The sequence below is a fragment of the Tachysurus vachellii genome, chromosome 8, assembly GCF_030014155.1.
Source record: "Tachysurus vachellii isolate PV-2020 chromosome 8, HZAU_Pvac_v1, whole genome shotgun sequence".
In the NCBI taxonomy this organism is placed as follows: domain Eukaryota; kingdom Metazoa; phylum Chordata; class Actinopteri; order Siluriformes; family Bagridae; genus Tachysurus; species Tachysurus vachellii.
Window position 1 is genome coordinate 16,492,074 of NC_083467.1, and position 114,215 is coordinate 16,606,288.

General features: G+C 37.7%; 6 protein-coding genes across 22 annotated transcripts; 2 read left to right on the forward strand and 4 right to left on the reverse strand.

The window, feature by feature from the left end:
* The first annotated feature begins 3,491 nt into the window (after positions 1-3,491).
* rbm45 (RNA binding motif protein 45) lies at positions 3,492-9,845 on the forward strand. Of its 3 annotated transcripts, XM_060876577.1 has the most exons (10): positions 3,492-3,977; positions 4,172-4,294; positions 5,042-5,168; positions 5,286-5,405; positions 5,766-5,942; positions 6,665-6,794; positions 6,915-7,011; positions 7,556-7,719; positions 8,584-8,799; positions 9,548-9,845. In XM_060876577.1, the coding sequence occupies exons 1-9, from the start codon at positions 3,708-3,710 to the stop codon at positions 8,774-8,776; spliced, it is 1,401 nt and encodes a 466-aa protein (XP_060732560.1). In that variant the 5' UTR covers positions 3,492-3,707; the 3' UTR covers positions 8,777-8,799; positions 9,548-9,845. The 3 variants fall into 3 exon arrangements, with proteins under 3 accessions (XP_060732560.1, XP_060732559.1, XP_060732561.1); XM_060876576.1 differs by having other exon boundaries at positions 8,584-9,845; XM_060876578.1 differs by lacking the exons at positions 8,584-8,799; positions 9,548-9,845 and adding an exon at positions 7,939-8,271.
* A 1,682-nt stretch (positions 9,846-11,527) lies between these two features.
* osbpl6 (oxysterol binding protein-like 6) lies at positions 11,528-54,321 on the forward strand. 6 transcript variants are annotated; one of them, XM_060876579.1, is made up of 23 exons: positions 11,528-11,792; positions 26,044-26,306; positions 33,025-33,147; positions 34,498-34,551; positions 34,639-34,752; positions 34,889-35,059; positions 35,834-35,972; positions 36,465-36,568; positions 38,002-38,094; positions 40,708-40,876; positions 41,101-41,231; positions 41,688-41,795; positions 41,981-42,112; positions 42,841-42,928; positions 44,123-44,376; positions 45,421-45,558; positions 46,320-46,383; positions 46,853-46,931; positions 47,132-47,276; positions 47,394-47,538; positions 47,634-47,760; positions 49,712-49,834; positions 51,575-54,321. In XM_060876579.1, the coding sequence occupies exons 2-23, from the start codon at positions 26,166-26,168 to the stop codon at positions 51,681-51,683; spliced, it is 2,751 nt and encodes a 916-aa protein (XP_060732562.1). In that variant the 5' UTR covers positions 11,528-11,792; positions 26,044-26,165; the 3' UTR covers positions 51,684-54,321. The 6 variants fall into 6 exon arrangements, with proteins under 6 accessions (XP_060732562.1, XP_060732566.1, XP_060732564.1 ...); XM_060876583.1 differs by having other exon boundaries at positions 35,837-35,972; XM_060876581.1 differs by having other exon boundaries at positions 26,047-26,306.
* On the reverse strand, positions 41,909-63,020 carry prkra (protein kinase, interferon-inducible double stranded RNA dependent activator). 3 transcript variants are annotated; one of them, XM_060876588.1, is made up of 8 exons: positions 62,892-63,020; positions 61,535-61,707; positions 60,898-60,979; positions 59,572-59,650; positions 59,229-59,346; positions 58,792-58,886; positions 58,521-58,683; positions 41,909-42,101 (listed from the first exon to the last, which is right to left on the reverse strand). In XM_060876588.1, exons 1-8 carry the CDS (start codon positions 62,903-62,905, stop codon positions 42,073-42,075), a joined length of 753 nt encoding a protein of 250 aa, XP_060732571.1. In that variant the 5' UTR covers positions 62,906-63,020; the 3' UTR covers positions 41,909-42,072. The 3 variants fall into 3 exon arrangements, with proteins under 3 accessions (XP_060732571.1, XP_060732570.1, XP_060732569.1); XM_060876587.1 differs by lacking the exon at positions 41,909-42,101 and adding an exon at positions 49,390-49,746; XM_060876586.1 differs by lacking the exon at positions 41,909-42,101 and adding an exon at positions 57,497-57,901.
* Positions 63,021-67,517: 4,497 nt separating this feature from the next.
* Positions 67,518-75,794, reverse strand: casp10 (caspase 10, apoptosis-related cysteine peptidase). 3 transcript variants are annotated; one of them, XM_060876592.1, is made up of 12 exons: positions 75,621-75,794; positions 73,113-73,390; positions 72,810-72,915; positions 72,332-72,467; positions 71,156-71,235; positions 70,999-71,032; positions 70,860-70,921; positions 70,687-70,714; positions 70,455-70,564; positions 70,246-70,357; positions 69,128-69,644; positions 67,518-68,592 (listed from the first exon to the last, which is right to left on the reverse strand). In XM_060876592.1, exons 1-12 carry the CDS (start codon positions 75,630-75,632, stop codon positions 68,439-68,441), a joined length of 1,629 nt encoding a protein of 542 aa, XP_060732575.1. In that variant the 5' UTR covers positions 75,633-75,794; the 3' UTR covers positions 67,518-68,438. The 3 variants fall into 3 exon arrangements, with proteins under 3 accessions (XP_060732575.1, XP_060732574.1, XP_060732572.1); XM_060876591.1 differs by having other exon boundaries at positions 71,156-71,232; positions 73,113-73,393; XM_060876589.1 differs by having other exon boundaries at positions 73,113-73,393.
* A 2,849-nt stretch (positions 75,795-78,643) lies between these two features.
* On the reverse strand, positions 78,644-80,266 carry LOC132850684 (protein FAM237A-like). Its single transcript, XM_060877344.1, has 2 exons — positions 79,491-80,266; positions 78,644-78,794 (listed from the first exon to the last, which is right to left on the reverse strand). The coding sequence occupies exons 1-2, from the start codon at positions 79,864-79,866 to the stop codon at positions 78,688-78,690; spliced, it is 483 nt and encodes a 160-aa protein (XP_060733327.1). The 5' UTR covers positions 79,867-80,266; the 3' UTR covers positions 78,644-78,687.
* Positions 80,267-82,369: 2,103 nt separating this feature from the next.
* LOC132850244 (disintegrin and metalloproteinase domain-containing protein 23) lies at positions 82,370-107,761 on the reverse strand. 6 transcript variants are annotated; one of them, XM_060876595.1, is made up of 27 exons: positions 107,498-107,761; positions 106,610-106,815; positions 106,169-106,245; positions 101,172-101,235; positions 99,146-99,228; positions 98,966-99,023; positions 98,214-98,286; positions 97,557-97,612; positions 96,616-96,681; positions 95,226-95,294; positions 93,870-94,036; positions 92,855-92,939; positions 92,579-92,669; positions 92,405-92,456; positions 91,882-91,981; positions 90,688-90,759; positions 90,407-90,493; positions 90,131-90,211; positions 89,812-89,862; positions 89,615-89,678; positions 89,221-89,326; positions 88,564-88,683; positions 88,309-88,477; positions 87,617-87,728; positions 85,555-85,645; positions 84,299-84,359; positions 82,370-84,049 (listed from the first exon to the last, which is right to left on the reverse strand). In XM_060876595.1, exons 1-26 carry the CDS (start codon positions 107,577-107,579, stop codon positions 84,314-84,316), a joined length of 2,328 nt encoding a protein of 775 aa, XP_060732578.1. In that variant the 5' UTR covers positions 107,580-107,761; the 3' UTR covers positions 82,370-84,049; positions 84,299-84,313. The 6 variants fall into 6 exon arrangements, with proteins under 6 accessions (XP_060732578.1, XP_060732579.1, XP_060732580.1 ...); XM_060876596.1 differs by lacking the exon at positions 85,555-85,645 and adding an exon at positions 87,260-87,350; XM_060876597.1 differs by lacking the exon at positions 85,555-85,645.
* Between the last annotated feature and the right edge of the window lie 6,454 nt (positions 107,762-114,215).

Here is a 114,215-nt window from a genome sequence, read left to right on the forward strand (position 1 = left end):
GGACCCAGAACAGGACATTTCAAGCTGTGCATCTAGATCTAGATATATTATTCTAAGGACCGAAAGAACAATTCTGAAATCAGATTGTTCTTTCCTGTCTACCTGTGATTTCAATAACTAGTGCTAATGGAGATGGTGATGAAACTACTTAGGTTCAAGAAAATCCATTAGCCACAACGAGTGTCTCTTAGATGGATAGTTTATAGACACTTGTAAGACACTGTCTTATTGTGAATTATTATATGACCCTGTTATTATAAAGGCAATCCTTAGAAAACAAATAATGGCTATACCGAGTTTCAAAAAAATTGCGGCCTCCAGTGGCTGTGGCACGTATTGCAGTTTAGTTATAGGCTAAATGAGTGGATCACGACTACATGTCTATGCGACTGTACATCACTTTAACCAAAGACATCAGAGAATTTGTGAACAGAATTTGAACAGAGAACAAAATCGCTGTTCACCATTTGTCTCCGTCGAATTTAACAGATCTTGAGCAATTTTGTCAGGAATTATGGGCAGAAGACTTGCAGCCATAAATGGTTTTGTATGTGAAGCCATAAATGGTTAAGTATGAATACCAGATTTCTGTAAAACAGCAAGGACACAAAATGTGCTTTTGCTAAAACCCTGGGTTTGACATCAATATTAAATGAGATGATGGATCCGAATTGCAGCTTTCACTTCCTGATCATGATGCATGATGAAGCTCTTCCCAATTAGATTGGATGCATTTCTCAGTAATCTGGTAGACGATGTTTCTGTAGACTTCTGAATTCATTCTGCTGCCTTCATGAGTTACATCACTGACAAAGATTACTCAGATTCCTCCAGAAGCAGCCATGCAAGCCTAAGCCCTGAACACTGCCTTCACTGTGCCCTGGATCTTGGATCGTGAGCTCAATCTCATTAACAATAATGGAACAAGCCAAATACTTTTTATACTATAAGTAGGATATGAAAAGTTTGGCTTTGGAAGACTAAATTCATGCTGATACAGTTAGCACATTACACACATAAAATAGACATGTATTACTCCATGTAGCAACTTGGAATTACAGCACACAGAAATCCACTTAAATTGAAAGCAATCGAAAAGGCTGTTTTATGCATCCAGGGTATCTTATATATGTAACTCTCCCTGAGGTCTGAGCTTATATTATGTGACAGCTATCCAAAGAATCCCAAAGCATGATACTTGGTGGCCACCAGAATCTTTGTTAACTTGCAAAATGTGAGATACTGTATATAGAATCCAATTTTCAGTAATTAAATGTAGTGGAGTTAGAAATTTATCTTCTTACTGTCCAATATACTAGGAACACTTGAAAATTGGTGCATTTATTGAGTTCTCTTACCAGCTAATTATGTGGCAGCAGAGCAGTGGCGCGCAAAATAGAAACAAAAACAAACAAACAATCTCTGTAGCAAGGTTGTTGATACCAGACCGGCATGAGTTGTGGTACCAGAATAGTATTTTACCAAAAAACTAAAAATCAAAAACACAAATGACACCAGCTTCCACACCACATCAGGTTCTATTTCTGTCAGCCAAGAAAAGGAATCTGATGCTATCATGGGCACAGGCTCACCCAAACTAGACAATATAAAATTGAAGATACAGTAGTATGAAAAAGGTGTTTGCCCCTTCCTGATTTTTTTTGCATGTTTGTCACACTTGTTTCAGATTAAACAAATTTAAATTAGTCAAAGTAACAGCATTCAGTTTTTAAATGAAGGTTTTTATTGAGGGAAAACAAAATCCAAACCTACTGTACATGGCCCTGTGTGAAAAAGTGCTTGCCCCTAAACCTAATTACTGGTTCGGCCACCCTTAGCAGCAAGAACTGCAATCAAGCATTTGCGATAACTTGCAAGGAGTCTGTTACAGCATTGTGGAGGAATTTTAGTCCACTCATCTTTGCAGAATTGTTGTAATTCAGCCACATTGGAGGGTTTTCAAGCATGAACTGCCTTTTTAAGGTCATGCCACAGCATCTCAATAGGATTCAGGTCAGGACTTTGACTAGGCCACTCTAAAGTCTTCATTTTGCTTTTCTTCAGCCAGTCAGAGGTGGACTTGCTGGTATGTTTTGGATCATTGTCCTGCTGCAGAACCCAAGTTCGCTTCAGCTTGAAGTCACAAACAGATGGACACACATTGTCCTTCAGAATTTTTTTGGTAGACAGCAGAATTCATGGTTCCATTTATCACAGCAAGTCTTTCAGGTCCTGAAGCAGCAAAACAGCCCCAGACCATCACACTATCTCCAACATATTTTACTGTTGATATGTTCTTTTTTTGCAAGTGCAACTTTTACACCAGATGTAATAGGACACACCTTACAAAAAGTTAAACTTTAGTCCACAGACTATTTTCCCAAATGTCTTGGGGATCATCAAGATGTCAAATCTTTTTGTTTCTGGCAAATCTGAGACGAATCTTTACAGTATGTTCTTTTTGCTCAGCAGTGTTTTTTGTCTTGGAACTCTACCATGCAGGCCATTTTGCCCAGTCTCTTTCTTATGGTGGAGTCATGAACACTGACCTTAACTGAGGCAAGTGAGACCTGCAGTTCTTTGGATGTTGTTGTGGGTCTTTTGTGACATCTTGGATGAGTCGTCGCTGCGCTCTTGGGGTAGTTTTGGTCAGCCGGCCACTCCTGGGAAGGTTTACCATTGTTCCATGTTTTTTGCCATTTGTGGATAATGGCTCTCACTGTGGTTCGCTAGAGTCCCAAACTTTTAGAAACTGTCTTATAACCTTTTCCAGACTGATAGATTGCAATTACTTTCTCATGTATTCCTTAATTTCTTTGGATCTCAGCATGATGTGTAACTTTTGATGATGGGGCGGGGGCAAAGACTTTTTCACACAGGGCCATTTGGGTTTGGATTTTGTTTTCCCTTAATAATAAAAAAAAACCTTCAGTTAAAAACTGCATGTTGTGTTTACTTGTGCTATCTTTGACTAATATTAAAATTTGTTTGATGATCTGCAACATTAAAGTGTGACAAACATGCAAAAAAATAAAAAATCAGAAAGGGGGCCAACAATTTTTCACACCACTGTAGGTAATTAAATAAAGAGATAAATAGATAAATATTAGAATTAGCATTAGCAAGTAGTGGACTACCTGTTGTGCCTGATAAGTATTTTTTTTTATTAGAAAAACAAACAAAAAATAAAAAAAACCTTCTTAATAGTACAAGCCATGGTAACCAATTGTTCAATTAATCCGACTGATTTTTACACTTTAAAACATTTTAGAAGTCACACATATAATAGCTGGTTATATCCTTTAAACAAATCAATGAATTATGTTATTACTAGTAATTCAAATTGTACATTTTTATGGGGTAAAAAAATGCTTGTAAGAAATTAATTTTTATTTCATACTAATAAAGTCTTTATGAAGTTTCAAATAAGTTATTTCTTTTATTATTTAGACCTTTAAGCAGCACGACTCTTATTTTGAAGTCTTAGATTTGAAGACAAACAGTGTTTGGATTGAAGCTAGTGCGTTAGGCTTTCTCTTCGTTTGCACTTTTCAAGTGGATCAGAAGTCGAATATTTCGGTGAAACAGTTTTATTTTTGTTGCTTTGCGTTTTTAGGTGTTTTATTTACATTTCGTCCAGTTAAAGTAACTCGCTAGCTACTTTAAAAGCGTGTTAGTTAGCAAGGTTTGCCACAAGTGCGCTGAAAATGGAGGACTACAACAGGCCTTCGTCTTATCTCGATGACCCCCCGAACAGTCGACTGTTTCTGGTCACCAGCAAATCGATCACCGAGGACACTATTCGGGAGCGTTTTGCCCCTTTCGGTGAAGTCCAAGACATTTGGGTTGTAAAAGACAAACAGACAAAAGAGTCTAAAGGAGTTTCTTTTGTGAAATTCGCTAAATCCTCACAGGCGTGTAACGCCATGGAGGAAATGCACGGCAAGTGTCTGGTGGAAGGAACCAAACCCATTAAGGTGTTTGCTCATTACACTGTTTGTTTAAATCTCATGTTGCATTATTTATTTTTTTGTTTCATTAGACGACTTTGCAGACCTTTTAAAGACCTCTAAAGGAAGTGTATTTCCTTGTACTCGCACTCACTCTCACACACTCACTCTCTCTCACACACACACACTTATTGTTTATTGTGCTCTTTTCCCTTGGACAGGTGTTTATCGCCCAGTCCAGATCTTCTGGGAGTCACAGAGACGTGGAGGATGAGGAACTGACCAGAATCTTTGTCATGATTCCCAAAACATTTACTGAAGAAGACCTGAAGGAGACCTTCAAGGTGTCCCACTAACGTCATTATGATGTCAAGACGATACTTTATCTTTAAGAGAGATTTCTTATTCTAGATCGAACACAGTTTGACAGCTTACCTTTGCACTCAAAAACACATCGATTATAATAATTTATCAGATTACTATTTTATATATATATATATATATAATTTATTTATTTATTTATTTTTAAAGCGTTGATTTTAGAGTGCACCAGTGTCTTAAAATAAACCTGTTTTGATTGTACAAGAATAAAATATGTATATTACAGGTCCTTAAAAGCGAACAGTGTAAGTTAAGATAAGTTTGCTGTATAATTGTTAGAAAGGCAAAGGAAGAGAACACGGCGTTATTGGTGCAGGTAAAAGACCACATCGTCTGTGTTGCCAAGTCATATAGAACTTTCACATAATAAGTCACATATTTATACATCTTCTCTCCGTTACAACCACTCGATGAACGACGTATATCTTAATTAACATTAATTCATTCATTACTACTTTATCTTGGTCAGTGATGCACTTCTATACAGCATTCATTTAAATGTACTGTAACTGTTGTTTCTTTCAATCTCTGGTTTAGAAAGGCGGCGATTTCACACTCATTGACAGTATATCAAGCCTAGACAAAATTACATAAATTGTGAAGTAAATTGTTCATACACCATAGATAATTAGTAATATTGCTTGATTTTGACAACTAACTTTCTGTCTTTCATTCTTCCACTTGTCCTCTCATACTTTCACTAATAACAGACCTATGGAGATATAGAGTATGCCATTGTCATAAAAAATAAATCTACAGGTGAGAGTAAGGGTTTGGGCTATGTCCGATTTCACAAACCCTCTCAGGCTGCCAAGGCTATAGAGAACTGTGACAAAAGTAAGTGGCATGACTGTGCTGTTTCTGTGTACGTTAGTGTTAATTTCAAACCGTAGTGAGAAATTTGAGCATGTGTTAGGCATTTCTATCCTTTATACCCTCTGTTTGTCTGACCAGCTTTCAGAGCTATTCTTGCTGAACCAAGGACAAAAAACTCCTCAGCTGACAACGACTATTTCAGCAATCAAAGATCTGATCATGTAGGAAATGAGCCAGGCTTAAGTGCCTACCCATTTGGTGTGTATTATACCTTTTGTATTATAAGTATTCCAGTTTTAGTATTTATAGATGGGTAACACTAACAGATCCAAAAAAATATCTATTTTGTTTGTAGTCTCTTCCTGTAAAAAGTTGCTGCCTTTTTGTGTGATTTATAGAAACTCCTGACTAGTCAGTATTGCAGTTCAACAGTGCTGTGGTATAATCTGTGTTCTACATCAGTTACTTCCAGTCCACTAATTTGGTTAGTTAATTTGGAATAGGACATTTGAACAACGCTGATATTTCGTATAACAAAATTAGGTTTCTTTCTCTGTAACTGTTAGTATTGTATAAATTGTATAAAGTTAGTACTAAAGTGTGCATGGTGTGCTGCAGGTGCAGAATCTAGTAGTTACGCTGCTGGAGATGGCTGGAACTCGGACATGATAACTAGGTGTCTGATGGTGTCGTCGCGTGTGCCTGTTGCACAGGAGCAGATTTACAGCCTGTTTGATCTGATCCCAGGAATGGAATACTGTGAGATGCAGAGAGACCAATATGGTTTCAGTAAAGGTAGTGTAGACCACCTTATTTATAACACTTTAATTCACCCTCAGACTGATCTGGATCTCTGTGCAGTTCATATTGAAATCTCAGTTCAAATATTTTTGCATCTTTGCGTTTGTACTTGTAATTACTGTGTAATATGAAATAACAGCGTAGAGTAACAGCGCTGCCTTGGAATGTAGTTAATCCCTTCTTATAAATTAGATATTTTTTAGGACTTATTTATTTACAGACAGCCCTAGGATTATTGGCACTATTGGAAAAGATAAGTAGGTTTTTGTGTTTAATTAGTTAACCATCGTGGTGAAATATGACAGAATAAAGACCTAAATTAAACTAATTAGGTTACATTTTTTAAATTAAATTTTTTTTACTCATGTTTCTAGTGGTGCCAGTAATTCTGTGCTCCATGCCAACAAAAAGTTCATTATGCCCAAAAAAGCCCCTCTCATCTAACAACAGATACACACACCATGACTTTAGAACCGGGTTCTGAAGTCAGATGGGCAAAATCTTTTGTCCCATCTGACTCTAGTCCCCGATTTTAAAGTCACAGTAGCATCTCGTGAGCTCTAAGTGCGAGCACCTGTTGTTAGATGAGAAGGGATTTTCTTTTTCTTTTTGAGAACGATAATTTATTTGTTGGCATTGAGCTGTCAGTAATTTTCTACTCTACTTTATTTTGAAACATTGTTTTAGGGTGTCTTAATGATATTTGTTGTTTACAGGCCAGGCTATGATTCGCTACAGTAATTTGGGATCTGCTGTGTATGCTAAAGAAAAACTGAATGGCTTTGAGTATCCACCTGGAAACCGACTTTCTGTGGCTTTCATTGATGATGGAGAGGACAGGACCAGGTAGAGGCCAGCTTTGAGCTGTTATTATTCATTATTCAGTCTTTAATATAGTTTTCACCTCTTGTTTGACACATCTTCACAGCATTAACACCAATATAATGGGTTTTCTTTTCTTGATAGCCCAGTAGGAAAGATGGCCATGCAGTTGGTTGCAGCTCAGATGATGTCTATGGTGTGGAACGGCCCCTCTGGAGCTCAACTAATGAAGACCACTGCAGTAAGCAGCACTCTTTACGCACCACAGTGGGAGATGTTTAGCATGATGCACCAAACAGTATGAGAGTATAATGGAAATAACTATGTAATCAAACCTGAGTTCAATTAAGGAATCCCACTTAGGGGTTCACATAATGGTTTTCACTTAATAGTTGTTGTTGTTTGCCTTTGGCTGCTCCCTGTATGGGTTTGCTGCAGTGGATCATCTGAGCTGCGTATCTGATTTGGCATGGTTATTATGCCGGATACCCTTCCTGACGCAACCCTTCCGTTTTATCCAGGCTTTGGACCAGCACAGAGTGTCAACTCCCCAGGGAATGGGTTTGTTCCCTGCCTGGGAATGATGGGAGTGTGGGATGGTTTTCACCTAAAAATCAGTACTTTCCCAATTAAATATAATACTACATAAAGGGCATTGTAGTACTGGGTTGGCTGAGGCACAATGTTATCACTTTTAAATTAGGGCTAAATAACTGGTTTAGTCTTAATAGCAGCATTTTGTGCTGACCTCCTCTAACTAGCTGAATAATACAATTTGTCTGCAGGGTTATGCAGCTTCATCGTTGCCCCAGAAACCTCGTGTACAGACGGATGTTGTCCTCCCCTCTCATAAGAAACTGGCTGCTCCTGACAGTGTGGTCAAAGAGAGGCTTTTTGTCATCTTCAACCCCTCCCCATTGCCAGTGGACATACTTGAAGATGTGTTTTGGTGAGTGCCACACTTCACACACACAGCATTTCTGAAAGGATGTCCATAAATACTGAAATACAGAGATGATTTGAACATGATCCATGAGCACTCCAGCCCAGTGATGTGTACGATTAGTGTTTAATGCTTCTGTAATAGTGGTTTATTGCAAGTGCATTGAGCGATAGAGAAGTGCAATGCAGAAAAGGTTTACTTAAATGCAAAATGATTCACCTTCAGGTCTTATTCAGCATCATCCATTGGCAGTTTGCGATGTGCTTCTAGAACAGTTGATTCAAGAGCAGCACAGAGCGCATCATGTTCTGGAGCCTTCGCACAAGGGTGTAATAAGACAGTGTGAAATTCAATTGCAAACAGGTTATCAAATAAGAAATTACAGCTTACAGAGTAACAACCCGGTAAGCAGCTGTGATGTTTATACAATTTACAGTTTCTCCTTTATGGAGCTTTGTGTTTATTTACCCAAAATGCCATTTTGTGTATAAAAGAGGCCCAAAAAACCAACTTTTTCCTAAAATGTGTACTTGCAGTCATGGCTCTGAATCCAATGCATAATGCACTGTGAGTGTGTTCCTGTGCAGTCAGCAGCGAATATCTGCATATATACTAGACATCTCAAATCTCCTCACATTTCATTAATTAGATCATACTTTAATTAGAGATTTTCTTTTACGGCCATTTTGATCCTGATTGGTGAATCCAAGTGTCTTTTATGTTGCATGACTGCTCTGCCCTGAGACGTAGATGCTGCTGATTTATGATTTGAAAGACGCGTTTAATTACAGATGAGTCTTATTAGATTAGCACAGTCCTTTTGTTTTCCAGTAACCATGTATGAACATGTAGGTTTATATTTTCTTGCAGTCGTTTCGGCTCTTTAGTGGAGGTGTACCTGGTACCAGGCCGGAATGTGGGCTACATTAAATATGCGGACCGAAAACATGCGAACGATGCCATGGCAGCACTTCATGGCAAAGTGGTAAACGGTGTGAAAATGAAGGTCATGCTTGCTGATCCACCTAAAGAGGAGTCCCACAAGAGGCAGAGAACTTACTGATGCAGCTTCCACATTGGCATAAGGTAGGTCACAACTTCTGGTAAGGCATCACCTTTAGTTCCATCTCATTGTCTGGCTAACAGTTATCTCATGCAGGTGTTTGTTAATATTAAGTTACATTGAGATGAGACAAAGTTACACTAAATCAGAAACACACAAACCAACACCATGATGTCATGTTTCATTAAAGCTATTTACCGGGTAAAAAAATGTATGGACAATTTTAATCATTCCTTAGATTTTTTTTAATTAGACTTTTTTGACTCTAAATTAAATTTTAACTTATTCTCATTGTACATTCTCTTTAAATTTCTGTGTGCTTGTAATCAAGTAACATTCTCTTTCACTGATGTCTTGTCTCTGCCTGAGACCAGGCATAAAGAAAACCTATTTATCTTTTGCAGGTCAGATAAACAGTCTACTTCAATACTGTGCTAATGATTATTTACTTTTTTATTACCAATTACTGAATGAAAGATGAAATTAGATTAAAATATCATGCTTAAAAAGAACAATGATTATCATGTGGGTGATTCCATAATCTGATGTATTTGCTTATTTGTTTGAGATTTTCACTTTTAAATGACCAATCTGCGTTCTTTCGTTTTTCTAGTGATATTCACTAACCTTTTTAGGCCCTTAAGGCACGATTCTGCTCGGTGGATAAAGCCTGACAAACACAAGTGCATGTCTATATCCATTCACACACAGGAAGCAGGTCTCACAGCAGGGTGTGCTTGTATAACTGGTTTGCTGTCTTTGTTCCTACAGAGTTTAAGTGACATGACGCATGACTTCGACATGACTGGACGGATTTTTACGATGACACGACCTCATAGCTACGGACAGTGACTACTGTACATATGCTGTTTGATGTTTTGCTATGCGGATGATTGCTATGTCTCCTTTAATACTGTATTCTTTTTTTCGTATATGTAATTGTGAAATACACCTATAAGCGGTGTACATTTAAAGACTGTGAAGACAAAGACAGAACAGACACCAGACATTGCTGTTTGCGTTTTCATGTAAATGATCTTACTACTAATAAAAAAAAAATAATAATCCAGATGAATTGCTTTGTGTTTTTTTTTTTTATAATGTTAACATTAGGAATTATAGCATTAGGAATTGTAAAGTTCTTTGTTACATTGTAGTAGCGAGTGATACATATCCTTTCCTTTACATTTGTTACTAACTTGTTGTTTTATTCATTATTTTCTAAACTAACAAGAAAACTGCAATATAGCCGTAAAGTGCAACATAAAATTTGTTTAAGGTTAATATTGTTTTATTTGGGATATTTCTTTGCCAAATAGCCTGAACTGAGTCTGTAACAGATATGGCTGTCATGACGAACCTTGTGTTTTCAATCTGTACACTAATAGTATCTAATTTATTATGTTAATACTCCAGAGCGACCTGCATTAAGATCTCATATGATGAATAGGATCACAGTAAATGTTCTGCTCGATCGTAAGTACACAGTTGGACCTGTTGCACTCCACCAGGTGGCAGATACTTTACGCTGAGCATAATTAAAGCTGCCATGTCATGTTTGACAGATGTGATGTTTGTGCAGCTGTAATGAGGGACAGTATGCCAACTGACACCTATCAAATTATCCATGATGAGTTTTCATTCATCTAACGTAATACGATATTTTAACGATCATTATTTAGCTGATATTTTTTGTAGAGGAGTTTGAGGTTAATCACCGTAATTAGCATAGTAAATGTGAATGGGGATGATGCATTAATTTCTCTAATTTAATCCTGAGCAAGACTGGGGGGAAAAGTGTGTACCTGAAAATGATTTGCTCTGATTTGCTGAATTTATGAATACATATCTTGAAGATTGTGGACCTCCACTGACACGAGGCTGACTCTGTTAGGATCCTGAGGCATCTAGAGATTTTACCAGCTTGAGTTAGACTCTGCTATACTAAAGAGGAGATGCCAACTCTATGTGACAACAACCTCCTCATCAATACAACATTTGTCAGACTGTATATTTATAATCACACCCTCCAGTGTCACCTGCATGAGGATGAGGTTCCCCTTTGACTCTGGTTCCTCTCAAGGTTTCTTCCTTTACCATCTAAGGGAGTTTTTCCTCCCCACAGTCACCTGAGTCACCTCAGACTTGCTCATTGGGGATCAATACATACACATTTAAATATATCTAATATTCATCTTGAATTTTTGTATTATTTTAATCTTTATATTAACCATTTGTTTTATGTTTATGTTCTGTAAAGCTGCTTTGAGAATGTTAATTGTAAAAAGTGAACAAATACAAATAAAATAGAATTGAATTGAATTTCTAGACAAAAAACGTTCAGAGGAAGATTGCAGAAGGAATACAGATCTCCCAGAGTTTGAATAGGTTTTCAGTGCAAGCCCGGTTTTTAATGCAGAACCATGTTTTTGTTTGCTTCAGTAGGCTGTTTATTAAATGTGTTGCTCAGACTTCATACGCAATAACGAGCCGCTCCGGCTTTTGCGCAGAGCCAGCTGTGTAATCCAGCTCCTGGTCTTCCAAATCCCACCTCCTGTGCTAGGATTGGTCAATGCAATGCTACTTCTCTACGATTGGCTAGTAAATGAATGAACGTATTAAGGGATAGCTCGAAATGAAAAAAAATTAAGCCAATCCCAGCTCAGGGGGCGGGATTTGTCAAAATACGGATGGGAAAAAAACAAAACAGATCCAGTCCTGCTCTTAGTTTAAGCTCGGGCTCTGAAGTCATCTTCTTTACTGCAGGGAGGAGCGTGAAATAGCATCTATCTCTAGTGCGTTCAAATTCAACTACACACAGCACTTTGCTCACTTTAACCAGGTTATTTATGGCTAAAAACGTTTATAATTTTAGCCGATTAACGATGCACCTCAGAGGAGATAAGCAAGGAGACACTGATAGCTGCTGATGGAGGAATAAACCATCAGTCTCTGTGATTACAGCATCCGGAACCATCAGGTTTATGCGCCAAGAAGATGGTCAATAAAGCTAACGGTTAGTATGCAGCTCCTTTACCATGTCTTCTTCCTCCTAGTCCTCCTCCTCTTACATCTGCTTTATTTTTTGTAAACCAGCTCCAGTCTGTGACATTGTGTATGACTCTCTATCCAGTGTATTGTTTATATTGATCATCATCATCACATTGTTTATAGTGACATCACGAAAAAAACACTGTAGTTCTTAGAAACTGTTAATAAATCAGTGCAATCGATGTACTTTCCTGACCAGGAATTTGCAGTGCTTTGTGATGCTCATGTCCTGCACCTGGTAACATATGATGAGGACATTAATAGTGACCTGCATCCTGATACCTGTCCATCTGTTCCTCATCTAATCCCTGTCTAATACATGAAGACTCCTGTGTTGTGACATGTTTATAGCTTTATATATTGACCTTTTCATTTTGATTCAGACACTCAGAAAGTTTACACAACGTGTCCTGATTCATCACAGCTGCACATCTTCGTCTTAAGAGCTGGAGAACTGGACATCTTACATGTTTAGGCAGCAAGGTCAAGCTGTGACATTGCAGACATTGTATCTGATATTGACTCCATGCTTCCTTTAACACAACACTTCAAATACACTGGACTGAGAAGTGAAGGCTTTAATCTTTAAGATTTTAAGAAAGTTGTCAGGAAAGGGGAAAAAATAAAAGGGAAGCATAAATCCTCTTAAATGTGTTGCCAGGTCATAGGAAAAGCAAAACTGTTTTATTTTATTACTGATAATAATAATAATAATAATAATAATAACATAGAGAGCTTTTTATTTCTGCTTGTGTGCTGAGACAGAACTGTGTATGATTTTTTTTCCTTTACACTTAAAGACATGTCCTTATCTGACCTATTTTAAGAATCGTCTCATTTGTATTAAATAGCAAACTAAAGGGTGTCGGAAAAGTCAATAGCCAGTGTGCTCTTACCCTGACTTCCTAACGTTGGGATATTTGCAGGAAAAAATCTATGCTGTAAAGTAAGATATAACAATGAGAATATGTCGAGCAAAATTTGCAATAATACGTCTTAAATAAATAAATAGATACGGTGGCTGAGTGCGTAGAGTACGTAGAGTATAAGGGTACACATATAGAGCATATGATGTATAGTCATAATATGTTGTAGTTGTACTGTCATTTGTTCCTGACCTTTCAGACACCTTGTAGTTCCTGCTTTGCACTGGGTACTTTTTTAAACTTACCAAGCGTATTAAAAGCTAAGCTCATTACTCCTATGAAAGGTGTTTCTTATTAAAAAGCATAGTGGCCTCCACATGACACCAGGTACAGGAATGATACCTTGTTCTAGAGTTGCACTCACTTTATTGTAAACTCAACCAGACCACTGAGAGTGACGGTCAGAGTCTCTTTTAATTATGCAGTAGTTAGGACACTAATGCTGTCACCATGGACACACTTTACCTGTCCAATCACATTGCAGGTGGACAAAGTCAGCAGCACCTCTAATGCTTTACTCAACAAAGAGGTTTGTGTAAATTCTCCATGTGTACTGCTTCTGTGTGTTGTACACGTGTACATGCATTTTGTTCTGTTTCTAGAAGACCTAGAGTATTTCTTGGAGCTCTGTGTGTCCAGTGGGATTGGTTTGTTTATGTTTAAATAGCACCTTTTGTTATGTATAGATTTGTATAGAGGAACTATGCTTCTGTTGCCAAAATGCTTTGGAAAGCATTAGGCTGTGGTAGTTCAGTGTTATTGTGAAAGCCTTGACTCATTCGGCTGGGTGTATAAGCTGCTTATTGCTCTTAGTCACTACTGTACTATTTTTTTTTTTGAGCCAATCAGACCCTTTTCTTTCAACACTGTGACATTGTCATTCACTTTAAATCAGAAATTTCCATATCAAGCAATAAATGTTGCTGTTCATGACTCCTCTCACCATTAGCAAGCTGAAATTCTTGTAACACAAACTGTATAATTATAATAATAATTTAATTATTATTTAATTAATAATAAGTTAATATAACTAATAATTTGTCTCACACTGTGTAAATGTTTGCGTAAGCCAAACCAAACACCAGAATTTGCAGCATATTTACAAAAGTTTTGGAAAAGATGTTATTCTTTGTTATTGTGTGTTTATGTTAAATGCCTAAAGATGCTCAAATATTTTTCCCGACACATATCGTTTGCACTTAGTGACATCCACACAACTCCATAAAAGTTCAAGCGCACAGACATCAGGGAGCATGAAATGACTACTAAACATAAAGATAAATCAGAAGTTGAAGTTATTTCAGCTTTGTATGGGAATAAAATCTTTAACTGGTAGGTGAGAATTAAGTGAGTGGAGCGACATTAACAATAAACCAAGCACACAGAGAAACTATTTTTAAATGTACATTTTAATTGTCTTAGTTGTAGTGCAGGATCCAGAGTGTTGCACAGCATGTAAAATAGATGACGTGGCAAACGGAACTGATTTATAAGCCATCTTTCCGTCTGACGTGTGCTAAATCTTTTGTCAGCTGATGTATTTGTTCACAGCTTATGACTACATGCAGATAAACCAGCCTGTCCTCCGTTTATACAAAGGCATTCGTCATAATTGAACGAAGTATTGTTTGTATTAATTTATGGGTTTGTTTTGCCTAGCTTTCTTTATTTTTTATATTCTTTCATTTTAATTCAATTTTCTCAATGCTATTCTTAGTCCCTGAACTTAACATTATAATCCATATGTAAAAGTATAGTAACCTATGCAGATTATGTTATTTGTCAGTCAGTCAATGTTTAGTTTTAGTTCATTAGTTATTCTTGTTATGCTGAAACCTTCTCACACTAGAGACAGTAAGTAGGAACCAAACATGTTTCTGAAATTTTGGGCTTTTTAGGAACAAAAGTATTATTTTTTTGTCTAAATGGCAAACGGTTTACAAACAAATCCATTCACATGCAGCCTGATAAATGAAGCCCACTGTTTCCTTTGCAGGTCAAAATGCACACAGACTCTCACACTTACTCACATCTGTAAGTTACAATTTAAGATAAAATTCAGCTGTGGTACAGCATTAGTCTGTTATTCATGCAGTGTAATGTGACATATGACATGTTAGCAAATCCTGTCTTACTTTAAGCGTACTATTGTACTATCATCTTATTGATCAGAAAGGTAATAACTGACATTTAATTGACATAAAGGGCTTGTTTTCTTAGGTTTTGCTTCATTAAATGGAATCCTGGAATTACTGCAGTCTATTTATTATTTATCATTGTACTCTGGGGTTCTCTGGTTTCCTCTCTCAGTCCAAAAACATGCGTTGTATGTTGTATGTCGCATCTCAAAATTGTCTGTGGCGTCTGTGTGCATTTGTGCCCTGCGATTGTTTGCCACTCTGTTCACCCCGTGTCCCCTGGGATTAACTCCAGGCTATAGATCTCCAGGTTTAAAAACCTCCTCAATGAACACTGTACCCTATAATCATCATGTCAGTTTAAACTAATGATGCTATATTTTTTATCAAATCTCATGAGCATGTTAAATTACATGAACAAATAGGTAAATACTACTAAGACTATCAACAGTAACTTCTTTGACTTGCAATTCATTGCAATTTCAGCTAAGCTGTTACTTTGCAACACATATTTGAGCCCTCCTGATAATGATGGTCTATGTATACCAGGTCACGTGTAAAAATCCAGGTTTTTGAGTACTGAACGGATTATAGTGCATTCAGGTCCCATCATTGCCAAGATATCAGTACTGGGCTCTTCAGCAAGGTCTTTAACCATCACCTGCTCAGTTGTATAAAAGAGATAAATGCAAAACGTAAGTTTCATTTCTGTAAGTCGTTCTAGATGCAGATGTCTGCAAATGCTATAAATCTAAATCTGGTGCAATTTATTATATATATATATATATATATTTTATAATTTTCCTTGAACACATTTACCAGGAACTTATTATCATACACCATTCTCAGTATACTATAGCAGTGAAACTGTAGTTTATGTTTTAATTTGTTCATGTTTTCCAGTTCTGCCATACGTTTATGGTTTAAGTGTTCTGAGAGATGGACAATTGTTTTGCTTAACTGTTCAGTTTAAAAACTAAATACCAACATGGATTATTTGTAGCTTTGGTTTCCCCATATCAGCAATTGCCCACATTTGCTTATTAAATGTACTAAAACTAAAGTTTATCAAGCATTCATGATATTTGGAATACCTGAGGCAACAGTGGACACACACTTACTGGACACTTAAAGTCCACTTTAAGACCAAGTGATACTTTTCTGCTCTTTGTGGTTGTAAAGAGTTACTGTAGGTTTGTGGTCATTTTACTCTGACCAACTGCCCTTCTCCTCATCCTCTTCCTCCTCCTCCTCTCTGTGTGAAATATCCTGAAACCAGGCACAAGCATCTGGGGTCACTGGGATCACATTTTTACTTCATTCTGGTGTCAATGTGAACATTAACTGAACATCGCAGCAGAAAAAAGAAGTCAAAGAAAACGTAACACTCGAAGATGTAAAAGCTTGTGGAAAATGCTTGCGTTTTTATTTTGAGAATTCCATTGAGTTTCAGAATATCTATGCTGAAAAAATTTTAGTTGAAAGAGCTGTAATCCAAAGTCAAGGACAGAGCTATGTACCCTATGCTATGTTTTATGTTTGTTAAATATACTAATATCTGCTTTTGAGGTCTTAGCATGCAGGTTTGCAGTCTAGCAGCTAAATGTCATGTCACTAGACAGAAATGGATCTGACCGTAGGATTATTGGCAAATGTTTAATAACTTCTACTCTATTAACTACCTCTTAAACACAGTATGAAATTCAGTGTTATTGTCATTTTTCTAATTAACCTGGTTTGCCGGAAGAGTGAAGCCTCTTGACACCCGATTAAGAAAGATACAGTTAAAAAAGCTTGAAATACAACATGGCAGCTAAAAAAAGCACAGGCATGACTGTGTAGACAAACTGTCCCTATGGTATATATCCTCAAAATCTGGTCATGGGCTCTGTTTATATAAAAAAGAGCTGTAAAACGAATGAAACCAACTGCAGCAGCGGACAGAGAACAGCTCTGAGTTTTTAAAGTCTTGTAGGCAAACACACATGTAAATGATTATGGCCATAGTCACTAGTTTACTTGTCTTAACCACGGTTTGTCCTGTATTTGTATAGGTATAATAGACTCCAGCATTGTCCCTGCTGTGGGAGGACAGCCACGTAGACTGTTTCTAACACACAGCACAGTGTCTTTTTTAAACATGTAGGATGGATATGTGACTGGTGATTTAAACCGTTTTCATTTTTTTTAAATCCCTTAACAAACATGTGTACAAAAGCTTCCTGGCTAGCAGGATCACGTGACCTGATTGTGTTGTATTGCTGAAGTGGCTAAAGCAGATGCACTAACTTGAATCAATAAAAGCACAAATTTCTAATAACCATAAATAAATCTTTTAGTTATTAGAAATTTGTGCATTGTGAAAAACCCTTCGATATAAAAAGGCACTTTTCAGAATTCTGAAGGATGAGTATGTACTCATCCCATGACAGTTTTGCTGTCTGTAGAGGTATATATTTATAAGACATTACATACCATAAGCTATATTGTTGTTTGTTGTGGTGAGTATCTGCTTTCCATGTTGTATCTCTGCCTTGTCTTAACTGACCACTGTTACTTAAAAGGAATAAATGGATAAATGAAATTCTTTTTGTTCATCTTACACAATAACTAAATATAGAGCTGCTGCAGTGTAAGCGCCTAAGTAAGTGCCTTTTTTATGCAAGTTTAAAAACAAAATATTTAGACATTATTTGAATGATGCTATGATAAATTCAGATAATAATTCTATGAGAGGTTCCTATTAGCCTGAATGGTTAAAGTTATGTGCTATGCTTTTACCTGATGACATCTATAACATTGACTTTTCTTGATTCTGTCTGTTCAGTGTATCACATTGCCTGCACATTCATGCAGTTATCTTATCTATCAGCCAATCGTGTAGCAGCGGCAGATGCACAATGCAAAAGATGCATCAGGGAAATACAGATCAAGAGCTATGGGTAACATTCACATCAAATGACAGAACGAAGAAAAATGGTTGTAGGTATCAGATGAAAAAAATGCTGGTTTTGAGTATTTCAGAAATCTCTGATCTCCTGTTTTTTTCACACACAGTTTCTATACTGTAGTTTACACAGAATGGTGTGAAAAACAAAAAACATCCTGTAAGCGGAGGGTCTGCAGGCGGAAACACCTTAATGGTGAGAAAGATCCGAGGAGAATAACCAGACTTCTTTGATTTGACAGGAAGTCTATAGTAACTCAAACAACACTCTTTACACCTGTGGTGAGCATGCTATGGTTATGGTCATTCTGATGTTTGATGGGAACATTAACTGAAGCTTTTGTGATGTAGCTGCATAATTATTATTTTTTCTTTCCAGCTGCCACACGATTGAAGGATTGAATAACTGCATAAATGAGATGTTTACATGTTCCTATTAAAGTGAATGGTGAATGTATTTTATGAGTCAATAACTGTCCTTCAGAACATTACATCTTAAAGCTGAAGAGAGAAAATAAACAAGCTGCTCAGACCAGATGTGAACTCATGCTGAAAGATGCTTTTCAGTGGATTTGTGCATTTACAGTTTAGGGCTGTGTAGGTGGAAGTGCTGACCTTTTATGTGAAGAGGTGGGATCAGGCTTCCTGTGAACAGGAGCTTCGAGCAAGCTGGGAGAGGCTTTTCCTGTTACTCCAGAGCAAGCCTTGATGTAGGCATTGTGGATTCTGCTGAGTCATGGGAAAGGGTTATTGTTTCTGTCATTAGTTCCAGTGAAAGGGATCCCCGTTGCTCATTGTGCAAACTGAAGACGACTTTCAATATTTAGGCTAAAATGGCAGATATTTTTGGACACTTATTTAAGAGTAAAGACTTTAACAAAAAAGGGCCTAACTGAGGTCATTATGCAGCTCCCGCATTTATTCTACACACACAGCTGAAGCAGCTGTTACCGTGAAGGTTAGAATGCACTGTGTGTAAAGGACACATAGTCACATGACACACGCATACAAAACTACAAACAGTGCCAGTAGGTGTGCAAAAGTATAAAGAAAAATCTATGAAACACTCTAAGGGAGTTCAATTTTCTTTGCACTGGAGACAAGTTTATTTTTGTGCACACACGTTTATCATATGTTGTTTTAAGACTAACCCAACCTTGACAGCCCTGCTGGTGTCAGTCTCAAGAGGGAAATGTCTAAAGCACAGGGCACTGTATTTCACATACTGCTGTTAGTGAGCGAACGTCACACAGCGTTCTGTAGCTGTAGCGTGTTCTAATACTGAAAATGAACTTCCCTGTCACCACAGTGATTTCTTTAACCCACTGAATCAGCCTCATTGTATGTGTGTGTGGGTGTGTGTGTGCGTGCGTGTGTGTGTGTGTGCATGTCCTGGCTCATGGAAAACCTAGTATATTATGCGGTCTGTTGACTGTAATGTTTTATAGGCAGAGGTATTGTATCTGATAGAACCTTATATCAGATGATACGCTACTCTGTGTCATTACAGCTTTAATTGCCAGCCTTTTATTACACTGTTGTTATAAGCTAAAAGAGCACAAGCCTGCAAGGAAAGGTGGCGCACACAGACAAAAAAAAAACAGTGTGCTGCACTGTTTATCCAAAAAAAATTGAATTAAATAATACATTCACATTTTAAAAAAATCACAGAGATTCTCCTGTGACATCATCGGCAACTGTGAAAATGTGAGACTTATAACAACATTTAACTGTAATAAGAGGAAGCCCGTTTAAACATGAAATGATACTGAGATATGATCATTTATAGGAACTGTATTTGTGTGTGTGTGTGTAGGTAGTTTTAGGTTTAACTATACTCTGTCTTGAAAGCTAAATTTAGACTGAATAATTTTCTCTCACAGTAACTACCACGTCTTATGTACTATGTCTCCTACGTCTGTGTGTGTGTTTGTGTGGGGATGCTCTTGGAAAAGAATAGTAGTATTGATTTCATGCTTTTGGGCTCAGTTACAGAGAACAGTGTGTACCATTCAGGAATCCTTCCATTCTTGGTTACCAGACAAACTGCCCAGTTTTAAACCATTTGTCAGTCATTTATCTTAGAGGAGGTAAAACTCTTTTGACATCTGTGTGCTGATCAGAGCATTTGTGCCACTGAATCCGTCAAATATAGGAGCATTGATTAATGAATTGCCCCAGGATTAAACCCCAGATTCTATAAATACTCATTTAGGATCAGTTTGCAGCCATGTAAGAACCTGCTGATTCAGGCTGACACACATTTTGACAACAGGATACATCTGTGCTGGGTTTACCCAGAGGAAACCTGCTCTCTAAGCATGCTTGGGCAAACAAATGCTAAGGCCAGCTCATCACTAACACAACATACACATATATTATGTATAGGCAACCCACAATGTCTCACAGCACTGAGCCAATATGCAGTCAGAGGAGAACACACTGGAGCACCAGTGGCATCTTCTCTACAGAAACAACATGGAAGAAATTAAATGCTGTCTATGTTGGGTTATTGAGTCCTCTGTAGAACAAGTGTTTCTTTTATAACATCAAGTAAAATGCATTCGTAAGAATGAAAAGTCTGTCTGGTTTGATTGATCACATATTAATTAGGGTGTGAATGGGATGTGACAGGCAGGACTGCCCCTGTCTGGACATCGCTAATGAGCTCTGAGCCAGTTGTTATTCTCACTACTGATAGCTCCACAACACCTACACACCCAAGGACAAACATGGAAAGTCATCAGGGAACGTTGTGAGAATAATAAAGGAATAAATATACAGGCAAAACTGAAATTCAAGATCAAACCACAGAAATCTGTAAAGAATGATCTTACATGCTTTACCGTACATGAGAAAAATCAACCACATCTAAAGCTGTGTTAATAACAGTGTCAGATTCAACAGAGCCAAGTGGCAGGGACAAGCCAGTGACAGTGATAAATCTGTAATCCATCACCACTGGGAAAACCAACAAAAATTCAGGTAAAATTCAGTTATTCATTCATTCATTCATTTTCTACCGCTTTATCCGAACTACCTCGGGTCACAGGGAGCCTGAGGCGGCAAAATTCAGTTAAAAATACAGTAATACCTCAAGATTATTTTTATTATACCTTTATTTAACCAGGGATAAAATCACATTGAGATAAATATCTCATTTACAAGTGAGCCCTGGCTAAGGTAGCAGCACACAATATACAACATAAAAGCAAATTAAGTACATAGAACAATAATCACAACACACACATTTCCAACAATAAAACAAGATTAAAACAAGATTAAGAACAAGTGCAGACAGTTTGGAATGTTCGGTTGAGATACAGCTTAAACTCATTCATTGAGATAAGTACACTCAATTTCAATGATCTTTGAATCTCATTCCAAGCAGTTGATGCACTATAAGTAAAAGCAGTTTTTCCAAACTCTGTCTTCATTAAGGGAACATTTAAAAGAATATATCTACTTGAACGCAGATTATGCCCTTGACTACTGACAGTTAGTAGACTATTCATATAAAGAGGAAGCTGGCCAATTATGGCCTTGTACACTAATATAAGCCAATGCTTGTATCTTCTTAAGTGAAGCGAAGGCCAACCTACCATTTCATACAGTGCACAGTGATGAGTATAATGAATGGTATTAGTTATAAATCTTAAAGCAGAGTGATAAACAGAGTCCAATGATTGTAAAAAACATCTCCATAATCTAAGACAGGTAAGAAGGTAGCTTCCACCAACTTTTTCTTTGTTGACTGTGAAAAACAAGCACTATTTCGAAAATAAAACCCCAGTTGTAACCTTAGCTTAGGCAACAAATGTTTAACGTGTAACTTAAATGATAAGTCCTCTTCCAACACAAAACCTAGATATTTATAGGAGGAAACTAGCTCTATAGAATTACCCTGTAGAGTGTAAAGCAACGGAAGAGAAGATATACACTTATATTTCCTTGAGAAGATCATATATTTTGTTTTCTTATCATTCAGAACTAATTTTAAAGAGATAAGGTTATGCTGAACTATTGCAAATGCTTCCTGCAACTTTAAGATGCAGCTATTAATGGAGGGTGCAAAGCAATAAATGATGGTGTCGTCAGCATATAAATGAATGCTTGCATCTAATAAATTATCACCAAGATCGTTTATATATAATGTAAATAGCAGGGGACCCAAAATGGTCCCCTGTGGCACACCAGATTCAATACTAAGCTTGTCAGAGAGAAACCCCTTAATTTGCACCCTTTGACACCTGTTCTTTAAGTAGTTCCTAATCCAACCTAATGCGGTTTCAGAAAGACCAATACTATGTAGACGCGATAGAAGAATACCATGATTGACAGTGTCAAAAGCTTTAGCCAAATCAATAAACACTGCAGCACATGATCTTCCACTATCTATGGCACAAGTAATGTCATTTAGAACTTTCATAGTACGAGTATAGAGATACAAGTTTAATTCGTTCCGTGACCTTGCTCGTATCTCAAATTGCTCGTATCTCAAAGCAATTTTCCCCATTTAAATTAATTTAAATCCCATTAATCCGTTCCAGCTCGCAAAATTCCACTCCAGTTGTTTTGTTTATGTTTTGAATATGAAAAATGTACAGTACCTGTATTTATAAATGACAAATATTGTATAAAAACATACAGTAATAAAAGAGAATGTTAAAAAAATAAACTGGTTTTACTTTACGGAAGATGCGCACGGAGGTTGAGGGAGGAGTAAACAGGCGGAGGAGTTACATTAAGTTGATTAACAGCTGATGCACGCTTGACGACGTGGCCTGCCAGATCTAACACAATGCTTGATTTCTCTTAACTTAACTGAACTTAATTGCTACAATTTCTGTTTTCTTTACATTAATTTTGCTTAATTTTCTTCATCGCTTTTCTCTTCACTTGTTTTTGCTTTTTTTGTCACTCTTTCCTCACTAACATCTGCCGGTCGTTTTAATAAAAACCTGTCCGGTCGGCTGTAGATGCGGTGTAGTCGCACAATTTAAAATTTTTAAAACGGATCCCGAAAATTACGGATCCGCAGATGGTCGGCACCTCACGCAGCGCCTTTGAGACTCTCCATAGGAAGTGAATGACTTCCTGTTTATCGGCCGTCATTTGTCGTGTGCAGTGGAAAGGCGGCTTTAACCAAGTGAGACGCGGGAAGCTGAGCCGGGGAAACAGAGCACACGTGGTTGTTGGGGATCTTTGTTTCGGCGGCGGCGGCTCGGATGCTCGTATCTCAAAAATTTGCTCGTATCTCAAGGCAAAAAATATGGTCGAATCACAGCTCGTATCTCAAAATCTCGTATCTCGTGTGTCAAAGCACTTGTATCTCGAGGTATCACTGTATCTAAATATATGAATAGTATATTAAGTAGTAGTCTGGGCTTAATACATGATTGATATTTTTGGTGAAAAGGGGGACTGAAAACAAGGCAGGAATCACTGATACTTATGGAGGGAATCACTGACTCTTTTGGTGGGAGTCATTGACACTTTTGATGGAAATCACTGACTCTTCTGGTGGGTGTCACTGATTCTTCTTGTTTCTTTAGTCCCACTAGCCCTGCTCTCAGTGGGTAGTTGAATGGCATTATGGATAATGTCAGGGGTCATTACATCATGTTACCTGTGATAATGAGAGAAACCAAAATGCAAATCAAGTTCAAGTTTTGCTTTATTGTCAAATCTTCCACATGTACAGTACATACATACAGAGACTTGAAATTGCATTACTCTCAGTCCCAAGGTGCATACAGATAATACTAACAAATAGAAATTAAATAAAGCAGTGCAAGGCACAGGGCAGATAAAGTGCAAATGAGCAGACCAATGCTGCACAAATCAGCTGTGAAAAAGTGTAGTGAAGGTGCTTTTTCTGGGCCAGGTCCAGCTCTTCCACTTCTGCTCAAGCAATCAACACAGGAAGGAATAAAGGGTATGTTACGGTCAAGATTTCAAGATTTAAAGTTGCCTTTTTCCTGAAATGGCCATTCTGGAATCTTAACACATAAACGGTATGCAGGAATAGTGTCCAGGATTGAAAATTATTGAAATCCTGTGATCTTAACTGAAAAGAAAAGTCTACATGAATAAATATAAAAATATAAAGAGCTCCTTTATTGGATGAGGCTCAGTGCTATTATTTGACCAAATATTAATTATGTAGGTATTTGTATGCTGAATAATTTGTATTGGTATGTGTAGTGCAGAAGAATGTAGTTAATGCCCCTTCATTCATTCAGGATTATTGTTGGATATTTTAATTGTCTTGACTGCATATTCAAAATTAACAAGCCAAACTATTATAATTCCAATGGGCTTGAGAATGCTGTATAGAGTATTGAAATGTAATAGTAACAGTGACAGTAACTGAAACCCACAAAATGAACAGTAACATTTATCAATGAAGATCAGTAGCTTTATTCTTACTAAGCCTCCACAATAACATCATAAAGAGAAGAGAAGAGCAGAGGTTTAGGGAACCATTTAATGACAGGGGAAATAATCTAGTGGTGGTTTGTTATGAATCTTTACAGGGAGAGAAAATCCCCTAAGATGAAAAACCTAAAATAGTTTTGGGTGGAGTTTTTTAATGAGCTTGTAGGAAATGTGTAAGCTGTGTGGAATCTCCTCCGGGAGTAATTAATTCTGGACAGGATTTTGCTTCTTGCTGAACGTCTAATCAATACAGACACAGCAGCACTATGAAATAATGTCTCTTTCATTCACACACTCTCTTACTGCACCGTTACGCACTTCTGTCTGTCAGTTATTTTACAGTAGGTTCTCATTTATAGCCCTGGCTGTTCAATTGCTTCTTCCGTTACACTGATTATAAGCTCTGGAAACTACTACCAGCATGTTTGAAGCATGTAAGCACTGTTGCCATGTGTAACATTTTCATAGAGGCTACTTCAGCTCCAGTGATTTGATTATGGTGCCTTCATCTTTTGCATTACAATAATAAGAACGAGAGATTTCTTGGGAAATCACTATGGTTACTGGATCCTACATTGGTGAAAAGTAGCTTGTGTGTGTGTGTGTGTGAGTGAGTGTGTGTGTGTGGTTGCCTGGGTAGGGATGAGAATCTCCCTCATTACAGGTCAGTAACTTGATGAAGGAGTGCTAGAGAGAAAATGTGGACATGCAGGTGTGTTATGATTCATGCAAAGAATTGGCTGGTGATTTTTTCCCCTGTTGCTTCTGCAGTAAGGAAATTCTACAGAGGTTCATATTAATTAGAAACAATAGGGCACTAAAGTGTATAAAGATCCCACAGACCATTAGGGCCATTAGGAGGATTTTCTGTAATTGTGGTTGTCATTTGCTTTCAGTTACTCGTCTTCACCTAATGAAACACTTGAAGGCCTGTGTTTGGGTCAGCTTAAGATTAGAAGAATATCATCAGTAGTAAGAAGAAATATGTAATTGTATGGACTTTTGAAATGGTACAGTGATACAGCAGATAGAATGCTGTCTCAGAGCTGCAGGGTTTGACCATAAGCTCAGGTTACTGTCTGTGCAGAGATTCCCTACCCTGTGCCTATAGGTTTTTATCTAGGTTCTCCAGCTTTTTTCTTCTTGTCATCTATTCCTGTGTCATGCCTATTGTTTTGAGGACAGTCTTTAACTGCTTTATCCTGGTTAGGGATACAGTAAATCTACTCAAGATAAATTATTTATGATTAATTAATAAACTAAGACGACCTTACAGTATATTTTGCAAATAAGACGGTTTATTTGTATTTTTTATGCAAGTGTCATGTTGATAAAACAGTTACATTTATCGTATATCTGTGTGAAATTTGAAGTGAAGTTGTTTTGAGGACACAGAGCACACAGGTGCTTTGCAAAGTGACTCATTTGAGGAATTGTAGAGTTTGCATAAAGGTATTTGATTGTGACTTCACTTCTGCTTTCTCTGAGACGCAAAGTCCAAACACTGGCAGGCTTGAAGAGAGTTTATTAAATGTTACAATCAGATTTGATTTATGCAGCCGATTATATACACCTGATATTTTTTTTATCTTACTTCATACCGTGGTTTTATGTATTTGTTATTTTAGTAGTGATAGGCAAATGAGGATTCTGTTTGACTAACCACTTAGTTGTGGTTACATCCAGACATTGTGCATACATCCAGAAAATTCTATCTTTTTATTGAAGACTAACTTTTGCATGTATCTTTTTTTTATCTTTCAGCAGAGAGGCTGTGAGTCACCTTTGAGACAGCTTTCTCTGGTCATGTTGTTGGCCAGTGGTGAGAGCAGAACGTGAGGAAGACAGAGAGAGAGCGAGAGAGAACGAGGGCTGCTTTTGTCATCATGTCACACCACCATTCGCGAGGTCACCAGGGTCGTGCTGCCAGTATGGAGGAGAGGATCGCCACGCCTATCCATAAGAGCTCCACCCCTACACACAAGAGCGCCTCCTCTTCCTCCTCCTCACAGAGAGACAGCAGACAGGTGAGACGGAGCTGAATCACAGAAACAGAAATCCTGAGATCTGACAACCAACTGTTTGACAGTGGCTTTATTCCATTATAATTAGATCATGATAGCAGGCTGTGACTACTGTACATATGCTTATTTTAATAAGTAAACCTGCATTTAGATATTTTGTAAATAAATACCCAATAATTTCAGGAGATTGGGGAGAAATGCTGAAACCCAAACCCTTAAAAACGAGAGTCTTAAAACAAGTAGAATTTATATCTTAACAACTGTTTTTACGATTAAAACTGTAGTAAATTGAATCAATCAGATGTGGCTTGTGTGGTGTCTAGAATTTGCTCCTGTACTGAAAGCTGGAAAGCTAATATAGATCATAACTGTGCTGAGTTGGTAAGTCATTTTAATTTACATTATTATGTGGCTTCTGCACAACACACTATTCATTATAAAAATGGACAAGTTCTAAACACAGCTATAATCACTTTGTTTCACTCTTTGTAAGCATCAGACTCAATGGTAATGTTTACTTTAACAAAGCGCCCACAGTACAGCTGCTACCTAAAGTTTGGAGATGAAATTTAACATTAGAATATCTAATAACAGTTGAAATCTGATGTTGTATGAAGCAAAAGGTGAGACTTTTTAAAACTATCAATTTTGAGACAAAACATACTTTACAATTCTAATTAATGGAAATAATTGATATTCAGTGATTAAGAGATAATACTGACATTCCTATAATCTTTCCTTATTTTTAGATCAGCCTCATAGCTTTAGTGTAAAAACTAAAGAAGCAGATGTCAGACCAAAGATTGTAATGAAGCATGTCAAAGGTGATCAACTACATTTGGTGGAAATGTTATTTCGTTCCTCTAGTAAAAAATCGGAAATATTATCATTTGTATTTGAGTCTAGAGTCATGGGCAATTGTAGATATTAGAATGCGTCTTATATTTTATTGTCAGCATGTCATCACTATCATCTTATGTTTTCAGAATGACTGTAAATTACTCAGATTTATTATGACCTAACCAAAGAAAATGAGCTTTGGGTTGCTCTGTTTAAGCGTGAGATAAATGAATAGCCTCGCCTCATATATTTCCTACATACTGTACAGTATATGCAGTATGTTCTGTATAATGAAGAGCTCTGTTAAGATATTTCTCAGATCCTTCAGCATTCAGACTCTCTATCTTTAGCAAAATAGCTACGCACACTGTAATGTGTAGCAAAGCTAGCATAGACTTCCCACCAATCACCTATAGCACACATATAGATATTTAAAGATACAGATATCTAAACTCATACAAATGCTTGACTCCCCTTAGTGAAGTTTACCTGCCAACGTGGTGTTTTACATATGTGTGGCATCCTGGGAAAAGCCTGGTGCTTCCCTGAACTGAAATTTGTTTATTATTTGCATATATTTCAATCACACATAACAATTTAGCATTTTAAACATCAAAAGTGAAAAACACACCACTAAAACACACCTACACACAGAGCCACTGCAAGTTGCTGTTTATTTGGATGGATATGGCACATATTGACTTGACAATATTTTACTTCTTTTTCTTGCAAAAACATTCTGGGTTTAAATTGTAAGAGCATCTCATCTCCTTGGCACAGCCCACTTCAGGTCACTTTACAGATTTTTAGTTGGATTCAGGTCTGCGCTTTGGCTAGCATTCAAAAACTTTGATCTTCTTAGGGGGGGCACGGTGGCTTAGTGGTTAGCATGTTTGCCTCACACCTTCAGGGTTGGGGGTTCGATTCCCGCCTCCACCTTGTGTGTGTGGAGTTTGCATGTTCTCCCCGTGCCTCAGGGGTTTCCTCCGGGTACTCCGGTTTCCTCCCCCGGTCCAAACACATGCATGGTAGGTTGATTGGCATCTCTGGAAAAAAAATTGTCCGTAGTGTGTGGTTGCGTGAGTGAATGAGAGTGTGTGTGTGTGTGTGCCCTGCGATGGGTTGGCACTCCGTCCAGGGTGTATCCTGCCTTGATGCCCGATGACGCCTGAGATAGGCACAGGCTCCCCGTGACCCGAGGTAGTTCGGATAAGCGGTAGAAAATAAATGAATGAATGAATGATCTTCTTAGGTTAAGTCATTCCTTTGCTGATTTGGATGTAGTCTTTGACTCATTGTTGTGCTGAAAGCTGAAATTCCTTTTCATCTTTAGCTTGCTAGCAGACTCTTGAAGGTTTTGCACTAAAGTGACTGGTATTTGTAGTTATCCCTGATTCTTTCCACCTTGAAAAAAGGCCCAGTTCTGGTGATGCTGCCATCACCATCCTGCACTGTGGGTATGTGCTATTTTGCACCACACAATTTTGGAAGCTTCTATCCAGCCACCATAAAATGACAGCTGGTACTTAAACCATATACACTGAATTTATTAGGTTTACATCCATTTCACTATGGGATGTTTCAACTTGATAAAAATATGACAACCACTGCATGAGAGATCACTCTTCAGACTATTTTCAGGCAGACCGATGTGTTACTTGCAGAAAAGTTCAACACGTCTGAGGTTTTCTTAAATTAGAAAGTCTTTAAAATATGTTGTTAAGCAGATAAATCTGCAGCTACATCATACAGGTTTTCTCAGACCACCACATATTACTGGAATTCACCCATGTTTTTTTTTTTTTTAGATTAGCATCCAGTGTGTTTGTGGAGAGTCATGACGGCATCTGAAATCTTGTTTTCACATGGACACTAAATCATTTAAGGCTCCTGTGGTCACTTGCTCTGTCTGTGTACTCTGTGTCTTTCATGCCAAACTCACTCCACTTAACGGCAACTAGAGATGGTTGTGGAATGTCTGACCTCATTGCTTTCTGATGTGAACATGTGAAAAATGCATGAGAAAAAGAGTGAGGCTAAAAGTGTTAGTATGGATGTGTCTCTGTCCTGCTCATGCCCTTGCTTTTGGCTGTGGAGCCCTCAGCCTCATTTGTATAGTGGAGGAACGCTTTGATGGACCTGAGAGAGCTGCAGATAGAGAGTGTAACTCTTTGCAGCCCAGACAGAAAGAACATTTTCCAATGTAAGAGCTTGACTTTGGCACGCTGAACTGATGAAGCAACTTGAAACAGATTATGCAGATAAATACTAATACTATCATAGTATGTAACATTTCTCTCCCAGTGGAAGTGATTTCCTTTAGGATGATTAAATTATAACACCTATGAGAGATTCTGGATCAATAAACAGTAAAAGATAGCGTTCTCATTAAAACCTCAATCAGCTCATTGCTAAGATGCTTTATCTTGATTTCTTCCTTTGTCACCCAACTAATTTGTTTAAATTAAAAGTCTATATTCTAAGTGTATTGTGTCTGTGTGTGTGTGTCTAATGTGTGCTGAGAACTCCTCATTATATCAGAGCACTAGCACTGTAACACAGTGAGTTCCCTGACTCCCTGGTAGAAGGGAAGCCCTCATTATTTCATTCTGTCTTTGAAATGGCATCACACAGCTGCTGCCTCACAGTCAGAGAGGAAATCCTTCACACAAGCTTTAACTTCGAGAAAAAAGAATGCACTGAGCTTGTTCATTAAAAACAGGAAAATGGTGGCAGTTTAAATTTCTGGAAACACGTCTGTGCCTCCATTCTGTGTAGTGAAACATATGGTCACTGATTTCTTGATTGCTGTCATATTGCTGTCTCTGAAGTGTGTGATTCCATTAGGAGAAAGAGTGAAAAGAAAAACATTTTTAACCGAGTATCAATCATTAAACTGTATGCCAGAGGTGGTACACATATTTGTGTGTTAGATGTGATAGACTAGTGGTTAAGGTGTTTGCCAAGCTACCAATCGGTGGGGTGTGAGTTCAACGTCCACCAAGTTGCCACCGCTGGGCCACTTAAAATGGCCCTTAAACCTCAGGTGCTCAGTTGCATTAAAAATAAAATATAAGAAGCTTCAGGTTCCCCACAACCCTGTATATGTGTAAACTGCTGCAGAATGTGGAAATTAAAATGTCATTAGGATAATTATCTTTATATCGTCACAAGCAAGCAAGTAACTGTCAGTATATATTTGTGCACAGTATATTTTTAGAAACTAGGGAATGGAATGCAAATGGATTTTCCTCATGAAAAAGTTATTTGTTTAGTTACCCTGTACACACTGTATTACCTTACACGTGTTACAGTCACATGATTCATCACAACAGATTGTACAGCAGATGAAAAATAGGGCAGGGGAGATGTAGTGTGCAAATTAGAAGGTTAAATGTTAGTGTGTTTCATTGTACATTAGGATGCAGCCAAGACAATTAAAGTGCATTTCAAAAGAAAAACATCAGGCAAATGTTCTGGACTGACAGGGTGTGTGGGTGTGGGTGTGTGGGTGTGGGTGTTTATATGAGAGAGATAGCGACCGAGTGATAAGCCTCCAGACTGACCCAACTCAGTATGGTGAAATGCTGTAAGACGATTCCTAGCATCCGTTGTATGATGAATTTTTTATTCTGCAACCTGCCATTCTCTGGTTGCATAAATGACAGCAGTTGTCACTCATAACATAGTGTTTCACAGTTCAATGCTTCACTCATAACTGACATAACTGCCACAAATAAGTTAGTGTTGAGGCAAGCCCACACAGCCAATCATAATTTACTGTTAGACAGTCACATGCTGCCAATTAATAACTAATTTTAGGCTGACAAAGGCTGTTAATATGGCATTTAATGTTTGAATATATTTACCCATTTATCAAGTAAAATAAACTCACATAGCCACATGCATAATGTGGGTCAGTTCATGCTGTTGAACTGGGTTTAGTTCAGGGTAAATTCAGATCATATTCCAGTAAGTGTTATAGGTGTATACATTCTGGACATGTATTTATAAACTCTATTTTCTCTTGAGGAGTCCCCTAGGAGCAATTGTCCTTTCTTTGTACATGCACCTGCAATGGTGTGTGTGCGTGTGTTTGTGCTTGTGTTTGTGCATGTGCACGTGTGTGTGTGTGTGTGTGCATGTGCCAGTAATGAATCCCAAATGATCTGTATGTTCCTTGTTGCCTGTTGCTGAAACAGCATGGCAAACAGGTCTAGAATGTTCTTGACTATGTGACGTCAATCCCAGATCTCAACAAAGTATTCCCAAATAAAACATTTGCCTTAATATTATAGCACTGTGAATACTCATTCAAGAACCGCTATCCTTTCAAAACCTAACACAGAAGTTCTCAATAACAAAATACAAAAATCAAAGCTGATTGTCTTAGAAGAAGGAACCCACATTAGTGCTTTAAACTCTGAATAATATAATAAGAAATTCTGTATTCTTATTAAATTCTTGTGTGCAGGTCTGCGTCTGCTCCTGCATCTTTCTCTGTCAATATACTGTTAATTAGCTCTGGCTGACTGTTTTGAGACACTTTGGTCTCTTGGCCGGGAGGACGCTGATCTGAGAAATGTGATCTGATCGGTTTTGGCTACTGTTACTAATGCTAATAGCTTGTAATTTAGATGTAGTATGTGTTACATAATAGCAGGCCAGATCCCATTGCAGTAAACAAGTTATAAACCTTTACATTCTGCCCTCCAGTTTTAATTAGTACAGATGCAAATGTTTCTTTTCATCAGGATTTTGGACTAGTACTGAGAGCATATAGAAGGATTTTCAATGTCAGTCCTTTGTAAATTTAAAATACGTAAAGCTTTAATTTTGGGTTTTCAAACACTACTAAGGGAATAACTGTTTAGAAAAGCAATAATGTAAGTATTGTTAGTGATGATGAATGGAAAATGTTCACCATAAGAGGAATAAACACTTCAGGGCATGCTGAATCAACTTCAATATAATAACAGCATACCACTAACATATCATCTATATCAACACTGTCATTGATTATAATTCAATACCAGCTATATTGAGTGTATAACTGTTCAGCACTCCAAGTCAAGAACAGGAGAAATATACAGGCCATATCAAGTTCAAGTTCAAGTTAGCATTATTGTCATTACATGTTAAGACATGGGGGAAGTATCAACACTTGGGTTTGCATGAACAGGCTCGCTGTTGTTAACTGATGTGACTCATGATTTTAGCAGAAAGTCAGAAAAATTTTGTCTGCCAATTTACAGAGAAATGCATCTGATGTAATTAGAGACAGAAGAGAGAAACTTCCCAAAACAAACAACTGAAGGAAGCTGCAGTACAAGCCTAAAAAGTATTACAAAAGAAGAGCGCAACAGTCTGGTGATATTAGTGGGTTAATGGCTTGATGCATTTATTGCAAGCAAGGAAAATGCAACCAAAAATGCAGGGTTATTTGCTATAATCTGCTTAATTAAAGACTGATTTGTTTGCATAATCTAAATAGTATTTCAGCCTTTTGATGACTGCCATTGCAGATTGCTGTGTGGTTTTACTGTGTGTGAGTTGGGAATAGATAGAAAAAGTTGTTTGGCTTTATGTAGGTTATATTTAGGTTAAATAATTAACGAAATTCAATTATTCCCAATTACCTCTTCTGTCTGGAAGTGTAACGCACCAAGAGCTAATGATGTAGAAAATGCATTGCCGACAGATCTGAAGCTGCTGAAACAGAATAAATGACCAGTGTTTAATTTATTCACACTTATGATTTCTCTTTCTCTCACTGTCTTGGCACCTAGGATTTTTTTTGATTCAGTGCATTCATGGACTATAACTTTCATATGGATTATATATTTGTATTTACTTAATATGTATTCTTTTGTTTGTTTAGGAGGCAGACAGTTGGGAGATCATCGAGGGGTTGAAGATTGGTCAGACGAATGTTCAAAGACCTGATAAACACGAGGGTTTTATGCTAAAGAAGAGGAAATGGCCATTAAAAGGCTGGCACAAGGTCAGAGACGTCTTCGCTCACACTATATTATATCCACTCACTCATTTAACAAATTTGTATGTGTCAATCAATAAAGAAACATATGAGCTATATAAAAGATCAGTAAGTGATGCTTTTGTGTTTTGTTTGTCAGTCACTTGTTAGCAGTTTTAACATGATGTCATTATGGCTCACAACAGAATCAGATAAAATATGCTACGTTCAAGAAGAGCTTCATCCCAGTTCACAGAGGGCTCTTTGCTTACTCGTCACAATATAAGATTACACAGAGTGCTGCAAAATCCTTATTAACTCTCAGAAATCATTGTGGGCTGCATTCAGAGTTTATATGAGCTCACATTGGGGAGAAGTTAATACCAGCACTCACAGAACGACCCATAAACTCACATAGCTCGAATGCAATTTGAGAGCATTATTAAATGCATAACAATGACATGATGAAGTAAATAAAAGTTGTGTATACTTGCTACAAATCCCAACCGCAACCGCTATGTACTTCACCCCTCTCTAAGCTTCACAAAGCTCGAGATAGGAGCATAATAGCAAAACAGACATTATGTCTAATCAGTTCAGTTCTTAATCATTACTGTAAACATAAATGTCACATTTTTTATTTTTCATGTTTTTCCATAATCGAATTAGCTCACAATTAGTAGGAGAGGTGTGTGTTTATTCAGGCTTACTACAGCTGTTATGACATGTTAAACTGCCAATATTGTCATTGAGGACTCAATAGTTCATAATGTCATTTGACATAAGATTTTTTAAATAGAATAGAGCAAAATTACAAGAATAAATGTTTAATACTATTCAACATGGAATGACTGCTGGATAAGTGAGACTACTGAACAGACTGTTGATCTGTTTATTATGAATAAAGACATAGGTATTTTTACTGGCTCTGTTTATAATTCATTAGTCTTATATTATCTATTAAATGAATATCAAATTTTAAAAGTAAAGTCAGGAAAAAATCTTTAGATGCAACTTTAAAATATATATGCAAAAGAAAGTCATGATTTTGGAAATATTTATAAAAGATAATATATTTTGGAAATATTTAGGAAAGTTTTGTCATGTGAAGTCTTTTCCCAGGCCACCAAACATTTATCAATGCTTTTTTTTCTTGCAGTTAAATGTCTGCCTAATCAACTCCAAATGTATGCAAGGTCTCACATTTCATTAGAACAGTGTTTTATAGAGAGATTGTGTGCTGTATTCAGATTAAGTACAGTTTCTCTTGTGTGTGGAGCAGAAAGTACCGAGTGTGGCACATTTTGTTTTGTTATTGTTTTAATCTTCTATAATTTGCCACGTCAAGCTTGTTTCCTTTGCTGTTTTTAAATACAGAGATTCTTTGTTCTGGATAATGGGATCTTGAAGTACTCCAAGTCTCCCATAGATGTAAGTACAATGACAAATGGAGTGTAAAAGGGCACATTGTATTTGTTCTGCTTTTTTTTTAAGTGTTTTTCTGCATGTCTGTGACAGATTCAGAAAGGAAAGCTGCATGGCAGTATAGACGTCGGCCTGTCTGTCATGTCCATAAAGAAAAGAGCCCGACGCATAGACCTGGATACAGAGGAGCACATTTACCATCTCAAGGTGAGAGACTGAGAGGGAGAAATTAATGCCATTATATTGTCCGTTTGCAGTAACCCAAATTAGCAGCAATCCAGACAGACAGATGCTGAAGGCATGTGCTGTCTGTCTCGTCACTGTCCTCTGTGTGTGTGTATAGGTGAAGTCTCCGGATGTGTTTGATGCCTGGGTGTGTAAGCTGCGTCACCATCGTCTGTACAGACAGAATGAGATTGTGCGTTCGCCTCGTGATACCAGCTTGCGCACCTTCCCTCCTCCTGCCAGCATAGACTCACCCCAGACAAACCCTGCTTCTGCTCATGAACCGAAGGTGAAATCTCTCAAACATCCTCTAAATTTGTGTATCTGTAGTTAGACACATAAACTGTCCTCTAGCAGTGGTCTTTGTGTCACACTCTGTGTAACTCAGTAATGACTCATCACACCAGCCTTACATTTCTCCTGTACTGCCTGTACTTTCACTGAGGAGATAAACCTAGAACAGGAAGATATTGTACCATAGATGAGCTCTGTAATATAGCGTATTTTTTTTGTTTTTTGTTTTTCTCATATTCTTGAGCCACACTGTGAGTAGGTGTGACTTTTATTATTTAAACTATTGTGAGGTGACATAACAGTTCTGCACTATTTTCTTCCATACTTGCTTTTTCTAACAATATAGTATAATTAATAATGCATTTTTCAATACATTTTCAGCCTAGGAAACTGCTAAAGATTGTAAAAGTGAACTAAACGTTATAAAAAATATTAAAAAAATAAAAAATGAAATGATTTATAAACATGAATCTGCATGAATTTCAAGAAAGTCTCAGTGATTAATGGAAAATATTTGACCATACTGCAAATTATTTATTTGGAATCAGCAGTAGAAGTGGGTTTTGTGTCATGCTGCAAGCACATGTAATTAAATTGAGTTAGTTAAATGCACTCGATTTGGAGAACCATGGCTCTCTCCATGCCTTTTGTGGCAACTCCTCGATCCTTTTGCAAATGAATTAAAAATAAGAACATGGGCTAAGTGTGTGTGTGTGTGTGTGTGTGTGTGTGTGTGTGTGTGTGTGTGTGTGTGCGTGCATGTTCTCAGCAGCAGGCAAAGCCCAACTCTCTGCCTTGGCAGCCATCTGTGCCCTGCACCACCAGCCTCCCTCCGTCCTACAGCAATGGCCAAAGCAAAGTGGCAGCATGGCTACAGGACTCAGAGGAGATGGATAAATGTTCTGAGGGTAAAACACCCCCACCCACACCCCACACACACTCTGTACCTAGTGAGCAGAAGGTTTGTTTTGCTTAAAGGGATGCAAATCTAAGATCTAAAATGGGTATAAATCTAAGACTCTTGCACCAGTTGAGCATAAACTAATTTTTACCAACACAGGTGAATTCTAGCTTCTGTGATAACTAATTTAAACAGTTTCTTGTTCATTTGCGTGTACACTTTTTATCTGTGTATTTTTTCTTCCTTTTTTTTAACACCTTAGTTATTCAGTTCAGATCAATTCAATTCGAATTTATTTGTATAGCACTTTTAACAATGGTCTCAAAGAAGCGTTACAGAGAATAAGAAACATAATACAAGAAAGTGTAATATTATATGAAGATTAATCTAATACAAAAATTAAAGTGTTTGTATTTATTCTTAATATGCAATCCTGAGGTGACTGAGGTGATAGGTATGACCTGAGTAAGTAACAACAGTGTGTTGGTGTGTGTTTAAGAGCTTGCCCATTGTCAGTCCAGTTTGATGGAGCTGAGTCGGTTACTGCAAAGTTTGGAGATCTTACAGAGAACACAGTCTGCTCCGAGCTTCACAGATATGCAGGTAATTCATATACATAAGCAAAACGCACACAAACACAAAGCTAAAGTGTTGCAGGATTGGCGGTCAATGCAAACAGATATTTCCAGGTGAAATTACGGGTCAATGTGAGCATTTGAATGTAAGTGTGTGTGAGAGTGTGATTTTTTTTTTTTAAAAAACACCACTTAGCCTAATGCCTCCATTTTTAAACTTAGAAAATGTACTGTAACTTAATGCTTTCATTACAGTTCATTAAAATGCATTTTAATTAAGAACACACAAAGCACAATCATGCTTAGGCCCTCTTTTTATTCCCTCCATGCCCCATCATATGGATCAGTCATCGGTTTATATACATTCAGTGGCTCTCCATGCTTTATCATAAACACACCTCTGGTCTCATTGGCTACCTTATTATTATTTATTTATAACTTACTAGTGTATTATGCTGTATTTAAAAAGGAAATGGGTTATAACTGCATTTTAAAGTGATACTGTACTTGATCTTGCACTATGTTTGGTGACAATGAAGATTTTGTTTATAAGATACTACAGGTACTTTTCCTTTCCCCAGCATTCACTATAGCAAGTGACCAAGGGTGTAGGGCTATTATTATTATTATTATTATTATTATTATTATTATTATTATTATTATTATTATTAGCAGTGTTTGTGCATGATCAATGGTAGTAGCCAAATCATAAACAGACTACTTTATGTAAACATTTTTGCATACAGTATCACTGAGTTACTTTTGTGTAAAATGTGTTTTAATATTGTAGAAATACCAAGCAACAGATACATGTTTTTTCATGATTGCATGTCACACACACTTAAATGGGAATTCACTACAGACTGGACATTGTGACAGAAGAGACGTGGAGCAGAAAACAAAACTGTAGGTTTAGTCTGAGGAATTTATTTCAACCAATCATTTGGATTTACTGCTTTACTACATAACATGCTATCTATAACATCACTTGTCGCCAGTTTGCTTGTCACTAATTCTCAAATTGTAGCTCCATGCCTCAAGCTCATCTGTTGCCTTGTCGCTTGCTAATGTGGATGCAGGGTTCTTGTTTTCCTTCTGTTTTACTTACACTGCAGCTCAGCAGAAAACACACAATCAGCGCTGCATACAAATATGTTGTTTTTGTTCATATATGTTTTTGATATCAGTTCATAACTTTCAGATGTGAAACAGTACGGTATCATTTTATTGCCTGACCCAAATGGTTCCATTACACTGAAAACCTCAATCTAGACTTGTATATTATATATGCATTTTAATTTTTCATTTGCGTGCCATTATATCAGCTAACAGCTGTTGTGCATAATAAAAATCTCATTTGCTTTTCAGTTCTTAAGATGCTACATTTATGTGCTATTAACTCACTCCCATCTGTGTGTTTGTGTGTGTGTGTGCGTGGTTGAATTCCTGTGTGTAACTTAGAGTAATTGTGTAGATTTATCAAAGAAAGACAAGCGAGTCAGCAGAAGATGGAGAACAAAAAGTGTCAGCAAAGATACAAAAGTGCAACTGCAGGTACATTGCTCTAATTGCTCTAATTCCCAATGAATTACTTGGTTTACTGTTTATTTTCTATTCAGTTATTTTCTATTAAATCTATTCAGCTGCTTTTCACCACAAGTCACTTACAGTTGGCATACTTTTAATCATGGCTTCATTAAGTGATAACCTCCATTACTGCTGTTTACTGGTGTGGTAAAGAAAGACATTTTAATCACCTTGTGCTAGAACTCTCTCCTTCTCTCACCCACACTCAAGCAGAGAGAGGACCAACATGGAATAATATTTAAAAGGTTTTGCATTCTCAGTCAATGCATCTACCTAAAAGCCTCTGATCTGTTTTCACTCCACACTGAGATGAAAAATGCAGGTTCACTGCTGGACTGCAGCCGTGGACTCATGACTCATGTATGTGACATGATGACTATCACGATCATGTTGTTTTAACAAAGTGGAGTCCCACACATTACTGCTGCCAGAGCAGCACACAATCTGAGAGTTTACTGTTGGTCTAGTCCAGGGGTCGGCAACCCGAGGCTCCGGAGCCGCAAGTGGCTCTTTCATCCCTCTGCTGCGGCTCCCTGTAGATTTGGAAAATAAATATTTAATTTAAATGTATTTTATTTTAGTTAATTAGTTTTTAAAAAAAAATGTAATTCTAAATTCTAAGATTATGATGCTCTTGTAACATTAAAATAAACCGTGTTTAATTTTTTTGTCGCTCAAAATATGCGTCATAACAGCCGACTTGCGAAATCCGACACAGAAGCAGACGCATTTTTGGTTTGCTGCAGCCGGCAAGTTCAAATTTTGATGTCATGCAGGCTGTCAAGTGTCACGCATTGAGAGTGACAGTCACGTATTTCGGTCTTTTGTCACGCTCTCCCGCCACACATCGTATTTCTCACGCAGAAAAACCTTTATTTACCTTATTTATCATATATTTAATAAGCCGCAGCGCTCAAAATGTATTATAACCTTTTTTGTTAAGGTTAGTTCAAACTGTTCAAAATATTTTTGTTTGCCTGCAGAAATAAAATTTCGTTTACTCGGTAGCAGTTCATTGATTTCATAAATGCAACGCACTACAGTTTTTTCTATACGTTCCATAAAGGTAAAAAATTATATATGCAGTGTTATCTTTATTTTCGATGTCAAATGGGTTTTGTGGCTCCCTGTGTTTTTTTTTTTTTCTGTGGGAAACGGGTCCAAATGGCTCTTTGAGTGTTTAAGGTTGCTGACCCCTGGTCTAGTTGATACAGAATATGTCAATATGTTATAAGTTGAGTGATCTTAAAAATTCATTCATTCATTCATTCATCTTCCGTCAGCGCTTTATCCTGGTCAGGGATACATGGAAACTCTAACCCAAGCTCAGGATCGACCCTGGGGCTGTGATTGTAATGTCTTAAAAGTACCTGTCAGAAAATAACAATACTTTAAAAGACATAGTTTGGTGTTCAGCTTGATCGTGTATGTACAGTAGGCAGGATGGTGATACTTGCAGCTCTCCAGCACTGATGTCATCTGAAGGCACCAATCAGGTGAACTTGAAGTTCATGGCTGTTTGCTTACTTTATACAGCATGAGGTTCATATTATATTCTATTTAAATGCTAATGAGGACAATATTTATCCATATTTATCTGAGCTGTTTGCATTCACGTTTACCAAAACTGACTTCCTCTTGAGATTCGTTTCTTTGGAGTTCTGGTCTTTTGCTTCTTCCCATTTGGACTAAGTGGTTAATTGCTGAACAGAACTAAAGGGGAAGCAGTTCCAAATTAGCTATACCTTGTGAAATTAATCATTTGTTTACAGAGGGATGAATAAGACACTGTCATTACTGAATGCCAATCGTAGATACTTTTAATGTTTAACCATTAAGTATTAATACTTTAAATAGAATCGTTTGAAATTATTTTGTTTTAAACCTTGAAAACACACTTTCCTGGACTATTGTCTCTAGCTCAGTAGCCTGTGTCTGGATTGATGAGCTGCCATCAGCTAAATAATTTACTTCAGATGCATGTGATTAGATAAAGCTAAGGATCTGCTGAGCATAGGACCTGCTTCAGATGCCTCAATAGTTCATATTTACAAAAATAAAGTTTTTTAAATATTTATTTATTTATTTCCACATTGCTTGGTTATGCTATAGTGTTCTCCACACATTTTATTGTATTGAATAATTTTTCTGGGCCATGATCTCGACACCAGCCTACAAGGTGACCCCTGTTTTGTTTTTTGTTTTTTTTTTGAAAAAAAAAAAAGAAAATATAAGATCCTACTTCAACTGAGTATCATCATTAACTTCAATTTTACACTGTACTCAAGGCTTACCCAGAGAAATCTGTGCCTTATTTGGACTATAATGTATGATACCTAATGCAGGCCTTTGTGAAATCCCTATGTATTGGTATTGGAGTGAGGGGTTTGTCTCAGGGTGTGTAAAACTCTTAATCTATACCCGGTTTAAGTGTTAAATACAGTTTAAGTACATCACATACTCATAGATTGGAGGTTTCAGATTGAAGCTTTTGTCATGCATGATTCTGGGATTTTTTTCCTCTTCTTATATTTGGTAAAGAATACATGACTTAGTTTCTCCTAATGTGTGTGATTCCAGGTACCACTGAGCACAAGTATGTCACCAATGCGTCTTCATGCCTCAAACCCAAATCTGTGCGCAGAGCTGGTTGAGTTCCAAACCCCAGTCACCCGTCTGACTGATAGCATTGAATGTGCCAGTGATTACATCAAACTACAAGAGGACTTCTGCATCATAGCTCAGAAAGGTAAAATCACTTAAGTTCCAAAACACTAGTAGCTCCCAATTGTGGGCTTCTTATTTCAGGTTACGGTTGATTCACTATTAGGATATATCTTTTGGGAAAGTGACAAATCATTTTAACAACTTGACATACTGTACTTCTGTCTGTATGTAATTGATTGAGATGCACCAGTAAATTATGCAACAGGATATTGCTTTTGTAAAGGAACGACTGTTTTTGTGTTGTAGTGCACTCACTGCTGAAGTCTGCCTTTAACACGGTTGCCATTGAGAAGGAGAAGATCAAGCAGGTGCTGTCAGAGCAGGAGCTCTCGAGCCAGTCATCTCAGATCATGACCCTAAGACACTCTCTATCACAGGCCAGTCCTCATTTCCTCATAATACTTATATGGATATTATCTTTAATGTAGCCATGCATAACAAAATAAGTTAATAAGCCTGGAATTGACATTTATATAAAATTAAATAGACATAGCAGGGATTAATTTCCTTTGTGTGTTTTTTTTTTTTTTTACTGTAATTGGATTTAATTATAATTATATGATATTTAAGATATACTTGAGACAACTAAAAGCTGTTGCAGTCTGTTTGGTTGTATACTGGTTTCAGAGGCATATGGTTGGATGATGGTTGGATGCTGACCTCAGGGATTTTAGCAAAAGTTGTTTTTTTTTAAGAGAGAAAGGCCACAGAAATATCAAAACTGAATATATTGAAACTGTATATCCTTCAAAATGTACTTTGTTTAAGCTTGTGGATCATCTTTCACATAAGAATTTGTATTTCTGTTTGGTTTACACTGTGGTATTGTTTAGGCACTGTCCCAGAACGCAGAGCTAAAGACTCGGCTGAATCGTATCCACTCAGAGTCTGTGCTGTCAGAGCAGGTGGTCAGTGTTAACATCATCAGCAGTCCTGATGAGGTACAAACACTCTGCTCTCAACTCATCACCATAAACTTCAGTTCACTGAACATTAACCTGAGCCTTAATTGACTTCAGATTAAATCATCTGTTAACGCTGTTATATTTTTTTTGGATATTTATTTGGCAATAATTTTAGGCCTCTGTGAATATATGTGTATTTCATGTGAATTTGTGTCTAACAGGCAAGTGAACATGTTGGGATACCTCTCACTCAGCAGGCCTCCAATGAAAGCAGACTCTCCATGTCTGAATCTGTCTCTGAGTTCTTTGATGCTCAGGAAGTGCTGCTTTCAGCCAGCTCATCTGAGAACGAGGTACAGTAAGAGGGGATGGGGTAGAGTATGTGAATTGATAGGTTGGAGGAGGTGATAGTGAGAGGATTGGTTGAAAAGGAAAGGACAAATTTGTTAAGGGTAGAGAATGGTTTAGATTAAACAAAGGCTTGGTGTGAGAAGGGTATGGATGAGTATAGATGGGATGAGGTAAGAGGATGGATAAGATTAGGCAAGAGTATGGATGGGATGAGGTAAGAGTCTGGATGGGATGAGGATGGGTGGTATACGAGGATGGGTTTTAACTATTTTTTTTTTTTTTTTTTTTGAAAGCTAAAATAGGCAGAGTATTTCTTTTGGTTAACTACAGTAATGTTTGCCGGAAGGTCCTCACAAAGATAGTAAATCCAACCTGTGTGTGTGTCTGTGAGAAGAGAGAAAACGTGAGAGAGATGCAGTAGTGAGGTGCACAGTGCTCTTTAAGTGCTCTGGATTTATTGATTAGGTCACTATCAGGAGTTTAAAAATGCTGCATTGAGTTACTCAGTACTGTAGAGTGCCAGTACAGCAGACTTGGTACAGTACATGCGCGTGCGCACACACACACACACATACACACACACACACACATACACACACACACACACACACACACACAGAAAAAGCTCAATTAGTCAGCACTATATAGAGAATGAGTCAGTATGCCGTGATAACTGAATAACTTAAACCAGTCCCTCCCTTGTTTCTTGCTCTCTTTCCCTTTCCCACAGGGCTCTGATGATGAGTCTTACGTCAGTGATGTGAGTGATAACATTTCAGAGGACAATGCCAGCGTTACAGATAACATTTCCCGACAAAGTAAGCTCTAACCCCTGCCTGGTCTCCCCCCTTTTCCCCTCTCTGTCTCTTATCCTTGACCCAAAGCACTCATGTCCATTAGAGAAAGTGGCTAATACGATCTAAGGGCACTCATTTGTACTGCCTTCTAACACACACCCAGATCTTCATGTATATTTAATTCAAGAAGCTTTTTTGTTCTAGCTTGGTTCTTATGCAGTGAATGCTGTGATGTTGACTGTGAGCAGTGTTACTATGTTAGAAAGTCAATCCAGTCTAGAAACACTGATTAATCATTTATCATTTAATTCTAATCTTATTATGTATCTGTTATTAGACCTTTGCCATCTAGAGTCTGTCCAGTAAAGCAACATAAAAAGGGGACCTTCACTCTATTCATTTTTATTAAAAGATGTTTTTCTAGAGGAGTATTGTGGAATTTTCTTCACCTGTGATGGGAAAATGATAGGAAAACCAATGGGAAAGATTATGATATCATATGGTGTATGCCTCAGTTCTGCTGTTCCTCAAGCATGACAGTATAATCTCTGCCTATCTGGAAGAGATTATACATGGAGAGGTTGTGAATCCAATCTCAGGCCGCAGTGCCCATTTGGTTGAGAAAGATCAGAGCCTGAAGAAGGGAAAGAGTCTGAAACCATTGGCTTTGAGGTGTAACGCCATATCTTCTACTTATTTGTTACCTCCAATAATCGTTCTGTTAGGAAGCAATCTAACAGCCTTCTATCTGAGCTGAATGAAATTATAAGCTATATTTATATAGTGTCCTCTTATTCTGTAGATTTATATTTGTTATTTGTGATATTTATAATATTTTCATTAGAGTGTAGACCCCATTATCATATTACAAAGATCTATATCTGGATATCAGTGTTTACAAAAGATCTGGTGTTTATATCTATCGTTTTTTTCTGCCTGAAAGTCACTATTTGGACTTATTTTATTTTAATTGCTTGTTATTTGCCATGGAAAGGGTTGTGTTTCAGAGTCATTTACAATGTTTGGTGGAAGGAATAGCTTGATTCTGTCATACATAGTGTTGTGCTGTAGGGGATCTGGTTACGTTCTGATTACAAGATAATCCTTAAGTGTCTGTACCTGTAGTTTATCTTGTTTAGACAAATAAAAACGATGTTTAGGTATAAATTAGCCATTACTGTTATATCCATGACACCCTATACTTCATCCCCACAGTGCCGAACGGAGATGTGGCTGGGGGCGTGTTTCAAAACGGGAGGCGTTCATGTCTGCCTGCTCCGTCTCCCGACACCTCCAATATTAATTTGTGGAATATCCTGAGGAACAACATTGGCAAAGACCTGTCTAAGGTGGCCATGCCTGTGGAGCTGAATGAGCCTCTTAATGCTCTGCAGCACATGTGTGAGGAGCTGGAGTACACCGAGCTGCTAGACAAAGCAGCTGAGACTGAAGACCCCTACGAACGCATGGTGAGTTTTAGAAATCATTCACCAAATTGAGATACTTAAATCATAATATGTGCATTGTAATATTTAAATACATTTATTACGCTCTTTGGAGTTTTAGAATAAATGAATTGTGCTTCACTTGATTTCTTTAAAGGAACCAGGCTCATGCAGTGAAGAAGCAGTCATCTGTTTAATGCCCGTTTTAAGTAGGCCTAGATGGCCTTTTTTATTTTGTCATACTTTATCATGTAACATATCAGATAGGGCTCTCGACTTAGTACTGCTTCTCTGAAATGGTTTTAAATAACATTCAGAATTGTACGTAACTGATACTTGGCTCTGTTTTCTGCAGACTGTGCCCTGTGTGTGTAACTGTTTGAATAGAGCATAAGCACATGTGCAGTTTTATTACCGACTCCTCATTACACTTGCTTGACTATACTTAGTACTTAGACCCTAAAGGTGGACAATTTGATAGAATTGGTCATTTACAACAGCAAACTATCTCACAAATACAAATTGTATAGAGTCTTTCAACCTAGCATAAAGTAAGGCCAAGGAAAAGCTGTGCACTTTCTACAGCACTAGGAAGCTGTAGAAGTGTGATGAGACTGAGTGGAGACTAAATCTCTCCCACATACTCACATACACACAACAGAGCGATGTCACCTATGGAGGAATGAATATTGCCCACAGCTAGTCAGATCGTGTGTGTGTGCGTTCTTAGCCTCATTAAGGTTTCTCAGCTTCATTTTATCCTCAATTCAGCCTCTGTGGCCCTCATACATACACACACACACACACACTTAATCACTTTACATGTTGTGTCCTTTAAGGTGACATTTCAGTTAAGGCTTTAGATTCATGTCAGAATTCCACCAGCTTCATGATCCTCCTCAGAGATCTCACTATGATCTGGAGCTCATTTGATTTCTTAAGTGGGTTTTTCTTTCCTTGAACCTTTCTATAGTCATTCAGTCAAGCATGCTTGTCAGCACTAATTTGCTGACACTAATGATTTGCTTAGCTGTGTCTGGTGTGTATATCCTGCTAATGTGTGTGTAGGCGCTGGTAGCTGCGTTTGCTGTCTCAGCGTACTCCTCCACATACTATCGTGCAGGCAGCAAGCCCTTTAACCCCATCCTGGGAGAGACATACGAATGTATTCGAGAAGACAAGGGTTTCTGCTTCTTTTCTGAACAGGTAAGTACAATCTTCAACTTGCGTGTTTTTTACTCCTTTCTCAGTTTATACAGTCCACATTAACACAGCTGACATACGTGCAAGCAGCAAATCACGGTGATGTAAATAAAGTAGGATGTTTAGAACCAGTGTCAAATTCACTGAGAGAAATGTGTTATTGTAACGGCTCTACCGTTATTATGTAACGTCTCTTAGTGTAGCTGTGTGGTTTTGTGAACACACACGCGCACACACTTGTGCATGTCCATAAAAAGCTCCTGTCCTCTGGTAGTGAATCTCCTCTGCATAATTGTAGAGGACCTGTGTCAGCAGACTTCAGCCCTCTGACTCTGACCCTGTGTGTGAGTGTGTATGTAAACTCGCCATCCATGTTATTGCACATTCGTGCTGTCATTGTGATAACCAGCCAATTATGTGGCAGTAACACAACACAGAAAACACAGATGACACATGATGAGGTTTGGGCAGCCAGGAGTGATACAGAAAGTAAACATAAATCAAATTCACCGGTATATTTATTTTGTCTTCTCACACAAAGTTGGAACAGATTTATTTATTAATTGTAAATGCGTTAGTTTTACAATTACTTTTTTATTATTATTAAAGACCAGAATTTGTTAGATAGGTTTAGTTCTCTCTAACAGATATAACAATCGTTTTTTTTGACTTAATGTAAAATGTTCATAAGGATGTTATAAAAGGCTTTAAGCAGAACATCTAAATGTTAATTACTCTGATTTGTGTAATTGTTCTGTGTTCAGGTGAGCCACCACCCCCCAGTCTCTGCCTGCCACTGTGAGTCTAAAAACTTCACCTTCTGGCAAGGTAAGACTGAATTATTCATTTGCCTTCTTAGGCTGTTCATTGGCCAGATAGTTTTCTCTTGTTTTTTATTCATTTTTGCCTTTCTTTGATTATATCTAAACTGGACATTGAATAATTGTCTGTGCTCAGAGTAAAGTCGTACAGTAATCCTCAAAAGCAAATGGGTTCTGTTCTGTGTGGACATGTTTTTAAATCTTGTAGGAAATCAAATGTCCCCCACAAGGATAGGAATGTCGTACACTTTTGACCTTGTTGAGAAACTTAGCAAGTCCCCAAGAGGCCCCCATTGTTTTATTTTGTTTATTTGTTTGTTTTTTAACAAGAATTGCTTTTATTTAAAAATAAAAATAATTTTTAAGCACTTTTCCAGCACAGATACTGACATTTGGTTAGAGTTATGTTAAGGTGTAGGCATAATATTAATTATTAAGGATAATAAGGCAAATGTGTGTTTCTAATAATGCATTAGATGTCAGATGGAAGAATAAGTTCTGGGGTAAGTCTATGGAAATCCTCCCCATTGGCACTGTCAACGTCATGCTTCCCAGGTACGAAAAACCACATTTGTGTATTAAAGATACACATTAATACACATTTGTGTATTAAAGATAAACAGTGATAATGAAGTCATTTCCTTGCAGCAATTATTTTCTGTTTTAAGAAGAATACATGCTTTGAGGTTAATTGTCCTTACAGGCATTGATATAAGTTTTACTGAGCCTTAGATTAATTGGTATGCTTTGTGCAGCCGTGGTGACCATTATGAGTGGAATAAAGTGACCACATGTGTGCACAACATTCTGAGTGGTAGAAGGTGGATCGAGCACTATGGAGAGATCACAATCCGAAACACCAAGAGAGGTGCCTGCATCTGCAAACTCACCTTCATCAAGGTATTCAGCCACCTCATACATACCTTCTCACTTCTGTCTCCCTTCTGTCTATCTCTTGATTTCCCTGTCTTGTCTATTTTTTCTTGCTTCCTTATACATGTCTGTTTGTGCACATAGGGTAACTACTGGAGCTCCAATGTGAATGAGGTGCAGGGTTTTGTGATGGACCAGGAGGGGAAGGTGGTCCACAGGCTCTTTGGGAAATGGCATGAAGGTCTTTACTGTGGTGTTCCACCCTCCGCCAAGTGTATCTGGAGACCAGGTATTTTGAATCCAATTTACTTTATACATTGGTGTATTGCTTGATTTGATGTTTTTGCAGTGCAGATAACTGGAATGTTAAATGTGCATTTCCAGGCTCGATGCCTACAGACTACGAGCTCTACTACGGCTTTACCAGGTTTGCTATTGAGCTGAATGAGCTTTGTCTGGAGATGAGGGAGCTGCTGCCACCTACAGATGCTCGTTTCCGACCAGACCAGAGGTACACTCACACTCACACACTCACACACACTCACACTCACACTCACACACACACACACACACACACACACACACACACACACACACACACACACACACACACACACTCACACTCACACTCATGCATACATGCATACAGACATGGGTACTTACCTCTTAACAGACCAAAGACACACACACTGGGCCTTGTTCAAATAATATTTAGTGTCGTGATATTTATATTTTTAAAGACAATACCCCACATTTAATCCTGAGCTTACCACAGATGCAACACAAAGTTACAAAGTTGTGGTGGAGATCATTCCTTTTCAGTGTGAGCTAGTAAGCTACAGGTGAAGGGACTATTAGCAATGCAAAGCTGATAGGGAGAAGGTTGTTAAAAAAAGTGATTTCCAGGTCCATCCTACACGTTTCCCAGACTGTCACACATACACATACACATTGGAGTCCAAAAGTCCAGAGCACTAGTAAGAGTAAAAGATCTTCTATTTTGCTTTCTTTTCTAATTGACAACAGTTTTTTATTACAAATTATATAATTGACAACAACATGTATGAACAAATCTCTGGAAAATTGTCCCTAGTGTGTGATTGCGTGAGTGAATGAGTGTGTGTGTGCCATGCGATGGGTTGGCACTCCGTCCAGGGTGCATCCTGCCTTGATGCCCAATGACGCCTGAGATAGGCACAGGCTCCCCGTGACCCGAGGTAGTTTGGATAAGCGGTAGAAGATGAATGAATGATGAATGAATGTATGAACAACTAGAATATTTGAAATATGCACATACGTTATTATTTACATTTACATTATTTACTGTCCAATGTCACCCAAATGAGGATGGATTCCCTTCTGAGCCTGGTTCCTTTCAAGATTTCTTCTTCATATCATTTCAGGGAGTTTTTCCTTGCCGCCATCTCCTCTGGCTTGATAGGGATAGATTTATGGTATTTTAAATTTTAATTTAATTTTAAAATAAACTTTAATTGTATATATTCTATTTTTATCCGTATTTTTTTCTTCTTATTATTATATATTTATTTATGAAACAAAAGGAATTGTTAAAAGCGCTATACAAATAAATTGAATTTGAAAAAAAAAAAAACAAATTGAAAAAAGTTTCTAAGTTTCTTACTATTTAGTAGGTTCCGCTTTAGCTTTAATGACCGTGTACGCTCAAGCTTGCATGGACTCCACGAGTTTGTGTAAAATCTTATGTTCCATTTCAGGTCAAATTCCTCAGAGTTGTCTGACTTGACGCTTCAACAGAAGAGATTAGGAAAAGATGACCTTCTGTAAAAAGCAGCTAACATGATCAATATCAAACCCACTTATGTTTATATTTCCAATTTCAAATGAAAATCAGTCATATAGTTGTGTTCTCACACATTGTGTATTCTGTAGCAAGCCTGTAGGAAGATCATCTTTTGCCTGGATAATACACTACCAGTGACTCTGTCAACAAGTGGTTGTAATTTGGTTGGCCTAAATATACATACGTACACGTGCGTGCACACACACACACATACATACACACACACAATTTGGATCTGATCATAACATACACAGACACAATCCTTAATCTCTGTGGATATACAAATCAACCCTGTTACACACAAACTCATACACATAGGGTCTCCGTTCTCATGACTCATTACTCTGCAGTCAAAGATGCACTGTCATTGTCAAAATGCTACTGCCATCTTCTGGAGGAATCAAGCATCATATTACAAATGTCTGTTTTTATCAGATTGGCTTCCTAAATATTTGCCTTCTGGAAGATTATGTTGTTAACGATATGATGGGGCTTCTGGCTTTCTGGCCTTTCTCAGGACTTGTTAGAGGCAGTTTAATATAGTAATGTCACACCTCGCTGGAAAGACCACAGGGCCTCATTACTGTGAGTATGCTGTCACTGGCTGAGCTGTAGCACACCACCTTATCCTCTTGAACAGGTATCTGGAGGAGGGGAAGCTGGAGTTAGCTGCAGCTGAGAAACAGAGGATTGAGGAGCTTCAGCGGGCGAGGAGGAAGTGGCACGAAGAAAACAACACCAAACATCAGCCACGCTTTTTTAAGTGAGTGTAGTATCATATCTCATGTTTTAAACACACATTACAATAAATGGATAAATTAAATTAAAAGGGGAAAATCCAATGGATAATCTTCAGTCACTGTGTAATCGGATGTAATCGTTCATAAAAACACAAGTATATAGTGTATACTGGAGTTAGTATTGAACATATGACAGAAAAATATGATTGCACTGTAAGTTACACTATATTGCACTGTAAGTTCTATGTAAGAGTTTGACTCAAATTTAGCTTGTTGTATGCCATTATGTCAGTTTAATAGGGTACGGTGTGGATGTAAAGTTTACGTACCCCTTGCTGAATCTGCAAAATGTTTATTTATTTTCTTTTTCAATTAAGGTTGATCTTAATAATTGGATTTTGTTATTTATTTAGTGCTGCTCTGAATAGTCCACAAGGTACAATGCTAACTGAATTGAATTGAAACAAATCTAAACACAATTTCTTTAAAAATCTTATTTTCTCATTTAGTACTGTGTTTCAGAAGCTACCCACTATATTTACATGTTTCCCAGAATGCAAAATATGAACAGTTTGATCATCCCGTACAAAAGCTTGCACCCTCTGACTTGTCTTGAGCACCAGTGAATGTTTGCATGTTTTTGTAATAGTTGTGTACAAGTCCCTCCATTGGGAAAGTGTAGAAAGATGGATCGCAACATACAGCCACTGTTGGAAAGGGGTCAGAAGATATGCAGAAGATGCTGAAAAGCAAAAATGTGCAGGATATTTTGCAGAACAGTAGGCAGTTTAACTCATCTGGACAAAGAAGAGACTCACTATCACAAATCATAAAAACAGTCACTGATCATCTGGGTAACAAAACCACATTAGTGTAAGTTCAGTTATTATTGTGTCTTGTGGACTATATATATAAGCATTGGTTGTTACATAGCTTATTTAGGGCAGATCTAAATAAAAAATAAATTAAATGCAATTTTATTATCCCTCTTATTATCTATTTGGCATATGTATGGATATGCATATACATAATATGGATATTGTGCATAATGCATATGTATAGATTATGTGTAAGTGTATATAGGATTTTTGGGGTTTTTACAGTTTGCATATTCATTTTTTGCCTGTGCCCTTGTCTGTTGTAAGACACAGTTCCACAGTTTCTCTGTGGAACCGCAATGTCAATGGCCTCCTTGCCTGACGTCAGTGCCTGACCTCACTAATGTTCTTGTGGCTGAATGAGCACAAATCCCCACAGCCATGCTCCAAAATCCTTCCCAGAAGATTTGAGGTTATTATAGCAATGAAGGGGAGATTAAATCTGGAAGGGGATGTTTAAGTAGCACATATGGGTATGATGGTCAGGTGTCCACAAATATCTGGCTATATAGTGTTTATAGTATAGTATAATATAGCTATATAGTATAGTGTTTATTCAATACAGAGGACAGAAATCAGATTATCACTATAGGCTTCAGGTTATTTTTAAATTGCAAGCCACTCCAGACATATTTAGATAACTATTACGGAATGCTGTACAAATTGAATGGTTAATTTTGAGGAGGTGGTGGTTGGGTAACACATGAGGTCATAGGGTCATAAAAAAGGTCTTGAAGGACACTAATAACTACTGTATTCTGTTATTCTTAGCATGTTGGTGTTGTTCCTACAGAATAGACGATATCGGAGCATTGAACATATTTGTGCCATAGCTGCTTAATGATGTCCTTTACTTCATCAATTTTCAATCTGATTTATTCACAGAAAAATAGTAGACTCAAACCAGAGAGAGAGATGGGTGTCCAATAACACATACTGGGAGCTACGTAAGGATCCTGGCTTCAGTAAGCTGGAAAACCTTCAACTGTGGTAGCATCTAAAAAGCTTGTATAAAACATATCACCATTGCTACAGACTTCAGAAGCTTTACCTATGCACAGTACGGCTTACATTGAAGCGCAGCGGCACGGGACTTTACTGACGGCAATCACGCAGCTCCCGAGGGACAGATAAGGACAGATTCTGCACACGCTGCCCCGATTCTACCTATCCACAGTTTCTCTTACTGTAGTGACATACAGAGACAGGGTTGTTGTCATAACAACGGTTTGGGAGTTGTAGATCTGTCCTGTTGAAGCCCGTCAGGGTTCCCGTCACGCCCTTGCCTTAACAAGCCGCTTCATAATAATCCAATTTTATGCTTTTAGTGAAATCTCTTTTATTTCTTCAAATTTAGACCGGCAGTGTGAATTTTATCTCTTGGTTACATAGACAGTATCTACAGAATATCCTGCATGTTTAGATGGCAGCTTTCATTGGCATATGCTATACCGACTTTGTTGACATATCATTTGTAGTTTTGAAATGTAATGGTATTTTTGTAAGCTGTCAGAGCTGAGAACCTCATTGCCAGCGCAGGGACTATACATTTGTCCCAAAAGCAGGGCACATATAGACCAGCCAGTTCTTTTCTTTTCATTTAGCACAATCTGCTATCTTTCAGCTATATAGCTACTCTAATGTAGAATTTCTTAAGTGACACTGGTTTAGGAAAAATTAGAGCATTCTGATCCAACTGAGAATCTGCAGCCTAAATGTGTAAAAGACCCCAGAGACATGCGGGCACTGTGCAGTAAACCTGTCAGCATCCCTGTTTATAGCATCTCTTTCATTAGACCCAGACAGAAGACATTTAGCAGGTTGTATACATCAAACACTAATCACAATAAAGGTCAGATGCCCATCACTCCCTAGGCACATGTTCTCAGCATATCCTTTTAAAAAAGCTCATGTGGTCTAAAGGTTTTAAATGTTTCACATTTGAAGGATTGTACAAAAAAATATATATATATGTGGAATGTGAATGTAAATTGTTCTTCCATATTGCTGGGTGTGTGTACCAGGTTCAGGTTGCTCACAGTAACAGCTGTTACTACATCAGTGCCACCCCTGACATGAGGAGACTTTAAAACTAATAAGAATATAGATTTAAGGTTTGACCTTTTGTCTTACTCACTGAAGTCATAAAGTAGTAAAGAGGTTACTGTAAATTTGTTCTAACTCTAAAAATCTCCTCAAACCCTTGTTTAAGAAGTCTGCTTAAGCAGATGGCTTATTGCTGATTTCACGTTGTGGGCAGTGTTTCGAATCCATCTCTGCTTCCAACCAAAGACGAGTTTTTATTTTTGAATTCCGTGCAAATTTCCCAGTGTTTATTTTGTTGTGTGAATGTTTCTGTTTTGAAATCCTGTACCCACCAAAGCATATTGTAGGTCTTAGCAATGATCCATTGATTTTTAGCATTGCTTTATTGTTTTATTTAATATTTTACAATGTACAAATTTCAACACACTGATCACAAAATGTATTTCCTTTAAGAAATTGTTATTGTGTTTTTCATGCCCGGCTCATCGGGTGTTTGCCTGTGCCCAGTGGCTGCACTGGATTTACATGCAGTTCTTTCTGTTAAACAAGAGCCACAGGAGATAAAGACAGGTGTTCATTTTAACAAGTTTATATAGATTATAGGCAGAAAAAAATCCTCTTTAGAATATTTGGTAATTTCACTGGATTACCAAAACTGTCACATAAATGTAGAGTTACATATCTCTAAACAGAAACTCTCACTAACAATATCAGTGTATCAGTCCTACTTGCTGTGCCTTATTGCATCTATATAAAACTAACACAGTACTGCACTATAATTATAATGCGTGTTAAGTACTGAACACACACTGTATACTATATACCAATGCACCTTTTCCCTGATCCAGCGCTGCTGTCTGTATCAGCATTCAACATTTTATTTCTGCATAATCTAATTCCTAAACCTGAGAAAAAAACAGGCATCAGTCCTTTAACAGGCGCTGAGTCAAAGCAAAGGCAAACACCACACATTCTTATGTGCAATATATATGCAATCAGTGCATAGTGGTTTTACTGAATCTGTCAGGCAACCTGAGGGACATATTCACTGTAGCATACAGTGCAGTTCAACGTTATAATTTTTTCCTATTCACAGTCACCAGCATGAGGGACTGGATATTCAACCAGGAGTCTAATCATTTTTTAATAACTAAAACATCAATTCTAGTAACAAATAATCCCAGGTACAAATATTTCAGTTTGATATTCTAGTCAAATGTACATAAACATGAAAAATAAAATACAGCAACAGCACAGAAAGAGACTGTATCTCATTCATCCTTTATCATTGTTTTCTACATGCATGTGTACATGACATAGCCTGCCAATGGACGTCGCTGATGCCTTATAAAGCTGTTTTATTTCAGTAGCAGTTAGTTTTACAGATTTATTTATTGATTTTCATTATATCCAGTCCGGCAGACGACACACTGCTGTAAGTGGCGTGTTCTAGCTGAATAAATCCATTTTACAACGGGTCTCATCTGACAAAGTGCAATTGTATAAATGCATATTTCTCTTTCCATGATCACTGTACACCGCTGCTACCTAGTGCTTGTTCCAATATACCTAACTGCTGGAAATCACTGTGGCTCAGTTTTATTCTTTATAACACACACACAAACAATATTTTCATGTACATTGTATGAAAACATTCGAATAATTTTGTCTTTTCCTGATGTCAAACTGCAGTGCCTAGAAGCAATTAAGCTAGGCAGAAAGGAACAGTATAGTCTGTAATATAGAACAGCATTTTATATTTAGGCCCATCTCACTGTCATACACTCAAAAAAGCCCTTAGGGAACGTTTGCTTAATTTGCGTACTAAGCAAAGAATTTCTAGACCGTTCATCCATATCTATAGACTCTGCTGAGTCAGTAAGGTACAGCTGATGGGCTGTGAAAACCAGTGTGAACCAACCAACTAAACATTGTATCCAGTATTGACAAAATAAACTATATACGTGGTGTGATTTGACACTTAGTTGAACAATTGATCAGCCAATCAAGCGAAACAAAATATTAACTAAAAAAAAAGATCTCTCTCCAGTTTTCAGTTTCACAACGAACAAAATCCGAGTGGTTTATCATTATCTATGCTTTGTATTATTCTACTGGTATTGCTTCAGAAATGGATATCTTAAAATTAAAAATTGTGTCATTTCTATTTGTTTTTAAATAGGAACATTTTAACACCCTGCCTGTTATGACGAGAATGAGGACTCGGAACGCAAATTTGAAAGAAAGCATGGATCTTCACAGTGTAAATAAATATTTCACACACACACAAGAGCAGCAAGACCTGGTCAGTTGAAGTCTTTCTGCTCTGTACCACTGGCTCTTACAGCTTAACAAAAACAAACAAATAAATAAAAATAATAATAATAAGAAAAATAATCTTCACTGAGAGATGTTTTTTTTAAAGCATATATTTACTTTCATTCATTAAATTACCCACTTCTTCTCCAAGACTCCTCTTTCTTTTCACAAGCTGCATTCCTCCCACCACACGTCTATTTAGACTAGAATTTAATTGTAACTTGCTTTTTATTTAATGCAAAATGAAATTAGACACATAAATTGGAACACACCTTTACACCATCAGTGAAGACAGCAGTTCAGCAGGGAGCTTTCAGTTCAAACTTTCACACAACTCCTAGAGTGCTTAAGATTAAATATGTCAACATAAATATCATTACATTTCAATATTAAGGGAAACAATATATTCAATATTAAGGGTTTATTTGATGTGTGACAGCCAACAAGAAGTATAAATAGGTTTAATTCTGAATTATGTGTAATAAAAATGAGTGAAGGATTTACAAGTAAATACAAATAAAACAAAGATTTAAATATTATATATACAGTTGAGGCCAAAATTATTAGCCCCCCAGGAATTTTGGAACATTTTCCTAAAGATCTTTCCAATTTTTGTAGCATTGATAAAACTTGATATAATCAAACATTCACCAGTGCTATTTAGTAGCTTTTGGTACATTTTGAAATATAAAATACATGTATAGGCTTGTTTTATAATCAAATATAGTGAAAATGGGGTGGTCAAAAATATTAGCCCCTTGTGAATATTTGCTTTCAAAACACACCCAATTAATCAATCAGCTTTCAAAACACACCAAATTAATCAATCAGTTTTCAAACCACACCTGTGCAGTCAACTGGCTTCCTAACAATACCTGGGCATTCAATCAGCATTAAAGGACTCCAAGGAACAGGGCACTTGAACACATTATTGGGAGAGACTATTTTTACTCACCATGCCAAAGACAAAGGAAATCAGTCTTGAGCTCAGAAAGAAGATAGTGGAGGCTCATGATAAGGGGGAAGGTTATACTGCCATTTCCAAGCGTTTCACAGTGTCTACAACCGCCGTACGTTGCATCATTGCCAAGTACAAGGAGACAAATTCTGTAAGAAACAAACCTGGGCGTGGTCGTAAGCGCAAGATTTCAAGAACCCTGGAGAGGAAAATAGTCAGAGATATCAGCAAGATGCCCCGGACATCTGCCAAGATGATTGTTGCTGACCTGGCCTCTTCTGGAGTTGATGTTTCAAGGAACACAGTTGTGAGGGCTCTTCATCGTGGTGGGCTTCAGGGCCATCGTCCCAGAAGAACCCCTTTACTCAAACAGCGGCACATCACAGCTAGACTGAGGTTTGCCCGTGAACATTTGAAAGGTAAAGATGAGTTTTGGGAGTCTGTGCTTTGGTCTGATGAGACTAAACTGGAACTGTTTGGGCACATGGATGTTGCTTATGTTTGGTGAAGAAAGGGCGAGGCCTTCAACTCTAAGAACACAGTTCCCACTGTTAAACATGGTGGTGGCAGCATCATGCTGTGGGGCTGTTTTGCAGCTTCAGGCACAGGGAGCCTTGTTCGGGTGCATGGCATCATGAAAAAAGAAAATTATGTTGACATTTTGAGGGATAATATGCAGAAATCTGCTCGTAGTCTAGCCTTAGGTCAACGCTGGGTCTTCCAACAAGACAATGACCCAAAGCATACATCGAAATTGGTCCAACAGTTCCTGAAGGATACCAAAACCAAGGTCCTGGAGTGGCCCGCACAGAGCCCAGACCTCAATCCTATTGAGAATTTGTGGTGAGTGCTCAAAGTCAATGTCCATGCTCGGAAGCCATGTAATTTGGACCAGCTGGAGCAATTTGCAATGGAAGAATGGGCTAAAATCCCTCAGGAAACCTGTGCCAACCTAGTAAAGAACTACTCTAAGAGGTTGTTGTCAGTTGTGGCTCAGAAAGGGTTCACTATTGACTATTAATGACCGGGGGCTAATAATTTTGGACATTTCATTTTTGCCCTTTCTTGTTTCAACTCACTATTTCAATTAAATATCCTAATCAAACTTAATGGAGATTTTGTCTTTGTTATTTTGGAAACAAATACACTATAAAACACTTGTTGTTAATGGTCATTTCCATGGAGAAATCAAGAGTTTTGTCTAATTTCATAAGGGGGCTAATAATTTTGGCCTCAACTGTATATATTCTTGTACAATATTTGACATGTTTTATTTTCACATAAAAATATAAACCCTTCAGGATCAGCATACTTTATAAAATAGTTCTTCACTCCAAATTTCCTGATGTTTGCCCCCGAGCTCGTTATATCAGATAAAGCCTGGTTGACGTTCTATAGACTGTGAAAGCCTATAAAGAAACCAGATGATGTTCATGTAGTGGTATGGTTCTAAAATGTGAGCAAGTGTTCAAGAAAATGTCTGGCTTGAGGCTTTGATGAGGGAAAATTACATACAACACTCAGAACTCTCTCTCGCACTCTCTCTTTCACACACACACACACACACACCCCACTCCTGGACAGCATTCCATGATGCCTAGACATCACACGCCATTCAGAAAGAAAATAAATATATAAATTAATTAATTTCTCACAGTAGGTCAGAGCACACATATAGACTTGAATCAAATTTGTTTCAAATCGATGCTTCACTTAAAGCTTAGCAGGTGATTATTTGCTGCTGGCCATAATCTTAATGTACTGCAGGGCATTATGAGCTGCATCATTGTGTGCATTACTGCAGGAGATTCCTGTACCATGACATACGGTAACTGGCACAGTGGACAGCTCAGCCAAACACTGGTACTGCCCATTTACTGTAAGTTCACCTGCAAAACACACACACGTGTAAATCAGAACTCAACAAATATATATCTACACATCTTGTTCCTATCTTTTTATCTTTCTTCCCTGACCAGACACTTTTTTACATTTTTAAATTCTAATAAGTAATTTACAAGTTAAGTTTCAGTGGTAATAGCTGCACCTGAACTGAAGATTAACACTTCAGGCTTCTTCCATAAATGTTAAATAAATGTTTTTGTACAGACAGCTTCAACACAGCAATAACTACATGTTGTTCTTTTTTAATTACTATATACCCCTTCAACATTATGTGAGCATTTGCCATGCAAGTGCCAGTGAATTAATCCATATGAAAATGCTGATAAACTGTGTTGAAGTACTAGTTAACATTTAGGATTTAGCTCCAATTTGTCAAATCAGCTATTTTATTTTCTGCAAAATTTGTTGCTATGACTGATTTTTTTCAGTGATTTTCTACAAATCTGTGATTCTCTAATTGCAGTCTTATTATCATAAGAAGAAGCTTTTATTTGTCACATATACATTAAAGCACAGTCAGATTCTTTCCTTTGCATATCCCAGCTTGTTAGGGGGATGGGGTCAGGACACAGAGAAGGAAAGTATGTGAAAAACTAATCTTACCTATGTCAAAATATGTGACCTCAAAGCCCTGCTCCTGAGATAACTCCAGCATCGTCTGTACATAATCCGTGTTGGGAATACTGAGCGGATTTCTCTTCAGTAACAAAATCTTCTCTAGTTCCGAGTTCCTCAAGTTCTCCAAATATACATGTGGCTTTGGATTCTGCAGAAGATTTGACGCAAAAGGAGACAGATCTTCATAGTTCAGCAATGTACTGAGTTAAAAAATATAAATTCATTAAAAATTGAATCAGTGAATACTAAATTTTACCCATCTAATCTCAGTAGACCCTGAGCGACTTTGTAGTTTTTCCAACATCTTTTCTGCTGCTACTCTTTTGGCATTCTTTTTAGAGCTGCCTGTACCTGGTTGGACAGTTTAGATCAGTACAGTCAGAGGAATGTTATAGAAATTATAGCATATTTTTCCCCCATTATCAGCTTTAAAGTGTTGTTAATGTTCATAGCTATAAAACAGGATATATTTTGACATATTGTTTGACACTTGCATGTTATTCTTCATGTTACACTTATATGCAATAACATACCCACACTGTAATTTTAATACTTCAATTGCATTTAAGATTGTTATAACCATGTTGGCACAGTCATTAGTTCATGGCTGCCTTTTTCACTGCACTATGCATTCAAACTGGACAGACACTGGACAGAGAAGATTTGCTTAAGTTCACAAGGAAAACAACAAACCTTTTTCTGAGAGCGTCTCCAAACGGCAAATAACCGTAAACTCTTTTTTATGATCTGGACCTGCTTCTGAACATACGATGTAAACTGGCAGACGCCATGACCTCTGCATCGCCAGCTCCTACATAACAGACACAATCTGTATGAGAATGAATGCATAACTTACAATAACCCAAATAAAACACACAATGTTGCTTGGTGAAACAAAGAGCATAGAAAAAGTTAATCAAAGTTGCTCATGAAAAAACAAGGAAATACTACAATAATAAATATTCTGCAGTTATTACAAGCATTGAGTGTTTCACTAAAAGAAACAGTGGTGGTGTAAAGCCTGGTTAGTGATTACCTGCAGTATTCCTACTGGATTAGGCTGGTCGTTTGCTTCAGCACCACAGTCATTATTTTCAATCCTTTGACTTTTAGGGCTTTGGAAGAAAAGAGAAATATCAGATGAAACCATGGTTGTGTTTCACTATGCAACATTTTTTTTTTCCAAATCTCCCTGCTTTTTTGCACCGGGTTGCAGACTCCACAGAGACGGTTGCCAGAGCTGGTAGTCAAGACAATAAACAGTAAACACCTTCAATTACAGCAAGTAAAATAAAAAAAACTTTGGTTATTCTATCATCAGCTGTGACTGTATGACAATGTAAGTAATCATTTGTTTATTTTAGTTTGTGAATCTGAATTTATAACAATGCCATATTAACTGAGAGTTTTACGTTTTATATCATTATGTTTGATTAACTGTTTATATTACATGTTTTATGGTTTTATTGAAAGAAAATCAATTGTATATTCTTTCTTCATTTCCTGTTTTGTTTTTTAGCAATTCTTTATTTGTTTTGTTCATGTTGCAGTGTAATATTATTAACATTCATTCTCTCATGGTCATTGTTACTAGGTTACATATCTGTGTAGTGTAGTGTAGCTTAGTGTAGTGTAGTGTAGTGTAGTATTGTGTAGTGTAGCTTAGCGTAGTGTAGTGTAGCGTAGTGTAGCTTAGTGTACAGTAGCTTAGCGTTGTGTAGTGTAGCATAGTGTAGTGTTGTGTAGCTTAGTGTAGTGTAGCATAGTGTAGTGTAGCATAGTGTAGTGTTGTGTAGCTTAGTGTAGTATAGCTTAGTGTAGTGTAGCGTAGCGTAGCTTAGTGTAGTGTAGCTTAGTGTAGTGTAGTGTAGTGTAGTGTAGTGTTGTGTAGCTTAGCGTAGTGTAGCTTAGTGTAGTGTAGTGTAGCTTAGTGTAGTGTAGCGTAGCTTAGTGTAGTGTAGCTTAGTGTAGTGTAGTGTAGCTTAGTGTAGCAAACAAAAATCTAAACTGAAGATTAATGCAGAGTGGCTGTTGACCAGAGAATAAAATGATCAATAACATGTAGTGTATTTTGAGATGATGTTAACAGCTTACTAACTGCATTACACCCATTTCATTTTGGACATCACAGACACAATGTTAAATCTCATAATCAACTTGATATGCAAACTCCTCACCTGTGCCTGTTCTGTAAATCATAATTTAAAAAGCATATTAAAACTTGGACTGAATGTGTTCTTTTAAATAGTCATATTAAGCCAGACTGTGAAAGTCCAAAATCTCACCAATACAAGTACAATTAAAATTCAGAATACAAAAAAATACTCTCAAAGCTCATAACTGGTATCTACTATGTACTCACCTATTTTCAACGTCTAAATCCAGTGTTTTCAAAGCCGCCCTCGCAGCCTCCTGTTTAGCAGCTTTTTTAGAGAGCCCGTGGCCTATGAAGTGAAAATTGCGTGAAAGCGATTGAGTGAAAGCGTAATAAAATGTTGCTTAAATATTTGGCATGTTGTGTAGCAGATTTTCTGTTATACCCTTTTAAATTTTGTTTAGTGGTTAAATAAGCTACAAGCTGTTTAACTGTAGCTAATACTAAAGTTATTTTTATTTTTTTAAAAAGTTAAACAATCTTGTCCTGCATACCTCTGACCAATACAGGCATAAGATTCATTGTTTAATCTGTACAGGTGTATATGTTATAGTCTGACTTGTACAAGTCAATGAGGTTTAGTGTGTACAAGTGTATGTCTTTTAACGTAGGTCTGACGTGATGAACCTCGTGGGTCAGACTCTAGACAAACCTCATGTATCAGAACAGGTAAGACTAGACATACCTCATATACACCAGTACACTGAGGTAGAGTCTGTATATGAGGTAGAGTCTGACCCGTACCGTTTACACAAGGTTTATCTCAAGTCTGGCCTGTTCTGGTGTGTGAGGTTTATCATGAGTCTAACCCGCACAGCTGTGTGAGGTCCAGTGCAAGTCTGACCTGAACAGGTGACATCCCCAATGGTAACACTAAAGATGAAGAGCGGTTGGTGAGCTTCTCCATCTGCTCTCTCCATCATGTAAAAAGGCTCACTGCCAGTTTTTGTGCCATACTCGTAAAGCAGCTGAACTGGTGTTTTATCAGAGGTGACATGTTGGCTTGCCAGAGCCAGGCTGAAATTTAAAAGACGTGTAAATGTATCTGGTTACAGTCAAATAAGACTGTAGAACTGTAGAACATTAAACAAAGAACAATGGTTAGTGTTAATCAGTACATTTGATTCAACAATTTTGATTAAATTAAAAGTACATTTTGATTTCTTTCCACAAGCCATAAGACTCCTTAATAACTGAACTGTACTGAGCACAAAACACACACACATCAACTGTATGGACTGCACAGACCAATACCAAATACACACACTTCCAATATATATCCATCAATCTGTTTACATGCTGTTTTCCCACACTTTTGGCTCTTTGCACAACATACTGTCTCACATTTCAGTCGTTTGCTGTTTTACACAATCCTTTACAATATCTCAGGTAACTGCTGCTATAACATTGTGTTCATTCCAGTATTTCTGTACAGGTAATATTGTTTGAACATACAGTATTTACACTATTCAGCGTTGTTTCTGTTTATTGTCTTTTTTGTTCTGTCTTGTAATTTTTTTGTCTTTCTGTCTTTTTGTCTTGTCCTGCACTGTTTGCACCAGGCTGCACAATGCACTTTATGCATCTAGGACTAACTTACTAAGTCCTTAGTTTTTTTATGTTTTATGTAGCTTCATGATCCTGGAGAAACGTTGTCTCGTTTCACTGTGTACTGCAACAGCTATATATGATTGAAATGACAATAAAAGCTTCTTGATCTGACTTGACTTTAGATTAGACAGCACACAAGCTGAGACCTCTCAGTTCCAGCACAGTAACTTGTAATGCAATCTTCAAGAATCCATTTCAAAATGTAAATAACTACCATTTACACTAACACACCGACCCCACAAACTGCAAGAACAGTCAAACCTGCTGTATTCACTGCTACATGTTTTAGTTAATGATGCTATCATTTATTTATAATCTAATATCATTTTTACTAACAGCTGGATGAAACTCTCTCTGTTCAACCTGCTAGCAAAATTAAACGTCTTCATATAGTATGCTTATTTATTCTTCTAAATCCAGGCCAAATTAGTAACTAATTAAAGTTAGCCTCAGTTAGCTAGCAAATTTAAAAACCTAGCGTAAACATTTAGCTAGTTAGCAAACACATCTGTAAGACTGCAAAAGCACTAACTGTCATCTTAAAATGCGTAGAACTCATTAGGAATTGCCATAAAAAATGTCAAACTTACTCAGTTTCAGTCATAATTAAGGCGATAATCACAGACAGGGAACTATTTTGACATATTAGTTAATACCGAATTTTTCAAGCCTGCAATCCGCAGCACCCAAAAAAAACCGTCACTTTGAGGCTGGGGGCGTGTTCAGAATTGTAACCAATCAGAACATGACTATTGTAATTGACAGACGTTTAAACCTATTACTCTTCTGTATACGTTCCGCGCTTGAGTGACGCATTGTTTATGTTACATCATGTACTGTACATGTAGTTTGGATAAGCGACCAAGCCAAAAGTAGCACAAGAGCACCATTTTAAATTATTCTGGTTTTTAATTGTAGGGTACGGAAGCGTATTGCATTCACTTGAGTAAAAAAATCTACTCTGTTTTTCTGAATTAACGACTTAATTATCTCAGAATTATGAGATAATTTTTCAGGAAATATTTTTTTTGCTCTGTTTTTCTGAATTAACGACTTAATTATCTCAAAATTATGAGATAATTTTTCATGAATAAAAAGTTTTTTGCTCTGTTTTTCTGAATTAACGACTTAATGTGGATTGCATGGAAGTAAACATGTCCCGCCTTTCAAGTTTAATCCGGTTTTATTTTACTTTGGGTTTGAGACATTGGGAGATACTGCTGTCTTTAAGTAATATAAATGGTGTTGTTATTAGTGCGTCAACTTTGCGCAGACACCTCAAGACTTTGCGCCTGTTCAGACAGTGAAGCATACCATATCGGTTCAACTGATTAAACTTGAAAGGCGGGACATGTTTACTTCCATGCAATCCACATTAAGTCGTTAATTCAGAAAAACAGAGCAAAAAACTTTTTATTCATGAAAAATTATCTCATAATTTTGAGATAATTAAGTCGTTAATTCAGAAAAACAGAGTAGATTTTTTTACTCAAGTGAATGCAATACGCTTCCGTACAATACTGTACGCTTCCGTAGTAGGGACTTTAAAATTCAGCATATAATTTTTTTTTCATGACTGCTAATTAGGCCATAGTCAATTTCAGACAGCTTTTTTTTTTACATTTTACAGTAGGTCTTTTTGCAAGTCAATAATCATAATATATACATTTATTTGCTGTCATTTTACTTTCTATTAGTTGATTACTCAATACAGCTCTGATAAGAATACTATTATATTATATTATATTATATTATATTATATTATATTATATTATATTATATTATATTATTATTGAATACACTGCAAAATAATTTCTGTTATTATTGCGACATAAAGGAAGATTATCACCCTTGACATTGTACCACCTCAATAGAGCAGTAAAGTAAAAACATTCAGTTTTTCACACTTAACGCCTGTTATGTTATCAGAATCAGTATCAGAATCAAGATCAGGTTTATTGGCCAAGTGTGTTGACACACACAAGGAATTTGGTTCCAGCTGTTAGTGACTCTCAAAAGTACAGACATAAATAACTCTATACTATACAAGATAAGACAATACAGACTATACAAGACAATGCAGATGTGATACAATATAGACAGTATGAGTATCTGAATACAGAATATATGACTGATCAGTTATGTACATAAAGCGGGGGAAGTGCATGGTAGTGCAAATAACAATATTGTGCAATATTATGCTTTTTGTACAATATGCAGCAGTAGAGTGTGTGACACATGATGATGTGATGACTGACAGTTCTGTAAGAATTAGTAATAGTTAATATTGCCGATACAAGGTGCATTACCACAACAAGGTGATGCTAAGTTTGTGTGTCACAGGCAGGAGGTGATAGATGATATGCAGGAACAAGTGGGCAAGTTGACTGCACTGCTCCAGGATGAACGCAGATCACACCAACAAAGCTACCATGCAGTCAGTTACACTCTTTTTCCTTTCCCATCTCTCTGCTTTGTCCATTATGTAGCCACTGTTCTCATAAGACTTGTGTTTTTCTTTAACTCATCCCAACACTACCTTACATTTCTAGATACTATACAGTATATCTCTTTATTTGGCAGGGTTTTATTGACATGGATATTATATTTCACATTATTACTACACCAAGCAAAGAAATGCACAGAATGTAACAATGTTAATAGTATCAATGCCCATTATCAAGCCCAATACTGCACCAGGCTTTCTCAGATCCTTTAGCATTGCTCGACTGGTCCCGCCGTCTCTCAGGGTACAAGGATGTCATCCATCACTTCTCTGTTCTGGCAACTAGACCTACCCCAAATGTCCAAACAGCTGAACCACTGGATGGCTTCAAGCAACACCTAAAATCTACCACTTCATAAAATACTGAAACTAGCACTTAAAATGTTAAAAACAAACACCAATTTTTATAATAAACAAATAAATGAATACACAGGTAAAAAGTTAAATTCCTGTCTGTCTCACTGTAGTTGTTGAATGAAGCAGAGCACAAGGAAGAAAAAGGGAGAAAACGTCATCAGCTCGAGATGGAGTAGGATTCCTTTTTACACTAAAAATTTTTTTTCTTGTAAACTCATTTTTATTCTTCTGTATTAATCTGAAATTACAGTAAGAGTCTCTCTCTCTCTCTCTCTCTCTCTCTCTCAGGCAACTGATGCATGACCACAGATCAGAGACGAGTAAACTGGTGGAAGTTCACACTAGGACTCTAGAGAACGAAAAAAAAAGTGCTGATGAAAGATATGGTATGGTTACAAATGACTAAAACTTAAGTATGGTCAGCTCACAATGGTGTGAGCTTTATATAGAGTAGACTAATGGCAGGCCAGTCTCATCCTCGGGCACTTCACCAAGAGGAGAAAGTATCTGCTACAGTATCTTACAGTATTTTAAACTTTTCTATGCTTTTCTGGCCCCAAACTTCAGGATCTTGAAGGCTGTAATCTGATTATCTCTTTGAACTTATATGTAAATACCTTTCCTTACTTCTTTCATTATAGCTCTGCTCAAAAAAGACTATGATTTCCTCAAACGCTCCTTCAGGCCTTACAAGGTAGTAGTTTTACATTTATAGGTCATTCTGAGCTAAAGCCACTTTATTAAAATTGTGGAGGGTGAGCTCATGTATATATGTGTATATGTGTGTACTAGGACAGTGTGTCTGATGATAACAACTGTTCGAAGAGTAAAGAAGAGCAGGAAAGATGCCTGAAGAAACAACTCTTGTGGTGTGAGTCTATTTCTAAAAGAACACTCAACCCGGTTCCTTACCATATGGCAGTGTGATGATCTAGCAATCTGCTAGCGAGTGCACTGAACTTGCAGTATAACTTTGTCTCATATGAAATATCAAAATGACTCAAGAAAGTTGCCACATGTCTGTGAAGGGTGTGAGCTACAATCACTAGAGTGTGATTCTTTTTTAGTGAAGGAGCAGCTCGCTCAGAGTGAGGCAGAGAGAGAGATCCAAAGAAAGGCTTTTCAGTCAGAGATTGCTGAACTTCATGCCAATTTTAAAGCTGAGGTTGAGGTAAGTAGAAAATTCAGATGTAGTGCAACCGGCTATAATATGATTAGTTTCAAATATATACATACTGCTGTATACCAGTAAATTAAGATACACTTTTGGGACTGCATAGTCTTTTGTTGATGTATTCATTGATAGAGACTTCAAAGAACTTTTGTATGTTGCTCTTGATAAGGGCGCCTGCCAAATGTTGTAAATGTTTTGTGCAGGGTTTGAAGAGTCAGGTAAATGAGAAAGACGTAACTATAAACGTGCTGAGAGCAACTCTGCATCAGAGTCAGGAGGAGCTTAATATTATGGTTCGTTGTGCACAATTTTAATCTTAGAACTGAAATCCCATGCATATTATTTTTAATGTTATTTAGCATATTTCATTTTGCTTTTTTTTACTTTTGTGTTGTGGGGATGATTGTGTTTACTAATAGATGTGTCGTCTCTCGGAGCTTGGAAAAGGTTTTTAACAGCACCCCCAGCACTCCACCACCCAGATACTTCTATGACCAGAGGCAGACTAACAGATCAAATGAACCTCAAAATTATACACAGTTTCACTCAAACACTTGTGCATTATGATACACTGCATCTTTTATATAGAAAAATCAATACAACAATTCTACAGTTATGGAGGAAAATGACAGGTTGGTACACCAGCAAAAAAGGGATACAACCAGAACCTAATGCTTAATGCCAAACTGAGCTCAAATCCATGCGACACTTTATTCGAGAATTCATTAATTCATTCATTCATCTTCTACCGCTTATCCGAACTACCCCGGGTCACGGGGAGCCTGTGCCTATCTCAGGCGTCATCGGGCATCAAGGCAGGATACACCTTGGACGGAGTGCCAACCCATCGCAGGGCACACACACACACTCATTCACTCACACAATCACACACTAGGGACAATTTTCCAGAGATGCCAATCAACCTACCATGCATGTCTTTGGACCGGGGGAGGAAACTGAAGTACCCGGAGGAAACCCCAGAGGCACGGGGAGAACATGCAAACTCCACACACACAAGGTGGAGGCGGGAATCGAACCCCAACCCTGGAGGTGTGAGGCGAACGTGCTAACCACTAAGCCACCGTGCCCCCTATTTGAGAATTTTGAAACACTTTTACTGTTTTAATAGATACCATGGTGATTACAGTAAAAAAGCAGATTACAGTTTCATTTAATCAGTTCTCCACAATTATCATTTATTCATTCATCTTCAGTAAACATTTTATCATGACATGGGAAGAACATGCAAAACTACACAATATACAGTAACCTGAGCTCAGCCTTAGAACTGGAGTGTGTTTAATTCAAGAATGGAAAAAAGTGGAAAATACTAATTATAAAAACAAGCAGACATTTACATTAAACTTTACAAGAGGTATCTTAAAGCAGCTGAAATATTCACAAGTATTCTTACATCTTTCTTTGGGAGGGGTTTTTGGTATATGGAACACTACTCTCTTAGTCAGGTGAATTCTGGCTGTGGCATCTGCTTCCTGGATCTTACTTCAGTAACATTCTTGTTATTACTCAGCAAAACTTTATCAGCTCTGCCTGCATTCAAATAAGAACTAATATAAGAAGCCTAAACCTATGGATACTGGCTAACACACAGGCACATAGGTTAAAAGTATGACAGTTTTTAAATATGATGTTTACTGACATTACTGATCATGGCAGAAATATACTGCAGGTATCCAATATAAAAATATATATTTGTAAAATATTTTATATCATTCTCCATAGAAATAGCAAACATAATAAAGAATCATCTCTTTAAATTTGTAATATCGTTAATCCTCTAATATTTAGTAACGTTTTCACATTCAGTGTCATGATATCAAATGTATTGTAATGTAAAAGAAAGTAAATTAAAAGTTCAAGTATGGCACATGTCTGCTGCTTTTATTTTTTAAAGAATAGGTCAAAGGTGTGCTCATTCATCCTGTCTTAAAATATCTATGAATAAAATACATACTAGATAACTTTAACAGTTCCTAAAAAAAACAGTTCCTAAAGGTTTCAGTATGCCATTCAGATTAATTTACTACCACATACAGCAATACACACAGCAATCCAGATGAAATTTCAGCTTAATGATAATTAAAGGGGCGGAGGGGTTTTTGGTATAGGGAACACTACTCTCTTAGTCAGGGTGAATTCTGGCTGTGGCATCTGCTTCCTCAATCCATCTTTGTCAGCTTTCTTGCTCACTTCTTTGTTTACTTCAGTAAGGATGGATAGCAGATCAATACCACTACATATAGAAAAAAAAACAACAGTTATAAATATATAACAAAGTCCAGTATTAGTTATTGCTCTTTATTTTGGTCATCATATTCTAATGACTGTGAAATGTCTGTAGATAACGAAGAAATTCTATTTTGTTGAGTCATAAAAATGACATCACAGGTAGATAACGTAGTTATACAAGTATCCCTGGCAAGTCATAATATTATTTCTTATAGTCTTATTAAGCCACATGAGAGAGCAAGATAGACGTTTTTTTTTTTTTAAATAAAACTAAATCTAGAATTGCAATATTATAGGTTGAATGTTTTCCTAATATCACCACCTGATTATTGAAAAAATATCTAACACAAAGTTGGTTTGTCACACCACCTTTGCTAAATGTCATCCTCTCTAATGTTCTATAGTGAAATGATGCGCTAGACATTCTTGCAGAATTTTATTCATGTTTGGTCGGTCTTTAAACGTCTTTGGTTTAAGAACATATATCCCAAAAGTCATCAACTACAGAGTACAACATGATGTGGTCTGTGCATGCTTACCTTGGCACCAACTGTTTAAGTTTCTTACACAGTGACTGTATAAACCAGGTTCCTCTGGTTTTCTCCCTGAATGAGACGTAGCCTGGCACTGTCGCCAAGGCCACTAGGTAATCAGCCCCTACCGGTATACTGGCTTCTTCGGGCACTTCAGCATCACAGAAGAAACCCATCTCTGTGTCTGTGGTGTTGTTAGAACCATCCGACTGAAGGTAGGCTATCTTCTGTTCTCTATCGCCCTGACAAGCCTGGATAAAGAAGAGTTTGGGTTTTTGTAAGAGGGAGGAGCAATGATGGCCATCCAGCCACGTCAGCAGCTCCTTTATCGAGACTCTCTCGCCATCCACCCCATACAGTCCACCCTCATAGCCATGAGTCAGCACACAGCACACCACGCAGTCCGCCTGAGTGTGATCTTGCTTGCGCAGGTCATCCAGAGCAATCAGCATGCTCTCCTTACTACAGTCCTGCTTTATCTCGATTTTAAACCCCAGCCAGTCTAACACAGAAACTAAAATCTCTGTAAAAACACAAACACAAACAATCACACACAGAGTATACAGCATTATACTGCTTATTAATTCTTTCAGTTCAAGAAGATCTTTGTGAATATGATAGTGGGGATGTGGTAGATTAATGGTTAAGGCACTAGACTACTGATTGGAAGGTTGTGAGCTTGAATCTCGGGCCACTGAGCTGCCATTGCTGGGCCCTAACACTCAATTGTATAAAATGACTTAAAAATGTAAGTTTCTCTGGATAAGATTGTCTGCCAAATAATGTAAATGAATGTAAAACAAAACATGGCTGCTGCAGGACACCAGATAAAGAAAAATGACGCAATGCAAAAAGTTAAAATCTACTGAATATTTTAGAATACTTTTAAATAAAAGTTTACACTACACCAAATTTAAGATTAATAAGCCTATTTCTAGACATATTTTATTAATTTTAAGCTTTAGATTTTCTTGTTCTATTGGTAGATTCTTTTGCTAATTGGAGTTCTGCTAATTGGAAGAAAATCTAAAGCTTAAAAATGGTAAAAATTTGCTTAGAAACATGATCTTAATAATCTCAGAGCGTAATCTTAGATCTTCAGTTTATTATAATTTTGTGCTTACTCTTATCTACATCTGTCCCATCTCTGTTCTTTAAACTCGAATTTGAGAAGTCATGGTTGTTGATGATCAAGGCGAAGCCTCTGCAATCTCCACTCATGTCATATTGCTGCACCTTATCAAGCACAAAGTACAGCAAGCTGTCATCCCAGACCGAGACACACATCACACACACTGCAAAACTATAAAATTACTAAAGGAGAGAAAGTTACCAATGGCTTATTTTGGTTAGGTTCAGGATAGCTCAGGATCTTGTCACCTTGGGTGAGGTTTGGAGTTTGAGTAATACTCAAGGAAGCAAATTGTGCCTGTACAACATCACCTGGAGGTCATATGACAGAGTACACATAGATAGCTAAGCGTGCTTACCAAATAATACAAAAAATACAAGTCAATTTGCATGCTGTGTGGCATTTCTCAGTGGTTTAGGTTTTCACTCTTTACCTGAGACAGAAGTCTGCAATGAGCGTGTCTGTGAAGTAAACAAAATATTTCTATCTAAATACCTTGTTATTAGATAGAAGGTAGATATTAGATATTAGATAGAAGATTATGTTATCCATAGAAGGTTCATTCTAAATGATCTCTCCTGAATAGACAGTGGTGTGTAAACTAACCTCAGTGGACTGTGGCTGGCAAAAATATGAGGGGGGCAACAGCTCTTCAGAAGACACCAAATCTACACCAAGAATCTCATTAATATCAAAAAACTCATCGAAATATTATAATAGCATTGAGCTTAATGTGAAATTGTACCTTTATGGTATGTGGCAATTATACTGTCCTCAGGCTAACAACATTGAACATTGTAAATAAAACAAGATAAAATTAGAAACACAAAAAGAGATACTTCTCAAGAACAGGGGTCATATAGTCAAAATGTAAAAGTGATCATGTATAAATAAAATAATACCTGAACTATATTAGTGGTTACTGAAGTGTCCTGGGAATCAGACTTGCCCCTGCATTTCACTTCTTCAACACAAGAACCTACTAAATTAATAGCAACAAAATAAGGGTTAAACTTTTCAGGTAGATGAGATGCTCTGCAGTGGAACATGAAATTAAACTTGAAAAGAAAAAATATTCAAAAACAGTTATTATTTACATGTAGCCTGCATACAAGCACCCATGTACACACCACACACAAGACCACTGGAGCAAAAACGTTTTCTAATTCAATTCTTATATAGATTTAATATATAGCTATCCTTTTTTTAAATCAATAATTCTTTACTTGTCCTATAATAAAACAGTTACCCGATCAGAATAGGCCTAGAAGCAGTATAATATTCTGAAACGTCTTAACAAAACAAATAACATGTAAAGACCACATTTTTTTAGGTAGTGCAGTGTATGATAGTGAAATGTGTACACAGTCGTGTAGCAGTACTACTTAGCACAGTAGTGAAGTTTGAGCATGATTTTCCAATCAGCCTTTGACAGATAAATACACTTAAGGTTAGACGAGGCTGTCGTTTAATTATAGAGCTGAAATCTACAATGTGGTTATTGATAAATGTTGTGAAAGCTGAGACAAGGACTTTTCATAGACTTTCGTATGTGACAGAAAAGAGGTACTAACTTTCATTCTATTTACTATGTGTAAGATTGAGCATCCTTGCTGAAGCCCAGTCCTGCTACTATTCCCATATTCTCATTTTATGATTGGTTATGAATGACTCAAAAATGTTTGGTATTAATTCATTCCATACTCAACAAGCACACTGTTACAAGATGCAAGTGCAAAGTTATTTAATTACATTATCATGGTTTGTATTAATTCCATGCTAAATGCCTATTTGTGTTGTGTGCGAGTATGTAGGCATGTGTCATTTCTCTATGACTATATAGAGAATGACTATGACTATGACTATGACTATGCACAAGAACATTCAAGAAGTAGATCTAATCGCATTTTTCTTCTTAATAAAAGAAACCTGTTTTTGTCTTTTATTCTAAAGATTTTGTGCAATTTGATCATGAAAACCTTCACTCGTGTTGGGTGACTGAGAATTATGCAAAAATCAATGCTAAAAACTATTGTGATATTAATTAGTTTATGTAATTATGCTATTATGTTACTCACCATCCTCCATTTGATACGATCTGATTATTTTCTTTAAAAAAGGAACTACATCTCCAATAATGGTTTCTATAGTGTTGATGTTATCAGCACTAAGGTAGCCAATCTTCTCCATTTCCAGAAACAACTGCAGCAGTGTCTGTAAATAATTTTTTACTTCATTGAACAGTATTTAGATCAGCATTGTAACAATATTTTTGATTAATAAACACTATAATTAAAGTATAATAAATATACAGTGGTGTGAAAAAGTGTTTGACCCTTCCTGATTTTGTATTTTTTGCATGTTTGTCACACTATAATGTTTCAAATAGTAGTCGAAGATAACACAAGTAAACAAAACATGCAGTTTTTAAATGAAGGTTTTTATTATTAAGGGAAAACAAAATCCAAAGTGTGACAAACGTGGAAAAAAATTAAAAATCAGGAAGTGGGATTCACACCACTGCATGGGTTAGAATTTGCATTGGTACACTCTTACCAGATCTTGCTGTAGTTTCCTGCGGGGTAAACTCTGGTATAGCATAAATTTAACGGTCTTTAGATCATCATCTGAGATGTTGTCTGACAATTTATACAACATCTGCCTAAATTTTTAAGAGAAATCATCATTTCAGAAATCAGCATTTTGTTTTCAGGAAGGAAACCTCAAAAAAAGATAATTAGTTTAAAATAATCTCTTTTAAGCTGCTTCTATTCATTAACGAGTGAGAGATACAGAGCAGTGTGGACATTATTTGACAAGAAAATACCAATGTATCTACCACCAAACCGCGGCACTGACCTGTATGGGGAAACCCGGCTGCATGAGAGATTTGAATTTAATCCCAGCTCTCGGATAAGTTTTTCATGTTTGATGATCTTTAGCAGCTCAACGAGTAGAGAGGAATCTTTAGGACATAGCAGGTTATGATCCTGCAGCAGACAAAACAGATCTCTGGCAGTGACCACACTGCTGAGATCTTTCTTGAGCATTTCAGAGCAGAGGAACACAAGCTCCAGCACCTCATTATTACTCAAGGAGTCCTGAACACGGACCAGAATTCTCTGGAAGTCTAGCACCTGCTAATAAAAACAAGAAGACATGACATAACACAGTACATGACAAGACAATTCAGTTTATATTTTGGCATTCTTTACTGAGAAATTACTAATCTAGGGATTCAACCTTACCTTTAACATGTATCCCCCATACATGTATGAACTTTAACATGTATGGGGGACAAAAAAAAGGCCCCAAAAAGATTTCTTCAAAGGTTTTTTAGATTTATTTCTAATTAAAATGTAAAATCTACAGTTTCTTTTTTCTGTAAACTTCATTTAAAAAAAAAGAAAAGTGAATGTGACTGGGGCGTAAACATAATTTTCTACTTCAACAAGTTTTAAGGGATTTTTGATATCTCGAACGGTGCTGCCATGGCGAGGCGACAAAGTTATGGCGAATTCAGAGAAACAGGAAGTGTCTAATATCTAAAGCAAAAAATGTCTTATTGGGATGACACGCGGTGTGTATGTTCGGCCAAGGATTCCGATCGCATCGATGTGCTTATTGTGAATCTCGGACATAGCGCCACCAACAGGCGCCAGGAAGTGTGTCAGTCACAACAGTTGCATGTGGTGAACTTTTAAATACTCCTCCTAGGGAATTCATGCGATTGACACCAAAAGTGGTGAACATGATGCGAAGACATTGCACTTGCTAAATTGCGAAGGGATTTTTGATATCTCGAACGGTGCTGCCATGGCGAGGCGACAAAGTTATGGCGAATTCAGAGAAACAGAAAGTGTCTAATATCTAAAGCAAAAAATGTCTTATTGTGATGACACGCGGTGTGTATGTTCGGCCAAGGATTCCGATCGCATCGATGTGCTTATTGTGAGTCCTGGGTATAGCGCTACCAACAGGCCCCAGGAAGTGTGTCAGTCACAAAGGTGGATTTTTTCACAGTTGCATGCAATGAACTTTTAAATACTCCTCCTAGAGGATTCATGCGATTGACACCAAAAGTGGTGAACATGATGCCGAGACATTGCACTTGCTAAATTGCGAAGTGAGTTTCGATATCTCGAACGGTGCTGCCATGGCGAGGCGACAAAATTATGGCGAATTCAGAGAAACAGAAAGTGTCTAATATCTAAAGCAAAAAATGTCTTATTGTGATGACACGCGGTGTGTATGTTCGGCCAAGGATTCCGATCGCATCTATGTGCTTATTGTGAGTCCCAGGTATAGCGCCACCAACAGGCCCCAGGAAGTGTGTCAGTCACAAAGGTGGATTTTTTGTCAGCTTCATGCAGTAAACTTTTAAATACTCCTCCTAGGGGATTCATGCAATTGAGACCAGACTTGGCCAACATGGTGCAGAGATATTGCAGATGCGAAATTGCGAACGGATTTTTGATATCTCAAACACTGTTCTCATGGTAACGTGTCAAACTTTACTTTCTTTTTCAGGCATATTTAAGTCTTTTGGCGTGCTTAGATTAACTTGAAATTTGACACATACATCACATTTGTCGGCTGTTAAGTGTGGACAAAAAGGTCAGACAAAGGTGTGTCTCTTAAGTGGCTCACTAGCGCCCCCGTTTGTCTAAAATGTGGGGTTTCATTTACCTACAGTCCCCAAATGGGTCAGTAACAACATAAAATAGTCCACTGATATTTACCCACTTGATGCACTTGCCCACCGTGCATTGTTTTCTGGAAGGCACCGTATAGCGATGAACAAACGTGCGAAGGCCCGTCATCGCTGCTTGCAGCTATATTTTATTATTATTATTATTATTAATCTGTTCATATTACATTTAAGAAACACTTGTTAATAAACTTAGACAACATTTGAGACTTTCTAAACCATGGTATAGTTGTATATATTGCTGTAAAACAAGAATTATAAAATGTTAATTAGTCCAAGATATTAATATATAGTCTAAACTATTCATAGAATATTATTATGATGGAGATTTGGAGAAAGTCATGGAATGTCTGATTGAACAGCCAACAAGTCTTAACAAGTTAGAATCCACATTTCTACTGTAATATGGTTCTGGGTGACTTGTTAAAGTCCAAATACTGACTTAAAGTCTAACACTTCATAACGTTTATCTACAAAGGCAGAATAAAACTGCTTAAAACTAACATAATGAGATTTATTGCACTGATTAAGTGCCCGAAAATCAGCCCATGTCCTGATATGATAGTGTGTATGAAAGACACCCGTATTAGTTTTTCTTTTTCTACTTCTTTTGGTTCTTGTCTTAAAACTCAAGTAAGTATTGATTCTAAACTTACCTGGTCTTCCATGATGGAAGATTATTGTCCTGGTAGATCAATCAGGAAGACGTTTTTTTCATGTTTTGGCCAGGAAACAAAAGTTTTTAACCGCTTCAGATCGATTTGTGGGATTCAGGAGCAGAAAAATGCCGAGTCAGAAACGCTTAAATGTTAGTGTAGTTTGTGTCTAAAGCCAAAGCGAAAGTGTGACACTAAAGGAGGAGCAGTGCTTCTACTGGGCGGTGTTTACGTGCTACATCTGTTTCACACGTGATTTTACATGCAAATCGTGTTAAAGTTAATGCACTAAGGAGGCTTGTTATAGATGTCCATGTAGTTTATAAAAGATTCACATTTTTTATCCACATTGGTTTTGTTTAGTCTGAGTATTAGACAGAAGAAAGACCATAGCACTTTATCTGTTTATCTGCTAGGTTTATTCAGCCACCCCTGTCACGTGTTTTTTTTTTTAATTTGTTGTTTTTTTTACACTATAAGCATGTAGCAAGCTGTGTATATGTAGTTGTTTATTTTTTCACTGTTTCTGGGTACGTCTCTGTCTGTCCTTCTATTTGTGGATCCTTGTGGCAATCAAAAGTAAGCTTTGGCGTCAAAAACAACACATGTCCAATGGGAAGGCATGAAAACGAGCAAAAGAGGCGGGGCTACGTGTTAAAAAAACAGCACAGTTCCCTACTAACCTATTAGTTTTATGAGTTGTGTTGAGTGATAGTTCCTCTCCCATACAATTTTATACTAGTTCCCTTGATTTGAGAAGATGTAAGATTCCATCACAGAGTTGGTTTTGAATGTCCAGACACACAAGATTAAAAGATTAAAATTCTGTTTGATGATTTGACAACCTTTTGTAGCCCATTTTTTGTTCTGTTCATTCCTTTGAGCCCCGTTCAGATTCTCTCTCCTGGATGAGACTTTGTTTCACTGTTCTTGTTGTCATGCTATTTGTATGTTGGAAATAACTATAGCTATACATCCGATCTCATGTTCTGTTCATATCCACCATCACTAATATCATCTTATCAACCTGCTAACTTTAGTTGTAATCATGCCTGTGCTCACTGTATGTTTTTACTTTCTGTTGTGCTCTAAACTGGGATTAGTGTGTGGGATAACTGTGGTTGCTATGAAATTCCAAGTGTTTTCTAGGATATTCCTGGGTGGTTGATATATACTGTCCAAGTTGGATGCTCAGTTGGTGCTAGGTGCTTGCTATAATGTTGTGACCCTCACTACTGTGCAAGTGGATGCTAAAGTTTTAATAGAAATCAAAAAAATTATTACAGATTTGTAAACAAATATTACAAATTTTCACACGGCTGTCTGAAGCCAACATAAAAGCTATGGCATAAATATAACATTGGTTTGTCTACATTTAAGCCAAAAACTTAGGCTAAAGACATTGAAACTCATTTTCCACATGAATATGTTTAGCCTAGTGTGAATGTGGTGAATAAAGGATGTCTGGCTTATTTAAGTGCTACTTAACTAAGGGCTCAGAGTGTACAAGGTAGTCATGATAGGGTTCCATCTGATGACTATAACACAGTCATCAGACTTGCCACTATATCTTATGGGGCCTCATATAGACCACTGCATGTTTGATGTTGAATGCTGTGTAGCATGGGCAGAATCGGTGAATGATTTGTGGCAATAAATACAGCAGGCTTTTTCATCATTTTCTTATGCACTGTGCTTTGTCACAGAGGGCTATTTGTCTTTCTTTTGGCTATTTGCCATGTTCCCTTCTAATCAGTGTAGGATACGTGAATAAAATTAATGGATGCTTTATTCATGAGCAAGCAAACTGTTTTGTTACTTGAGGTGATAAATGTTCTCCTTAGTAACAGTTGAGCACATCAATGCTAAAACACGAAATAAAAATATCCCACAGTAATTGTTGCATTTTCTATTATCCATGTTCCATGTTCAGTTGCCACTGGTAAAGAATCTACATTAAGCAAACTTTCTAATCTCAGTAAAGATTATATGAATAAACATTATAAATATACAAGAAATGATGCAAGTATTAACTGTTTAAACTACTTTTAACATAAATTTTAGCTTACCAGTCAAAAACAGTGTTAAAAAAAAAAAAGAAAGCAAGCGATAGTCAGACCTTTCACTTCCTTCAGTGACGTTTTACCTGTTCTAAAACTCCTGACAATCATGTGCATTTGCCGCAAAAATTTTTTTAAAAGTTTAATAGAGTAATAGAGTATTGTGGGCAACAGTATTACAGATGAACCTATGAGAATATCTGATGAGGAATCTTCTCTGTTTTGTGGGCAGAAGATACAAAGTACAAAAATAAAAAACAATACAATAAAACTCTTATGATGGGATAACTTTGTCCCATCATATATTATCCCATCATATATTGTCCCATCAAAGAGGAAATATCCTCTTTGAACAAGTTTTTCTTTTCAAATGTTGATATTTGACAGATGTAAGATGAACTTAGATTGATCTGCTCACCTTTCCAGATGTTCCACAGATGTGCCAAAAGTTATCTTTGCTTCCATGTAGTTATTATTGCACTACTGGTGAAAAGAAGAACTGCAAATCATTAGATAGTAGCCCATAGCACAAAGTGAAGAGTGAGTGAAGTGACCCTCAAGCTAATATTGTTTGAGGCTATGTCATCCTGCCAAACCAAAATTTATGGGAACAAGCTGCTAGTGGGGAAAAAAGGTGTTTGGTCTAATGACAGCTAATCCACAATGACTCTATGTGGGATTCATGCACATTCATGGGCATGCCAGTGCATGGGCTGCCCGCAGACAACCCACAATTTGTGTTTTGCATGAGACAGCCCATGCACACATTGCCTGCAGCTGGTCAAATAATGACCAATGTTCGATGGGATTAGTCTGGATTAAAAGATTTGTGTAATCAACATTAAACAAAATGGGAGAAAAAATTCTTCAGGCTAAATAAGTGGTGCAAATTATTTTATTAAACAGAAAAAAGTTGCCATTGGTAAAAATATTTAATTTAATTTTTTTCTTCATGAAAAAAAATTGTAAAATTTGAAGCATTTGAAGCATTGATTTTGGGATAAGCATCACTGCAAGCTGCGAGATCCATCCTGCTGCACCTGTATTTGAAACCAGGCTTGAGTAAACTCCTTTAAGTTCGAAAAATGGTTCTGTGACTCTTGCACAAAAGACTCTAGAAAGAACAGACAAAAAAAAACAAGATATTAGTAAGCATTAACAGAATTACTCTGTCTTTTCATTGTTTTTGAAAATGATACAAGGGATGTAATTTTGTAATTTTATTTATTTAATTAATTTTATTTTTTTTCTTTTCTATTGTGTACATAGTTGTTCCATTTTAGGCACTCATGTTAGCTACAGTTACATTTGCAACTACTCATATTAAACGGGTGTAATCAGGTGTATTCACTTGGACGCTCAAAGTCTGAATTGCCATTTGGTAAAAGGAGGCCCAAGAATGAATACTTTTAAAATGAAGTTGATCTTCACAGAGAGGAACAATTGCCATTAAAAAAACTATAGCCAAAATGTTTGTTAAGGTCCCAGGGAAAATGGTAAATTTGGCAAAAGGAACAAATATGCAAAAAATATTTTTTAAAACAGTAAAATTAATCACCAAATATTGTTTCTTGCAATGATAAATAAAGGAATAGATATTCTGCCCACCCTTAAAGGAAAACAAAAACAACATACTAACTTTTCCCGTAATCATGCATTAAAGCAGCCAGAGGTTAGTTATATTAAAATTGACTTAAGATTCATATAACATTACTCTGTTCGTCTATACTGTGTCACAATACATCAATTATGCCTAATTAGTCACGTTTCATAACTCAAGTGTATTTCAGGATGTTCTAGTACCACTTACTGTCCGCAGAGAGAGAGCGCGCGACCGTGAGACGCCTTTTTGTCCGAATGCTGTGTCGCCTCCCAAGCCCATGGTTTCGGGACCTGATGCAGTCCACGTAAAGGTCCCAGAAGACTTGTGCCAGGTCCCAAAACAGAGCGCCGTGTTTCCGGTTGTCCGAGGCTTTCAGAAACACCATGAGATCCCAGAAGTCAGGCACCGTGTGCGCGATTCTCGGCGTGCGCATCTCCAGCAGCACCACAGAAGCGCTTTCCCAACAGCGCGGGTCAGCGCGGCTGAGCGTTAACGGATCCACGTGACCCAAGCTTTGATCCTGCGCGTGCACCAACATGAGCAGCATCAGGACCAGACGAGCGCGCAGCACTACGTCATCCATTATCTGAGAAAGTAATTAGTACATTAGCCAGTGACAGGGTCAGCTATTAGTCCTGAAAGTTTACTAACAACTCCAAGTGTCAACTATTAGACCTGAAATTTGGTCAACAATTATCGGGAAAAATATTAAAAAGTTAAAAAATATAGTAAACAAAAAACAAACAAACAAACAAAAAACATTAGAAATATTCTCTGGAAACTTTAGCTCTGAGCATTATAATTATAAGCTGTTTTTAATGTAAGGGGTTCGTTTGCGCAAAAGGATACCTGATACAAACTGAGCCTTAAAAATGTTTTCGAAATTAAAGAATTTAGCTATTAAGTAAAACTCCATTAGTTCGTATGTGAATACTGTAAAATACACAGTAAAAAAAAACTGTATGCACTTTATAAATAATGTTAATATATAATAATGTTAACATCAAGGTTATATTAATAACACATTAAAATATTCACATTTACAATATATTACATCTATAAATTACTGCTGGAATTATGTATAGAGACCAAAAAGAAGAATCGCTTACCTTTGAGTTGTCACTGTATACTGACAGGATTTGTTTGTGCACATCTGTTACAACCTCAGTTTCATTAAGGGGGTGGTCACAGTATTAAAAGCCCTCAGTGCTTAACAGGGATGTTGTGCTCAGGCTGATGGAGACGAGCACCAAAGTCATGGTGCAATCAACTTTAGATATTGCGTTAGCATTTAAGCCTCAAAATAAATTATCTAACAAAGTCGAATGACAAAATTTTTGTGAAATTACTTATTGAGTCACCGCCGTGTGTGAATATTTTGAAAGTTATACAGTGTAATATTCCAGTAATTGTAAGTTTCTGAACTGTGCAAAAAAAAAAAATACTTATTGCAGCCTGCAAGTTCATCAGATGTATTCTCTGTCTCTCTCTCCTCTCCTTATATACAGTATATTTGAAATGTTGTCCTTCTGCGTGGTTCTATAGCTCATTTACTCGTACATGCCACACCCGCGATGGTTATATATGCCCTACACACACACACACACACACAATAATATATAATGTTGTTGTGTCCTCCTCCATACTGCAAGCCGTATCGTTCAGGCCCCTCATTTGGGATGCTTTTCATGAACTGGCTCCATGACAAGCTAATCGAACATATATATATACGTATATCGAACATATATACATATACACACACACCCTACACACCCTACCCTATATACCTACACACACACACCCTAGAACCAGGTCCGTGTCCTGTAGTGTGCGGGTGTGGCGTGTACGCGTAAGTAAGCTATAGAACACAACATAGGAAATGAAGCTTCTCTTGGATACGTAAGGACATGAATATTGCCGTAGCTGTTTACCCGGAGTTACTTCTTTTACGATGCAAAGTTCACACGTTGAATGTGTGAATGAGATAGATTCCCCGCTTGTGTCCCGCAGAGTGAGGCAGTAAGTGCGCAATTAAGAGCAGAAGGTAGTGAAAGCCCCCCTCTGGCTTTTGCGCTCTTCTGCCTTACACCGCACACGTGTATGTCGCACTAATGCTTTTAGCAAAATGCCACATGAATGAGTGATGGATGCGTAATTACCGAATAAGGACGAGGCCGCGAGCATCAGACTAGAAAGCCTCTAAACGGTGCATTAGAAGTCGTATTGCCACGCGTGTACAGCCCCCTTTTTCCTGTCATAAATGTCTGAATGGGCTAAAACACTGAATTTTCATTCATTCAATTTTTCAGAAAATGATAAGGTCACTGTTATTACATTTACAGCCTCCCTTATACAGAGTGACTTACATTTTATTTCAATTTATACAACTGAGCAATTGAGGGCCTTGCTCAAGGGCCCAGCAGTGGCAGCTTGGTGGAAATGGGATTCAAACTCACGACCTTCCAATCTTAACCACTAAGCTTAACATCTTAACCACTAGGCTTAACATCCACTAGGCTTAACATCTTAACCACTAGGCTACCACGTCCCATATTACTGGAAAGAAAATTATGACACTCACATAAAATGTGTGGAACTACAGTAGATTGGGTACGTTGTCTACTATAATATTTTCTTAGTTGTGTGACTGGGAAAATACATTATAATAAAGGACATAATATAGGGAGCAGAGGCATAGCCACATGGGTGGTTACATGGTGGCACTTTGTATCAAGCCTTGCGACCTCTTTCACAAATCTCATCTCATAGATTTCTAGTACTCCTTATCATGCTGCGTACCTCCTGTATTAAACCTTTTTCTGTCATTTAAAAATCTTTAATAGTTGCTATGAGACTGGTCATAAATCATTGACTCAAACTCCAGTGCTAAAGACAGCCAGGGCTTCTTAAATTAATGTCAGTTGAAATCCTATTTTCACTGCAGTTTTTTATAAGATGGCACTTGATTGTAGACCAACCTTAGTGTCTGTCTGCATTTACACTAATTTTCACTAGTAAAAAGTAAAACTAGCAATACAAAGGATAATAATGTGCCAAGAAAAGAAATAGGAACACATATGCCTTGAAATTCGAAAACATTTGAAGTTTATTGATCATATTTTTATTGTATTGAACTTCTGTACATGTACTGTGAGTAAAGGTGGTAAGTATGTTTGCCCTCTGCTCACAACAGAAGTCTAGTCAGTAATTAATGAAAAATAAAGCATTACATTTTTAAAAAGTGAGATCTTAAAACCTCACCTGAAATATCAGACAAGGAAATAATTACCGGATTTATTCCAAACCCGACACAATACATTCGTTCCCGTTAAATTAAAATACATGTATTCAATTCCCACATGACTTCTGTCAAACATTCTTTAATATGAAGCACAACAATGCATTTAATAGTCTGGCTAATATTAAAAAAAAAAAAAAAAAAAAAAAAAATATGGCCTTACTGGCAATCTTGTTTTTGTATATAATGGCATTGAGTTTATTATCACATCCAATAACTCTTCGAGTTTGTGCAAGATTTTTTTTTGCATAGTAAATAAAAGATAGATGTTCTGTAGCTGACATGCACACATCCTTCTGTAGCATAAGTTTCTTAGTGGTTTGGGGACTGTTTTATATAGTAATTAGTCAACTATTGTGAATGCATGCAGCAAAGCGATTACACCCTACAGGCTTAGCAGTGAGAGCTGAATGAAGTGCCGTATAATTGATACAAGACTTTATTTAAGGTCAAAGTGAAACATGTACATGTTTGTATAATGTATATGAAGATTTCCTGTCTTCCAGGGAAGCAAATAGTAAAGTGTTTAGATGTAGTAAATCAAAATGGCAGGTCTTACAGTGTCATTTTCCAAGTTTTGTCTATTTAGCAGTTTAGACTAACCAAATCGGTTTAGAAATGGATGAGTGATGAAACATCTTCAAGCCTACATAGTATGGTATTCGCTTTTTGACTTACTGTTACTTGACTGTTAATCTCCCTAGATTCTCATATGGCAAACTGTTAGTAATTTGTTTTACTTTGTTTTGATTGGCTTCTAAGCCAATAAGCCTCCTCCTTATCTAACACTACATATTGCAAGGGGAAATGTGTTATCCATTAGACACCCAAATGCCTGCATATACTGTATTTCTTTGGCTTGGTCACTGTCAAGATCAAACTTGACAACTTCAAGGGGTATCATATTGGCTTGTCCAGCTCGATACCTTCAGCAATCCCTCATCTGGTAGATATTTTTATACAACATACAAATAATACAACATACATTAATCTGATGAGATTTAAAACTACAGTTACAATATTTGTGATAAACGTGAATAATGAGCAAAATTGTTTTATGGTGGTTTTAAACTATGCCTACGATATAACATGCTCTATCAAAAGCATCAAAAACATAATGCTGAAACACTCAGCATAAAATGATCTTACAGATCAGCACCGTAACTCATTCTCTGCCGGGGTAGCAGTAGAGTCCAGTCTACTCCTTGTCTCTATATGATATGTGTAATATGTTAAGGCCTATATTCAGCTGGGTTCAACTTGATGCAATAAACCACTGAGGATGTCGCAGTCTGTGGCAATTTACAATCTGTCCCAGAGAAACTGCAGGTCAGTGAGCAGAATAATGTCATATACATTCTCCTATAAGTGTGAAAGGTCATTTTCTCCTTTCACTTTCATAGGGAGGTAACGGTAAGCATAGCTAGCCATGCAGCCCTTTGGCTAGGGTGTCAGAGTAGCTGGTGACCTGTAATGTGGTGAGATGTTAAGAGTCGGATTGATCGGTATGAAATATGAAGCCTGGCAATAAAACCATCTTAGTGAGCTTGTGATTTGAAACAGGGCAGAGCTGAGAAGCTGCAGTTCTACATAACTAATATGTGGTTTGTTATCTACTGTATATCATAGTTTATTTTATACTTTATAACTAATGCCAGAAAGACCAGCAAAAATTGTAGTCCAGCTGAAGATTACTTAAGAAGCTTTGGAGGCTCACCGTCCATTTTCTCCACTAGATGGCTGATGCATTTGGGTCGTACCTTCGCTTTTTGACATTTCTTGCAATTGAGATGGCAGAGAAAAACAGACAAAAAAGCATGAGTTAGATATACAGTGATTCTAATAGACTCAATAGTGTTCAACATGACAAAACCACTGTTCAATATATGATCCACTATTCAAGCGGACAACCACACACAATTTGGACATTTTACACTTGGTTTATGGAGGTGGACGAAATCATGCATTTGAAGTTGTTGAAGCATGCACAGTGATAAATTTACATTTGTACCAGTCATTGTATGAGAGGACTAAAAAGAACAGGAATAATCTTAGGACACACATGAAATCCTGAGCTGAGAGGATTGGCACTGAGATTAAGGAAAAAACGTGACTATTTTTTGTCTAAACAGCTTATATTTCATAGTGTTGACCATAATCACTAGGTTCTGTTTTAGTCTTCTGCAAAGGTTGCACTCTTACATACTGCAATATTTTCACACAAAGGAATAATATATTTTCATGATGTCCTAAAAAATTGTTGAGAAGGAAGCTTTGGTGACAAAGGCATTCACATGCAAGCTGAAAGGGACCATGAATCAAAATCATGTCTAGAACAATATCATGATTTCAACCCAAAGATGAAGGCACAGTGATTCATTTCCTTTGTTTCTTCATAAGGAGAAAGAATAAAAAGCAGTGACACAATTTGCCATCTTTTCAGACCTCAGCCATACCTTGCCAGGTCCTTGCAGCAGTATAGGCACAGATCATTAATAGGTCTCTGGCTAAAGTGCACAATGAAATGCTCAGTGAACCTCATGCCCATCTTTGGAGGAGGTCAGTGGCAAATGTTAATGGACAGCTCATTTATAATAACAAAATATGCCTGAAATATCATATGGTTACTAAAACTTCAGATGCCACTATGTTAATGTTAACTCAATGTTTTATATTATATACTTCAAGCCTGTATTTTAACATCAATACCTAGAGAGAGACGCTTGCATGTATATTTAGCATGCATGGCAAGCTTTTAAACACACATTTCCAGTTTGTTTGAGCTTCTGCCACAGTTTGAACTTTACTTCTCCTAATACCTAATCATTATAAATAACAGGAAATGGCTGAGACAATTTTTTTTATTATTATTTCAGACTGTTTTGTTGTCTATAGCAGAAGCCCAACTCCGGGAGTGTGTAAGTCAAACTGATGGTTAATCTGCAAGATAAACACAAGCAGGCCAGTCCTTACTTAAAGCCCCAGCCTGTCCCTCCCAGCACTATGGCTGCCACCAGGATGGCTCCAGCGATGGAGCCAATGATCAGGTTGGTGGCACTAGGTCCTGTTGCGGAGGGGCAACGTGGGAAAATATATATTTTTAATTTGACTAAAACCCAAATTATTTATTTTAACTGTAGTTTATTAACATTGGTATAGAAAGTTTAAAATTTCAACACATAATCATGCTTGTTTTCTTAAGCAAGTTAGCCTCTTTGTAAAAAAAATATCTGTTTCTGCCTGGCTAATCAGCAGTGGATTGTAATTAGATTTAAATTGTAATTATAGTGATATAGAAAAGGTTTATTTTGGTAATGGTTATAATAAGATTATAACCATTACCAAAATTAACTTAATTTGTTAGCTGTTTGTAATATTAATATCACGTTCAGAAATGATAGCAAGTTTAAGCAGGGAAATAAAATTATTTTACTATGTAGCATGCCACAATAATTTATTACTTATATCTCATCATTTAAACATTGCATATACAAATGTGTGTATGTGTTCATAAATAATGCTAGTTCCTGCTGGTTGAGAATTTAAGAAAAAAAATGATGTCTTCTGTCATATATACTCTACCAAAGAAATTCTTTTCTTTGCACATTCCAGCTTGTAAGGATTTTGGGGTCAGAGCACAGGGTCAGCTATGATACATCACCCCTGGAGATGACAGGGTTTAGAGCCTTGCTCAAGGGCCCAACAGTGGCAGCTTGCGGTGCTAAAGATTGAACCCCAACCTTTTCATAATCAACCCAGAGCTTCAACCACTGAATCATCACTGTTCTTAAAGTCATGTTTTATAAACCATAATAAATCATTTAATGTCATAGGGCAGTGGTACCTTAACAGAGATGTGATAGCTCAGTGGTTAAGACTTTGGGCTGGTGGGTGAAAGTTCAAATCCTAGCATTATCAAACTGCCAATGTTGAGCACTCGAGAAAGGCATCCTGAACCCTGTCTGCTTCAGGGATCTTGTCTCAAGATGCTTTGTTTTAATTGTCATTCAAATCAAGTCAACACAATACAAATGAAAAGATTTGTTCAGGTCCCACCATTTCTTGGATGAAGGAATGGAGCAAAGCCACTCAATAATTAACCTCTGATGCGAATGCAGTAATCCAAACTATACCCATAGCAGGACTTGCAGCAGCTTGTGGTTTAAAAGTGAGACAGTTGATTTTTTTTCATTTAGACTTAGACTTAGACACACATTGTACAGTAGCGCAAATCCTATTACTGGTTAATGATGACACTATAGATGTCTAGGTTATATTATCTATTCTACATGGAGTAGCTCTGTGAATTCTCTTCATGTGTCTGAACACAAAATGCCTGTTAAGAGCAGAAAAACATGGAGATACGATTTAACTGATATAAATGCCAGTAGCTATGCTCTCAAACAATATCAGAATAATGTATAATACTTTACAGTAACAGTTAAAAGACAAAAATGGGACAGTAGAGGTAGAAAGAGGTTCTTACATTCAATCACAAGTACCACACAGACTTACTCAAAACACTCAAAATCACATCACCATGGTTCAAGCTACATAATACAGCCACTACACGCAATACGCAATACACAATACACACGAACACAGTCACACACCAGCATAGGCAGGTCACTGCACTGTCACACACAGGGCAGCAGCACCACGGGAAAAAAATGCTTACTCAAGTCCCCACCCAGTTCCTCCAAACAGAACCCCCAAGGCCAGAACAGTCCCTGCTAGAGCCCCTATCAGCCTGTTAGTGGCCACATTTGCTGTGCACGAGAAAGAGGGAGCATTATTACTAACCATGCTGATGCGCTTTCACAACAGCTTCATCTGTGAGGAGTGCTTAAAGAATGCTCTATATTTATGGGCCATCAACTAGATTTACAAATAAAACTTAATGATAAAAAAACATGAAACAATACAAATAAAAGAAAACAAATGTGGATTTGTAATGTTTGACACACCGTATGTGTGTGTGTCTGTCTCTGTGTGTGTGTGAGAATAAGTGAGAAACAACAACAAAATTACAAACCCCGTGGTTCATCGTCTTCACTGGAAGCAGGCTTTTTGGGGGGGTCGGGGATGCTGCAGTCAGTCCCCGCCCACGTCACATCACACGTACACGTCGCCTCGTTATTGCAAACCTCTCAGCCATATAGCAACAGGCAGAGGTAATATTTTAAATAAGTTTTAATTATATTTACTGATATTGATAGTATCGTATATACAGTATGCATGTAATTTTAGGTCATATACATGTACAGTATATACATTATATATATATATATATATATATATATATATATATATATATATATATATATATATATATATTATATATATATACTTTTAAAAGGTAAAATGTAAAGCAAAGATGTCTTCAAAAATAATTACCTGAAAAAAAACTTTTTAAAAAAGCAGTAGTATCGGGTACAATTTGAACAGTATTGGAGTATCAGCCACATTTCTGGAAAATTACAGTCAAATTTGTTTCCAGTTATTCATGCAAAATCCAGCAGCCCTCATTATTGTTTTTTTTTTTTTTTTTTATGCATATATGAAAAGTGGTCTGTTATATGTTATGCTGACGACTTTACTGACATGCATATGTTCTTCTGTAACATTTAACTTATTGTTAGAAAAGAAATGTTTAGAAATCTAAAATGTTTTGTATTAACTAAGTGCATAAAATCTATAAAAAAATAGGATGCCTAAGACTCTTACCCCGTGGTTTGAGCAGATGTGTCCGTTGGGCCCGGTAGGACAGGCACTCATGTTGAAGTATTGGATGGGCAGACACTTATGGTCAAGGCACATCATGGACGGCCCACATGGCGTCCCATCCTCCACATAACCCAGATCAGTTTCGTCATCCAAGAACACGTGACCACCACTGAAATGCAAAACCATGGAGCAAATTTAAACATCCAGTTCATGCAGTAAGGCTGAGGGGCAAGCCTGGATGCATGTTCCTCTCACCTGCATTCAATCAATCGGCCCTGGTGGTTAAAGGAAGTGGGTGTGATCTCTCCCCTTATTCTTCCAATGCGGGGCACTGGCCCAACATTAGTACACAGCAGATACCCGCAGAACACATCGCTGTAAGCAGAGTCATATACAATGGCTAGATGATACAGACAAAACAAAAACTGCTCACTACTCATACAGTTGCACAAGGTGTAAAAATACAAAGTATGCCTCGGTTATGCATAATTCTGACTGGGTATAAGCCTCTTTCTTGTTGTGCGTGATTGGCGACTGAGGAGCAGAATTAACTTTAGTGCCACTGTCTGAAAGTTTGATGTTTGTCACAATGAAATTTACCTAAAAACGTGAAATATCATATTAGACCACATTAGTTAGACATTATTCTCATAAATATATCATTATTAATTAATTTGCTGTATTAAATAAAGAGGTTATGATTAAGAATCTTAATCAAAAACACATCAGAAAGTCTGTATATGTCTTAAAAGGGAACACCCAGTGAATGCGATGACGTACAATACAAAAATAAATTACAAATACAACCATTAATCATTAGGCCTCCCAATACTGGGCAAATTGTGCATCCATTTCCATTAAGACATGTTTGATGATGTAAGTGTAAATGGCTGAACTTTAAAAGTCACTCACTGCTTTCCACACTGGATCCATTTCTCTCCATCTTCCCCACAGTTCCCTTTTTCAGATCCTTCCGTGTTCAACTTCTCATAGCAGAACTTCTCCGACCCTCCAGACTCTGCCCAGATATAGAAATCAGACAGAGAGTGAGATAGAGATAGATACAGAGAGAGAGAGAGAGAGAGAGAGAGAGAGAAGGAGAGAGAGAGAGTATTATATGGAAGTAGACAGAACCTTTGGAAAATGATATTGTATTGTTTTATGTGTATTTTTCCTGTAGGTAAAGACTTTTCCTCTGTCTTGTGTTTCAAGACAATAGCGGCACATTTTCTGTATTATGCAAGACACCGCAATAAAATATAAACAAACTTAAAAATCTATGAATTATATTAAACACATCACTCACTTGGACCCCATACGTATTTGCATTGGTTTTCTCTGGTCTTACACTCTCCACTATAGCAGCGTCCCTATGTGTGGATTTAATATAAAGCCAATAAAAATATTCTTCAGTAATTCATAGACAACAAATTTGATAAATATTTAGTAATTACATTTAATAACTAATATTTTTACATGCTTATATGCTATAGCTGGTTGTACCTGGTCAAGATGACATAATGAGCCATCCTGTTTGTGAAGGTTAGGAGGGCACTGCAGACAGAAACACACATCAGCCTCAGTAAATGTGCTTTGCTGGCTTAAAGGATAAAACGGCAAAACATGCAGCTGCATGAAATTTGATCAAGCTATATTGATGGAGATGGCAGAATAGTGTATTTCCTGACTTGAATTAAAAATGTTATTATTACAACATATGCTTACAAAAATGATTATTATTCATTTTGTGGATGTTAATGTTCATTGGAGATACTACTAGAATCACTGGAGCCAGCAGTGGATGTGAGATCCTGTCTCTAACCTGTCCAGAGTCTCCCGAGCAGGTCTCTGAAATATCACAGTCATTCACTGCATAGCGGCAGCTGAAGCCTCTTGGGTAAAACTGTAAGAGGGAGGGAAGGAAAATTCAGAAAGAGAAAAAAGATATATAAGATTGTCACCTTAAAAACATCCTACTCATCAAAAATTTTCTTTTTAACACACAGACAAAGGCACAGATGAAACAGACAATTAATCTTCCATAAACAATAAAATATCAACGATATGATTATACGGGTCTGGTTTTAAACCCACTCACCAGACAGGTGCTGTTGCAGCAAGGCCCGTCACTACAGTGTGCTCCGTTTGACAAAGAACACTTCTTGCAGCATTCTTTATAGCAGTCCTACAAGACACACAAAAAAGAAAAGAGGAACAAGACCATCATCAAGACCGTTCAAAAACAGAAGCGCTTTATTTTATCACGGCATCTCCCATACAGACGGTAAATAAACAGCTTCACACCTGGATAACAATATAACACTCACGTTTACCTGAAAAAAAAAGCAAATCCCCCCCAATAGCAAAGAAATGACTCACAGCTCTCACACCGCAGTCACACTCCTCTCCCACCTCCACATAGCCATTCCCACATTCTGTCGGCTCGAAGAGCTGCACAGGAAAAAACACACTTGTAATTACAGATTATAATTTCACAAGCTTGCATCTTTTAATTATTTTAAACATTTCATAATCCTAACAGTTTTTTCATAATCCTAACTTTTTTTTTCAAATATGTTGTAGCTGCTTGGGGTATGGTTTAGGGGTGATTTGGGACACATCTGTGTTTAATGTCCAGTGATTTATTTATGGTATGATAAGAGCGCATGTACTTTTTAGAAGTTGTAAAAGATACAATAAATGCGCTATTTCCAAGCCAGCTTGATATCAGCAAAAGTCATGCAGCATAATTAGATTTTATATTTAGAAGGTTTCCAAATATAATTGTGAACACTCAGCCTGGGCATCTTCCTCTGATGTTTTCCTCTTCCCCGATCACTAAAAATGCAGATATATTTAATGGTGCAGATGTTTTGCTGCTCAGTGATATGTCTTTGTCTCGCTTCCAAATTGTTTCCTGTCATGCTCAGAGAAATTAGGAAGCAAGCATGCAGTGAGAGAGGAAAAAGTTGAAAATATCTCAACTTGATGCAAATGAGAAGTGAATGATTTCATTTTTTAACCACTTTTTTCCTGGTCAAGGTTGTGATGGATCCTATCCCAAGATCACTGGGAATTCTTCCTGAATGACATCACAGTCAATCACCAGTTTATTCATACTTGGGTGCATTTTAAAGTCACCAATCCACCTACAGTATCTGGGAGGAAACAGGAGAATCCATAGAACCCACACAAAGAACATGCAAAACCAGAGATAAAACTGAATTCAGAAATGAACTGGGAATAAATCCTAAAGCGGTGAGATGGCAACGATGACATCCCACACACAGATTGCTTAAAATGTGGTGTCATCTAAGCTACATGCAGTGAAGTACAGGTATGATTAATAATAGAGTAGAGAATAATAGAGTACAGCAATACAGCTAGCCTATTTGACCCTTTGTTTTGATTTCAACTCTGAACAGCTGAACATACATTCAAATGAGTCACATGCTCCCAAAAAGGGCTAGTGTTGTTGAGGCATGTGAGTCACTGCCATATTAATGTACCGTGAAACCTTACAGATGGAATGAAAATCCAATGAATACAGCTGGCTGTGTGAACGACTCTTACCCTGTTGGGCCGGTTGAAGAGGCATGATCCTCCACCTTTCAGAAGGAACTCTTTATAGTCTGAAATACTACACTTAGAAAACCTTCGTGGGTGCTGCACTCTACAGCAGAGGAGAGTGGGTGATCGAAAGCCAGCACCAAATAGGAAATAAAAACCAAAATTATCGAAATGTGAAATCAGTAGTCCGACAGATTTCAGTTAGAGTGTACCAGATCATTAGAAGGGCTGTTAAAATTGTTAGCACAGTGAGATTTATCATGCTAAACATGCTGATGGTCTCTGAACCACCTGGTTAAACAATCAAACCCTGTCATCACAGAATACCCACAGGAAATTATGCATTGGGGAAAAGGGATAAACACGTTGTGGCATAGTTAAATAATTATGATGTATCTAAATAACAAATAACAACAAAGGTGATTATGAACCCCCTCTGACACCATACTCTGTCATTATATCCCCAGGTGTGAAAAAGTGTGTGTGTTTGTGGGTGTGTGTGTAACAATTAGATTAAAACTCTCACCCTGTGTCCTCCATGATGCAACCCACCCATGAATCAACACAGCCACACTCCTCTGAGACAGAAAACACATGCAATACACACAGTGGAAGAACCTTAATATGAAACATGACTAGGTAAAAAATAATCTACAAAGTTAAGGTTTTATAACTTAAAAATCTCTGTGAGTGTACATACTATTCTTGCTGTTCACAGGATCCCACTGAATGCCTAGGTTCTGAGCAAGACTCTGGGACAGTGAGACAGCTACAGTCCATGCAGATCCATACTACACGTTTTACATGAACATACAACAACAATTCATTATATTACATATATTATAACCACACCTGCTGCATATACAGTTATGTGTACTGCACCGAATGGCTGCATTATACTGACAATTATATATAGAACAGGACAAACTGTAGATTTGAATTACTCTACAACTTAAAATCTGTTTAATTTTCTCACCTCGTTCACTCCAACCCCACGACTGAGTGAACACATGCCTCCGAAGAATGCAGCACTGCTTTGACGGTAGTGAAATGTCACATTACTGTAGACATATAAAAAAAGATTAAAGTCTATGACAATATATGATAATGACAACATAGAAAGAAAATATATGGCTCTGTTATACTATGGGACCTTGCATGCCTGGTTCCACTCCTCTCCTTCACTGCAAATCATTACAACATTATTCTGACGAATATGATCTTTATCTTATAATACAAAATCTCTATATGACCAATATGACCAGTATAATGTAGCCAAGCTGTACAACCTGGGTTAAGAGTTGCTCATGTGGTTTATATTGATCAATATAAAGATTGTTATCGTCAGGCAGAAAGTAGGAGTGTAAAATTTGAGGTGAGCTGAGTGAGAAGGGTCATAGGTGAGTTTTGTGGTTTTATCTGGATGTACTTGATTTACAGAGAATACAATGAATGACTGGCAACTGTTCCTCCACACAGACATCAACATGCAGCTACAAGAAGCTTTGTAAACTTCCTGAGAAACCTTTTGTTATTTTTGCCATTTAATGGTGTTCTAGAAAAGGTGTACTAGCAATTATAATGAGGTTGAATTCAATTTATTCGTTGCTTTTAAGGCTTCTAAACAGTCTATGAGTAGTTCAGTAAGCATGTGTTCATTAAGCTTTTGGCCACCTCCTGCTGGTATCATGTTCTGAAATCTTTAACGTTAGTGTGATCAGAATTGATGGTGAACAGAACTGAAGTGTGGCTGAGCTGTTTGGACTTGGGAGTCCATTTCTGAGCAGAGATCAAAGAAGGTACGAATGCACACATCCTCCTGAGCTATTGTGCTGAATGACAGAATGTAATAGCATTCTTAGCAATATTTAATATCATGTTTTCATCTTAGTCTGGAAAATAACAGTAATAGTAATCATTTTAAAATTAGACTGTGCGACTAGTCCTTGTTAATAAAGACATGTAGAAAAGTAGAGAAAGGACAGACTCACGACAACAGGTGCACTGCATCTGCATGCTGTCTTATGGAATGCTGTCGGTATTTGGAGAAGTCTCGCAGCATGTCCAGTGGCAACACACTGATTGGCATATGGTCCTTATCTGTCCACATTTCCAATGCAACCAGAACCACACGTGTGTTCAGTTGTTCAACAAAGACCTATAGAACAGACAGAAAGTCAGTAATTGAAAAGAAAAACAGGGTGAACAGAAATAAAGAAGGGGAGTGAGAAGACAGAGCAGGCAACAAAACAGGAAGAATCATGTGATCGGAGTACACAGTGCACACAGTACATACACCTATACAGTCAGTTTATAAGGAACACCTGTACAGCTACTCATTCATGCAATTATCTAATCCACTCTCTCACTCACTCACTCATTTTCTACCGCTTATCCGAACTACCTCGGGTCACGGGGAGCCTGTGCCTATCTCAGGAGTCATCGGGCATCAAGGCAGGATACACCCTGGACGGAGTGCCAACCCATCACAGGGCACACACACACACACTCTCATTCACTCACGCAATCACACACTACGGATAATTTTCCAGAGATGCCAATCAACCTACCATGCATGTCTTTGGACCGGGGGAGGAAACCGGAGTACCCGGAGGAAACCCCCGAGGCGCGGGGAGAACATGCAAACTCCACACACACAAGGCGGAGGCGGGAATCGAACCCCCAACCCTGGAGGTGTCAGGCGAACGTGCTAACCACTAAGCCACCGTGCCCCCCTATCTAATCCATGCAATGCATAAAATCATGCAGATATGGACAGGAGCTCTGTGTAATCTACACATCAAACATCTGAATGGGGAAAAATGTAATTTCAGTTATTTTGACTTGGTATCAATGTTGGTGTGAGTATTTCTGTAACTGCTGATCAACAGGGATTTTGACACAATAGTCTCTAGAGTTTATCTGCATCTAAATAGAGTGGCAGTTCTATACACAGATATGCCTTGTTGAAGAGAAAGATCAATTGGTCTGAGATTGGCCAGACCACTCTGTACAACTGTGCTGAGCAGGAAAGCTAGCACAACATGCTAATGAAAACTCTGCAGGAATTGTGTCAAGCAATCATGTCAGCATGAACCAGAATCTAAAAGCAATGTTTTTAACCTCTTGTGGAATCCATGCCATGAAGAATTGAGGGTGTGTTGAAACCAAAGGGAGGCGCTATATAGCATTAGGGTTGTATTCTTAATAAAGTGCATGTTATCTTATTTTATATATATATATATATATTGTGTGTGTGAATAGTTATTGTAATTATAGTGTTATTTTAAGCATGCTGCATAATAAAAACTTAACAGTGTATTTTAAATATAGTACTAGTGACTTACAGCATCCACCAGATTGACCACAGACTTCGCAAAGTTGCGTGTTTGCTGCTTGGTCTTATGTCTTTTAAGCTGCACCAATCAAATCAGTTAAAAAAAAAGAGAAAAAGTTTAGAAATCTGCCCAACAATTATAACAACAACAGCAGAAAACTCTTTAGTGCTAGGCTAATTCAGTGCTTTAAATAAGTTCGAAGTCATGATAAATGGGAAGAGCAATTAGAAGAATAATAAAAAAGAAATTAAAATTTTCATTAAGTACAAAAGTTAAAACATGGCAATTTGATAATCTTAAAAAAAGAAAGCTTTAAATTGAAAAGGGCTATTTAAGTCATCTTTAGCTGTGTTTTTAAAAGGAAAAATTGAGTTGTATGGGTCTATAGAGTCCTTCTAGAGCAGCAGTGTCCAATCTTATCCACAAAGGGCTGGTGTGGGTGCAGGTTTTCATTCCAACCAAGCAGAAGCCACACCTGATTCACCCCATTTAATCAGTTGTTCTTGGCTTTTAGTAGACTCTGGTGTGACTTCTGCTTGGTTGGAATGAAAACCTGCACCCACACCGGCCCTTTCCTGATAAGATTGGACATGGCTGATCTAGAGGGACAATTTTCATTATCTAGAAGAACTCTTATTTGATTTGCCTGTAAGAAAAGCACACTGTTCATTTCTTGGACTTCTACCAGAAGGATATAATGCACTTCATGATATAAAAACTTTACACTTTTAGGAAAAAAGGTTTCCTCAAGAATTCTTTAGATTTTAAATGGTTATAGCTTAACCCTCTGTAAATAGAAATCACTCTGGTAGAGTTATGTATACATCTTTAAAGGTTCCTTCAGTTACACAAACCAAAGAACCTTTAATGTATCTTTGAAAAATTCTGTTGTCATGTAGATTTAAAAGAGATGCAATGCTGAGAGTTTTTCTAAATTTTAGATATCAAAGTGGTAAAGCGCCCTCCAGTGGCCGGCATTCACGGTGCATTACACTATCAACCCACAGCTACATTTACATTACATTTCCAGTATTTGTCAGACACCCTTATCCAGAGTGACTTACATTATCTCATTTTTATACAACTGAGGGTTAAGGGCCTTGCTCAGGGGCCCAACAGTGGCAGCTTGGTGGACCAGGGATCAAACTCACAACCTTCTGATTGGTGGCCCAACACCTTAACCATTAGGCTACCACATGCCCTCAACACAGCTACAACAAAACACAAGCCTAGAAATGTCTCTCACTCTCACAGAATTTCAGTCTGTGGTTGTAATAGACATGAGACATGTTTCTTAGAGAATAAACTGCAAAGTGTGACTATTTACACATCCAACTTTATTAGCCTACACAAATAAACACACAGAAACACTCATTCACCAACGAAAACATAAACACACCATATTGTGGTCGCTGACAATCATGAGCTCGATATACTTCATCTCCTCAAACACATTCCTTGGCATCTGAAAAAGAAGGATATAATGCAAATAAGCAGAGTGGAGCCACATTTCAACACTATGAAAGTGGAAAATAAAAAACTCTGCTAAAGCAGTTATAAGGTATTTCAGTCTTCAGGGGTGTGTGCTCTCATTTAGCTGTTTTTGCTTTTGTGTGACATTATGTAGTATCCAATATGAATATTTGATGAATTTCAGTTTTTACCATATCTTCTATGTAATCTGGGTGGTGTTTATATTATATAAAGCTTTTCCCAGGTATTAATCATTAGGCAAGACTGATGTTGATTGTCCCACTTATATAGCTTATAAAAGTAGAAACAAGAAAGAAGTATGAATTAAGTAAGAGAAAACAAACCTAGTAGCTGTAGTCTAAGCGTTCTACACACAATTCTATAATTTTCTAGGGTTGCAGATTTAGGGTTATACAATCCTGATTCTCCCAAAAGCATTGTGTGTACTTCTGATAAGTGTCATAAGTGGCATACAGAGAGTCTACAGTCTAGAGAACTGTCAGTCAAGCATGCTCAATAGAATAACAAGCCACAGATTATTTAAGTGAGTTTGTAAGCAGTTTTGTCAAATTTCTTGGTTTGTATTCAGATTTTTCTGTATATTGAAAGAATTTCTATTTTTTCAGACTGAGATTTTTACTTGCCCTGAGATTTCAAATAGATAATAGGACTGCTGAAAACCACTTGAGCATTAATCCACAACCCATACTGAAGCCTTGTGGAGACATGAGAGCAGTATCAGGTGACAGGTTTTGCTCTGTTCATGATTAAGTCAGTCTTCTTTTGGGAATGCGACACATGCTATTTGAGGTCTGTTGTGTGTATCTGAGCTCATAGTTAGAGCTGGAGGCCCGCACCCAGACTTACAGCACGCTTTTTCCTGCGTCGCAGCCAAGCCATGTCATCCAGCTGGTCCTCCTCATCTACACACACAGAAATGATCACAAACGTGTTATATTTTGTACTGTCTCTAAGCACACTAACTACATGCTGTGTTGTTGCCATCTTTATTTTTAATCTGATCTGTTTCCCATAAATTCAGTGACTCATTGCTGAGGCGCTGTGTAAGTAACTAGGTAATATAAGTCAACAAATGCTACCCAATTTACGTTGTACACACATAAAATTCATTCATTTTTCTTCAGTTACAGCTTCATCCTGCGCTGGATCCAGAGCTTATTTTGGAACACCGGGCACAAAGGGCCAGTCTATTTCAGCACATACAGGACTGTGCAGCATTACTAAATGTGCTGTTAGTAAACTCTTGTGGATGCTTAACAACACTAAAAGAAAGATTTTCTTTCTGCTGATAACTGTTATACTTTTGTATGTGTATTTCAACAACATAGACATGCTGTTATTGTCTAATTTTATCTAATCTTTGAAACATGACAACTTTCTTTTGCATACTACCATGTGTTTCTCTGTGATGAACATCTTTTTTTTGCTTGTGGTTGCAATGCAATGTAACTAAAAAAAGACAATAGGAGTATAAAAGTAGGCCAAATATGATTCATTGTATACCTGCATCCTTGAGGTGTTGAGAGCTTAGAAAGCTTGGTGCCCTGTGCAGTTTGTGGGGTCTAGCTGCTCCATCCTATGGCAGAAACATTGCAATTTGAATATATGATGCACATTAAAATACTACAACTCTTTCAAGTAGAAGTAATACTTTCATCATAGTGCTGTTGAATTCTCAATTCTGATTGGTTAGGCAGTGGTAGTTATTTTCTATAATGACAGCTCTGATGGTTGTGCTGGTTTTCAAGGGAGGGCAAAGTTTTTTAATAATACATTCATTACAATATCCCATTGGTTTCAATTTATTCACAGGAACTGGTGAATGTATGGATGGCTCTACATAACCTAAGACTAATAATAAATGGATTTTAAAAAACCTTATTCATACTGGTAACAAGGAAAAGCATATACTTATTGATATGTTAAGGTTTTGCAGCGTTGGTACAGTGTGGTTTTAAAATATTTCTTTCTTACTTTTTAATAAGAGTTTTAATATTTCTGCCATGGGAGAGATGTCTGGACAGAGGACTTGGGGATCACTGGTTATAGTATTTAATAGGAATTAACTGTTTCATGGACATTTCACTCTAAACTGATAAAATAATTAGAGTACTGGTCTTTAGTTTATAAAGAAAATGCTGTGGTGAAAGAGGAATTAAACATATTGCCAGATTATTAAAGGTAAATACAGCAATGGAAACAGCAGCAGTAATAGATGCTTACATGGAATGTCTGTGGTTATAGAAAGTACTTACAATCGAGTGTTTCAAAGGCTCAATAAAATATGCATAAACCCCATCATCAAACATGCCACTGGCAGCCACAGAAAGAGAGAAGAAAAATAGCACTGTGTTAGTAGAAGCACCTTTAATGAAGTGTTTAAACAGTGTTTTTTCTGAAGTGTGACTCTACCAAACTGTTGTTTTTATACTCACTGCAAGCCATCACAGGTTGACAGGGCTACACTGGACGCCTCATTCCCTCTCACCTGGCCATGATAATAACAGTGCTCCCCACCCTGAAAACACACACAGTCAGACCCTCTTACTGCAGGCCCCTTAAAATCTCCCATCACGATCTAACACAGATCATAAGTCTTACAGATAAACTATCCATCAAACCGCTCTAATAAAGCTGTAGTTCATATGATCATCTGTTAGTGTTTCATTGAATCAGACAGAGCAGGGTAAAAATAGCAAGAAACAGAACAGTGATTAGAAAGTCTCCAGTAGAAAGAGGAACTGCTTTATTCCTCTATGGACCATTGTTCTGTAAGGCAGATTTATGAACTGGATTTTAACCAGCAGATTCAGCAGAGAGGCCATAGTAACAAAGTAGAGCCAAGGACAAGTGGAATGAAGATAAAATGGGAAATTCACAGTCAAAACAATATCTATGGTTAAAATATTCATAAAACTATGAGTGTAATAAAGTCCCAGAACTATAAGTTTTATCACAATAAGTAGAATATATTGGGATGTATAAAGTCCCAGCAGAGTAGATTATGTGAAAAAAGGCCACAGGTACCAACTACCTTCTACTATATTCCATAAAACAATTTATTGAATTGTGTGTGAAGTGTTTCCTCAGCAATACATCTCAGATTTGCTTATTACATGCTGAGATGTAGATCATAGTCAGGTACTGGGAAGAATCATGCTGTCATCTTACACTGATTATTAGGAAAAGATTGTGTTTCCTGTGTGAGTTTATTTGACATTACAGTCACCATCTCTCTCTTCCTCAGTGCTATTCTTTGTCTCACTCTCACTCTCTCTCTCCTCTCCCACACTGACAGATTTCCCACACTGCATTATTCCTGCAAATTTATGTCTGATAATCACATGATCTGAGCTGCAGCACTACTGAATCAGTGGCTAGTCATTCAGTTCTCACATCATTCAGCACTTTTACTCTCATTACTATCAGCTCATTTTTAATGCAGTTTCTCTGAGCTTGTTTTAGCCTCTGTCATTTTCTATAAATGTACTTTGCTATTTTTGGGGTCAGAGAGAACCATTTAATCACCTTACATTACCATAGACAAGGACATATGCAATGCAAGAACAGTGTTGTCAGGACTTGAACAAATGAGTACTAAATGCAAACCAACATTTAGTACATATAAATTAGCACACATGCCCAATGTTTTGTCATCATAGATATAATCAGCTCATATCACAGAATAAATGAGCATTCCTAAAAGTGTACAAGATAGAAAACACATTAGTCACATTAGTAATACAGCTGTGCAGTAATCCAGTTATTTATACAATTAAAGTGTTCTACTAAAGTGTACAACTGTACAGTGACATGCAATTTTCTCTTGATGAGCCACTTGTGAACACTTTGTAAAGGGAATAAAAAGTGTTTGACTGGACATTGGAGCAAAACACTGAGCACTTCCATCATTCTAACCAAACACATTTTTGCAATTATGCCACTATTCCAGGTAATGTCTGTGCTAATGGTCCCAAAAATTAAGGCTGCAAATTTTTGTGCCCTCAGTCCCTATTTAATATACTTCCTTCCTTCCTTCCTTCCTTCCTTCCTTCCTTCCTTCTTATCTATCTATCTATCTATCTATCTATCTATCTATCTATCTATCTATCTATCTGTCCATCTGTCCATCTGTCCATCTGTCTGTCTCACTCACTTGCCCGCCCACTCACTCACTCACTCACTCACTCACTCACTCACTCACTCACTCACTCACTCACTCGCCCACTCACTCGCCCACTCACTCGCCCACTCACTCGCCCACTCACTCGCCCACTCACTCGCCCACTCGCCCACTCACTCATTCAGACCTCCTGATTTCAAAACCAGGCTTAATAACAGCTCATATATTACAACTTTAAAAAGCAAACTCTTTGTTTATGCACAAAAAGCTGCAAAAAAAAGCTGGTAAGATAAAGGTCACTGGAGTGAAATCAGTTGGCGGTGAGAATAAATCACTACCTTTGACTTGATGGGTTTTCCTTCCTCATAGTGAATCTCCACATAATCAGAGGATAGTAGGCCACTGTAATACAGACAGAAAACAAGCATTATGACTTCCTGCAACTGTGTGTTTCCTCTGCTGAGCAATGATACTGCAGAGCAGATATGAGCATCTCCAGTACAAGAAACACTGTAGACTCTTAGACAGGAAATGATTTCTTTTTTACTAAAGCATTGTCATAATCCCGTTTATCCATGAACGGATCACTTCTAGTTTTTGGAAACATACAAACAGTGGGAGTTTGAGAATCAGCACGCAGCAGCAATAACAGTGTATCACTATGACACATAGACAAATGCTGAACATTAAACATGCATATTTTATGGAGAGGGTTAAATGTATCATGTACAGTAAAGGTACTGATTTAATGATTTGTTATCTAACACAAAATTTCCCACAGATCCTAAATGTCTGCAGACTTTTTAATCCAAAGCCAGTGAAACTATAGTTACTGTAAGTTTGACATTTCAATAGTCTTTAGACATATCTACATCTAATACATCTATATATTGGCTTGTACCAAACTGTGCTGTCGTGCCACAGTCCTTGAACTGATAAAATGTTGTAAATGTAAAAATAATAATCAATCATGGTGGTTTTTAGCTCATATTAAAAGGTAGAGTGTTTGACTATCCAATGATGTCAAAGCAACAGTAATAAAAAAAACAGTAAATAGAATATGATAACTATTAATTACGTAGGTAAGAACCTTAAATTATTGAATTGGTAGAAAATGGGGTACAAAACTGCATGCATGAATGCTAAAATATGAGCTGAATTGGTAAAAGTGATTAAAAACAGATGGTTATTATATTGAGGTCTGTATCACCTGATTGCGCATAAATGGACCGGTTTTACAGCAGGGGTATCCAGGGGTGTCCTGGTAGCTGCACGCATCAGATTCAAAGCACTGATGCTTGCCTACAAAGCCAAAAGCAGACCAGCTCCCTCTTACCTCAAAGCCCTCATCACTCCTCGCACTGCACCCCGCACCCTCAGATCTACTGGTTCCACCATCTCTCAGGGTAAGAGGCAAGTATTCAACAAGACTCTTCTCTGTTCTGTCACCAAGGAATGAACTTCCCCTTGGGGTCCGGACAGCTGAGTCTCTGGCTATTTTCAAACGACGATTGAAGACCTACTTATTCATGAAACACTTCAACTAGCACTTCCTTCCTTGTTTGTTGCATATATGTTTAAAGAAAAAAAAAACTTGAACAATGTTTTAGACTCATGGTTTCTTAAGTATGTAACCTGGTGAACTTCTGTATGTTGCTCTGGATAAGGGCGTCTGCCAAATGCTGTAAATGTAAATGTGTCGTGATGATCTACCACCCAGAAGCTTTTACCGCTAATACAGCTAAATGTAAAATTCATGTTCAACTAAAAGCATTGATTACCAGGCATCAGGTGTGTTTGTCATGCCCGTCTGAAGTTGTAGACCATTTCCATATATCCTTAGACCCTGACCTCATCACATAAAAATCAGTTAAGCTCCTATAGTCTGTGTCCATTGTTAAAAGCACTATACAAATACATTTGAATTTAATTGTACTGAATAATTCACAGTCCCTGATTGCTAACTCTAAACCTTGCTCAAACTGACTCAATGACGCAGCATTTGCTTGCCTGTCTTGATGAGGGTTTTGACCATAGACTGCTTCTCATTTACTGATTTATTCTTGTATTGTTTATGCTGTTTGCCTGACTATTTTCCTGTCTTTAGCTCTTTGGTTTGTCTGCAACAACAGTTTTAATGAAACCAGAACACCTACTTGCATCTGTCTATCCACATTGCAAAAGAACACATTGCCTGAAGAAAGCATGGCAGGCTTTAGTAAATTCTATCATACCCTTTCAAGACCATATATTCTGCAAACAGAAACAGCAAAATTCCACCCGTACAACATTATATCATCGTGGGAGTCACCATGATGGTCCTCTCATCCAGCAACTATAGACGTTTCCAAGTGTTAAAGATTTTAACCATACTGTTGATTGTACTTCGCTTTTTAAGCAATTATGTTTGGCAAAAACAAAGTAGTCCACTCATCTCACCACTCACTGGGAAAATATTTTACTGAAATCTGACTTTACTTTGCTTAGAATCCCAAAATATACCCAATGTGCTTGCTTTAATCTGGCTGTATCATCCAGAATTGAATATTACAGACGACAAGACTCCTCGGTCTCCTCATTACTACTCCGCTCTGTTTACATGTCTACCTATTAACTTCCTCAGGAAAAAATTCCATGGAATAATATCTCTGACTTTGCTGCATCAGAGACTTCTTCTCTCCAATAGAGCACTTCTGTATGTATGTAACACCTGAATAAAAAACATATACCCTCTGCTTCAGGATCCCTCAACCTCAACAGCCAAAATCTTTTCCATTTTTAAAGTGCTTAGAGCCTAGATCAAATCAGAGAAGGTGATGGAAGGAAAAAGGCTTTCGTTATGACCTCTGGTCACTATGAATACTCGATAATGCCATATGAAAGGTCTGTCTTCCAGGCATTCATTATTGATGTACTGTACTAAGAAACATGCTCGGAAAATTCATCATAACCTACATAGATGACATACTAATATTCTCAAATTCTCCATATCACACACACCAAAATGATGTTAAAATGACTGATTCAGAACATCTCTTGGAGAAGTGCAGGTTTACAGTAACAGCACTTAAACACTGATTAGACTAGGATTGATAGGAACTCATCAATTAAACTGGAACTTATTAGAAGTTATCATCAGTGCCAGCAGAGAATTAACAGAGCCTGCTTTGTGCTGGATTCACCTTCAGCTCTTATGTCCTCTAACGCTTCCCCTCAGGCATCCGTGTCTGACTCAGCAAGCATACGTACACACACACACACACACACACACACGCACACACAAAATAGCTCTTTCTTCTCACTTGCGTTTTCCTGCCCAGATACAGTTTCTGCAGCCTTGTGTAAATGTTTCCAGGACATAAACACTTTCATCACAAAAAATGTGTTTATGTACTAGTGTGTGTGTGTGTGTGTGTGTGTGTGTGTGAGAGAGAGAGAGAGAGAGAGAGAGAGAGAGAGAGAGAGAGAGAGACCTTTAAATAAAGAGTACCCAAGGTAGAATGTGTTAGACAACTTAGATCAGATTAATGATATTTTAACGTTGACAGCTGGTGTGGGTTGGTTAAGTGGCAGGCTATGTGTGTGTGCACATGTATGCAAGTGTAAAAAGAACAAGAGCACAAGACAGATTGGGATGTTGCCATTCGTCTGTGTTTTCTAAAATTACTTAAAATTGGATGGTATGTGGACAATTAATGTGTGAGTACATGTTAAAAAGTTAAATCATGACAACACATGGGCAGAAAATACAGAATTAATGTGGATCAGTTGCCAGTAAGAACTCTTCTACTTCAATTTCAACACTCAAACACACCTCTAAACCTATACTGTATTAATCTCTCCATTGGCTGGACAAGAAGCAACAAAGACCCAGTTACATGTCCTCAGAATAACAAATCTGTAAGTCCCTCTTTTCCTCCACAGAGGAGAAGCCAGGAGCCGTTGAGAGCAAAGTAATACTAGCTCTTGGCTGCGGCACGATGTGGAGGACTAAGCAGAATTGTGCAGCACAGGTGCAGTGAGGGGAGGAGGCCAGAGCAGCACTATAAGAGCCGGAGTCACTGGCTGCATTCAGAGTGATTTCTATATTTAGATCACATCATTGCTGCTGCACAGACACAATTCCAGCTGCAGAGTATTCAGAAACCATACACATATATCCACTCACAAGCTATTTGATGTCACATACTAAACACACCCACTCACAGACTTAAATATGGAAATGACTCTAAAAGTGGGAAAGAGCTGATATGTGCTTTTTCTGCAATATTATACTTAACATTAAACCAAATACTCACAATTAATGCTACTGTACTGTATATGCCGGAATCACTGCTTCACGACTTTCCTTAAAATGCAGTAAAAGAGAAACAGCTTCCTTTATATGCGTATAAGTAAGAGATGCAATAATGCGTGAAAGAAACAAATCCAGAGAGTTAACATGCACTCAGCCATTTACACGGAGCATCTCTTAAGCATAAGCATATCAATTAAGTCATTGGACTGACAGGGACACGATTCATTCTCTATTCAATTGCAGTAATCAAAGTTACTCAGGACATGAGCCAGCAGTCCCCGCACCAGCAGATAGCAGCTCTCTCTGGCACACTGCTGCTCTGACAATAATGGAGGCATGGAGTTAGAAAAAGGAGTCTGAATTCAATTCAAGTCTGAAACTGCCATTGGAGGGTTTTTTGCACCCACAGCAACATTTAACATTTAACACACATTGTTAACAGTGACTTTGTCATCTCAGCATTGAATGTCATCCAAGCACTTATAGAGTTAATCAGCATTTTTTTTGCCTGTGTAAACATGATGAAGTCTAGGGGATTTCTTTTCATAAGTGAGACGTATTCCTCTATCTACATTCTAGATTCTGTCGCGAGAAGCATATTACTTAGTAGGTAGAGCTTCACAATGTGGACCAAAGAAAACATTGCAGATATATTCCTAAATTCAACCTCTATTTAATAAACTATACATTTCTAATTACAAAAAGAATATAATATATTTAATACGAACAATCCACAGAAAACGTGTCTGGAAATTAAGGCTCACAAAAACACATCTGTGCACTGTGTAGCACATCTGTACTACAACCATGTCTTTTAGCCATGCAGCCACAACACATCAACAGCCTGGTATTGACCAGGCTGTGATAATGTGAAACCTTATAGAGCGTATCATGTATGTGTATATGTGTGTAGCAAATAAAACAACACATAACAGGACCTATGTGCTACACTGTGAAATACACCATAACATCGCTGTACCTAGAAACAAGTATTTAATATTAACTTAAGAAAAGAGATCTATACAGGCTAATACTTACTTGTTTAATATGAGGTCTAGTATAAACCTGGATCCAAAAGCCTCAAGCTGAAAACTGGCTTGAGCCAAATGGACTGGCTAAAGAAAACAAAAGGAAAAAGTAAGTGTTTTTAGTTAATAACAGCATCTGATAAAATTAAAACAGGTAGTGAAACACACTCTTGGGTCACATAAACATAATGCAGATATGCTTTTGGCATTACAGTGTTGCAGTAAACTGAGCTGTGCATTCTGAAGCTTGCCAAGAAGATTATCTGCTGCCAGACAAACAAAAGGCAGATCCCCCAAGAGGGAAAAATACTGCAGTCTTCTATATTCAATATCTCTAGCCAAATATCTCTTACCTTGACATCCTTAGTAAGGCTATTACACTGAAACCAAAACGCATTATCAATAAATTTGCATCAGTCATTTTAATCGAGACAACAATACACACTCTCACCTGACCCTGCTTGTCTGGGATCTTAGCCTGAGTTTTTAGGTTATGGTAAGTGCTCTCAGCTTCCTCGTTCATGTAGTAAATGAGACGAGAGGGGTATGTGATGGTGTGTTCGGCCTCCTGAGTGCTCCCATTGTGTTTGGGAGGTGGTGCAGTGGCATCCTGCTCCACCCGCACGGAAACAGCATCCCCAACAGACTCATTCTCCTCTGACACACACACACACACACACACACACAGCAAATATCACACTATTAATCCTGTTGGTTGCAGTAGCTGATAAACTACTACAGACAGGAATATTGTCTATAGCAATACAACAACCAAAAAATAATTTCACAAGTTCAGTAAGTTAGCAAAATCATCATATGATAGACATCATACTTTGTTGTATAGATTAATTGACCACAAGGTAGATGGGAGCAGGTTCAATAATAAGAAGAATAAGAAGAATAAGAGGAATATATTTTCTTTTCGATATAAACTATTATACTAATGTTATAGGTTTTACAAATGTAATGCCAATTATCTGAACCTTAAACATTTAGAACTGTTTATTCAGAAGATGCATATTCTTACAGAACACAGCCTGTGCATGCTGCATACACTAGAATAACGCATTGTGGATGTGATGAGCATCAAGTCTCCCTCTTTTCTTTACTTAGGACACTTTGCTCCTGTATTGTCCTCGATGTCCACACACAGGACGTCCTTGCTCTAACCCAAATAAAACTACTTACACTACACACACAGACACAGACACACACAGACACAGACACAGACACACGCACACACGGGCGGGCGCGAGCGCGCACACACAGCTTACCCATCCGTAAAATCATGAGTTGATTGACAGCAATCACTTAAGGTAGTTAAGCTTATGGTACTTACCTCTCGGAATTGTTGTTACAGACGTCTGCAACCCGGAAACGAGGATGCGCACGAGAAAAATGAAGAGAAGCGTCAGATGCATGATTCATAGTTGTCGGTATGAATAGTGTTATGTTAGCGCGTGCATGCGGCGAGTAGACATCATAATGTCATTATTGTGCCCAGGTCTACATCATCCCTGTGAGGCGGTGGCCAGCTGCATGCAAGTACTGCTGCTCTGTGAGCATCGTCAGCTCATGAGGGCACTGACTGCGCCACACTTGCGCAAAGAGATTCTCATTTGTAGTCTACTGATCGTTTGACTAGAGATTTTGGTTTAAAGCTGCAGTACGTAACTTTTTTTTGAATTTTTTTTTTTTTTACTTTTTTTCATTATTTTTTTTTAAAAGAAGTACAATTTCATGAAAACATATTGAAAAAAAATGTCCACTGGAGTGAGATTTTCATTTTTGAAAATAAGTGCGACAAAACTTCACATCCCTGCTTTTGATGGCCAAATGTTGTGACACAAACCATCTAGATATGGTTATATAATCTGTATATTAGATTAATAGCTTAACAATGAAACTTTCACATTTGAGCAGTGCTTTATAACATACAGTAACCTGTCATCAGTGACAATAACAAGTGGTGTCAGGCAAACTAGTACTACATTCATCATAGATAATATTTTTGGTGAACAGTTGTAATTGTGTTGGGTTGTGTAAAGAATAACACAAATAGAAATATGCTCAAACAATGTGAATCAAATCCCCACAATCCCAATTCCCACTCAGCCCACAGTAGATTAGTACAGAAGAAAGCAGGGCATATACATTTAAAGCATTTAGCATATGCCCTTATACAGAGCGACTTACATTTTATCTCATTTTTATACAGCTGAGCAATTGAGGGTGAAGGGCCTTGCTCAGGGGCCCAGCAGTTGGCAGCTTGGTGGACGCATGAATTGAACTCAGAATGTTCCGATTGATAGCCCAACACCTTAACCACTAGGCTACCACATATCGAGAGGATAAGGGATGAAAGGAGAGGGAAAAAAGACCTAAAGAGAAAATTAATTCAGTGAACATTTTATCCTATTGAAATTGAAATTCCTCATTAGTAGGCAGAAAGGAATATGATTCTTTATCAAATGCAGCTCTCCATCACTCCTCTGTCCTGGAATTAGCACCACATTTGCCAGCCATTAAAACTTCCATTTAGTTAACACACATTAAAATAAGAGCCCACATACAGTACGCATACACATTCTAAATGTTGGGGTTTCCAATGAATAATTAATTTTTTTTTTTCAGCCATGTAAGCAGAAAGAAGTAGATTCCTCTGCCAGGGAAACAGAAGAACATTTGAAAAATTCCTTAGGAAAAAAAATCTGATTTTGTAATAGGCTGATATTCTTTTCCAGCAGGTAAGAAACATCACCAGTAAGCTGTCTATTGGATATAATAAGTACCAGGTAATACCAAAAAATGTAGGAAGGCACATGATATCCCTTGAGTGGACATGGGAACATGGAAGCACATTTAGAAAAAAATTTATAGTGTTAAATAAAGTCTGTGTTGCAGCTTTAAATATATCTTCTGGATGATATCTACTGTAGCTTTCTGACATTTTTTCCTACCAATACCAGACATTCATTTGTTTGTTCGTTTACTTTAAGCAACTGCTTTATCCTGGTCGGGGTTGTGATGGCTCCAGAGTCTATTCTAAGAACACAAAGCAGGACATTTACCATGATAGGCTTCGTTAATCTGTGGTCTGGAAACAAATCAATACGGCCCTACATTTCTCTTTTCCTTATTTCGAGTACTGTTCAGGTGCAGACAAATATGCCTTTTTAACAGCATGTAAACTGTAAAAATGTCAGAAATGTTTATATTGATGTCTTTTTATCTTTAGACAGAGGCGTAGTCCTGCTAGGTTATTTATGTCAGTGCTGCTCTTTTTAACATAAACACTGATAACATGTTTTAGGTATTTTGTCAACAATATGAAAACTACACAAAAAATCTGCACCATGCCTTTTCATTTTTGCCTTTTCAATATGAAAACCCTAAAAAATGATGACTCACCATATAGAGAAAATATTTTTGCCATTTGTTTTCTGGGCTTTATTTATTTTCAGATCTAAATTATTTTAGAGCTGTAAATGATTTGGCAAGAAAGAATGTCCATCCATCCATCCATCCATCTTCTGCCGCTTATCCTGGACCGGGATGCGCAGACTTCCCTCTCCCCAGACACTTCTTCCAGCTCTTCCGGGGGAATACCAAGGCGTTCCCGGGCCAGCCGAGAGACATAGTCCCTCCAGCGTGTCCTAGGTCTTCCCCGGGGCCTCCTCCCGGTTGGACATGCCCGGAACACCTCCCCAGGGAAGCGTCCAGGAGGCATCCGGAACAGATGCCCAAGCCACCTCAGCTGACTCCTCTCGATGTGGAGGAGCAGCGGCTCTACATTGAGCTCCTCCCGAGTGACCGAGCTCCTCACCCTATCTCTAAGGGAGCGCCCAGCCACCCTACGGAGGAAACTCATTTCGGCCGCCTGTATCCGTGATCTTGTCCTTTTGGTCATGACCCAAAGCTCATGACCATAGGTGAGGGTAGGAACGTAGATCGACTGGTAAATAGAGAGCTTCGCCTTGCAGCTCAGCTCTTTCTTCACTACAACAGACTGGCACATCAACCGCATCACTGCAGAGGACATACCGATCCGCTTGTCGATCTCCCGTTCCATCCTTCCCTCACTCGTGAACAAGACCCCAAGATACTTAAACTCCTCCACTTGAGGCAGGAGCTCTCCACCGACCTGAAGGGGACAAGCCACCCTTTTCCGGCCGAGAACCATGGCCTCGGACTTGGAGGTGCCGATTCTCATCCCCGCTGCTTCACACTCGGCTGCAAACCGTCCCAGTGTACGCTGAAGGTCGTGATTTTATGAAGCCAACAGGACAACATCATCTGCAAAAAGCAGAGACGAAATCCTGTGGCCCCCAAACCAGACTCCCTCCGGCCCCCGACTGCACCTAGAAATCCTGTCCATATAAATAATGAACAGAACCGGTGACAAAGGGCAGCCCTGCCGGAGTCCAACATGCACCGGGAACAAGTCTGACTTACTGCCGGCAAAGCGGACCAAACTCCTGCTCCGGTCATATAGGGACCGGACAGCCCTTAGCAGAAGGCCCCGGACCCCATACTCCCAGAGCACCCCCCACAGGTTGCCACGAGGGACACAGTCGAATGCCTTCTCCAGATCCACAAAGCACATGTGGACTGGTTGGGCAAACTCCCATGAACCCTCCAGCAACCTGGCGAGGGTATAGAGATGGTCCAGTGTTCCACGACCAGGAGGAAAACCGCATTGTTCCTCCTGAATCCGAGGTTCGACTATCGGCCAAATTCTCCTCTCCAGTACCCTGGCATAGACTTTTCCGGGGAGGCTGAGGAGTGTGATCCCCCTATAGTTGGAACACACCCTCCGGTCCCCCTTCTTAAACAGAGGGACCATCACCCCAGTCTGCCAGTCCAGAGGCACTGTCCCCAGCCGCCACGCGATGTTGCAGAGACGTGTCAGCCAAGACAGCCACACAACATCCAGAGATTTGAGGTACTCAGGGCGGATCTCATCCACCCCCGGTGCCTTGCCACCGAGGAGCTTCTCAACTACCTCAGTGACCTCAGCTTGGGGGATCAACGAGTCCACAACTGAGCCCCCAGCCTCTGCCTCCTCAGTGGAAGACATGTCGGTGGGGTTGAGGAGATCCTCGAAGTACTCCTTCCACCGTCCGAGGATGTCCCCAGTTGAAGTCAGCAGATTCCCACTCCCACTGTAAACAGTGTGTGCAGGGCACTGCTTCCCCCTCATGAGGCGCCAGATGGTTTGCCAGAATCTCTTCGAGGCCAACCGATAGTCCTTCTCCATGGAATCCATGGATATCTCTCAACCTCCCGCACCAGCTCAGGCTCCTTCCCCCCCCAGCGAGGTGACATTCCATGTCCCTAGAGCCAGATTCCGTGTCCGGGGATTGGGTCGCCGAGGCCCCCGCCTTCGACTGCCACCCAATCCACACTGCACCGGCCCCTTACGGTTCCTCCTGCAGGTGGTGGCCCCATGGGGTGAGACCTGGCCAGCAGGCGCTCGCATGCGAGCCCCAACCCCGGGCCTGGCTCCAGGGTGGGGCCCCGATTGCACCATACCGGGCGACGTCACAGACCTTGCTTTTAACTTCTTCATAAGGGGGATTTGAACCGCTCTTTGTCTGGCCCATCACCCAGGACCTGTTTGCCTTGGGAGACCCTACCAGGGGCAGAAAGCCCCGGACAACATACTGTAGCTCCTAGGATCATTCAGGCACGCAAACCCCTCCACCACAATAAGGTGGCGGTTCGAGGAGGAGAAGATCTGTTTTTTTTTTTGGTTTTTTTTTAGTGCCTGCTAGACTCTTGTAAATGTTCTGTTTAAGTACAATATGTACTTGCAATTTGTACTTGCAAAATAGTGCAACAGCATAGTGGTTTTAAGTGGCAGACAGATCTGTGGTTAATGTTTGTATTCATTAAAATTATCCTTTACAATTTATCACTTATATAGCAGGTGGAATTTAACAGTGTTACGTGTTTAAGCATCAGTTTAACACAACAGGCATTAAGAGGACTGTTGCAATTTTAACTGAGTGTCATCTCACTGCTTAATCTCTGTAACATATCATATGGTCACTACTCATGCCTTTTGTCAGTTTATGGTGTGATGTGAAGAATTACTGAATTGTAGCTTGTCAGGAGACCTGACTTGGTGAGACTGAGAGTGACAATTAGGTCCCCTTTTCTCTTCTCATATTTCATTTTAAGATTTTCCACCTCTTAATTGCAAAATGCTTCCAACGTTCATATGAGAAAATAGTGAGAGTTCACACCAGTTGGGTATATTTAGCATTTCACTGTAGAAATACCACATCATAGAAACACATACATAGCTATCTGCCTTCATGACATTTTACCTACTAGCATGTTAAAACAAACTTTCAGCCAGCTCATGAAATAAGTGTATGTGTTCATCCACTTAAGTCGATAGGCCTCTCTAGCTTATGTTCAAGAGCCTAAATGACTGGCTAGGTTTCAAATTAAATCAAATCAATTCAAATCAAGTTTTATTTGTCACATACACATACAGTACATACAGAGTTTGACATGCCGTGAAATGCTTTTTACGTCTGTCCAGTACTCAAGCATAAGAAGGAATGGAATTAAGTATAAAAAAAAATAAAACCAAAAGGCGGTAGATAAATAAAAAGTATAAACTATATAAAAACTATATAAAATATGAAAATATATGTGAAAAATATATGTATATACATAAATATGTATGGTTTTAATGACTGTCCTTGAAGTATCCATGTGCAGTATGATGTGTATAAAGTAGCACTGTGCTGTGCAAGTCCAGCGTTAAAGTGACAGTCCAGAGTTAAAGTGTCATAGTGCAAAAAAAGGCTGTGCAGAAAAGATGGAGAGAGAGGTCCAGTACTAGATCCTGGGTGTTTCCTGGTTTAAACTCCGAATGGCCTGCGGAAAGAAGCTTCTCCTCATTCTCTCTGTGTTTGCTTTCAAGGAGCGGGAGCGTTTCCCTGAACGCAACAAAGAAAAGAGTCCAATGTTGGGATGGTTTCACTTTGTGCATATGTTTTTAAGCAGGCAGTGTCAAATCCGACAAGGGTTTTTACCTTTTAATATTTCACCTCTTTATGCTTCCACTAGCTAGTAAAATTTACAAAAACTATTTTTTCCTCATCAGCATGTAGGTGACGTCTGTCTTTGTACCAGTTTAATAATTTTAACCAAGTTACATTTTTAAACATTCTTTAACTTTATTCCTCGATTTGTTCCTGCCAGTTTCTGCCCACTAGCTAACTAAGACAACCATGTTTTTTCTAGTTGCTGCTTACTTTGTGTCACCATTTTTGCTCCATCACACTCAGAGGAAACAGAGGTTATAGGTGGGTGTCCCATTGCTAGGATACAAACTAATAATCTTCAAATGACATGGCCAAAGCATTTCTGCCATGCCCCGTAGGAGCACAGTTAACTAAACAAAGATAAGACCATGCTATTGAAAATCAATTACAGGGAAAAGATACAGTAAATGTAGGCATAAAAACACTTTGTTACAGGACCTTGAGAGTCTAGAAGTAATTTTTTTACTTCTTAAAAATCAGCTTTATGCATTCTGTTGTGTGAAAATGAGCTCTTAAGGTCTTTCTCTCTCTCATGGAAAAACCGCACGTGTTTGGATACATGCATATGCACTTTGGGGACACTGGGAGTGTTTTTGTGTTGTGTTGTGTTGTGTTGTGTGTTTAAAATAACTAAATAATTAGGTGTTTCCTGAAGTGCCAATGAACAAAGCTGGGACATGCAGCATTGTGGGATGAAAAATAACTTTTTTGTGCATTTTGTCTGTCTTCTGAAGTTTAATTTAATTCTAGTTTAACATTTTTCCTAAATAATATACCCTGTAACTCAATTAAATCTGTCACAGAAAATTAATTTGTGCAGCATAATTTGCTTAAACGTAAATAGATTACATTCTTATTTCTTTTATCTACCTCTCACTAAGGCATAAGCTGAAGTTAGACTCTGTAATGAGTGTGTAGACTGGATTATAGCCAGGCTGGGGTAATATCTTTTAACACTGATCCACCCCTCTCTCTCTCTCTCTCTCTCTC

Bases quoted from the DNA above. Each gene is read 5' to 3' on its own strand.
- casp10 (XM_060876589.1), bottom strand. The intron at 70,358-70,454 runs GTAACTTTCTCT...GTGCTTGATAAG, and splicing joins CTAACCAAAATAAGCCATTG to GTGCAGCAATATGACATGAG. The intron at 68,593-69,127 runs GTAAGCATGCAC...TTCTATATGTAG, and splicing joins CTTAAACAGTTGGTGCCAAG to TGGTATTGATCTGCTATCCA.
- LOC132850244 (XM_060876595.1), bottom strand. From the start codon at position 107,579: ATGCATCTGACGCTTCTCTTCATTTTTCTCGTGCGCATCCTCGTTTCC. The intron at 95,295-96,615 runs GTGTGTTTATGT...TGATTGGTGCAG, and splicing joins TTGTCAGCGACCACAATATG to CTTAAAAGACATAAGACCAA. The intron at 88,478-88,563 runs GTGAGAGGAACA...TTTGCATTTCAG, and splicing joins GGCCGATTGATTGAATGCAG to TGGTGGTCACGTGTTCTTGG.
- prkra (XM_060876586.1), bottom strand. The intron at 60,980-61,534 runs GTCAGACTTGCA...TTCACTTCATAG, and splicing joins TGGGGATGTCACCTGTTCAG to GCCACGGGCTCTCTAAAAAA. The intron at 57,902-58,520 runs GTAAGATTAGTT...TGTGTTTTGCAG, and splicing joins GGTCACATATTTTGACATAG to GTGAACTTACAGTAAATGGG.
- rbm45 (XM_060876576.1), top strand. From the start codon at position 3,708: ATGGAGGACTACAACAGGCCTTCGTCTTATCTCGATGACCCCCCGAAC. The intron at 5,169-5,285 runs GTAAGTGGCATG...TTGTCTGACCAG, and splicing joins TATAGAGAACTGTGACAAAA to CTTTCAGAGCTATTCTTGCT. The intron at 7,012-7,555 runs GTAAGCAGCACT...ATTTGTCTGCAG, and splicing joins AACTAATGAAGACCACTGCA to GGTTATGCAGCTTCATCGTT.
- LOC132850684 (XM_060877344.1), bottom strand. From the start codon at position 79,866: ATGGATGACGTAGTGCTGCGCGCTCGTCTGGTCCTGATGCTGCTCATG. The intron at 78,795-79,490 runs GTAAGTGGTACT...TGTTCTTTCTAG, and splicing joins GCGCTCTCTCTCTGCGGACA to AGTCTTTTGTGCAAGAGTCA.
- osbpl6 (XM_060876579.1), top strand. From the start codon at position 26,166: ATGTCACACCACCATTCGCGAGGTCACCAGGGTCGTGCTGCCAGTATG. The intron at 33,148-34,497 runs GTCAGAGACGTC...TTTTAAATACAG, and splicing joins CATTAAAAGGCTGGCACAAG to AGATTCTTTGTTCTGGATAA. The intron at 41,796-41,980 runs GTACAAACACTC...TGTGTCTAACAG, and splicing joins TCATCAGCAGTCCTGATGAG to GCAAGTGAACATGTTGGGAT.